This window comes from Lissotriton helveticus, chromosome 1_2 (assembly GCF_964261635.1).
Source record: "Lissotriton helveticus chromosome 1_2, aLisHel1.1, whole genome shotgun sequence".
In the NCBI taxonomy this organism is placed as follows: domain Eukaryota; kingdom Metazoa; phylum Chordata; class Amphibia; order Caudata; family Salamandridae; genus Lissotriton; species Lissotriton helveticus.
In genome coordinates, this window is record NC_136058.1 from 404693458 (window position 1) to 404828575 (window position 135118).

Sequence of the window (135118 nt, forward strand, 5' to 3'; positions counted from 1 at the left end):
TTTCTGACCCCTGCTCTTCTCAAGGACCTGCTTGGGGCCAAGTATGATCTGAACTCCCATTACACAGTGGAGGGCCAGAGGGATACGCTCTGTTGATGCTATAGTAGGGGGCTGTGAGTTGGCCCCCTTTGCTACTCTCATGCATGATTATGGGATGCCACAATCGCATCACTGACGGTACCGACAGCTCATGCAGAGCCTGCCACACATGCTGGGTGCTCCCCCTTACGATCTTGAGTCTGACCCAATGTTGCATTATATCCTGATGTGGAAAGGATTCAAGGACACTATGGTGGAATTGTATGTTACCACTATGGACAGCCTTTTTTCGAGCACCACTGCCAACACTTTATGCTGTTTGTGGGAGCAGAGGCTGTGCCTCTCACTGTCTGAGGAGGACGGACACGACCTTTGGAAAGACCATGGCAGATTCCTCCAGGTGGTCAGGTTGAAATTCAGTTAATTCAAGTTCCTACACCACTGGCACTGGACGCCGGAGTCTATAAAGCACATATGGTTGAGGATTCCAAGTGCTGGAGGTGCGGCACACCGGTCTGTGACATTTGGCATTTCCTGCGGACTGAACAGTACTTTGTGCTACTGGGGCTCCGTTTGGGATACCTTGATGACCAACCTAGGGGTGGCACCGCAATTGAAGGCCCGTCTGACCTTGCTTCACAAAATGTCAGTATTCCAGGATTTAACCCACCACTGTAAGAGTTAGCTGGCTACGGCATTCGTAGTGGGAGTTGTCTTTTTGGTGGCGACCATGGGTCCTGGCACCCTGACTTTTCTTCCTGTTCCCATGTCCCTTCCCCTCCTGTTCCCCCTCATCCTCCTCCCCTGATCATCTGCGGGATCTTCTGAGCCACATCACCTCTATCTAGAGGGGTTATTTCATTTATTGTTTCTCCTGTTATCAATGTCTTCTCACAAGTTCTAGTTTACACAGTATCTTGGACTCTGCTGAATCGATAAACTTCCATCCCTGTAATATGCTCATTGTATATGAAAATCAATAGAGAATTGAGGTATTTAAAAAAAGACACAGGGAGTGGTGTCACTTAACATTTGACTTTGACAATACCAAAGGAAGAGACATTACTGAATTGATAGACATGATCAGAACACATGTAAAGTGATAAAATTACAACCAAGTCTCACTAAAATAGACAATGAATTTAACATTCTACTGAACTGTGTGCAGTACTCATGGTGAAATATGAGAAACGTTTTGCCACCAAAATGCGGGACAGAGGGTCTGCTCTGTGCTGAATAGTCATGTGTGAAGTTCTAGTCTATCCCCATAGTTTGGAAGAATGGGCCAGGTTTGTGTGAGACTTCAGCACGACCTCCAAATGTGTGAGTGTCACTCGTGATGAGTGAGGCTCTGATGTATGCAAGTCCAAATTAATGTCGCTGTCGAGGCACTCAAGGCTTCTTGCATGACAATGCTACAAAGAGTTGACGCACTCACTAACCGGCGTTGTATTGATGACAAGCGTACTATGATTTAGGAGCCTATTTGAAGGACTGGAATATTTTCGAGTAATGAAACGCCCCTCCCCTGTTCTTCAGACCTGTAATACCCACTCATTTTTATGATACAATGTAAACTGTGTGAGAAATTTCTGGTTCATACTTGGTTGCCCTATCTTAGGAATTAATTGTTTCAAAGATAAATTGCTTTATTTTTCGTCAGTGAATCTTTGTTGAGAGAGGGAGGGGGTTACTGTAAACAAAAAAAACAAAGCCTGGAAGAGGCCGCTATCTTAATATTTTAGGAGACGTTGTGCTCTTAAATCAGAAACTCAAAAACCAAATTAGAACCTACAATTCAGTCTTGTTCGAGGATATAAAACTGTATTAAATATAAGAAATAAGCCACAGACACAGGAAAATTAGAAATAAGATGTTCCTTCAATTGTCGCTTTGACACATGACCTATGCCTCGTTGTCACTGATCTGGTGTTTAAAACTCCATGGTATTTACCTCTGTTTACTTTGCTATCTAGCACGTTGAGGATTTGAGAAACTGCAAATAAATTATTTAAAAAGAATAAATAAGCTGTCCAGTTTAATTAGAAAACTGACTGATATTCTGATATATTCTTTGAAATACAGATATATTCATTGAAATACAGACTGCCACTTCCAGTTGTCACCTTTCTGTAAATACTCTTAAGTCCTTTACATCAGTGTTTGGAAGATGCTCATCTTGAGTGAAGCTAAAAATACTTTTCTACAGCAGCAACCAAGTGTGAGGCCCTGTACTTGAACTGTCACCCTTAAAAACATTCACGTCTGTGACATCTGAAATCCGAGGTCTTTACAGGTATAAATGCTTGTTTGTGTGAAATGTATTCACTGCTGGAGCCTGGAGGCGGCGGTTCCGTCATCGGCCACCAGAGGGCGCTCCTCACCTGCTGATGAAACCCACGGAGCTGCACATTGGATGAAAGGGAGAAGGGTTCCCTCTTCCGGGTCAGCGGCGGCAGAGACAGCACCAGCAACAGTGGTGACATCACTTCCGGCCTCTCCTGGTGTATCCAGCCTGCTGCAGAGGAGGAAGGAGCCCTGTCTGTCTGTGCAGCGACCTTCATCTTCGGACCCCAGATCTGCCCCCCCAGGAGGAGGAGAGAGCCTGGACAGGTTTCTGCTCAGGTAGGAGAGCTGCTAACTCACTTGGCTGCAATTTATTAATCCTGGGATCAGATTCCCCCCCCCCCCCTGGCATTCAGGGTGAGGTCAGGAGAGCTCAGCTCTTCCTCCTGCTGAGCATGAGTGGGGAGCGGAGGAGAGGGGGTCAGGCCGGTTCAGAGGTGCAGAGGAGGAGAGGCCTGTCCAGGGGTACAGAGGAGGTGAGGCCTGTCCAGGGGTGCAAGGGAGGTGAGGCCTGTCTTGGGGTGCGGAGGAGGAGAGGCCTGTCCAGGGGTCAGAGGAGGTCAGGCCTGTCCAGGGGGGCAGAGGAGGAGAGGCCTGTCCAAGGGGCAGAGGAGGTGAGGCCTGTCCAGGGGTGCAGAGGAGGTGAGGCCTGTCTTGGGGTGCGGAGGAGGAAAAGCATGTCCAGGGGTGCAGAGGAGGAGAGGCCTGTCCAGGGGTGCAGAGAAGGAGAGGCCTGTCTAGGGGTGCAGAGGAGGAGAGGTCTGTCTAGGGGTGCAGAGGAGGAGAGGCCTGTCCAGAGGAAGGGCCGAGGAGGAGAGGACTGTCCAGGGGTGCAGAGGAGGTGAGACCTGTCCAGGGGTGCAGAGGAGGTGAGGCCTGTCCAGGGGACAGAGGAGGTGAGGTCTGTCCAGGGGGGTACAGAGGAGGTGAGGCTTGTCCAAAGGGTGCAAAGGAGGTGAGGTCTGTCCAGGGGTGGGGAGGAGGTGAGGCCTGTCCAGGGGTGGGGAGGAGGTGAGGCCTGTCCAGGGGGAGCAGAAGAGGTGAGGTCTGTCCAGGGGTGCAGAGGAGGTGAGGCCTGTCCAGGGGGAGCAGAGGAGGAGAGGCCTGTCCAGCGGGAAGGGGAGGTGAGGCCTGTCGAGGGGTGCAGGGGAGGAGATGCCTGTCTAGGGGTGTAGGGGAGGAGAGGCCTGTCCAGGGGTGCAGAGGATGTGAGGCCTGTCCAGGGAGTGCAGAGGAGGAGAGGCCTGTCCAGGGGTGCAGAGCAGGTGAGGCCTGTCCAGGGGGAGCAGAGGAGGAGAGGCCTGTCCAGGGGTGGAGAGGAGGTGAGGCCTGTCCAGGGGTGGAGAGGAGGTGAGGCCTGTCCAGAGGGAGCAGAGGAGGTGAGGTCTGTCCAGGGGGCAGAGGAGATGACGCCTGTCCAGGGGTGCAGAGGAGGTGAGACCTGTCCAGGGGTGCAGAGCAGGTGAGGCCTGTCCAGGGGGAGCAGAGGAGGAGAGGCCTGTCCAGGGGTGGAGAGGAGGTGAGGCCTGTCCAGGGGTGGAGAGGAGGTGAGGCCTGTCCAGAGGGAGCAGAGGAGGTGAGGTCTGTCCAGGGGTGCAGAGGAGGTGAGGCCTGTCCAGGGGGAGCAGAGGAGGAGAGGCCTTTACAGCGGGAAGAGGAGGTGAGGCCTGTCAAGGGGTGCAGGGGAGGAGAGGCCTGTCTAGGGGTGCAGGGGAGGAGAGGCCTGTCCAGGGGTGCAGAGGAGGTGAGGCCTGTCCAGGGGGATGCGGAAGAGGGGAGGCCTGTCCAGCGGGAAGAGGAGGAGAGGTCTGTCCAGGAGGATGCAGAGGAGTGGAGGCGTGTCATCTGCTGGGATAAAACCTGCCCTCTAGGGGTAGGAGGTGAGGCCTGTCCTGTTCACTTGGTATGAAGAATGTGAACCGCCTCACCCGCTGCTCTCACCGCCCAGAGATGCTCCTTTCCAGACATATCATTATATTTTAAGAGCTCATAATCCTAGTTTTTGAAAAGTATCTGGAGTTACCACAGAGCCGCATATGGCTGCTGACAAAGGCACATCTCCTCCATGCATGGAGTTTATTGTTTAAACCACTGTCTTTAGTAAAGTAACCGACTACGCCCCCCAGAATGCCCTTACGTATTACATGAAAGTACAGGCATGGATATTCGGGGGATCACTCTACGGAAATATTTGGTACTTCACAGGGCATGGTGGCAGACAAGAGTAGAACAGTTCATGTGCAAGGGTGTTCATTCTCAGCCTCTTTCTCCAGATTGTGAGTCCAGTGAGATCTGTGATAATACGAATCTCTCTCAAGGAGATTTCACACAGTTTTATTTGTTTCAGGGAGAAATACAATGAAAAACAGGGGGTGCAAGTCCAGCGCCCCAGTCTCTGGTGTCCTTGGATCTCTGTACTGACCCATCCCTGGTCCTGCTAGAGAGGACAAACCAGGTGTTTAGTCTGCCCTCTCTAAGGGAGTGATAGCTGGCTCAGTATCCTGGTCCACCAGGTCCCAGCTCCCATCCTGGTCCTCACAAGGCCCCGGCTCACGTCCTGGTCCTCACAAGGCCCCGGCTCATGTCCCGTTCCTCACAAGGGCCCAGCTCACGTCCTGGTCCTCACAAGGCCCTGGCTCACGTCCTGGTCCACCAGACCCCGGCTCAGGTCCTGGTCTACCAGGCTCACGCTCACGTCCTGGTCCTCACAAGGCCCCGGCTCACATCCTGGTCCACCAGGCCTTGGCTCACATCCTGGTCCCCACAAGGTCCTGGCTTACATCTCGGTCCACCAGGCCCCAGCTCACGTCCTGGTTTACCAGGCTCCAGCTCACGTCATAGTCCTCACAAGGCCCTGGCTCGCGCCCTGGTCCCCACAAGGCCCTGGGTCACGTTGTGGTCCACCAGATCTTAGCTCACGTCCTGGTCTAGCAGGCCCACGCTTACATCCTGGTCCTCACAAGGCCAGGCTCACGTCCTGGTCCACCAGGCTCACATCCTGTTCCACTAGGCCCGGCTCATGTCCTGGTCCAGACAAGGCCCTGGCTCACAACCTGGTCCTTACAAGGCCCTGTCTCACGTCCTGGTCCACACAAGGCCCCGGCTCACGGCCTGGTCCTCACCAGGCCCAAGGTCACATCCTGGTCCTCAGAAGGCCCTGGCTCACGTCCTGGTCCTCACAATGCCCCAGCTCATGTCCTGGTCCTCACAAGGCCCCAGCTTACGTCCTGGTCCTCACAGGGCCCCAGCTCACTTCCTGGTCCTCACAAGGCCCCAGTTCACGTCCTGATCCTCACAAGGCCCCGGGTCACGTCCTGGTCTACCAGGCCCATGTTCACATCCTGGTCCTCACAAGGTCCACAAGGCCCATGCTCACGTCCTGGTCCTCACAAGGCCCCGGCTCATGTCCTGGTCCACCAGGCCTCGGCTCACTTCCTGGTCCTCACAAGTCCCTTGCTCACATCCTGGTCCACCAGGCCCCAGCTCACGTCGTGGTTTACCAGGCTCCAGCTCACATCCTGGTCCTCACAAGGCCCAGGCTTGCGCCCTGGGCCCCACAAGGCCCTGGGTCATGTCATGGTCCACCAGACCCTGACTCAAGTCCTGGTCTACCAGGCCCACGCTTACGTCCTGGTCCTCACAAGACCCGGCTCATGTCCTGGTCCACCAGGATCCAGGCTCACATCCTGTTCCACTAGGCCCCGGCTCATGTCCTGGTCCAGACAAGGCCTTGGCTCACAACCTGGTCCTCACAAGGCCCTGTCTCACGGCCTGATCCTTACCAGGCCCTAGCTCACATCCTGGTCCTCACAAGGCCCTGGCTCATGTCCTGGTCCTCACAACATCCCAGCTCACGTCCTGGTCCTCACAAGGCCCCAACTCACGTCCTGGTCCTCACAAGACCCCAGCTCACTTCCTGGTCCTCACAAGGCCCAAGCTCACGTCCTGGTCCTCACAAGGCCCCAGCTCACGTCCTGGTCTTCACAAGGCACCGGCTCACATCCTGGTCCGCCAGGCCCCGGCTCACATCCTGGTTTACCAGGCTCCAGCTCACGTCATAGTCCTCACAAGGCCCTGGCTCGCGTCCTGGTCCCCACAAGGCCCTGGGTCACGTTGTGGTCCACCAGACCCTAGCTCACGTCCTGGTCTAGCAGGCCCACGCTTACGTCCTGGTCCTCACAAGGCCAGGCTCACGTCCTGGTCCACCAGGCTCCAGGCTCACATCCTGTTCCACTAGGCCCGGCTCATGTCCTGGTCCAGACAAGGCCCTGGCTCACAACCTGGTCCTTACAAGGCCCTGTCTCACGTCCTGGTCCACACAAGGCCCCGGCTCACGGCCTGGTCCTCACCAGGCCCAAGGTAACATCCTGGTCCTCAGAAGGCCCTGGCTCACGTCCTGGTCCTCACAATGCCCCAGCTCATGTCCTGGTCCTCACAAGGCCCCAGCTTACGTCCTGGTCCTCACAGGGCCCCAGCTAACTTCCTGGTCCTCACAAGGCCCCAGTTCACGTCCTGATCCTCACAAGGCCCCGGGTCACGTCCTGGTCCACCAGGCCTACGCTTACGTCCTGGTCCTCACAAGACCCGACTCATGTCCTGGTCCACCAGGATCCAGGCTCACATCCTGTTCCACTAGGCCCCGGCTCATGTCCTGGTCCTCACAACATCCCAGCTCACGTCCTGGTCCTCACAAGGCCCCAACTCACGTCCTGGTCCTCACAAGACCCCAGCTCACTTCCTGGTCCTCACAAGGCCCAAGCTCACGTCCTGGTCCTCACAAGGCCCAAACTCACGTCCTGGTCCTCACCAGGCCCTTGCTTATATCCTGGTCCTCACAAGGCCATGGCTCACGTCCTGGTCCTCACAAGGCCCCAGCTCACGTCCTGGTCTTCACAAGGCACCGGCTCACATCCTGGTCCGCCAGGCCCTGGCTCACATCCTGGTCCTCACAAGGTCCTGGTTCAAGTCCTGGTCTTCACAAGGCAATGGTTAACTTCCTGGTCCTCACAAGGCCCTGACTCAGGTCCTTGTCCTCACAACGCCCTGGCTCACGTCATGGTCCTCACAATGCCCTGGCTCACGTCATGGTCCTCACAAGGCCCTGGCTCACATCCTGGTCCTCACAAGGCCCCAGCTCGTGTCCTGGTCCTCACAAGGCCCTGGCTCATGTCCTGGTCTTCCAAGCCCCTGCTCATGTGCTGGTCCATACCAGGCCCAGGCTCACGTCCTGGTCCTCACTAGACCCCGGCTCACATCCTGGTCATCACTAGGATCCGATTCACGTCCTTGTCCTCACAATGCCCTGGCTCACGTCCTGGTCCTCACAAGGCCCTAGCTCAAGTCCTGGTCCTCACAAGGCAATGGCTCACATCCTGGTCCTCACAAGGCCCCAGCTCACGTCCTGGTCCTCACAAGGCCCTGGCTCATGTCCTGGTCCACCAGACCCCGGCACAAATGCTGGTCCATACTAGGCCCAGGCTCACGTCCTGGTCCTCACAACGCCCTGGCTCACGTCCTGGTCCTCACAAGGCCCTGGCTCAAGTCCTGGTCCTCATAAGGCAATGGCTCACGTCCTGGTCCTCACAAGGCACTGGCTCACGTCCTGGTCCTCACAAGGCCCTGGCTCACATCCTGGTCCACCAGACCCCGGCACAAGTGCTGGTCCATACTAGGCCCAGGCTCACGTCCTGGTCCACCAAGCCCCTGCTCACGTGCTGGTCCATACCAGACCAAGGCTCACATCCTGGTTCTCACAAGGTCCTGGCTCACGTCCTGTCCACCAGGCACTGGCACATATCCTCATCCTCACAAGGCTCAGGCTCATGCTCTGGTCCTTACAAAGCCCCAGCCCACGTCCTGGTCCTCACAAGGCACCGGTTCACATCTTAATCTTCACCAGGCCCTGATCACATCCTCATCCTCACTAGACTCTGGCTCACATCCAGGTCCTCACCAGACTCCGGCTCACATTCGTGTACTCACTAGACTCCGGCTCACGTCCTGGTCCCTACCAGGCTCCGACACATGTCCTGGTCTGCACAAGGCCCGGCTCACGTCCTGGTCCACCAGGCTCCAGGCTCACATCCTGTTCCACTAGGCCCCGGCTCATGTCCTGGTCCAGACAAGGCCCTGGCTCACAACCTGGTCCTCACAAGGCCCCGTCTCACGTCCTGGTCCACACTAGGCCCCGGCTCACGGCCTGGTCCTCACCAGGCCCTAGCTCACATCCTGGTCCTCACAAGGCCCAGGCTCATGTCCTGGTCCTTACAAGGCCCCAACTCATGTCCTGGTCCTCACAAGGCCCCAGCTCACTTCCTGGTCCTCACAAGGCCCCAGCTCACATCCTGGTCCTCACAAGGCCCCAGCTCACGTCCTGGTCTTCACAAGGCACCGGCTCACATCCTGATCCGCCAGGCCCCGGCTCACATCCTGGTCCTCACAAGGCCCTGGCTGAAGTCCTGGTCTTCACAAGGCCCTGGCTAACGTCCTGGTCCTCACAATGCCCTGGCTCATGTCATGGTCCTCACAAGGCCCTGGCTCACATCCTGGTCCTCACAAGGCCCCAGCTCACGTCCTTGTCCTCACAAGGCCCTGGCTCATGTTCTGGTCTACCAAGCCCCTGCTCATGTGTGGTCCATACCAGGCCCAGACTCACGTCCTGGTCCTCACTAGACTCCGGCTCACGCCCTGGTCCTCACTAGGCTCCGGCTCACGTCCTGGTCCTCACAAGGCCCTGGCTCACGTCCTGGTTCTCACAAGGCCCTGGCTCAAGTCCTGGTCCTCACAAGGCAATGGCTCACGTCCTGGTCCTCACAAGGCCCTGGCTTACGTCCTGGTCCATCAGACCCCGGCACACGTGCTGGTCCATACCAGGCCCAGGCTCACTTCCTGGTCCTCACAAGGGCCTGGATTACGTCCTGGTCCTCCCAAGGCCCCGGCTCATGTCCTGGTCCTCCCATGGCCCTGGCTCACGTCCTTGTCCTCACAATGCCTTGGCTCACGTCATGGTCCTCCCAAGGCCCCGGCTCATGTCCTGGTCCTCCCATGGCCCTGGCTCACGTCCTTGTCCTCACAATGCCTTGGCTCACGTCCTGGTCCTCACAAGGCCCTGGCTTACGTCCTGGTCGATCAGACCCCGGCACACGTGCTGGTCCATACCAGGACAAGGCTCACATCCTGGTCCTCACAAGGTCCTGGCTCACGTCCTGTCCACCAGGCCCTGACACATATCCTCATCCTCACAAGGCCCAGGCTAATGTTCTGGGCCTTACAAGGCCCCAACCCACATCCTAGTCCTCACAAGGCCCCGGTTCACATCTTGGTCTTCACAAGGCCCTGATCACATCTTCATCCTCACTAGACTCTGGCTCACAACCAGGTCCTCACCATACTCCAGCTCACATTCGTGTCCTCACTAGACTCCGGCTCACATCCTGGTCCCTACCAGGCTCCGACACATGTCCTGGTCCTCACAAGGCCCGACTCAGGTCTGGGCCCTCACAAGGCCCTGATCACATCCTGGTCCTCACTAGACTCCGGCTCACGTCCTGGTCCTCGCCAGGCCCAGGCTCACGTCCTGGTCCTCACCAGGCTCAGGCTCACGTCCTGGCCCTCACAAGGCCCTGATCACATCCAGGTCCTCACTAGACTCCGGCTCACGTCCTGGTCCTCACCAGGCCCAGGCTCACGTCCTGGTCCTCACCAGGCTCAGGCTCTTGTCCTGGCCCTCACAAGGCCCTGACTCACGTCCTGGTCTTCAACAGGCCCTGATCACATACTCTTCCTCACTAGACTCCGGCTCACGTCCAGGTTCTCACCAGGCCAAGCCGGACAGGGAGATCAATTGGTTGTTGGCCCACAATGCCACCTCAAACAGGAAGCAGACATATGCAAATCAGCTTTAGACTTCTTCCAATAGGGCAGTCCAGCCTGAAGAGCCAATCCAGATCCTTTCTGAACCGGAACACAATCAACCCAAGACTGGTTTCAGCCTATCTGGGCCTTGACTGTAGGGTGCGGCTTCATTCCAGTGGTGCAGCGAGCACGGGACCCACATCTGGTCTCTGACTGTAGGGTGCGACTTGATTCCAGCGGTGCAGCGAGCACGGGACCCACACATGGGCACACCTGGCGTATTTATGAATAAGCAAAATGATGGGTGGAATGTTTGAGTTCATCCCAGGCTCTGGTAATTACTCTGGGACACATCCCAGCCCAACCTTCTTGTTCTTGCCCTCCGTTGCACCCCAGCCTGCAGCCAATCTGAGTGTTTTAGACAACATTACTTCCAGATGTCTGCTCCAGTAGTCACAGCAGTTCTAACTCTAAGGATTGGCCTGTCTCTCTGTTCCTGATGTTCGCCAAACTAACTGAGGCCACGGTGAACAAGCAGCTCACCAAATACCTTGAGTCCCACCAACTTCTGCACAAAGTCCATCCAGGGCTCCAACAGAGCTAAAGCCACGTGGGATATTAGAGACATTATGTATGGGGGTGGGGAGGTGGGGCTCTGATCTGATTAGATCTATCAGAAGCCTTTGATACCATCTCCCACTCCACATTACTACAGAGATTGGAGATGGTAGGTCTTTGGGGAAAGTGCCTGCTTGGTGTTTATCCTTTTTCAAAGATCTGACCCAAGCGGTGACATCAGCTAACTTCAGATCAACCCCTAAGACAATTCCCCCTCCCCCCGGCTGGTTTTGAGCCACAATCTTTTCAATCTTTACATGGCCCACTTGGCCAGCCTGATCAAGTCATTCGATATTACCTCTACTCGATGATACACAGATTATTAGATTAGAAGAAAATATACCTGATCGAGTCATTTGATAATCGATATCACATCTAATCGATGATACACAAATCATTAAATTAGAAGAAAATACGCCTGATGGAGCCATTCAATATCACCTCTACTCGAATGTACACAAATCATTGGTTTAGAATTAAATACAGATAAAATGCTCACTAATTTCAGGAGCTGCCGCCAGGAAGTCGCTGATTGGATGAGCTCAAACTCCCTGGCGCTAAACAGTGGAAAAAACGGAAATAGTGGTATTTGGGACCGGAGCCTCATGTCACAAGGGTGGCGGCCGGTGTCTTTGGGAGCTCTGTCCACCCCATTCCATCAGGTCAGGAAACTGGAAGTTTGGGTGGACTTGCATCTGTTCCTAAAAGGATACATTAAAATCACCTGCTCCACAGGCTTCTGACTGCTGAAAGTATATATAATATACTTCCATTAATCCCGGCTTCATCTAGAAGGGACCTGGTACAGGTTCTGATTCTATCGAGAATGGATTCCTGCATCACCTTATACGTAGGCATATCTGAATATCGCCTACATAGATTGTTGCTGCTACAAAGACAGCAGTTGGGCTGGTTCTAATGTGGTAAATAAATAATTAATTACCGGTACTATTTTTCGATGCATTAACTAAAACAGATAGCTCAATAAATAAGAGGCAGGATCCGGGGTATCTGAATCGAACAGGCTTTAATCAGGCACAAGGGAAGGGACAGGATCGGAACAGCCTGAAATAGAATGGCATGGAATGGCAGCTGCAACGTCTCATTAACATTACATGATATATATAGTAAAACAGTACAATTACATTGCATACAGTAGGCGTAACAAGTGACAAACGTAAGATAAGAACACATGGGCGTAAAAAGAAGGCGTGCACAGGGCGTGCACGTAGACATGTGATGAGAACGTCACAGAAGAGTCATAAATGGGTGGATACATGGAGGGGGCTACCTGGGCAGCTGGAACCTTTAACCTAGTGGTGCGCGAAAACGGGCCATGACGTGTAACTGGGGAGAGCTGGGGGCTCTGACTCCTAGTACTAGAAGAGGAGACTAAAGTCTGAGATGTCAAGACGACATGTACCTATAGCATATCTGGTATCTTGTGTTTGGAGTACATGTTGATAGATTCTAAAAGTTATCAGGGCAAAGGCTACTTGACACTAAGGCTGGTGCATGCATATATTCTTCGTGTATTGCGTGTGCTATGAATCTTCTATGGATATTAATACAGTAATTCTCTTGCATGGAGACAGGAAGACTAGACTATAGCTGAAGATGTTTATGCGGTTCGTTAGCTTAGGAATGTGAAGACGGAGAGCTGAACTGATAACTGTAGGCATAACATATTCTTGGCAGGCAGGCAGAGCCAGGCCGGGCACCGCGCTGCGCGGCAGGAAGTAAGCGAAGGGTCAGGGATGCGGGAGGGGCTGCATCGCTCCTCGGAATGGTTTCAGGAGACTGGAGCTTGAATCTGGCGTTCAGGCCCTTTGAGGCCTAGAAACGGGGACAATTCGATGAATTAACGTGCATAATGTAAAACATTGGCAACATAGGCCTAATACTCGTTGCTTTCACGAGAACTGGAAACTGGCATACTAACGTTGGACACAACTATAATTGCGTCTTTATTCGGTCATAGGGGGATATATGCATATTAATCATGCACATATTACATAGGATGGGGAACACGTAGGCACACATGACAAGGCAAAATTCAATTTTCCTCATTCCCTCCTTGTGCCCTACGTTTCCATCAGGAAACATCAATATTCATGATACCATCTATCATTTCATATAGCATCATTTGCTCGTCTCGAATCTTCTTGGAACGGGACTTTGGACTTGGAATACAAGAGGTAGCGCACAAGCCGCAAATCGCAGGGCCACATTGTAAACATAGGCAACAACTGAATATGATCATTACTGCTATACCCAGGAATGACAATACTTTCCATCACCAGGCAGATATTATATCCCAGAGCCAACCGGACCATGTCCAGGTGCCTGGATTTTGGTGCAACTGATGGGCAATTTTATGAAGTCTGGTTATAGCTGAATAAACAGACGGTGCGTTATTAGGAATGAAAATGCAGCAACTAGATCCGATGACTCTACAAGCTCCGCCCCTATCGGCCAGTATGACGTCAAGAACGAGACGATTTTGGAGCACGACAAATCTCATAGCAGATTGTTCATCAGTTAAGTTACCTAGAGCGGAAGTAGTCTCAGTCACTACTGCTTCAAGGGTTCTGGTTAGCCTACGTATTAACTTACTATTCTGGACAGGACCTATGAAGAAAAAGAAACCTTTATTGAAGTCTTGATACTGTTCTAAGGCAGTTTCAGTTTGATCGACAATTGGGGACTCGACCTCCCTTCTATGTCTAACGTGTACTAGATGTGTATTTCTGTGATAATCGGACGGGGCTAGGAAAACTGGTGGCAGTAGGAAGGCAATGTAACATGTTCCATCCCAATCGAGGGGCAGACGAACATATGCGGTCTGACCACACACAAAATAAGAATGACGTGAGGCTTTGAAAGTAGATTTCCCACTGTCACTATACTCGACCACAGTAGTACAATCACTGTGTCCTACATGTACTGAACCATTCTTTCGGACACATAATTCACCTTTCACTGGTAGAACTGTAATAGCAGGCAAATCTGGAGTAGTCTCGGACTGAACATTCAAAACCATGAAATTCGAGGAATAATTACCTAGATCATATACTTCATTTTCTAGATCTAACCCTGTTCTATGGGAAAGACCTTCCTTGTCTGGGAAACATGTTCTATTCAGAAGGGACATATCGTTTGAGGATGACGTTAACGTGGACCATGCTCCACACGAACCATTGTGTGAAAACGGATAGGGAAAGAGTGGCAGAACTCCCTTCGGTGTCTGGAAAGGGGGGAGTCGACCACACACCCAACAATTAGTGGCATTGCTGGTCTGGTGTGAATAGTGTAACATTCGGATAAAAGTATTATTGCGCATGGCAAGACGATAGGATAACTCGTGAGGAGGCAGTTCACTAAATGTGTGCTCTACTGTAGCATTAGAAAACAAATGTACATGTGAATCAATAGGAGGAAAATATACATGTAAAACATAACTTATGCCTGTAATCGTAAGACTCAGAAATAACATAATTAATAGAGTAACAATGCATCGACTTCGAAGATTCTTTCGATAACGTATTCTCTTAGAGTTTCGACTAACTCTCTCACTATGTGGGTCTATCTCATACATGTCAGGAACCTGTCTAACCGTTTCACCCGAGAGGGACTTAGACAATTAAACTGGCTGACTTACTAGACCTTAATTTGTCTTTATACTCCTGCTGCGGAGTTTTCTCTAACAGGGGAAGTTTAGAGTCAGTATCTGGGCAGTCCTTGAGAACGGGGCAGTCCTTGAGAACGGGGCAGTCCTTGAAAAAAGTCTTTGGACGGGGTCCATGGAATCGTTTTACGTGACTGGAGTGCAACCACCCCGTACGACCCTCCACCTTGATCGCCGTCCTTGTTGTCATCAGAACGAGCTTTGGTTCTTTCCAGCGGGGCTCCAGCGGGCTTGAACGATCAAAATTTCTAATCAACACGAGGTCGCCTGGAATGACCTCGTGTGGTTTCACTTGCGTGTTGTCTGGAAAAGCAGCGGCGACCTGTGAACGACAAGAGAGTAGTGCGGACATCAAGGAAGCCAGGTAATCTGTCAGCATATTACTGTCAACATCGGTAATTGTACGTGGCCTAGGTGTACCCCACATGTTTGGGGGATGACCGAAAACTACCTCGTAAGGGGACAGACCTGAACGGGAGTGAGCGACCATTCTTATGTAAAAAAGGGCGACTGGCAGTGCTACCATCCAATCTACGCCTTTCTCTGCGCATACCTTGGCAATGCGGATTTTCAGGGTCTGATTATGTCTCTCAACGAGACCAGCTGCTTCGGGGTGTCGTACACAGTGGAACTTCCACTGGTACCCTAACAGAAGAGATACTTGTTTCATGAGTTCGGATGAGAATGGCTGGCCGTTATCTGAATACACGACCCTAGGTAAACCATAGCGGGGGAAAAACTCACAAACCAACTGCCTGGCAGTGGTCGCGGCAGTATAATCTGGGACTGGATATGCTTCTGTCCATCTGGACAAAGCGCATACAACTACGAGGACATACTTGAAACCTCGACATCGATCCATCTGAATGTAATCCATCTGGAGGACTTCAAAAGGGTGGTCAGGAGGATGGAATCCACCTTGTTCCACCGGAACACCTTTACCTGGATTGAACTGACAACAGATCATGCAGGTACGCACTTTCTGCTTGGCTGCTGCTCGTAAATGCTTGTTAAACCAAAGGTTCTGAATACTGTCTAGCATGGCTTTCTCTCCTAAATGTGCTGGACTATGTGCGGTGTTAATAATGACTTGAACCATAGAGTCGGGGAGAAACCATGTGACTTTTCCCTTCGTCAACCATCCCTGATCTGTCTGGACCCCTCCTTGTTCAGACCATTTCTTGATTTCATCTGGGGTAGCATGTGACTGGATATCTAATACGTCTTGTGTAGGGTCCTTAACTGTCATACAAGTCGTCTGAACTGGAACGTCTGTCTGTGTCGTGTTAACTGGAATGTCTGGAGTCTGAGCTGTAAGCTTGGCTGTTCGATCTGCCAGGTCGTTACCCTGGGAAATGATGTCAGTGACTTTCGTATGTGCTTTGCACTTCATGATAGCGATAGCTGTCGGTAAATGTATTGCATCTAACAGAGCCTGAATGAGGGGGCCATGCTGAATCTTGGTTCCATGAGAAGTCATGAAACCTCTTTCTTGCCAGAGCACTCCAAAGTCGTGTACGACTCCGAATGCATAACGTGAATCTGTGTATATATTTACTTTCAGGTTCTTCGCTCGTATGCAGGCTTGGGTCAGAGCAACAAGCTCTGCTGCTTGAGCAGACAGGGTGTCAATACGATGTGTTTCTATAACTTCAGCTTCAGTAGTCACTGCATACGCGGCTACTAACTCTCCTGTACTTGTCCTCATACATGAACCATCCACATAAAGTGTCAGGTCGGGATCAGGTAATGCAATGTCTGTCAAGTCTTGTCTTGGCGTTGTCATGGTGTTAACAACTTCCACACAGTCATGTGTGGCAGGATTTGAAGTAACTGAGGGTAACAGTGTAGCGGGATTTAAAATGTTGCAGCGTCTGATTTCTATGTGTGGCTGAAACAATGTCAGTTCATATCCTGTTAAACGTGCAATTGTCAAGTGTTGAGTCTGTGTTCGGTTTAAAAGAACTTCCACGGAGTGTGGAACTTGTACTGTCAGGGAGTGTCCTAACACTATGGAATCACTTTGTCTGATAGCTAGAGCTGTGGCTGCAACTGACTTGAGGCACGCAGGCAGAGCCTGGGCTACTGGGTCTAATGTGCTAGAGAAATAAGCACAGGGCTTGTATTGTCCTGCTTGATCTTGTGTGAGAACAGATAATGCAGTACCGTCACGTTCAGTGACAAAAAGTGTAAAAGGCTTACTGTAGTTTGGTGTTGCTAGAACAGGTGCTTTACATAAAGCTTTCTTTAACTCGTTGAAAACAAGTGTATGTTCCTGGGTCCAAGGGAGGACAGTCAATGTGGCTGCCTCCTGTGTCGTTAACTGTATCAGTGGTTTAGCTAGATATGCATACTGAGGAATCCATTGTCTGCAGTAAGAAGTGAGGCCGATAAAAGCTCGTACCTCCTTCTGAGTCTTGGGCTGTGGAAGATGTGCTATTAACTGGATACGGTCAGGTGTCAACTGCCTACCCCACTTGGACAGTAAGTGTCCAAGGTACACCACTTGCTGGACACAAAATTGCAGTTTCGAAGGGGACACCTTGTGCCCCATCTCGGCCAGGAAATACAAGACTGTAAGTGACGCACGTTCGCAGTCACGTTCAGAACGGGCTGTGATCAATAGATCATCGACATACTGGAGCAGGGCAGTGTCAGTTGGCATGTGAATATTGTCTAGTTGTCTTTTAAGTGCTTGACTGTAAATGCTAGGACTTTCTGTGAAACCTTGAGGAGCTCGTGTGAATTTATAGCTTCTTCCATTTAAACAGAATCCGAAAAGAAACTGGCTGTCTGGATGAATGGGGACACTAAGGAATGCGTTCTTGAGATCAATAACAGTAAAGAACGTAGCTTCGGAATCAATGGCAGTCAATAGGGAAGAAATATCTGGAACCACTGGGTACTGGGGTATGATACATTTATTGAGTTCTCGAAGGTCAATCACTAATCGATAAACTGGAGGTGCATTTGGATCAGTACGTTTTAGAATCGGAATGATAGGAGAATTACATACATTGGAGTCAGTTTCTACAACCACTCCTTGAGCAATGAGCTTGTCAATAATTTTTGATAAGGCTGCTACAGCCTCAGGTGGCAATTTGTACTGTCGGATTCGTGGTAATACAACACCTTGCTTCAGAGTGACACGATATGGTGTAATGTGCATACAACCTACATCAGTTGGACCTTGCGCCGATAAATGCTGTGGTACATTCAATAATCTTGGATCAAAATCACGTAATACATAATGACCTTTAAAATCACGTAAAAACAATCTCACACCTTCTGGGGAGCAGCATATAACTGCTCCTAATTCTTTCAGTGTCTTAATACCTAGTACATTTTCTGGACATGATTTCGTAAGTAACAAGTCTGTAGTTCGGGACAATGGACCAACTTCTAGGGAAACTGGTTTCGATATTTCATTAACAATAGGCTTTCCTGACAATCCAAGGGAAACATTTCTAGAGCCTGAGAGCGGAGCCCCTGGAACCTCGTCATGACTGATGGTAGTCCTACTTGCCCCTGTATCAATCAGAAACTTTCTGTCTTTCCCTAATACTTGACTGTGTACATAGGGACCCTCTTGATCTACAGGAATCTCGATGAGAGGCAAGCCAACCTCCCTCTCTAGGCTGTTTCATGAATACTGCTGATATTCTGGATATTCCGACTGTGCATACTGGTACATCTGCTGTGTAACGTGTTGTGTGGCAGCTATAGGCTGCGGTACTGTAACTGTCTGTTGTGCGTTCTGCGGTGGCTGAGAATTCTGCGAAACTTGTTCTTGCCTAGGAGGACGTGGTCTCTCTTTCGTTTTACCAGTAGCTATGTTGTGTTTCAGAACTGCACACTCGTTTATATAATGACCTGGCTGTTTACAGTAATTGCATGTCCCTTTAACGGGAGCTGCAAAATGACTAGTTTGATTCGGACCCCTCTTCTGACTGTCTTGTGGAACAGACTGTGCAACTAGTACTTTCATTTTCGTGTCTTTCATACGTCTCCTTTCATGTTCCTGCTCCTCCCTAATTCTGTTCTGGTGATATTGTAGCATCTGGAGCATTTGTGACGGAGTATTAGCTTGCCAGGTACTTTCGACTTTCAGTACTCGATTTTTAACTTGTGGTAAAGAATTCTCAACTAGTTTAGTAACAAAAAGATGTGGATACGATTCACTACTTGTTTTCAGACCACTATTAATAATGAAACATTTCTCAAATCTAGAATAAAAATCACTAGTGTCTTCGTCTTGTTTCTGTTTGCAGGCTGAGATGGCATCCCAGTCTTCCTTTTTCGTGGCTAGTAATCTTGGCAAGACTTGTATTAACAACTCGGGCAATGCTTTAGCTTTTTCCCCAAGACCGGTACCTGGAATTCGTGTGTTATCTTCAGTCTCTAATGCGGTCCAATCTATCTTTTTCTCTCCCACCTCCCATTCTTTTTCTTTGAGTTTTTCATATATGCCCGCAGGCAACAGGACCTTTAACATTTTAATGATATCAGGATACGTGTATTCTCCCATACGGAGCATGTCCTTTAATTCACGGTGGAACCCTGCTGGATCTTTATCGTGACAGGGTATTAACTTTTTCATTTCTAGAAGTTCTATTTTCGTGATAGGGGTGTAAACAAATACTCGTTCGAGCTCACCACCCTCTCCTTTAACTGGATGTACTTCTCGCAACGGATTCTGTCTGTCTATGTAGAATGATTTTACTGGGGGTGGAACAGGAACAAAATGTGGATTCAGGAACGTTCTGTATTTGTGGCGCTGTTCTAAAATGACACTAATTAAATCGGTACCTAGACCTTTCCATCTGTTTAGGAGTAACTTGTTCAGTACATCATACAAAGGACCTGGATCAGAATGCTGATCCTCATACAGTGTAATGAGGTGCTGGATCATGTACATACCCACCAGACGCTGCTCGGCTGGGGGCAGTTTCAGAAACGTTTGGGCCACTATTTCATCTGGAAACGTGGTAGAATCACTAGTCCATCGAACGGCTGATCGGGCTAGTTCTTGTTCATGCATGGTACTAAGTTCACTGTAACCTATTCGTAATTTCAGAACTTTATCAGTAGCCTGGAATACTTGTTCAAGAGAACACTGTTCTGGTACGGGAGGTGGAAAAACTTTCTTGTAATCTAGGCGTGAATGTCGGTCAGAAAGTCTTGTTCTACCTACATACGCTATTCTGGCGGGATTCTCGCTGTCTATGTCTTCACTTGAAGAGTCATCCTCTTTCTCGGTTGCACTTATTGCTTTCTCCTTCTGGTGTATACTTATAATTTCTTTGCGAATTTTCCTGTACATACTTTCTATACTACCTTGTGTCTTATGTGTTCCCTCGGCTATATTGTCACTCCACCTAGTCAGGGCTTTCATCTCGTCTTTGTCTTTATCAGGATGATCTTGTTCTCTTATTAACCACTTGGCTGCTAAGGTACTCCCTCTTCTTCCCATTGACTTTCCATTGAAATCAATGGAAAGTCCATGACGAGTTACCCTTGTCATTAGCGCTGAAGGGGTTAAACAGTTAATCAGAAATTGCAAAATCATGCCTTGAATCTCGACTTTTCTGTGTGCCATAGCTTCGTGAATACTTTCTGAATTCTCCCCTGTACGGATAAAATGATATATTCTGTCTAGATGTTCCTTCATCTCGGGCAAGGTGGCCAAAAAGTTGGCAACTCGTCTTAAACGTACTGAATATAATATCATGTGATCTTCGCCTGGTACTGAATCATATATGCAGTCAGTAAGGTGTCGCTTGAGGTCCGCGTATGTAGTCACTTTTGGCGTCGACCACACACCCAACAATTAGTGGCATTGCTGGTCTGGTGTGAATAGTGTAACATTCGGATAAAAATATTATTGCGCATGGCAAGACGATAGGATAACTCGTGAGGAGGCAGTTCACTAAATGTGTGCTCTACTGTAGCATTAGAAAACAAATGTACATGTGAATCAATAGGAGGAAAAAATACATGTAAAACATAACTTATGCCTGTAATCGTAAGACTCAGAAATAACATAATTAATAGAGTAACAATGCATCGACTTCGAAGATTCTTTCGATAACGTATTCTCTTAGAGTTTCGACTAACTCTCTCACTATGTGGGTCTATCTCATACATGTCAGGAACCTGTCTAACCGTTTCACCCGAGAGGGACTTAGACAATTAAACTGGCTGACTTACTAGACCTTAATTTGTCTTTATACTCCTGCTGCGGAGTTTTCTCTAACAGGGGAAGTTTAGAGTCAGTATCTGGGCAGTCCTTGAGAACGGGGCAGTCCTTGAGAACGGGGCAGTCCTTGAAAAAAGTCTTTGGACGGGGTCCATGGAATCGTTTTACGTGACTGGAGTGCAACCACCCCGTACGACCCTCCACCTTGATCGCCGTCCTTGTTGTCATCAGAACGAGCTTTGGTTCTTTCCAGCGGGGCTCCAGCGGGCTTGAACGATCAAAATTTCTAATCAACACGAGGTCGCCTGGAATGACCTCGTGTGGTTTCACTTGCGTGTTGTCTGGAAAAGCAGCGGCGACCTGTGAACGACAAGAGAGTAGTGCGGACATCAAGGAAGCCAGGTAATCTGTCAGCATATTACTGTCAACATCGGTAATTGTACGTGGCCTAGGTGTACCCCACATGTTTGGGGGACGACCGAAAACTACCACGTAAGGGGACAGACCTGAACGGGAGTGAGCGACCATTCTCATGTAAAAAAGGGCGACTGGCAGTGCTACCATCCAATCTACGCCTTTCTCTGCGCATACCTTGGCAATACGGATTTTCAGGGTCTGATTATGTCTCTCAACGAGACCAGCTGCTTCGGGGTGTCGTACACAGTGGAACTTCCACTGGTACCCTAACAGAAGAGATACTTGTTTCATGAGTTCGGATGAGAATGGCTGGCCGTTATCTGAATACACGACCCTAGGTAAACCATAGCGGGGGAAAAACTCACAAACCAACTGCCTGGCAGTGGTCGCGGCAGTATAATCTGGGACTGGATATGCTTCTGTCCATCTGGACAAAGCGCATACAACTACGAGGACATACTTGAAACCTCGACATCGATCCATCTGAATGTAATCCATCTGGAGGACTTCAAAAGGGTGGTCAGGAGGATGGAATCCACCTTGTTCCACCGGAACACCTTTACCTGGATTGAACTGACAACAGATCATGCAGGTACGCACTTTCTGCTTGGCTGCTGCTCGTAAATGCTTGTTAAACCAAAGGTTCTGAATACTGTCTAGCATGGCTTTCTCTCCTAAATGTGCTGGACTATGTGCGGTGTTAATAATGACTTGAACCATAGAGTCGGGGAGAAACCATGTGACTTTTCCCTTCGTCAACCATCCCTGATCTGTCTGGACCCCTCCTTGTTCAGACCATTTCTTGATTTCATCTGGGGTAGCATGTGACTGGATATCTAATACGTCTTGTGTAGGGTCCTTAACTGTCATACAAGTCGTCTGAACTGGAACGTCTGTCTGTGTCGTGTTAACTGGAATGTCTGGAGTCTGAGCTGTAAGCTTGGCTGTTCGATCTGCCAGGTCGTTACCCTGGGAAATGATGTCAGTGACTTTCGTATGTGCTTTGCACTTCATGATAGCGATAGCTGTCGGTAAATGTATTGCATCTAACAGAGCCTGAATGAGGGGGCCATGCTGAATCTTGGTTCCATGAGAAGTCATGAAACCTCTTTCTTGCCAGAGCACTCCAAAGTCGTGTACGACTCCGAATGCATAACGTGAATCTGTGTATATATTTACTTTCAGGTTCTTCGCTCGTATGCAGGCTTGGGTCAGAGCAACGAGCTCTGCTGCTTGAGCAGACAGGGTGTCAATACGATGTGTTTCTATAACTTCAGCTTCAGTAGTCACTGCATACGCGGCTACTAACTCTCCTGTACTTGTCCTCATACATGAACCATCCACATAAAGTGTCAGGTCGGGATCAGGTAATGCAATGTCTGTCAAGTCTTGTCTTGGCGTTGTCATGGTGTTAACAACTTCCACACAGTCATGTGTGGCAGGATTTGAAGTAACTGAGGGTAACAGTGTAGCGGGATTTAAAATGTTGCAGCGTCTGATTTCTATGTGTGGCTGAAACAATGTCAGTTCATATCCTGTTAAACGTGCAATTGTCAAGTGTTGAGTCTGTGTTCGGTTTAAAAGAACTTCCACGGAGTGTGGAACTTGTACTGTCAGGGAGTGTCCTAACACTATGGAATCACTTTGTCTGATAGCTAGAGCTGTGGCTGCAACTGACTTGAGGCACGCAGGCAGAGCCTGGGCTACTGGGTCTAATGTGCTAGAGAAATAAGCACAGGGCTTGTATTCTCCTGCTTGATCTTGTGTGAGAACAGATAATGCAGTACCGTCACGTTCAGTGACAAAAAGTGTAAAAGGCTTACTGTAGTTTGGTGTTGCTAGAACAGGTGCTTTACATAAAGCTTTCTTTAACTCGTTGAAAACAAGTGTATGTTCCTGGGTCCAAGGGAGGACAGTCAATGTGGCTGCCTCCTGTGTCGTTAACTGTATCAGTGGTTTAGCTAGATATGCATACTGAGGAATCCATTGTCTGCAGTAAGAAGTGAGGCCGATAAAAGCTCGTACCTCCTTCTGAGTCTTGGGCTGTGGAAGATGTGCTATTAACTGGATACGGTCAGGTGTCAACTGCCTACCCCACTTGGACAGTAAGTGTCCAAGGTACACCACTTGCTGGACACAAAATTGCAGTTTCGAAGGGGACACCTTGTGCCCCATCTCGGCCAGGAAATACAAGACTGTAAGTGACGCACGTTCGCAGTCACGTTCAGAACGGGCTGTGATCAATAGATCATCGACATACTGGAGCAGGGCAGTGTCAGTTGGCATGTGAATATTGTCTAGTTGTCTTTTAAGTGCTTGACTGTAAATGCTAGGACTTTCTGTGAAACCTTGAGGAGCTCGTGTGAATTTATAGCTTCTTCCATTTAAACAGAATCCGAAAAGAAACTGGCTGTCTGGATGAATGGGGACACTAAGGAATGCGTTCTTGAGATCAATAACAGTAAAGAACGTAGCTTCGGAATCAATGGCAGTCAATAGGGAAGAAATATCTGGAACCCCTGGGTACTGGGGTATGATACATTTATTGAGTTCTCGAAGGTCAATCACTAATCGATAAACTGGAGGTGCATTTGGATCAGTACGTTTTAGAATCGGAGTGATAGGAGAATTACATACATTGGAGTCAGTTTCTACAACCACTCCTTGAGCAATGAGCTCGTCAATAATTTTTGATAAGGCTGCTACAGCCTCAGGTGGCAATTTGTACTGTCGGATTCGTGGTAATACAACACCTTGCTTCAGAGTGACACGATATGGTGTAACGTGCATACAACCTACATCAGTTGGACCTTGCGCCCATAAATGCTGTGGTACATTCAATAATCTTGGATCAAAATCACGTAATACATAATGACCTTTAAAATCACGTAAAAACAATCTCACACCTTCTGGGGAGCAGCATATAACTGCTCCTAATTCTTTCAGTGTCTTAATACCTAGTAAATTTTCTGGACATGATTTCGTAAGTAACAAGTCTGTAGTTCGGGACAATGGACCAACTTCTAGGGAAACTGGTTTCGATATTTCATTAACAATAGGCTTTCCTGAAAATCCAAGGGAAACATTTCTAGAGCCTGAGAGCGGAGCCCCTGGAACCTCGTCATGACTGATGGTAGTCCTACTTGCCCCTGTATCAATCAGAAACTTTCTGTCTTTCCCTAATACTTGACTGTGTACATAGGGACCCTCTTGATCTACAGGAATCTCGATGAGAGGCAAGCCAACCTCCCTCTCTAGGCTGTTTCATGAATACTGCTGATATTCTGGATATTCCGACTGTGCATACTGGTACATCTGCTGTGTAACGTGTTGTGTGGCAGCTATAGGCTGCGGTACTGTAACTGTCTGTTGTGCGTTCTGCGGTGGCTGAGAATTCTGCGAAACTTGTTCTTGCCTAGGAGGACGTGGTCTCTCTTTCGTTTTACCAGTAGCTATGTTGTGTTTCAGAACTGCACACTCGTTTATATAATGACCTGGCTGTTTACAGTAATTGCATGTCCCTTTAACGGGAGCTGCAAAATGACTAGTTTGATTCGGACCCCTCTTCTGACTGTCTTGTGGAACAGACTGTGCAACTAGTACTTTCATTTTCGTGTCTTTCATACGTCTCCTTTCATGTTCCTGCTCCTCCCTAATTCTGTTCTGGTGATATTGTAGCATCTGGAGCATTTGTGACGGAGTATTAGCTTGCCAGGTACTTTCGACTTTCAGTACTCGATTTTTAACTTGTGGTAAAGAATTCTCAACTAGTTTAGTAACAAAAAGATGTGGATACGATTCACTACTTGTTTTCAGACCACTATTAATAATGAAACATTTCTCAAATCTAGAATAAAAATCACTAGTGTCTTCGTCTTGTTTCTGTTTGCAGGCTGAGATGGCATCCCAGTCTTCCTTTTTCGTGGCTAGTAATCTTGGCAAGACTTGTATTAACAACTCGGGCAATGCTTTAGCTTTTTCCCCAAGACCGGTACCTGGAACTCGTGTGTTATCTTCAGTCTCTAATGCGGTCCAATCTATCTTTTTCTCTCCCACCTCCCATTCTTTTTCTTTGAGTTTTTCATATATGCCCGCAGGCAACAGGACCTTTAACATTTTAATGATATCAGGATACGTGTATTCTCCCATACGGAGCATGTCCTTTAATTCACGGTGGAACCCTGCTGGATCTTTATCGTGACAGGGTATTAACTTTTTCATTTCTAGAAGTTCTATTTTCGTGATAGGGGTGTAAACAAATACTCGTTCGAGCTCACCACCCTCTCCTTTAACTGGATGTACTTCTCGCAACGGATTCTGTCTGTCTATGTAGAATGATTTTACTGGGGGTGGAACAGGAACAAAATGTGGATTCAGGAACGTTCTGTATTTGTGGCGCTGTTCTAAAATGACACTAATTAAATCGGTACCTAGACCTTTCCATCTGTTTAGGAGTAACTCGTTCAGTACATCATACAAAGGACCTGGATCAGAATGCTGATCCTCATACAGTGTAATGAGGTGCTGGATCATGTACATACCCACCAGACGCTGCTCGGCTGGGGGCAGTTTCAGAAACGTTTGGGCCACTATTTCATCTGGAAACGTGGTAGAATCACTAGTCCATCGAACGGCTGATCGGGCTAGTTCTTGTTCATGCATGGTACTAAGTTCACTGTAACCTATTCGTAATTTCAGAACTTTATCAGTAGCCTGGAATACTTGTTCAAGAGAACACTGTTCTGGTACGGGAGGTGGAAAAACTTTCTTGTAATCTAGGCGTGAATGTCGGTCAGAAAGTCTCGTTCTACCTACATACGCTATTCTGGCGGGATTCTCGCTGTCTATGTCTTCACTTGAAGAGTCATCCTCTTTCTCGGTTGCACTTATTGCTTTCTCCTTCTGGTGTATACTTATAATTTCTTTGCGAATTTTCCTGTACATACTTTCTATACTACCTTGTGTCTTATGTTTTCCCTCGGCTATATTGTCACTCCACCTAGTCAGGGCTTTCATCTCGTCTTTGTCTTTATCAGGATGATCTTGTTCTCTTATTAAACAGTTAATCAGAAATTGCAAAATCATGCCTTGAATCTCGACTTTTCTGTGTGCCATAGCTTCGTGAATACTTTCTGAATTCTCCCCTGTACGGATAAAATGATATATTCTGTCTAGATGTTCCTTCATCTCTGGCAAGGTGGCCAAAAAGTTGGCAACTCGTCTTAAACGTACTGAATATAATATCATGTGATCTTCGCCTGGTACTGAATCATATATGCAGTCAGTAAGGTGTCGCTTGAGGTCCGCGTATGTAGTCACTTTTGGCGTGCGCTGTAACGCTGCGTCTCTCAGCGTCAGTCGTTTTACTTGAGGCGGGGTGGTAGGAGCACCTCCCCTCGCTCCTCCTGAACTAGAATCGTCAGTTAATACTGAACGTGCTGGTAAAGTGACTGGCAAAACGGGCACACGTAATGTGGGCTGGTCCGGGGGTACTGGCACATTAACGGGGTCCCCGGGACCAGTGGCTGGAGGAACAGGAATTACATTATTAACAGGGTGCTGAGGTTGAACTGGCGGAATAGGATTTACATATTCTGGGACTGTATCGTCCAAATAGGACGAAAGAAAAATTTCAGCTGCAATCGGTTTATGACGTAGCTTAATCGGGACCAATGGTGGCGGTAAATTACAGGGTGCTTCCGGGGTTGCCTTCGGCAAGCCCTCGGCAAGAAGAGGATACATACCTTTAATAAGGGCATTTCTCTGTCTGTCTGACTGTTCTGCTCTAACTTGTTCACCTTCTTCTAGAAGTTCCCTTTCTTGGGCTTTTTCTGAGGATTCCCTACTTAATTCTGCTTTTCTGAATTCTTTTTCGGTTCTCCTATGAGATTCTTTACGCCATAACTCTATGGCATCCTTCTGGGATTGTCTGGCTTTCTTTTTCCATAATGCTTCTTCTACTCGCATGATGCACTCGGCATCCCATGTACCTGATACAGGCCATCTGTATTTCTCTTCAAGATTCTTTGTATAATCCACCCATAAGTCTAGATATAATATGGCATCTAAGCCATGCTTGTGATACATAAAATGTCCAGGACTGTCCCTAGGAGGGACAGGAACTGCTTCTTCGAGTAACCCTTTTCTGGTTTTTATCTGACGTAACTTTGAAAACAGAGGCATATTTGAACCGTACTTGAACTAAACACAATACACAATAATCACAGTAATGAAATGGCAAACAAATCACTCATACCACGACATAGAAATACATTAATAACAGTTCGAACAGAATACTACCTGATACACTGAAAACATAACACTTGAATTTCTTGAGAACGGACTTACTAGAATTACTGGATGCACTGCTAAAACAGTACAGAACATACCGGTCTCATAAAGAGACACGTCATACCGTATCCACCTAGATGGACACGTCGGACTGGATCTGCGTACCCAAACCCATCGGACCGGAGACAAACTAATGACCCCGTCTAGATACTCCCCCAGCAACGGTACTCACCGGGAAGCAGAACTGAAGGCCTCGGACTGGAACCGCATTCCTCACCGCCTCGTCTGGATGCCGGACCGCAGTCTCCGTCTCCTCCGTGGGCCTGAGGGAGACTTGATGAAGCAGAAATATCTGCACGTGCACGGTAGAGTTCCGTCACGGCTGTAGAAGGGTCAGGGGGCCTGCGTTACATCGCCGGCGCGTGGGGAAGGGGCTCGTCCCTATTCGGGCGCCATTATGTGGTAAATAAATAATTAATTACCGGTACTATTTTTCGATGCATTAACTAAAACAGATAGCTCAATAAATAAGAGGCAGGATCCGGGGTATCTGAGTCGAACAGGCTTTAATCAGGCACAAGGGAAGGGACAGGATCGGAACAGCCTGAAATAGAATGGCATGGAATGGCAGCTGCAACGTCTCATTAACATTACATGATATATATAGTAAAACAGTACAATTACATTGCATACAGTAGGCGTAACAAGTGACAAACGTAAGATAAGAACACATGGGCGTAAAAAGAAGGCGTGCACAGGGCGTGCACGTAGACATGTGATGAGAACGTCACAGAAGTGTCATAAATGGGTGGATACATGGAGGGGGCTACCTGGGCAGCTGGAACCTTTAACCTAGTGGTGCGCGAAAACGGGCCATGACGTGTAACTGGGGAGAGCTGGGGGCTCTGACTCCTAGTACTAGAAGAGGAGACTAAAGTCTGAGATGTCAAGACGACATGTACCTATAGCATATCTGGTATCTTGTGTTTGGAATACATGTTGATAGAATCTAAAAGTTATCAGGGCAAAGGCTACTTGACACTAAGGCTTGTGCATGCATATATTCTTTGTGTATTGCGTGTGCTATGAATCTTCTATGGATATTAATACAGTAATTCTCTTGCATGGAGACAGGAAGACTAGACTATAGCTGAAGATGTTTATGCGGTTCGTTAGCTTAGGAATGTGAAGACGGAGAGCTGAACTGATAACTGTAGGCATAACATATTCTTGGCAGGCAGGCAGAGCCAGGCCGGGCACCGCGCTGCGCGGCAGGAAGTAAGCGAAGGGTCAGGGATGCGGGAGGGGCTGCATCGCTCCTCGGAATGGTTTCAGGAGACTGGAGCTTGAATCTGGTGTTCAGGCCCTTTGAGGCCTAGAAACGGGGACAATTCGATGAATTAACGTGCATAATGTGAAACGTTGGCAACATAGGCCTAATACTCGTTGCTTTCACGAGAACTGGAAACTGGCATACTAACGTTGGACACAACTATAATTGCGTCTTTATTCGGTCATAGGGGGATATATGCATATTAATCATGCACATATTACATAGGATGGGGAACACGTAGGCACACATGACAAGGCAAAATTCAATTTTCCTCACTAAGGTTAATAAAATCAAGGTCGATCTCCGACAAACCGGTCAAATTGCAATGGCTTCCTGTCCTGAAAAGATGTCAATACAAAGCACTTTATGTCATAAACGCTCTACAATCAGGGCCTTCATTCTTATGTGTCCTCGATTTTTGCCTGGTATCAGCTGGCCGAGTAGTGAGAACCCATCATGCTTTGCGGCGTAAAGTCTCTAAGTTATAAAAGATCAGAATAGATGGCTGCTCTCTGCCTGTGGTGACTGCAGGTACCTGGAATGGAATGCCCTCCCACCTGCCCTGTGCGCCCAAGAAAACATGAGTTCTTTCAGGAAACAAATCAAAACCTTTCTGTTCATGTTCAGGGGCTGTGTGATTTTGATACTTATGTGCTTATACTAGCGCCAGGACACTTCTTTCCCGATCTAGCTGTGCAGCGCTATGTAAATTGGCTCTCACATCCAGTCATAAGCCATCGATCTTTGGGCAACAGATCATTGCAGCTATAGTCGCCCTAGGAGGAGGAAAGGCTCCGGGATCTGAAGGTCAGGTGTAGAGTTTTACAAAGCTTAGAAATAAATTCCTGCCTGAGGTGATGCAACTCGGCTATCCCTCCTACGAGAGAGAATTGTCTCCCTGTTACAGTTGGGATTTGTCCCACATAAACCCACAGCGGTTCATCTACGGAGGGTATTCGCAGTGCTGCATCGGGAAAACACACACATGAAGGCTGATGATGCCGATAAGGCGGTTGACTCCCTGGAACAGTCTTCTATGATTGAGACGTTTAGGCGCCTTGGTATGTCAGGGAGTTTGAGATCACTTAGGAAGCTGCTGGACACACAGCCTATGGCCTGAGTTTACGTAAATGGGCTCAACTCAGATGCCATACAGATCACCTGGGGCACTGGGCGGGGACGCCCTCTGTTATCTGTTCTATATACCAGGAACAAACCCGTAGGTCCGTGAACTCCAGGAGAGGCATACCATAACCATACTTAGCTGACACCTTTGAGACACTGAAATCAAGAAGAAAACACATCTTTATAAATTGACAGGTTTATAGTCACAGTGGCCATGCCTGGAGGTGCGTTGAGAGTTGAGAAGGTCAGACGACGGAACTTCAGAGTTCAACTGTTCGAAATCCTTGAAGTTAGAGGTTTTCTGGACAGGTCCGCTGTCCTCTGGAGATCTGGTCTTTATTGAAGAGTAGAAATTAAAATATCCTCTTGGAATCAAAAGTATCACCAAGTGGTTATAGCCACCATTCAATCCACTCTACTCAATCACATCTACACAAGATCCTTTTAATTATATATATATACCACCAAGAAATTCCAAATAATAGCTTTAACATAGAAAAATACAACTAATGTTATTTCCTTTGTACGTAAAAAGGAGATTATGTCTGTGACTCCCTATAAACAGTTCTAATTTTAATCCCCCAGTACAAATATAATTTGGCGCACTAAAACACTTCAGATAAAAATACATGAGGCACTGGCGCATCAGTGTGGGTTTAATGTGCTGAGAAGTTTGATACCAAACTTCCCAGGTTTCAGTGTAGCCATTATGGTGTTGTGGAGTTCGTAATGACAAACTCACGGCACCATATACTCTTAATGGCAGGACTGTACTTACATTGCCCAAGAATGGACTTGGGCACTGTAGGGGTACAGGGCTCATTCACCTGTACCCTCACCACTGGCATAGTGAACCCAGCTGGAGGGGTGGCTGATCTAGGCCAGGGCCTTGGGTTGTGGGCATAGCTCACATGGATGTGTGCCATGTTGACTCTTCACTTTGTTCTGCATCAAAAAACACGCAGCCTGCAAAGGCAGTGTGTGTGTGTGTGTAGAGGTACAGGGCCTCTAAGGGTGGCACAATAAGTGCTGCAGCCCTTAGAGGCCTTCTCTGGTCACAGTGCCCTGGGTACCTGTGATACCATTTACCAGGGGCTGACCTGTGGCCAGAGATGCCAATTGTATTAGTTTTGGGAAAAGAACACAGGCCCTGGGACCGGATTGTTTTCATAGATAAACTTCTCCTCAAATTTGGCCATGAATAGCATGGCCAGCTCTGGGGAAGAAGGACATCCCATCGCTGTCCCTTTGATTTCCTCTCCATGGGCAGCTCGCTGGTGTGACAGTGTCTCCATGAAGACATGTTAAGATGTCTGCCCCAGTAGTCATGGCGGAAGGTTGAGTAGTCGCAGTGGAAGGATCTCCTTCTTGTGTCTGAGGTGCTTGTGTTATCGCAGAAGTGCAACAATGGTAGAGTCAGCAGTGGTTGTCTGCTTCTTCCCCTCTGCGGTCTCCAAATCATTTCTTTTGTATTTAGCAGTTGACACTGGCAAGTGAGATACCAATAGAATGTACAGAGTTCCCCAAAAGAAAGGTAATAGATAAAGGGAGTGACTCTCTCACTGAAAGTTGTTTAGTAGTGTGGCCTCCTCGGCGTGCTGGGTCCGGTTTGCACCCCCTGGGGCTCCTGGGGACTGCTGGCTGGACTGCATAAGGCGGGTTGGACTCATTGGCTACCCTTGGGGTCTTGTAATCACAAGGACTCTGTATTGCAGTTTACTGCTGGACCCTTCGGCGTTCCTTTGGGTCTTACAACCTAAAGGACTATGTAACACTGTTTTTACCCTCCACCAATACTAAAAACAACCCCCCCCCTCTCATTCAGGTAACTACCTAACAGCTCAGGCCGCACAAGGACAGTCTGTGGGGACCATCTACCAGGGATTAGGGGTAAGAAAATTTCTTTGACTAGTGTTACACCCTGGTGATCTTTCAATCCCTCTCTCCCCCATTGAATTACTAATGGCTCGCTTTTCTAGAAATCACACTACCCCTTGGCTGTGAAACACAAATGAGTGACAAGCATGGAGTGTAACACATTATATATATTGAATTAATGTATTCGTATCTTTGATGACACATGACACACATGGTGTACCACCCCCCCTTGTTTTTTTCTCTCTCTCACTCTCACTGTGTATAGGTGTGAGCCTTTGAGCCATACCACTCACTGGATAATTATTCCATGTGCGAAGTCCTGACCTTTAATTCCCATTGGATGGTGCCAGGAATGATTTAGTCCTTCTTTTCTTCTCCTCTCCCATATAGGGCGGGAACCCACGCAGGACTCCTTCCTGCCTTGGTACATCCTCCACGCAGGTTGTATGCGAAACTTCTTTCAAATTGTTAGAATTTTCTTTCTAGTTGATGAGCATATTTAGGTCCTGAAGAATTGCCTCAGAGGCATGAAACATGTTGACCACACCATAGGCGAGGGTTGAACGAGGCCAAATCACCTTACCTTTGTGCTTCGGTACCCCTCCCTTCACCAATTTTAACTAGGCAGTGAGCCACAGGAATAAAGTAATCTATAGTGGACTCTACTGACCTCTTTTAACCTTCCATTCACGCTCACTACTTCACCTTTTAGGCCCCTCACACGCACGCATCTATTGGCCAGGAACAAAAGAACTCCACCAAAGAGTAGCACTCTGTGCTACCCGTCAGGCATTGCACCGCCAGCCTGTCGCTGGAGCAGGAGGCCAATGATGATACAATACAATCATCAGGTAGGATGACAACAGTCGTCCAGCCTTTTAGTTGTGTGAGGCATCCTTAGTTCCGTTAAGGGATTACCTTTATTCCCTGCTACACTACTAAACAACTTTCAGTGAGAGAGTCACTCCCTTTATCTATTACTTTTCTTTTGGGGAACTTTCTATTGGTATCTAGTTTAGTAGGACACGTACATTGGACCCCGGTAAATATTGTCCTTAACCTGTCCCTCCTTATTGTTTGAAAGAACTGGCAAGTGAGACCCAACCTCTACACAGACTTGCTCAGTCAGGGAGACTGGGGGACCCTAGGCGCTTCACTTCTCGGCACTCTGCCACATTTCCTCTGTTCCTTCTGGCCCGTTCCTCACAACGGGCTCTGCTGCTGGTCCTCCTCAAAGGGCAGGCAGACGTCTTCCAGAAAAGGCTCTCTCCTCTTCCCTCTCATCAGACAGGCAGCTCACAAGGCCACTGCCCGGGGCAATAGTTTCATCCCGGAAGACTTGCAGAAACCAGGCAATGTGCCCTCGCCTACGGGGGAGTCACTATGAGTGCTACCTATCTTGAAACAGCAGCTCTTCGTGTCGGGCAGTAAAGAACTTCAGTTACAACAAAGCCCATAGGATTGCGACCCACTTTTCTGTGTTATTTTTAGACCCTGAATGCTTCTTCCCTGGCTGGGTTTACTGGTTTCCCTGGTTGTATTTCATCATCCATTTTCTTCTGCAGCACAAACAAGGACTTTGTGCAGGGTGATTGCTGCTCACAGCAGGTGGTGATGATGCTGCCTCCATGTGGGAATACTTACAACATAGCTGTTTCACCTATATCTTTGTTTGCTGCATCTTGTTTTTTACATTTGACTTGTAAAGCGCTCTGACACTCGCAAGGGTCTTGTTCGCGCTATATAAAACCCTCACAATAAATAAATAAATAAACATGAGCACAGTAACAATGAACATTCTAAAAGGCGGTCCTACTCCTGACTCAATCCCTCCACCCTTGTGTCCAAAGTTACACCCTTCTCGTCTGGATTGCGGACAATGTTGCCCATCTTGTGCCATGTTAGATTATGGGCAATCGAACATGGATGCGACTGGTAACAACATACATACACATGTGTACACAATATAGAGCCCTGCTACCTTATATTATAAATACACATCTCGAAATTCAAACGGGGATGCCAATGCAGGGTATGGTCATGACTCGTGAATGGAACTTTACTCAATGCCCTGTAAGCATCGCGGCCACCCTCTGACAAGTAAAATGGGCAGTTCAGCTGGTGACCTCTAAGAACATGGTACGCTGCCACCACCATTCACTGTAGGTGGCGAGGGACACAGACTGTAGTCTTTGCCCCACCAACAGTGTGCTTTTAGAGTCCTTCTACGTCCCCAGAGCCAGGCTCGGGGCCTTAGGGTCAATTTTGGGCCTAGTCATGCAGTGTGCACACAGAATCTTCTCTGCTGAGGCCAAAATAAAATCAGGATACCAGAGTCACTTGCAGTTCCGTCTCTCAAGGCAAGGGTGCACACGCTTTGGCCGAGGTGGGGGAAAGGGTGACCAAGCAGGGCTCAGCCAGTCTATATTGTTGTCTTCCCCATAAACAGTTGGCCTCTGATATTTACATTTATTTATTTTAGCCTTCATTTGTAAAATCACAATATACTGCAGCAGAACTTTGAGCTGGACGAGGGTCCTACCAATCAGCGCAGAGTGGGAGGAATTGTAATATAATATACACATCTAAAATGAAGAGAAAATGCAAGTTAAACTATTCTGTGGTCAATTGCTTAGTGTTATGATTTCTGATGTCTTCGTCTCAAATTGGGGGGTCGCTAATTTGAATCCTGGTTGGTGCACTAGGGAATAGTGACTTGTATATTTACAGTGCTAGGACGACCCTGCCTGTGAAAGACAGCACTTTGAATAGGAAAGCCAATGGTTTAAAGAAAGAATTAAACAACATATAAAATACGCTACACAAATTATGGGATGGGCTGTAGAGAGTATAGGAACAGTCGAGCATATTTTGCAAAAAGAGAGAACATGTAAATGCTTATCGTGATATCATATGTTACATTTTTAATAACCACAATCACACTGTAGCTAGTGTTAACCTTTTTTTTAGGTTTCCATGAAAATACTGCATTCCAGAAGTACTGGTAACACCCTCACCGTAATCTTAAAAATAATTACTCTTTGTCACCGGGAACCTCCAGGTTTGTCGCGCCCTCGGGTGGTCTGCTCCATTGCCTGCACTCATCTAGTGCAGCTCGGTGATGCCAGCACAACTGGAACTGCCTGGAGGGCGTACACAGCTCAGCTATACAAGTCCTGCTTGTTTGGTCCTGGGTGGCAGGTGCTGCTGGTCAGCAAGGATCCCAAAGTGAGTGTCCACATGCCAGTTTGTGGATCATGTTCACAACCAAACCCAACCATATCAGCATACTACGAATCTTTGGCCCCACCACACAAGCAAACTGACCCAGGAGTTACAAATTAGCTATGACGGCTCCGGGCCATTGCTTACATTGATGGCCCTACCCAGGTCTCTGGCCCTCTGGACAGCTATCTAAACAGAGGACATGCCCTTTTGAGAAGCTGGTAACCCCTGTGCTTCTTCGAACAGTTCTTTTATCGTGGCGCTCCATTTTACGCGTGAAACTCTCACGCCAGTGGCCTCCTCAACATGGTGCGATGTTTGGGTGACATTCGTTCCGCGAAGTCCTGAAGTGTGTATAAAGCACAAGCCCGAAACCCATCGATCTTTATCTTTCAGGATCAACACCTAACGAGAAGAACAAACGCAGAACTCAAATGTTTTGATAGACCAATGTCATAGTCACAGTTTGATGCGCTGTAGTCTTTCACCTGTATTAGCAGGTCTTTTATAATTAGGCGTTATGTGGTCACTATTAATAAGAGTTTATTGTCCGCCATTGCGGATACACTGTCTACCTTGATACTTCTGCTTTTCGTTAACCTTTGCGTCGTTCAAAAAGTACCAGTAACCTTTATAAGACAAGTTGGTAAGCTTTATAATGTTATCTATCCGTTGTCGCTTTATCTCCTTCTTGTAAAATATGCCAACCTAGCTTGAAAAAAGTACATTTTGTTGGGAGAATAGCTATTGTTGCCGGTGATTTCTTTTATTGCAGCACAGCAATGACTCTATTCTTAATCGAAAAAGGTTTTCTGGTTTTTCATCCGTTTTCCCCTCCCATTGATCCCACCTTTTTTTCGATTCTTATTCTTTACTGTTACCTATCTAGAGCTTTTTTCCCCTTCATATTCCTCGATTTTCTTGTTATGTTGTGGTTGGATTACTGGCATTTTCATTCCAGTAGGCCGGCCATTTTTCTTAGTTTTTTCTTTGCTTTTCTTTTCTTTTCCCATTTTTTTCTTTACATATGTTTCTGTTTCTTTCTCTTTTTTATGCTGGTCTTTTTTATGTTGGTTTTATTGTGTTTACTTTTTTCGTGTTCCTTTCTACTTTATTGGTCGCACTCACTTGCATTGCCCTCGTCCTCTTTCTATTTTTACACTGGGTACGTAGATAACGGTTCAACGCCCTGCGTTCACTAGTTCCAGACGCTTTTTCAGTTTTTCAGTTTTGCGGTGACCGGTTCTTACTCTCACTTGACTGCACTTGCGGTAAGATCGCCCAACTTTGCAACACCTTTGAGCCTTCTCCATATCACGCGCTGCGGATGGTTTCTGTTTGCACGCTTTTTTGCATTTTACATGTTGCCACTCTTTGAATCTTGTCCCGTATTTAAGCACGATCTGTTCAATATAACCGCAGCGTATTTCTTTCTTAAAGCGTCTGTTTATCATTCTAATCACTACACGTTTGTTTTCCGGTATTACATATCCCATTCCGACCTCACGTTTAATTTCTCTGCGATTCCACCTCTATGACGGTCTCTTTTACCCTAACACATTTGACTGCATGTTTAAGGTCTGCACATTTCAGGAATTGATGTACCAACTTTTTTCAGCACTTCACGGGCATTTATAAAACTTTGGTTCTCTTTCCATTCCTAGATGGTCCACACCAGCCTATTTCACATTGATGACCATTTGGTCTTGTTTATTGCGATGCTCAGTCCTGTACACCGTTTAGCATCTCAGATTTTACTTTGCTTTTCTCTTAGAATATTCCCCCTGATGAAGAGCAGTTCGCTCAAAATTCATTGGGGACGCATGTGCATTTGAATTACTGCATTACTTGCTATGGATATTTGTTACCATGATGGATACAAGTTTGCACTTGGATAATATATCCTACTTATTCAACATATGAAGTTAATATGAATTGAATACCTGTCTACAATTAAAATTAATCGCTTAATGAACTGACCCACTTACTATCTTGATTACTTCCGAATACGGCGAGCCTATCGCATTTGGTGAACTAGAGGTTTTACTTTACACTGCGTAAGGTGATTCTATTGGCATCTATTCTTAATCGAACATTGATTATGCAAACAGTATTGATTTAATTCCAGAGTGTCGTTTGCACCATTAAGGCGATAAATAATACGTTGACCTCATATTTGAGATGGATCGTTTATCCTAACAGAGTCCTGTCCTTTGTCGTTGTTTTCTAGTAAGCAGCCTAGGCTCTAGAGGGTCATACGGGCTCTCCCCCTCCTGTTGCTTCGACAGTGTTTGCCTTTAGAGATGCTGATAGGGAGTGTGGAGACCTGCAGTTAAGCAGCTCTGAAGGAGTGAATGGAATCCATGCTGGTGGTATGTGCTGGGAACGTGCCGTTCATGTTTATTTCTTCCATCCAGGCTTCTTCAAGGTGAATACATTGTCAGATCAGTGGACAGAGGCACAGAAAGAGTAGGATTTGCCTACTTCTAAACAGTTTAAGTCTGATGAATGCAGAACTACTTTTCCAAAGGTTATTACTTGGCCATGTTACATTCTTGTGAATAGTCCATGAGAGTAGGTTCTCTGTACCCCCCCCCCCCCCAGGCAATGTCTATGTGGTAATTAAGCTCTCGTGTCATCTAAGTGGTAGGCTAAGTGTAAGATTTATTCACCACTCACCCAACTTCACCAGGAACGAAAATGGAATGGAATGGAATGGAAGAGCATTTATAGAGCGCATGGCTACACAGAGGCCTCCCAGCGCTAAGTCACCGACACAGGGGGCCAGGGCACTAGGGAAAGAGCAAGGACTTTAATTGCTTCCAGAAAGCCATGTGGTCTTGAGTTACGTGTAGATGGAGAGGTAGGGAGTTCCAGAGTCTAGAGGCATTTTATGAGGAAAGTCTGCCAACGCTCCTGGATCTCTTGATCCTCGGGGTCTCTGCCAGATACAGGTCGTCTGAACTGAGGTTCCGACTAGCTTCATAAGGGTGGATCATAGTGAAGATTTTGGGAGGGCTGAGTCCTTGCAATGCTTTATGTACGAGGCACAAGGCCTTAAACCTGATCTGCTCTTGGACCAGGAGCCAGTGGATGGTGCGGAGGACAGGTCTGGCCGAAAGCCTGTTGGAAGTCCCTGTCAACAGCCTTGCTGCGCTATTTTGCACAGTTTGAAGTTTCCTGACTGCGGAGATTGGAGCACCTAAGTACAGTGCGTTCCATAGTCCAATCTGGAGAGTATTAGGGATTGGACCATTACTTTCTTTGCCATCGGGGAAGGAGAGGTAGAACCTTTCGCGCCATTCTCAGGAGGCCATAGCACAGGGCTGCTGTTTTCCTGGCTTGGGTCCTGAGGCTGAGATCCTGGTCCAAGGTTCTTAATTTCTGATTTTGGTGCAGGGGCTGGACCCATGCAAGAAGGCCACATCAGACTGGGGTTAAAACTGATATGGTTACTCAAGATCATAATCTCAGTTTTTCCCCCCATTAAGTTTGAGCTGAGACTGATCCATCCAGTTTGAGATGTCGCTCAAGCAGGAATGGAGGGTATGGATTTCCTGGACGGGTTGATTAAGCCCTACCACCAGCTGAGTGTCATCAGCGTAGGTGCCTATGCGAATATCATGTGGGTCTACTATGTCTGCTAGCGGGGACATTTAAACATTGAAAAGGGTTGGGCTGAGCGAAGAGCCCTGAGGCACCCCACACTGAAGGAATGTAGGCTTGGAAATAGCATTTTCTTCAAAGAGCTGATAGGTTCTACCCTTTAGGAAGGAGGCTAGCCATTGAAGCGCCGTGCCATCCACTCCTATGTTCCTGAGTAGCTGGATCATAATCGAGTGATTTACTGTGTCAAAAGCGGCTCTCAGTAACTGCCGGAAACACTCTGGCAACGCATCAACAACAACATTCCAGGAGCCGCTGGAAGGAACCCGAATCACCAGAGTCTGGGTCCATTTCTAAAAGCAGTTTTACTTACAACTTTAGGATGGTTGTAAATACCCCCGATCCTGGACAGAAATGGGGGGAGAGGCATAAATTTACTTAGTGATTCCCAAGCGCACTTTTTCACAAATTGGTAGGTCAGGGTTAAACACAGAGTCTCCTGGTTGCAGAGTTTCTTAGTGCTGTAAGCCACACGTGGGGTGGCAGAGATTGTGAGGGAGCAGCTGAGGGACTACAATCCCAGGATAAGGACCTGTATAGTGGCCCTGTCGAGAAGTAACATTTGGTGTCTATTTCCAGCATCTTTAGGTAAAGTGATAAAGCTGGGATTAGATGGAATGTCTAATAGTGGTGGTGCGCACACACACCAGTGAATTGCCCACCTCGTTAAGGGTTGTGTCAAGGTTTTTTTTCGCCAACATTTGCTAGATGTATTGAGCATATTTATAAGTGCCTTCCCACCAATATTTTCATCTAAGAAGGTTGAGACCTTTTCTTTTGGTCGTGGAGCAAAAGCTGCTTGTTGTAGGGGACTACCGTCCCGACAACCAGTCCATGACACGACTAACTAGAGTAGTCAGTTTCCAGTAACGTGTCCCTGAACACCTACTAGCTCTTCCTTCTATGTTTGTGTTCTGAGCCCCTCTTCTCCCCTCAGACCCACCAAGGATGTTTGGTCTGTGTGTAAAGGCGCTTTCGTGTACTGGATTCATGTGAGGTGCAGAGCCCATTTCAGGTGTCTCCCTTGTATCTACGTTGCCTCTAAAGTTGTGTGCTGTTTCATAACGTTAGTGACAATCTGCATTCTCTCCTCTCACTGCATGCCCGTCACTGCTTTTTAGAGTCACTCCAAATTCTTTGTAAAGCAGATGACCCTTGAAGGGACGATTATAATCTCTCTGACACCACTTGGTACGTAATATCCCACACCTGGCCAAAAAAAACCTGACTCTGCATGATTTACTATATGGTAAATACTTCCTTGAAATATTGGTCATTTTGCCCATGCTTCAGTCCATATGAAACTAGTCTTTGTCCTCCCACCCTCTTGACCTCAATGTTCCCTGGATCCCGCCAGCTATTACATGCTCACCTGTCAAGAGAACTTACAAACAGAATAGAAGTTTTCCTGCTGGTGGACACTGAACACTTTCTGTTAGTACCTCCACTGGGTGCAACCCCATTGGTGCCTGTCCTGTGTTACTGAATTGTTTCCATCAGATTCTCCTCGTGCCTGGTCTGTGTTATTGCATTGTTTGCATCAGATTCACCTGCTAGCTAGCATGTGTTATTGCATTGTTTGCTCTAATCTAGTGCCTGGCCTGTGTAATTGCATTGTTTGCATCACGTTTTCCTAGTACCCGCTCTGTGTTATTGCATTGTATGCGCTGCTTTTGGTATGTCATTATTCTAATAGTTGCAGCTTTTCTAACAAACATGGCACCTTTTATCCCAATCAAGGGCACTCTTCCTGCAGTAGCAATCTACTTCCTATTTATGTAGCAACAGACAGCACAACATGTCTGCCAGAGATGCTGTAGAGTCAGAAACAGTACATAGGTAAGTAGGTATGATGGAAAACAAACTATTGAGTAAGATTTTAAAGGAAGAAACTGCTGTGATAGACGGCAAAACATCCATGTCGAAACAGCAGCAGTAGGACAGTGGTACATGGAATGATAATGGTAGATTTATTTACACGCCTGTGCGGTGCGTGTCACTTATTGTTCTTTTCTTCCACTCATGAGATGGTTTTACAAGGCAGGCATCTCTGAGCTCACTGAGTGTGAAGCCTCCACAAATCTCAGAGAAGGTTGAAAGATCTGAGTCTTGATCCTGGCAGATGGACGGGTGATCCCTGAGGGAGTGTAGTTGGTCTGTGTGCCTATCTTTATCCACAGAATTTTCAAGATGAAAATTGAAGTCACCGAGTAGAGTGAAATCAAGGGAATTGGGTTTAATGTCCTTGAGCTGATTGTCACTATTTAAGAAGGCTGTCCTAGGGTCTGGGGGTCGGTAAATAAGTACCCCATTGAAGGAGTAATGATTGGAAAGCGGAATTTTAAATGCAAGGGCTTCATAATCAGATGCGGCCGGTGATGTCTTAAAGGAGGCATTGAGGTTGTCCCTGTAAATGATTGTTAACCCACCGCCCCTTTCCCCAAATGAACAAGTCTGAAATTTGAAAAACCGGGGGTGTAGGAACAATTAGATCTGGGTCGGATTAAGCATCTGCCCAGGTCTCAGGGATGAAAACAAAATCCAGTGCACAAGTTCCTAGAAAGTCAGCAAAATAGGATGCACTCTCTGTTAGAGACCATGCATTAATAAACATGCCTCTGATTTCCCTCTGAGGAGTGGGTAACCTGAAGACATGCGGTGTAGGAGAGCTAAGTGTGACAATCCTGGAGGTACTGTGAGTGAGCTTACAATCTAGGCAACTAGTCTCGCCGATAATATCATTCAGAATCAAAGTAGGGCCTAAACAAGTCTTACCTAAAGGTTTAAAAGTGAGCAGCTCAGCCCGTGAGTAGCTGATATGAACAGCCGGATGGGGGGTGAAACCAACAGAAGAGCCGGCGCTAAGCACAGTCTTAAGCGTGTACGGGTTTGGACGAGCTTGCCTTAGGCGCAACTTCGGTGCGCCCTAGATATGTCTATGTAGCACAACCTCCAAGGGAGGGGTGCCGGAGAGGCATGTATGAAACTAAAGTAGTACTCATCACAATATTAGCAAGTTTAAAAGATAATGTGAGGGCAAAATATAAACCTAATTAGGGTCCAGCAACCCATGCGACCTTCACACGCTCCCTGGTGAAGTATCAGCTACTAGTAACAGAGACAAAGAAAAGAAATGGTGTCAAACGCTAACAACACATAAAACAAAAGTCATTACAATCCACCATTTCCGTGTGGCGGCAGGGGAGCCAGTTACATCCCAAAACTACATGCTTGTGTAATACAGGGAAATCAAAAAAACTGCACAAGGGTCTGCTGGCAGAAGCCCTGCCTGGAAGGAAGATCTACACAAGGCACAGCTGACAGAAGCCCTTGCATCAAAGGAAGATCTGCACAGAGCACAGCTGACAGAAGTCCATCCTGGAAGTAAGATATGCACAACGCGCAGCTGACAGAAGCCCTGCCTGAAAGGAAGATCTGCACAAGGCACAGCTGACAGAAGCCCTTGCATCAAAGGAAGATCTGCACGAGGCGCAGCTGACAAAAGTCCTGCCTGGAAGGAAGATATGCACAACGCGCAGCTGACAGAAGCCCTTGCATCAAAGGAAGATCTGCACGAGGCGCAGGTGACAGAAGCCCTGCCTGGAAGGAAGATATGCACAACGCGCAGCTGACAGAAGCCCTGCCTGAAAGGAAGATCTGCACAAGGTGCGGCTGACAGAAGTCCTGCCTGGGAGGAAGATCTGCACATGGCACAGCTGACAGAAGTCACAACCTGGAAGGAAGATCTGCACAAGGCGCAGCTGACAGAAGCCCTTGCATCAAAGGAAGATCTGCACGAGGCGCAGCTGACAGAAGCCCTGCCTGAAAGGAAGATATGCACAACGCGCAGCTGACAGAAGCCCTTGCATCAAAGGAAGATCTGCACAAGGCACCGCTGACAGAAGTCCTGCCTGGAAGGAAGATCAGCACAAGGCACAGCTGACAGAAGTCCTGCCTGGCAGGAAGATCATGGCACAGCTGACAGAAGACCCTGCCTGGAAGGAAGATCTGCACAAGGCGCAGCTGACAGAAGCCCTTGCATCAAAGGAAGATCTGCACAAGGCACCGCTGACAGAAGTCCAGCTTAGAAAGGAAGATCTGCACAAGGCACCGCTGACAGAAGTCCAGCTTAGAAAGGAAGATCTGAACAAGGCACAGCTATCAGAATTCTTGCCTGGAAGGAAGATCTGAACAAGGCGCGGCTGACAGAAGTCCTGCCTGGCGGTGACCTCAAAGCAGTGAGAGAACCACAAACCACAAGATCCTTCAAGCCCAGCTAGCCACACTGGACACAATGTACACCAAAGGCCTGATTTAGATTTCAGCAGATGGTTTATTCCATCACAAATGTGACAGGTACCCTGCCCGCCCAATAAAAAGTGTATTACATCCTGTGGCAATTATAATAAGGCAGACTGGATATCTGTCACATTTTAATTAGGCCTTGGTGTAGTTCGCAGAGTTTTAGTCCGCTGAACTCCACGAAGTGCCAGGGAAACCCCGCCGCACTCTGCGGACTTACGCTAGTGGCAGAGTTTCTAAGTTGCGCTGCTCTCACAAATTTTTTGTGCCAGGAGTTTTTCCCGCAATGTAAAATCAGCACGAACGGCACTACGCGTTGCGCCAGAGAGCGCTGATACTTTCTGCTGCTCGAATTGACATTCTAATCAAGTGCAGCTTCATCAACGAGAATGGCAGATTGCTACACTCGAGTGGTCACGACCTGCCACGACTTCCCGCAATGAGAAATCTCGCCAGGAGGAGGTCTAGCCCGTTATATTTTCTCACAAGTGCTCATCACGTCACCATTGACGAACCGCTTGAGAAAAAAAACTCCGTTCTGCATCACTTTGTGGAGTTTTTTGGAACGGAGTGGGCAAAACTTTGCAAGGTCTGCCGGAAGAGCATAATTCTTCAACCACCCCTAGTTTTGAGGCAATAATCTGTTGGACAAATTCCTAACTAGGCCCTATGTCTGCAATTAGTGTTGTAGAAGAAGTGAGATCCATGGCCTTCAATCAATCAATCAGTCAATCAATCAGTCATTTGTAAAGCGCACTGCCTACCCGCAAGGGTCTCAAGGCGCTGGGGGGGGGGGAGGCTGCTACTTATCGAACAGCCAGGTCTTGAGTATCCTTCTGAAGGTGAGCAGGTCTTGGTTCTGTCGTAGGCTCAGTGGGAGGGTGTTCCATGTCTTGGCGGCGAGGTGGGAGAAGGATCTCCCGCTGGTGGTTGTTCTTTAGATGTGCGGGGCAGTGGCAAGTGAGAGGTCGGCAGAGCGTAGCTGGCGGTTGGGGATGTAGAAGGAAAGTCATCTGTTGAGGTAGGCTGGGCCGGTCTTGTGGAGTGCCTTGTGTGCATGGATGAGGAGCTTGAAGGATATCGTCTTGTTGATGGGGAGCCAGTACAGGTTTCTTAGGTGGGGGATGATGCAGTCATAGTTTCGAAGATCAGTCGTGCCGAGGCGTTTTGGATGCGTGGCAGTCATTTGATGAGCTTGGTTGGGGCTCCCGCGTAGAGGGCGTTTCCGTAGTCGAGTCTGCTGCTGATGAGGGCCTGGGTGACTGTCTTTCTTGTATCTGTCGGGATCCATCTGTAGATGGTGTTGAAGCAGGAGGAGGAGACGGAGTTGAATTGCTAGGTCATTGAGAGCGTTGAGTCCAGGATGATTCCCAGGTTACGTGCGTGGTCGGTGGGTGTCAGGGCTGCCCCCAGTGCCGTCCGCCACCAGGAGTCATCCCAGTCTGAAGGGTTTGCGCCGAGGATGAGGAGCTCTGTCTTTTCTGAGTTCAGCTTCAGATGGCTGATCTTCATCCAGTCTGCGACGGCCTTCATTCCTTCGTGGAGGTTGGTTTTGGCGAGATGGGGTCCTTGGTGAGGGAGAGGATCAGTTGAGTGTCTTCGGTGTAGGAGATTATGTTGAGGTCGTGCTGTCGGGCTAAGGGTGTGAGCGGGGCCATGTAAATGTTGAACAGCGTTGGGCTGAGGGAGGATCCCTGGGGTACGCCGCAGATGATCTCGGAGGCTACGGATCGGAATGGGGGGAGGCGGACGCTCTGGGTTCTGCCGGAGAGGAAGGAGGAGGTCCATTCCAGAGCCTTGTCTCGAATCCCTGCAGCGTGGAGGCATGCGCTTAGTGTGCAGTGGCAGACGGTGTCGAAGGCGGCTGATAGGTCCAGGAGGATGAGTGCTGCGGTCTCACCATTATCCAGCAGGGTCCTGATGTCGTCGGTGTCGGCGATGAGGGCGGTCTCGTGCTGTGTTGCTGCGGAACCCTGACTTGGAAGGGTCCAGGATTCTGTTTTCTTCGAGGTTTCGTGTTAGCTGTCCGTTGACGATCTTCTCGATGACCTTGGCCGGGAACGGGAGCAGAGAGATGGGCCTGAAGTTCTTGAGGTCTCTTAGGTCTGCCTTAAGTTTTTTGAATAGGGCGTTGATCTCAGCGTGTTTCCAGCTCTCTGGGAAGGTCGCGGTCTTGAGGGAGAGATTGATGACGTTGCGCAGGTGGGGTGCGATGGAACTGCTTGCTTTGTTGAAGACGTGGTGCGAGATTGGGTCTGATGGAGAGCCGCAGTGGATTGTGCTCATGGTCTTGATGGCGTCATCGATGCTCACGTTGGCCCACGCTAGCAGGGGATTGTGGTCGATTGTGTGCGGAGAGTCTGTTGTGATGCTGTCTGTTTGGGCTGTCTGGGTGTTGAAGCTGTAGTGGATGTCCGCTATCTTGCGGTGGAAGAAAGTGGTGAGGGAGTCGCACAGGGCTTGCGACAGTGGGATGGCTTTGGTGTTGGAGTTTGGGTTGGAGATTTCCTTCACGATGTTGAAAAGCTACTCGCTGTTGTGTGCATTGTTGTTGAAGCGGTCTTTGAAGGAGGTCCTCTTGGCAGCCCTGATGAGGTGGTGGTGGTTGCGGATGGCGTACTTTTGTGCAGGCTGGCTGTCCGGAGTCTGTTCACTGTGCCATTTCTTCTCTAGTTTCCGGCAAGCTTGCTTGGAGGCTAGGAGTTCCTGGGGTGAACCAGCTGGCCCTCTTGCTGGTGTCTCTGTGGGGAGGTTTCTTCAGCGGGGCAAGGGGGTTGGCACAGTTGTCGATCCAGCATCTGAGGCTGTGGGCAGCGTCGTCGTTGTCAGAGGGTTTGGTGGGTGGGCTGAGAGCGAGGTTTGCACATAGTTGGTCTTCGGTGATTTTGCTACAGCAGCGGTGGGGAATCTGTTGGGTGCTGTGGTGTGTGGTGGGTTTCTGGAAGGTGAAGTGGATGCAGCGGTGGTCGGTCCAGAGGAGTTCGGTGGTGTGGTTGAAGGAGACGTGCAGGCTTGAGGAGAAGACGGGGTCGAGCGTGTGTCCGGCGGAGTGGGTGGGCGTTGTGACGAGTTGACTCAGTCCGAGGTTGGCGAGGTTGGCGATCATTGTTGCGGAGATGCTGTTGTTCTCAAGGTGAAAGTTCAGGTCTGCGAGGAGGATGTAGTCTCTGGAGGTCAGGGCATGCGGGCTGATGAAGTCGGCGATGGAGTCGCTGAACTAGGGGCAGGGTCCGGGGGGTCGGTAGATGAGGGTGCCTCTGAGGGTGGAGTTGGGGTCTGTGCGGATCTCGAAATGCAAGTGTTCGTGGTGCTGAGAGTATTGTTGGTGCTAGTCGAGACCCTTATGCTGTTCTTGTGGACGATGTGATTCTTCCTCCGACTCCGTTGGTGCGGTCTCTGCCGGTGATTTTGTAGCCGTTTGGGAAGGCTATGGCGATATCGGGTGCAGAGGAGTCGTTCATCCAAGTCTCTGTCAGGAAGGTGACGTCCGGGGATGATGTGTCGAGCAGGTCCCAGAGCTCGACGGCGTGTTTGCAGGTGTTCAGTAGTATGCATCGGAGGTGGTTGAGGTCTTTCTTGGCCGGTGGTTAGTCAGCGCTGAGACTGGTGAAGCTGTAGTTCCGGTAGGTGAAGGACCATGTGTGCGTTTTGGGGCGGCCTTGAAACAGGTGTGAGTCCGTCCAATGTTGTGCAGAATGCTGGCATCATAGTGGCGGCATTCCTCATGGCAGGTGCGGGAACCAGGGGTTCTGGCGCTGCGGACAAGTGCAGACGGGCTTGCCTTAGGCGCACCCGCATATATGGGGAGGTGGGATGGAGGAGCAGCTGGGAGGTGGGAGGCGGGGGCAGCGAATGGGCAGGGGGGCGGGACCGCAGGTGACACAGCCGAGGAGCGGTGCGGGCCGACAAGGGAACAGAAGGCAAAAGGGCACAAAAATAGAGGGGCAACGAATGGAACAGAAGGCAAAAATGTGCACAGTGTTACAGGGGCAACGAGAGAGCAGAAAGCAAAAAAGGGCACAGGGATACAGGGGCAGCTAAGGAACAAAAGGCAAAAACGGGCAGAGAGATAGGGGGCAGCGAGGGGGACAGAAGGAAAACCGGGCAGAGAGACACAGGGACAGTGAGGGGAACAGAGGGAAGAAACAAGTACAGAACAAGTACAGGCAGCTGGGGAGGACAGAGAGCAGCACAGAGAACAGCAGTCACAGGCACAACAATGACAATAAGGCAATACAGGCAATACAGTAAATTCAATATATAGCGGAAGAAGAACAAACCTACAGCCTACCACTGGCCTCCAGGGATGAGGTGCAGGTGGTAGCCTGCAGGTGGAGGAGGGCCTCGAACTTCCTCAGCAGCGGCAGCTGGGGCAGGGACACACAGGCGGTGTTGTGCGGAGGGGAAGAGACCTACCTGGTAGGGTCAAGGGTCACTCTCCTCACCGCGCAGCGGCCGGCATATGTGGGGAGGTGGGAGGGAGGAGCAGCTGGGAGGCGGGGGCACCGAATGGGCAGTCAAGGGGCGGGGCCGCAGGGGATGCAGCTGCGGATGACAAAGGGAACAGAAGGCAAAAGGGCACAAAAATAGAGGGGCAACGAGTGGAACAGAAGGGAAAAGGGCACAGAAATACAGGGGCAACAAATGGAACAGAAGGCAAAAACGGGCACAGTGTTACAGGGACATCGAGGGAACAGAAAGCAACAAGCATTTGCAATGCAATGGTCTTGGCATTATTAAAGGTAGAGCTATTGGCATTGCTCATGATATTTTTTTTTTAAAATCATAAATAAATGGCATTGTCATTTACATTGCCAATAGGCAGGTCCAGGGGCACCTAAGTCTTCCTTTCTCCCTCGTAGTGCGACTGGGTGGTAGCTGCCCAATAAAAAGGCACGTTATATGGCGGAAGAGATTGCTTTCATGGAACCTTTACGCCACGCATCTTCCACCTCATCACCAGGGCAGTGTAAGTGTTTGACAGCCTGGCGAGCAGCAGAGTACCTGGTTCGTAAATATGGAAAGAAAACTCCGGCCAGCAGAGATCACTGCCAGGGAGTTCAAGCAGAAAATAAACAGAGACAGAGAAAGTGCAGACTTGTTTGACAACCCCAAGAGGAAAATGCAACTTCTGAGGTAGCATGGCAAGGAAGGGTGTGGACAACCTTCTGCACATACACACAGAGAGGTAGCTGTGTGTACGGGTGCAGTGCGGGGAAGGGTTAAGAGGTGGCAAACACGCAGCGGCCGGTTTTCATTTCCTGGATCCACTTTACTGCTGATGGTGCAAAGCAACTCTTTTTGGTTTGACTAAAAAATAGCCTGGCCTGCAGATTCAGGGAGCTGCCGGTGATGGGGTGGTCTTGCCCTTACCTGTTCTTGGTGTCTGCAGTTGATGGCGGCTGCGCTGCTCTCCTGCTCCTCCCGGTGCAGCTCCAGTGGCGCTTCCACGTCCAGCTACTCAACGTGGCATCCAAGGCCCAGCCCCCGCCGCACAGTCGCCGCGGACCAAAGACAGCGATGAAGGACTAACTTATCAAACATCACGGCCATAATGTAATGGTTGTTACCTGTGTGGTATGTACGTTATGGTTATTACATACATACCACATGGTAGGTCAGCGGTCTTGCCTGTACCCACAGCCACGGCCAGGTTGTACCCACTATATTACTGATAAGACCGGTATTTCGATGGTAAGGTAAACAAAAAACGATGAGAAACACAACAACGACAATAGTTTATCAATGTAAAACACAAAGTAGTTTCCTAATGGAAATAATATTCTAAGGCACAAAATATGAGAAATAATCACAACACTCTTTTCAACACTGCAATACAGCCGTAAGGCGAGAACATTTTGTATCCCAGCAACTGCAGCTTGTGATAACAGTTGTACGGCAGATATTGCGGCCATGTTGCGATGGTACTGCTTTGCCCGTCTCTCTGAACAGAAGGTGGCATTTTCTGTCTTTATTTATGTGTGTTTTTATATAGCGCAGACTTTACCCGAAGGTGTCAGAGCGCTTCACAATAGGAACAGAACTGATACATAAGAACAGTACAAGTGAACAAATTACAAAAGCAAACGTTACATTACATGAGGCAAAAGTGACACAACCACGTTTCTCCGAAGCGAGGCAGAAATGCCTCGGAGAAAGCAGGGTCATTTTTTGGATTGAGGGGCGTGTTTACGTTCTCTCCTCTTCCCATTGGCTGGAAGGTAAAATTCCAGCCATTGGAAAGAGGAGAGAAAGTAAATAGAAAGAAACAAAAAAAAACACCCCTCAATCCGAAAAAGACAGGGCTTGAACCGAGTGACGCCTCTCTCCTCCAATGGCTGGCCTCCGTGTAGGAAGCCAGCCAATGGAGAAGAGGGGCAGGTTCAAGCCCCCTTACTAAAAAACATTAAATCTTCGGGGCTCCGCCCACACTGCTTACAGCAGTGCGACGGAGTCCTCGACCTAAAAACGGGCACAGGGTTACAGGGGCAGCTAAGGAACAAAAGGCAAAAACGGGCAGAGAAACACGGGGGCAGCGAGGGGGACAGAAGGAAAACCAGGCAGGGACACACAGGGACAGCGAGGGGAACAGAGGGAAGAAACGGTCACAGAACAAGTACAGACAGCTGGGGAGGACAGAGAGCAGCACAGAGAACAGCAGTCACAGGCCTTGAGACTATCAGGCCGTTATCAGACTTCTGATGAACCCCACAGAGTGAGTGTGCAGCCAGAGGGCAGTAGAGGGTCCGAAGGACAGGAAATTAGGTAAACTTGAATATGAGAAATATGGAAAGGTAGAAATGCCGCATCACCTGTGGATAACTGAGACCTACTCCCACTCTTCCAAATGCCCATCCAGTCACAAAGTGGCATCCTGGGCCCCAAACGGACAACATCATACCTGATGCCATGTAATGGTGGAAAAGGGGGAAAAAGAGTAATATGCACGCATCTGCTGCGGGGATATGTCAGGTAAATTATTGGTTGTGATGGGTTCTCTATAAGTACTAAATGACTGATATTGTTGAATATTATATTATATGAATCAACATTTGTTTGACCTATCTGCGCTCATAATGTAAAGGATGGTCCTTACAGTTAACTCCTTGTTCTGCTTTACACAAAAGCCCCGGAAGTAGCTGCATCTTACACAACTTTAGCTTCTTTAGGAAGAACTAAAGACTTGCTTATTAAAGTTGTCTTTCAGGGCTAGAACAAGGTGCTGTAAGCTTCACCAGTTTCAGGGAGATGGACAGATGGTATGGCGATAGGAAACCCCCCTCAACTCTATAATGTTCCAGTCTTCCAGGCTAGAGGAAACCAGAAATGCTTGAACCAAGGGAGCTGTTGAAAGTGTCAAAGGTGACTTATGAACAGCGAGGTAAAGACAGGAGTTGGCATTTGAGGTGATCTTAAGTGAATAGGAAAGGAGAAGAAGTGTGTGAATGGAGTTACTTTTGTTGTATGCTTCGTGAAGAGTTACTGGACATTTTGCAGCCCAGCCTGAGCCATCTCTTTTTCTAAAACCTATTGTTGTTTCAATGAAATCTTGACCATATGCGTCTATCTTAAGCTATACCTCGAGCACTTGGGTGCTCCGTGAGCGCCCTTACTTTGCTAAGTTACTCTGTGAACACTGGTAAATCACCTCCTTGTCAGACATTATTAAGATGTCATCTGATCAACAAAACTTTTAGTTAAATATCTGTGTATGATGAAATAGTCCTTGCTAAGTTTTAAAGGCGGTAAAGAAGAAGGGGGAGATTTACTAACATTTTGTGCTGTGTTTTGTCACAAAAGTGGCGCAAAACAGTGCAAAATCCCTTTTTCCTAATTTACTTTCAAGCAAATAACGTAAAATGTATGTGAATCAGCGCATAGCACTGTGTTGCATTACTTTGCACCATGGGGGCCTGTTAAGGATGGTGCATGGGTGTTCCCGTGCAACCACCCAAGGTTTCTCACGCTAAACCCAATTTACGAAATACAGTAGATTGGGTTTAGCGTGAGAAAACTGCATCCTGCAAGGAAGGAGAAATGCTTTAATTTCTCCTTCCTTTTCTTACTTTGCATGCGTGCTGCACTGTGCAACACGTATACAAAATGGGAAACGATTTCCCTTGTGTCTAGGCATAGTAATTTGTACAGGAAGGGTGTCTTTCCTGTACAAAACCTATGCTGGACTCACACACACACACACACTAGCGCTCTGGTGCTAAGGTGTGTGCATGGCGCAGGGCCGCTGTAATCAGTGCTGGCGCAATGGAAAGGGAAGGTGAGAGTCATATCTTTGAAAATATGGTGCTCTCCTGCTCTCTCCCTGTCGCGCAACGCAGCGCAGCCCCATGGAGGAGGGGGTGGGGCTGCGCTGCATTGCGTGGAGATTTGGTAAATCTCCCCCGAAATGTATTTTACAACCAGTTAAACATTGTGAATTCTCATTCCATTATGTTTCAATTTATTAATGTTAAATATCTTTGCATCCAACAGAAAACAAGCCTTGACTGTATGAAATGACATCAATAATGAAGCGAATGCTGTAAATCTTGAGCTACAGTATTTAGCAAAACATCAGCGCAGTCGGCGACAGAGGAACCTGCACACAAACTGACAGATCCCAGATGAAGCATCAAGGGCAGTTCAGTGATTGTAAGAGACTGAGCTGTGCACCTCCACGCCAGAAGACGAAGAAATGACCTTAGGAAAATTAAGGCAACAACAATAAGAAACCGCCTCCTGTATAAACAAGTGTCAAATACCAACTTTGATCATGGGATCTGTTTGGTGAGATTACCGCAGTGCTCTGTTTTATAATATGATGACAAGCCATCATTCCGTGCTCTAGGTAAATTGTAAACTCTTTCTGGCCAAACCACAGTAACCAGAGAAGAGCACAACAGAGCGGAGCCAGACAACTAACGGGTAAAGGAAAGAGGAGTTCTTGTATCTGCAATACAACAGACTGTCCCGATTTGTACCGGCCAGAAGGAAGATACATCTTTACCCGCAAGCGTGCATAGCCATAATCCAATCTAAAGGCACAATCGGCTACAAAGACACCTTCTACGTATTAGGAGTGTAGCAAATATTTGGTGGCTTATGCATTTTATTATTAAAACATAAATCAAACGTGTAAAATAACGCACACATGTAAAGTGTGTAAAAAAACACAAGTGCATTATCAGCCATGTTGGCCCATCAGGAAATGCAGTCATGGGATGTAGACAAATATATACCCGACCCACAGACATTAACAAAGAAAGAAGAATCATACACATGCAGTGAGAGCTTTAGTTTGTCATCACTACTCAAGCTTAATAGGCACACGAACACAGGACAAAAACCTTTCAAGTGCAGTGAATGTGTCAAGAGTTTTAGTAGGTTATCAGAACTACAAAGACACCAGCGAACACACACAGGGGAAAAGCCATTCAAGTGCAATGAATGTGTGAAATGCTTTAGTCAGTTATCAAACCTCCAAAATCATCAGCGAACACACACAGGGGAAAAACAATTCAAGTGCAGTGAATGTGTAAAGAGCTTTAGTCAGTTATCAAGCCTTCAAAGACATCAGCGAACACACACAGGGGAAAAGCCATTCAAGTGCAGTGAATGTTTGAAGAGCTTTAGTCGGTTATCACAACTTCAGAGTCATCAGCGAACACACACAGGGGAAAAGCCATTCAAGTGCAGTGAATGTGTAAAGAACTTTAGTCACTTATCAAACCTCCAAAATCATCAGCGAACACACACAGGGGAAAAACCATTCAAGTGCAGTGACTGTGTAAAGAGCTTTAGTCAGTTATCAAACCTTCAAATACATCAGCGAACACACACGGGGGAAAAGCCATTCAAGTGCAGTGAATGTGTAAAGAGCTTTAGTCGGTTATCACAACTTCTGAGTCATCAGCGAACACACACAGGGGAAAAGCCATTCAAGTGCAGTGAATGTGTAAAGAACTTTAGTCACTTATCAAACCTCCAAAATCATCAGCGAACACACACAGGGGAAAAACAATTCAAGTGCAGTGAATGTGCAAAGTACTTTCGTGAGTTATCAAGTCTTCGAAGACATCAGCGAACACACACAGGGGAAAAGCCATTCAAGTGCAGTGAATGTTTGAAGAGCTTTAGTCGATTATCAGAGCTACAAAGTCATCAGCGAACACACAGGGAGAAAACATACAAGGGTGCTGAAAGTGTGAAGGGCGTTTGATAGAAGACCCGACTAGCAGTAAAGAAGAAAAATAGATAACAGTATTTTCAGAGTTATAAAAGTGTTTGTTTCCAGAGATTGTTCACTCCCGTACACAAAGCAAAGCAGCATGATGCACCAGGATACACTGTGGGAGGCGAGCACAATGTGGATTAAAAAAAAGAAACATTCTTGATTTTTAGTTGATGAAGAAGAGATACAAAGAATAGAATTCAATCGCACCTGATCACACTTCCTGTAAAAGCAACACTGAACAAATACTGGGACTAAACGGTATTTTCAGCTAACTGGTAGGATTAGTGAAAAAACCTATAAACCCAACACACCCAAAGTAGGCATGTTGTCAGGGCTCTGGAGATGGAGGCTTCATTGGTGAAATGTATGTATTACTATTAACAAATACCACTGCAGTATATGTAATGAACTAAAGTGAAGCACAGGTGTTCAAGAAATAGCCTATTTTTAGATATAAAAGAGCATATACCTTGTTTTTAAGTAAGGTTTGCTGCATCTTTGACACACTGTTATCGGTTGTTGGATCAGCTCATGCCTCGGGCCTTATAACTAAGTGTGACCCATGGCTCCTCTCAGACTTGCCTCTCCCTATTCATTTTCTGCTGTGCCAAACTCTACTTTTTACCTGAATTGAGCCACTGTTAGCAGCAGACTCAGTTTGAAGAATGTGGTGAAATAGCGAAATTCCACATCAAAAGCATATATGTGCCAGGACAATCCATTGCACTCCGAGCAACACGTCTTCCACACGTCCCTTGGTCTCAAATGTTCTGAAGGAATTGTCGTATGAATGGCAGAAGTGGCAGTGAGATTCATGAAGCTAAAGCTAACAGGAGTGTGTGGGAGATAGAGAGGGGGAGAGATAAAGAGAGCGAGAGAGACAAAGAAAGGGGAAGAAAAAGAAAAAGAAATGGAAGGAGGGGGAATGGCAGGTGATTTGTATTCATCTAAAAATAGAAGAAGCAGTCGAAATTTGTCAATGTTTGACATCACCAGAGAAACGGGCTGAATACCTGTGAACTTATATAATTATTTTTAATGCCTATAGACCCATGTCATGCCAATAAATAGGGCACAAGTAAGGAAAATAGTAAAGGAGCCCATTATCATATGCAAATCACAACGACGTCACATGTAGTGATGTCACAAGAAGTGATGTCAGGCCCTTATAATAATTTTCACATGAAAGATCAACGGCCTGTTTTAAAAACAAAAAACAAGAAACATAAAATATTGAAAAAAATAAGTTTTGGTATCAGTTTTTATACATCATGTGTTTTTCCCACTATCAGTTTGTAACTAAACTCGGAAAGACTGAAAGTGTAAACATTTTTACCATGTATGTGGATCTTGGAAATTACATTTTTAAACAGTTTTCAGCAAATAAATCAAAAGTGCTTTTAATTTGCGTTTGTTTCCTGACGTTGTTATGTATCCAGCCCCTAAACCCCAAAGTGTTTCACATTTACAGTGTATCAAGCAATAGAGGGGCTGATTTTGTCAAGTTCTCTGTTCCTCTCTTGCGCCACTCACACAAATAAATAAAGGGGACGCTGCTAGTGGGACAAAACAGTTACAAACACTCTGAGGCCTGTGTCTGCAGATGCAAGAAGCAAAGTAACAATTCCCAGTCGCAGGCTAAAGAGCTAGGTGGAACTGTGTCTCTTTTCTAGATAATAGTGGGGGGACCCATTCAAACTGTGGCTACCCCCAACTTGTGACGTGCTGAAAAAGCAATAGTCAATTTGAATAATTTACGATGAATTGAAATGAGAGAAAGAGAAGAAGAGAGCGAGTTGCAGGATATATTGAAGAAAATGAAAAAAGACACAAGACTTTACCCTGTTCTGTGTACAAGCATTTTACATAAACAAGTTGTGTTGTGCATTGTGAACAGGTTGTCACCCCCTTTGTATGTAAATGAGCTTCTGTGACTAGACACCCCAGGCTCCCATCTATTCTAGCGTGGATGATAATGTGAGCACTGTAAGGTAATCACAAACAAGGGCTTTATTGAGAAATAATCGGCTTCCAAGTCTCACAGCTGTGGTTATGTAGTTCATTATTAGTTAATTTGCTTTAATGTGCAGCAATTCTCCAGCTTACTTTTTTTCAGTATATCGCTTTATTTCGCTCTTTGCTCTCCATCTTCATCAATTAAACGTGAGGTTCGATGTAGGATTTGTTGTTAGTGTCCCTAGACCATGACCCAATCCCTTTGTCCTCGATTTGTCGGCATGTGTTTTGTCCACACACTGGTCTAGGACTGGCCTTCTCAAGGTAGAAGGCGCTGTAATAGGAATAATAAATCAGACATATATGAAATTGTATGTAAACAAATATATGCCTTTCAGTTATCGGGCACCACCAGCCTCACATCTACACATGTAATTGAGCACCAGACTAAAGTGACTCCTCCCTGTATAAATATGTGCCATCAGTAATTGGGCTGATGGTTCCGCCTATGCGCACAGCAAATAAAGTTTCTGGAATGGTACGCATTGGCCTAAATTTTAATTGCTGAAGTTTCACACAGTTTCACTGATGCGCACAGATTATAAGGTTTGTGGATATTGCGCACTGTAAGCAGATCACTGAAGTTCACCCTTAAATTGAAACTAGGTCAAAACATAGTACGTACATAATGCAAAGTGTCACTGCCCCTCCTTTTTTTTGACATCTCCAGGAGTTCCTCCTCTCTCGTGGCTGAAGTGAAAGAAGGTTTTCACACATTATGCTCGTGTCTGTGGCACTTCCTTAAGCGCAGAGAGGAAAGCGTCATGGTTAATGCATTGTATGGGCTCTGGGGGACAAGAATTCTTTGAACACCTTCCTGAACTCTCTGATAGTGACTCTGACACTCTTAATGAATACGAGATCTGCATCAAAAAGTTGGACTTGTACTACCTCCCCAAAGTCAGTACTGTCCTTCAGCGATATCACTTCGGGAGAAGGATGCAAAGGCAGGATGAGTCGGTCGAACAGTACCTTGCGCAAATTGACGTTCCACTTGCAATTTTGGTGCAGCTTTAGAGGAGCGATTAAGAGATCAGTTCAGGTTGGGATGCCCCCTCGACAAAACGAGACACGCCCTGTGGCAAAAAGACACGCCATCGCTTCAAGAAGTGCTGAGCATAGCCAAAAGTCATGAGCATTCAAAAGCGTGTGTGATATGATGCATAAAGACAGTTCAGGTGATAAAAAGGAGTACATTAATGTCAAAGTGCTGGTAGATAGATTAGTTGAACCCAAATTGAGAACCACTTCAAATAATTTTCAGGGGAAGTGCTTCAGGTGTGGCAACTCTGGCCATATGGCCAACTTTAACCTGTTGCGTGCGTCAGACGGCCCTCGGCCATCCAACATCACAGTGGGCATGTGCGGAGGATGGCCGGGGGCTGTCCGAGCCACGCCCACTCATTAATATGCACGCACCGTGGCAAAATTCGCACCGCGTTAAACAGGTTAAAGACTGCCCAGGCTGGAAGGCCATGTGCAAAACTTGTGAGAGAAAAGGTCACGTCTCAACGAGCTGCAAAACGGGCAACAAGCATAAAAAAATCAGGAAAGTTTATGAAGAAGATTTGGAAGGAATCAATATTCTCCCAGTCATAGGGAATGCTAGTGATGGCGCTCAGGAGCTAGTTTTGATCAATGATGCTCCAGTGAGCATGCTCTTCAACTCTGGGGCCTTGATTGAGTGCTATTTGTGTCCCTCCTGAGGCGGAAGCCGAGAGGTTGTGCTGCTGTGTTATTTTAACTGTATTTGGAAGCTTTAAAAATCGAAAAATCAGCGTTTTTAAAATTTGCTGCTACAACTCCCCATCAGCTTGATTTAATAAGCTCTTTCTGCTGACCCCATTCCCCCTCTTCCTTATTGCCCTGGGCCACTCCCAGCCGAGTATTGACGCTGTGGAGTTGGTCCCAGGTTTAGACAAGCGGCGGCCATATTGGGTGTGTGTCCAATCCCCTGCGCTCTAGTCGCGCATAAAAGGGGTTCCCCGAGTCTGCTGCCTGTTTGATTGAGTGCTATTTGTGTCCCTCCTGAGGCGGAAGCCGGGAGGTTGTGCTGCTGTGTTATTTTAACTGTATTTGGAAGCTTTAAAAATCGAAACATCGGCGTTTTTAAAATTTGCTGCTACAACTCCCCATCAGCTTGATTTAATAAGCTCTTTCTGCTGACCCCATTCCCCCTCTTCCTTATTGCCCTGGGCCACTCCCAGCCGAGTATTGACGCTGTGGAGTTGGTCCCAGGTTTAGACAAGCGGCGGCCATATTGGGTGTGTGTCCAATCCCCTGCGCTCTAGTCGCACATAAAAGGGGACGGTCATGCATCCGCGCAGCGGACGCGGGCAGCGGTCGTGCCGGACCTGTGCCGGAGTCGTGCCAGAGTCCTGCCCGGCTGCGCCCGTCAGCGCTAAGGAGGCGCTGGAGGCCACCTCCCCCTGTGTTTACTCTTCTCATGTACTTAGGGATCTGGAGCGTGTATCTGTTGCACTACCTTCACGGACATTGGATACTATCTCGGCCCTTGGTATTGCACGGTATGCACCCCTTCCCCCCCTTGCACTGAACAGCCATCCGATCCCAGAGTAATTGAAACACGTCTCCGGGTTTTATACCTAAATACACGCTCACTGGTCAAGCATCAGATTGACCTCTTTCTCCTCCTTATCGATGAAAGACCTGATATTCTCTTACTTACCAATACCTGGCTGAATGATGATTCTCTCCCCGACATCTTAGCTGCTCTGCCCACCGATTACTACCTGCTCAATACGAATCGACCTTCTGGGAGTGCCGGTGGCGGGGTGGCAGCTGTCATCCGCAAGGAGCTTAAATTTACTTCCACGTCCTCTTTCACTCTCACTGACGTGGACAATCTCATCATCAAGCTAGAGACCGGTGAGGGTGCTCTCACCATTATCATCCTCTATCGCCCTACCTACCCTATGCCTTTGTTCCCCGCTGCCCTTACTGAACAGCTAGCCAACCTACTGACCTCATCTGCTCGAGTCGCCATTTTCGGCGACTTCAACTATTGGTATAATGACAAGGAAGCTGGCCCTCATGTGGCCGAGCTATTTGAAGTCCTCACCAGCTTCAATATGTACCAACACGTCACCTCCCCCACTCACACCGGGGGTCATATCTTAGATCATATCTGGACTCATAACCTCATCCGCTCCTATCCTGTGATCACCCCTTGCATCTGGTCCGACCATTATTTGATCGACACAGCGATCACAGTCAGAGGTTGTAGTAAGGTCCCTCCTATGGCCGGCGGGACTGCCCGGAAATGGAACACTCTCGATTCTCAGGCATTCCTTTCATTCTTGGCTGAGACTCGTCCTTCGCTATCTAAAACTGCGACTGTCCACACTCTGGGGGAAGATCTCACTGGCTGGATCATCAAAGCCAGTGATCGCTTTGCCCCTCTCTCCAGCTTTCCCCGTTCTCGGCACAGTAAGTCCCACAAGTGGTTCAACTCCACCCTAAAAGCTCAGCAACTCGAACTGCGCCAAACGGAGCGTAGGTGGAGACGTAATTATCTGTCCATCAACAGAGAGCTATACATCGATGCGAGGAAAAAATATAAAGATGCTATCATTGCAGCTAAAGCTCTTCACATTTCGGATAGGATCCTCACTGCTCATAACAAATCCCAGGAGATCTTTTCGATCATGAGGGAGCTCACGTCTGATGCAAGGACTCTTCCGTCTCAGACCCCGACGCTGGAATCTTGTAATGCATTAAATAATTTCTTTATCGAAAAAATTGCCAAGATCAAGAACACGATTCCTTCAGTCCTCCCCGATGACATGCCAGCTCCCCCCCCTGAAAACCCGCTTTCCCTGCTCTCCTTCCCTGCCCTTGACCCAAGCACTCTGGCCAAACTTGCTGTTCGAGTCAAATCTGGCTCACCCAACGATTGTTGCCCTCCCTCTGTCTTCCGCGACATCTGCCTGTCTATACCGGACTGCATCTTGCCTTTATTAAATGCCTCATCGGAGACAGGAGCAGTACCTAATTCCTTCAAGGAGGCTGTACTTGTGCCCTTACTGAAGAAGCCTGGAGCTGACCCGGACGACCTTGCCAACTATCGGCCTATTTCTCTCTTGCCCTATCTATCCAAACTCCTTGAGGCACATGTTACGAGCTGCTTATCTGAATTCATCGAGCGCTCTAACTTTCTCGAACCCAACCAGGCTAGGTTCAGACCAGCCCATTCCACCGAGGCTGTGATCCTGGCAGTCATGGATACTCTTAGGGCCAATGCCCATAAAGGGACATCACAGGCGCTTGTCCTGTTGGATCTGTCGGCTGCGTTCAACACGGTGGACCACAACATCCTTATCCACCGTGCCGAGCAAGCCGGCATCCGAGGCCTGGCTTCTGCCTGGCTCAAATCCTTCTTGTCGGGTAGAATGCAGGTGGTCCGGCTTGGTCCCTTCACAGCCGCACAGGTCCCATCCATCTGCGGAGTGCCTCAGGGATCTTCCCTGTCCCCTCTGCTTTTTAATCTCTATCTTCAGCCGCTTATCTTTTCCTTGAAGAGGTGGAATATCACCGTATTCAACTATGCAGACGATCTGCAAATCATTTTTCCGCTTAACACCCCCAGTGCAGCCCTCGATTGTCAAACAGTGATGCTACACATCCAACATTGGATGAACTCCCACCAGCTTAAATTGAACCCGGGGAAGACTGAGTTAATCCTTCCTGGAAACAGTCTTACTCACTGGGGCCCACAGTTCTGGCCAACTGAGCTTGGCTCCTCGTCCGCCCCGGCTAAGTCAGCAAAGAGCCTTGGGGTCATAATCGACTCGGACCTTTCTCTTAAGCCTCAGATCGGTGCAGTTGTGTCTTCATGTATGTTCCAGCTCAGAAAGATCAGGAAAGTCTCCCATCTCCTGACACCAGAGGCCCTGACACAAGTCCTGATTGCCCTGGTGCTCTCCCGCTTGGATTTTTCAAACTCCCTGTACTACGGCCTACCTAAATCCCTCCTTAGTAGGCTTCAGATTGTACTGAACCAAGCGGCAAGGCTGGCCTATAAAACCCCAAAGTGGCAATCTGCGAGACCTCTGCTTCACAGACTCCACTGGTTGCCGGTGGAGCAGAGGACTGCATTTAAGATCGGCTGCTTGACCTTCAAAGCTGTGTTCGGGACCTCCCCTGCCTTTCTCAAATCACTGGTCATCCCCTACCGTCCAGCACGTAATCTTCGTTCCTCCCATCGCCTCTTGCTAGCTGTCCCTGCTACCAAATTTAAAAAAAACGTCGGCCGGAGATTTGCCTACCTAGCCCCCGCCCTCTGGAACCAGTTACCTCTCCCTCTTAAATCTGCCAATTCCCTTTTGGCTTTTAGAAAACTTTTGAAAACCCATCTCTTCACACAGACTGGCTAGACCCTCGTCTCTCCATCTCACTTGCACTCAGCCAGCGCCAGGAAACCTCTCGGTGTCAGTGAGCTATACAAGTTCCCCCTAAGATGAGATAAGATAACTCTTGTCTCAAAAACATTTTATGAGCGTAATATGCTTGGCAAAGTCACCTTGTTGAAGCCAGACATTAGACCAATAGGTTAAGGTGGGGTGACTATTGAGTTGCTCGGTTATTTCTGGGGCACGATTGACTTCAAAGGGAGAGCCATGCCTGGTAAAATCTATGTCTTGATGAAAGGGGATTCGCTCATAAGTTGGTTCCACCAGCATGATCTACATATCTTCCTTGATCCCAATGAGATCTGTCTGCCTAAAAGAATTAAACAAAATACAAATAATAGTGGGAGGTCAAAAGGAGTGGAACGAATTTCTATGTAATCGACTATGTGTAGAGGAGAAGAATATTCAGTGGCAGTAGTCCACTAACCGGGATACCTCATTCATGATTGATGAAAATACCCATCAGTAGCTGTTCCTAGGCGCCCTTTTCATCATGTGGGTTCCTTCAAACCATGAAGGATGGTTGTTTTACTCCAGTATGATTAGTTTCTACTGGACAAGGACCAATGATAGTCTAGCTGGGTCACAGGGAGCTACTGTAAAGCAGTGCGTGGGGGTGTGGTTAAGTGCAAAAAGTGCAGGATAGTGATGTATAAAATTAGATAACCATGAGGAAAAATTATTTATTTCAGACCTCAATGTTTCTAAAGATTAAAAGAGTAGTGCGAAATTGGTAGTTTCAACTAATAGCTACCAACAAGTTTCGGTCGACATGTTTCAGCAGATTTGAGGATCACACAGGTATCCACTGCATTCCTCAGGACCTGTGTCGCTACTGCTTGTGATGCGTGAGAAATAAAAAAAGGAAATTTTTCACCTGGGTTCTATTGAAGAATCATTCTCCCAGCTGGAAATATGAGTACAGACAAACATACATAGTCGAAAAACAAGGAAAGACATACAGTTAGTATATGTTCGATATCCAAAGAACACATCAATTGGTATATCATATCTGTGTTGAGAATGTATTATTCAATTCTCTCTCTACTACTGTTATTACTAGTTTTTACAAAAATACCTCTTCATGATATTTGAGCTCTCACTTACCATTTAGTGTAGGAGAGTACCGCCTCACCTCACCTGGCTCACAGCGCAGGTAATTGAAGCACCGCTCTATAGTAAAAGGAAGACATACAAAGACATGTCAGCTACAGCTGACTTCACACTTAATCACTACCTTCTCTGGTGTGTTTATAAAGTTTGCGGACCAATGAATAGTTTAGCTCTGTACAAAGGCAAAGCAGCATTACTCGGCATGACAAGAGAAAACCGCTGGTTATAGAAGAAACAGCTTTCTCTCATCCATTTGATGTGGAGCTTGTTTTTTAAGAAAAGTTTCCAGCAACTCATAGTTACTAGTGAGCAAGACGTAGAAAACATTCTCGTACTGACTAACATCACCGCATGTCGGTGACAGACAGTTCGAGATATCAATCGTCCACTGTTTTGGTGTATAAAGACATGCGTCCCTGATTATTTATCACACATAATTTCTCTGAGCGGACCACCAATAAAATACTAAAAACTGATGCGTTCAATTATATAGGCTCGGTCGCTTCCGTGCACCTACGCGATCTGCCATTGCATCACCATAGACGACTAACAGCGCGTCCTAGAGCAGATAACAGCGTGTATTTCACCGCTGACTGATAACCACGCAGAGAGGTGTATTCTCCTACCCTTAAAGCACTAACAAATTATGCATGCAATGTATTCAGCTCAAACGATTTCAAGCACCCACACGATCAAACATGGCATCACAGTGGGCAACTGAAAGCGCGTCCTTGATCTAGTCACGGCGTGTTTTACCGATCACTGACAAACAGGCAGAGAGAAGGGTTCTCCTACCTGTCCGTCGGTACTTCCAGCGTCCCTCTGGCTGTCTGGGGAGGTATCGAGCGCGTGAAACACAATAGGTTTTACTTCCTTGGTTGGGCGTGTCTCACGATATCACGTGACTGCAGGTACTATGGGGCATGTAGTCCGCATTACTAGATCGAATATAACTATATCGATCACCTAATTAAATGCATGTAGTAAATAGTGATGACTACTGCACGTCTAAGGACAAATGTAATCCGACATTGCCTGTGAAATGCCGGTGCTCTACATGTAAAAATCCCGGTGTTCTTCGTGCACAGAGCGGGGAGGTATTGTGGGATATGTAGTCCACATTTCGCCACTGCCATGGTTTGGGATACGCATGAATGATGTCATATTGATATAGTCGAAAAAGACAGTGTTGACTCTATAATCACTCGTTAGTTAGTACCTTAGGCTACGGGCGGCAAACCAGTTAAAACACAATCGTGCTCTGCTTGTGTAGTAGGTCACCTCAATTCCAACGCGTGTCTACAGAGGTTGGAGTAGTATTTATTGTTATTTCATCAGTATTTAATAGTCTATAGATGATCCTATTTGGTAGGGACAGCAAAGTAGACTAGCTACTTGGAGTGTATTTATATATATATATATATATATATACCCTCTCAATGAGGGAGATAGTTGTATTTGCATATATATATACCTATCTCTGGCCAGAACTACTTCCAAGCCCTCCGTCAGGGTGTTATACCATGACGAATGTCAATATAGGGGAATTATATTCAGAGAGACATCCAGGGGATGTCATCGTTCAACCCATCCTTATCTGAGTTAAGGGTGTACACCCATTTCTGCTCTTTCTTGAACAAAAACTTGTTTATATCTGTAACATGGCTTGGTATCAAAGGTTGTTCTATAACTGTCCAATGGAAATCATTTGGGCCATGTCCCACCTCCAAAAAATGATTGGTCATTTTTGTGGATTGTTTCCGGCATCTGATAGTACTCTTATGTTCAGAAATGCGTGTCTTCACCTTTCTCGTGGTCATTCCCACATATTTAAAATCACAAGGACAGACTATTAGGTAGATGACATTTTGACTATTGCAATTGGTGAAGCGCCTTTGTTCCCACGGACGCCTGCTCCCAATGTCAATAGTTCTTGATTTGGCAGTCTGGGGGCATGCAGCACAGTTCCCACAGGGATGATGGCCTGTCACAGCTGGCATGTCCCAAAGAGTGCCTACTGCTCTGGGAATTACTGATCGTGGTCTTGTATGGACCAGTTGGTCTTTCAAGTTTTTTCCCCTTTTGAAAGCGAACAATGGTGGGGGCAGATTGTCATTGCCAGTGTTGAGAATACCCCAGTGTTTTTTTTAATGATCTTCTGAATTTTGTTTGAGCGAGTGCCAAATGTATTGACGCAGGTAATGCGAGTTTCTTTCGTTTTGGGTACCGATGGTTCCAAAAGACTCTCACGATTATTATTGAAGGCCCTCTTTCTAGACCTGCGTATCAAGTGCTTGGGGTAATTTTTCTCAAGCAAATTGCTCTCCAGTTTCTTGGCATGATTGAAGAAGCTTTCCTTTGTCGAGCAATTCCTCTGTATTCTAAGGAATTGCCCGTAGGGCAGGTTATCTCTCAGAGCTTTAGGGTGACAGCTCTCGTAACTCAACAGAGAGTTCCTTGCCATCGGTTTCCGGTAAAGTTCGGATTGAAGACCAGTCGATGTGACATTAATCTTGAGGTCCAAGAAAGCCAGATGGGTTTTGCTTTGTTCTACAGTGAACCGGAGGAATTCATTTCTACTGTTTAGCCAAGCATGAAAGGTTTGTAGCTCATCCGTTGTCCCTCGCCAGATGACAAGAACGTCATCAATGTAACGTTTCCATAGGCATAGCGAGGTGAAAAAGGGGTTCGTCTCGGTGAGGATGACTTCTTCTTCGAACCTGTGGACGTAGAGATTTGCCAGGCTTGGGGCAAAAACGCTGCCCATGCTGGTCCCAGAGACCTGTAGAAACATGGAGTCCTCAAATTGAAAATAGTTCTCGGTCATCGCTAGATTGGCCAGGGTCATAATAAAAGAGACCGGCGTTATTGAGTCCAAATCTCGTGCTCGTAGCAGGGTCTCGATCACATCAAGAGTCTCCCTTTGGGGAATTGATGTGTAGAGAGATTCTACATCAAAGGATACTAGGAGATCCAGGTTGGCGTCAAACTCAATGTCGGGTAGAATCTTCAAAACATCCTTCGTATCTTGTAGGTACGTTGGCATGTCGTGGACCATGGGTCTTAAGAAATGGTCCACGAAGGTGGAGAGGGGTTCAAGCAGGGACCCAATGCCCGATATTATCGGGCGCCCCGGCGGTGGCCTTTGGGTTTTGTGCACTTTAGGTAGTACATAAAAGTACGGAATGACCGGGTGTGCCGTTTGTAGGTATAATGCCTCCTTAGATGTTATCCACCCCTCCGAGAGTGCTTCTTCTACATATTGTTTGATGGCTAGAGACAATCTTTCGGTGGGATCCTCATCAAGTTTCCGATACGACTTGACATCGTTGAGTTGTCGAATGCATTCTTCACGGTATGTAGTGGTGTCAAGGACAACTATGGCTCCGCCTTTGTCGGCAGGTTTAATCACTACCGATGCGTCTTGGGTTAGATTTTTCAGAGCTTCTTGTTCCTTCTTTGGAAAATTGACAAAAGGCTTGCTGTTCTGTTGGAGCAAATTCCTTATATCAGTATCCACCGCTTCTTCAAAGGCCATTACCTTCGCTGGAAGGCCTGTGGTGGGTGGATTGAAGTTGGATGGTCTTTTCAAGCCCGTGTTCTGGTCCGTCAAAGCTGGATCTCTTTCGCCCTCGTTCTCTTTGGCGAAAAGAAAATGTAAACGAATTTTCCTAAAGAATTTACCCATCTCAATATGAGTCTGGAATGGGTCACCGATGTTCGTGGCCACAAAGCCCAAACCTCTATTGAGCATTTTTAGTTCCATTGCGGAAAGTGTCCATGAACTTAGATTTATCACGAGGTCATCCCTGATGTTGTCGCTGTCGTTTGGTCCTGAGGTATTTGTTTCCCATTCCTTAGGCCCATCATCTGTGGTGCGAGGTTCCACTGCACTTGGTTCTGCTGTTGTCCTCTCCTCCTCCCCCTCTGTCTCCCCCTGCCATATCCTAAAAAAGACTGGGAATTGAAATCAGGGAAGAACTGTTGGGGACCAAAGGGCATCATCTGTTGAGGGAAGAGGGCTCCTTGAGACCAAGGATTCGGTTGCCACCATGGTGGAAACTGGGGTTGGCTGTAGTTCTGACCAGGTCCTCTCCAGTTTCTGCGGTTGCCTCTCCCACGACCTTTGTTGTTGGTATTGCTCCCTAGGCTTGATGAGTCCGAATCACTAGACCCATCGCCTGAGCTGGAAGTACCGTAAGTTGATCCTCCCTTATGACCCTTTGTGTTATAGACCGCAGGGACAAAGGAATCACTGGTATAAGGATAGATTTTCTCGGTCGCAAATTTCTCCATGTCTTTTTTGCACTTCTCTAGTTTCTTAAATAGAATTGAATCTCTGAATTCTTTGTTAGCTTTGTTATTCTCATCTAAATTTTTAGTGAAAATTTTGCTTGAGAGTGTAGTTCTAATCTGCCCCTCTAGCAATTGGATCTCGACCAAGATTTTATCGGCCGCCTTTTTCGCTGTTTTAATTATAAGCACTAACCAATCGCGGGTACATTTCCACGCGATTAAATACCAGTTGTTCAAGAATTCCTTATCATCTAAGAAAAGTCTAGGTGCATTAGTCACAATTAGTCCACTAGGCGCGCAGTTACCGCGTAGGTACTCAGCCATTATTAAGCCATGAACACAAATGCGTGATTGACTCTTTTTTATGGTTAGAATTTTAGCCCAACCTTCATCGGTGCTGATTTGAGGAATAGGTATATTATCGAGAATACTAGGATTCTCGTCTAGAATGGACTGAATCTCTGCTTCGTCAAAGAATAAGCCAAGGTTTGTTGCCATGATGATAATGTAACCGCAAAAGATACACACTCAGAGAAAAGCAGTGAAGGTACGTATAGTCAATGTCTATCCTACTCTCACGATTGGGGTAGAAGAAACAAAATCAGACCCGCAGCCTGGGCTGCACAAAAGCATTAATAAAGCAAGGGGGTTTTTGGGTCTCAGGGAATATTTTTAACGACCGCTCACCACTATACTCCCCGGGGGTAACCAAACAAAATACAAATAATAGTGGGAGGTCAAAAGGAGTGGAACGAATTTCTATGTAATCGACTATGTGTAGAGGAGAAGAATATTCAGTGGCAGTAGTCCACTAACCGGGATACCTCATTCATGATTGATGAAAATACCCATCAGTAGCTGTTCCTAGGCGCCCTTTTCATCATGTGGGTTCCTTCAAACCATGAACGAGCACGATTGTGTTTTAACTGGTTTGCCGCCCGTAGCCTAAGGTACTAACTAACGAGTGATTATAGAGTCAACACTGTCTTTTTCGACTATATCAATATGACATCATTCATGCGTATCCCAAACCATGGCAGTGGCGAAATGTGGACTACATATCCCACAATACCTCCCCGCTCTGTGCACGAAGAACACCGGGATTTTTACATGTAGAGCACCGGCATTTCACAGGTAATGTCGGATTACATTTGTCCTTAGACGTGCAGTAGTCATCACTATTTACTACATGCATTTAATTAGGTGATCGATATAGTTATATTCGATCTAGTAATGCGGACTACATGCCCCATAGTACCTGCAGTCACGTGATATCGTGAGACACGCCCAACCAAGGAAGTAAAACCTATTGTGTTTCACGCGCTCGATACCTCCCCAGACAGCCAGAGGGACGCTGGAAGTACCGACGGACAGGTAGGAGAACCCTTCTCTCTGCCTGTTTGTCAGTGATCGGTAAAACACGCCGTGACTAGATCAAGGACGCGCTTTCAGTTGCCCACTGTGATGCCATGTTTGATCGTGTGGGTGCTTGAAATCGTTTGAGCTGAATACATTGCATGCATAATTTGTTAGTGCTTTAAGGGTAGGAGAGTACACCTCTCTGCGTGGTTATCAGTCAGCGGTGAAATACACGCTGTTATCTGCTCTAGGACGCGCTGTTAGTCGTCTATGGTGATGCAATGGCAGATCACGTAGGTGCACGGAAGGGACCGAGCCTATATAATTGAACGCATCAGTTTTTAGTATTTTATTGGTGGTCCGCCCAGAGAAATTATGTGTGATAAATAATCAGGGACGCATGTCTTTATACACCAAAACAGTGGACGATTGATATCTCGAACTGTCTGTCACCGACATGCGGTGATGTTAGTCAGTACGAGAATGTTTTCTACGTCTTGCTCACTAGTAACTATGAGTTGCTTGAAACTTTTCTTAAAAAACAAGCTCCACATCAAATGGATGAGAGAAAGCTGTTTCTTCTATAACCAGCGGTTTTCTCTTGTCATGCCGAGTAATGCTGCTTTGCCTTTGTACAGAGCTAAACTATTCATTGGTCCGCAAACTTTATAAACACACCAGAGAAGGTAGTGATTAAGTGTGAAGTCAGCTGTAGCTGACATGTCTTTGTATGTCTTCCTTTTACTATAGAGCGGTGCTTCAATTACCTGCGCTGTGAGCCAGGTGAGGTGAGGCGGTACTCTCCTACACTAAATGGTAAGTGAGAGCTCAAATATCATGAAGAGGTATTTTTGTAAAAACTAGTAATAACAGTAGTAGAGAGAGAATTGAATAATACATTCTCAACACAGATATGATATACCAATTGATGTGTTCTTTGGATATCGAACATATACTAACTGTATGTCTTTCCTTGTTTTTCGACTATGTATGTTTGTCTGTACTCGTATTTCCAGCTGGGAGAATGATTCTTCAATAGAACCCAGGTGAAAAATTTCCTTTTTTTATTTCTCACGCATCACAAGCAGTAGCGACACAGGTCCTGAGGAATGCAGTGGATACCTGTGTGATCCTCAAATCTGCTGAAACATGTCGACCGAAACTTGTTGGTAGCTATTAGTTGAAACTACCAATTTCGCACTACTCTTTTAATCTTTAGAAACATTGAGGTCTGAAATAAATAATTTTTCCTCATGGTTATCTAATTTTATACATCACTATCCTGCACTTTTTGCACTTAACCACACCCCCACGCACTGCTTTACAGTAGCTCCCTGTGACCCAGCTAGACTATCATTGGTCCTTGTCCAGTAGAAACTAATCATACTGGAGTAAAACAACCATCCTTCATGGTTTGAAGGAACCCACATGATGAAAAGGGCGCCTAGGAACAGCTACTGATGGGTATTTTCATCAATCATGAATGAGGTATCCCGGTTAGTGGACTACTGCCACTGAATATTCTTCTCCTCTACACATAGTCGATTACATAGAAATTCGTTCCACTCCTTTTGACCTCCCACTATTATTTGTATTTTGTTTGGTTACCCCCGGGGAGTATAGTGGTGAGCGGTCGTTAAAAATATTCCCTGAGACCCAAAAACCCCCTTGCTTTATTAATGCTTTTGTGCAGCCCAGGCTGCGGGTCTGATTTTGTTTCTTCTACCCCAATCGTGAGAGTAGGATAGACATTGACTATACGTACCTTCACTGCTTTTCTCTGAGTGTGTATCTTTTGCGGTTACATTATCATCATGGCAACAAACCTTGGCTTATTCTTTGACGAAGCAGAGATTCAGTCCATTCTAGACGAGAATCCTAGTATTCTCGATAATATACCTATTCCTCAAATCAGCACCGATGAAGGTTGGGCTAAAATTCTAACCATAAAAAAGAGTCAATCACGCATTTGTGTCCATGGCTTAATAATGGCTGAGTACCTACGCGGTAACTGCGCGCCTAGTGGACTAATTGTGACTAATGCACCTAGACTTTTCTTAGATGATAAGGAATTCTTGAACAACTGGTATTTAATCGCGTGGAAATGTACCCGCGATTGGTTAGTACTTATAATTAAAACAGCGAAAAAGGCGGCCGATAAAATCTTGGTCGAGATCCAATTGCTAGAGGGGCAGATTAGAACTACACTCTCAAGCAAAATTTTCACTAAAAATTTAGATGAGAATAACAAAGCTAACAAAGAATTCAGAGATTCAATTCTATTTAAGAAACTAGAGAAGTGCAAAAAAGACATGGAGAAATTTGCGACCGAGAAAATCTATCCTTATACCAGTGATTCCTTTGTCCCTGCGGTCTATAACACAAAGGGTCATAAGGGAGGATCAACTTACGGTACTTCCAGCTCAGGCGATGGGTCTAGTGATTCGGACTCATCAAGCCTAGGGAGCAATACCAACAACAAAGGTCGTGGGAGAGGCAACCGCAGAAACTGGAGAGGACCTGGTCAGAACTACAGCCAACCCCAGTTTCCACCATGGTGGCAACCGAATCCTTGGTCTCAAGGAGCCCCCTTCCCTCAACAGATGATGCCCTTTGGTCCCCAACAGTTCTTCCCTGATTTCAATTCCCAGTCTTTTTTAGGATATGGCAGGGGGAGACAGAGGGGGAGGAGGAGAGGACAACAGCAGAACCAAGTGCAGTGGAACCTCGCACCACAGATGATGGGCCTAAGGAATGGGAAACAAATACCTCAGGACCAAACGACAGCGACAACATCAGGGACGACCTCGTGATAAATCTAAGTTCACGGACACTTTCCGAGATGGAACTAAAAATGCTCAATAGAGGTTTGGGCTTTGTGGCCACGAACATCGGTGACCCATTCCAGACTCATATTGAGATGGGTAAATTCTTTAGGAAAATTTGTTTACATTTTTTTTTTCGCCAAAGAGAACGAGGGCGAAAGAGATCCAGCTTTGACGGACCAGAACACGGGCTTGAAAAGACCATCCAACTTCAATCCACCCACCACAGGCCTTCCAGCGAAGGTAATGGCCTTTGAAGAAGCGGTGGATACTGATATAAGGAATTTGCTCCAACAGAACAGCAAGCCTTTTGTCAATTTTCCAAAGAAGGAACAAGAAGCTCTGAAAAATCTAACCCAAGACGCATCGGTAGTGATCAAACCTGCCGACAAAGGCGGAGCCATAGTTGTCCTTGACACCACTACATACCGTGAAGAATGCATTCGACAACTCAACGATGTCAAGTCGTATCGGAAACTTGATGAGGATCCCACCGAAAGATTGCCTCTAGCCATCAAACAATATGTAGAAGAAGCACTCTCGGAGGGGTGGATAACATCTAAGGAGGCATTATACCTACAAACGGCACACCCGGTCATTCCGTACTTTTATGTACTACCTAAAGTGCACAAAACCCAAAGGCCACCGCCGGGGCGCCCAATAATATCGGGCATTGGGTCCCTGCTTGAACCCCTCTCCACCTTCGTGGACCATTTCTTAAGACCCATGGTCCACGACATGCCAACGTACCTACAAGATACGAAGGATGTTTTGAAGATTCTACCCGACATTGAGTTTGACGCCAACCTGGATCTCCTAGTATCCTTTGATGTAGAATCTCTCTACACATCAATTCCCCAAAGGGAGACTCTTGATGTGATCGAGACCCTGCTACGAGCACGAGATTTGGACTCAATAACGCCGGTCTCTTTTATTATGACCCTGGCCAATCTAGCGATGACCGAGAACTATTTTCAATTTGAGGACTCCATGTTTCTACAGGTCTCTGGGACCAGCATGGGCAGCGTTTTTGCCCCAAGCCTGGCAAATCTCTACGTCCACAGGTTCGAAGAAGAAGTCATCCTCACCGAGACGAACCCCTTTTTCACCTCCCTACGCCTATGGAAACGTTACATTGATGACGTTCTTGTCATCTGGCGAGGGACAACGGATGAGCTACAAACCTTTCATGCTTGGCTAAACAGTAGAAATGAATTCCTCCAGTTCACTGTAGAACAAAGCAAAACCCATCTGGCTTTCTTGGACCTCAAGATTAATGTCACATCGACTGGTCTTCAATCCGAACTTTACCGGAAACCGATGGCAAGGAACTCTCTGTTGAGCTACGAGAGCTGTCACCCTAAAGCTCTGAGAGATAACCTGCCCTACGGGCAATTCCTTAGAATACAGAGGAATTGCTCGACAAAGGAAAGCTTCTTCAATCATGCCAAGAAACTGGAGAGCAATTTGCTTGAGAAAAATTACCCCAAGCACTTGATACGCAGGTCTAGAAAGAGGGCCTTCAATAATAATCGTGAGAGTCTTTTGGAACCATCGGTACCCAAAACGAAAGAAACTTGCATTACCTGCGTCAATACATTTGGCACTCGCTCAAACAAAATTCAGAAGATCATTAAAAAACACTGGGGTATTCTCAACACTGGCAATGACAATCTGCCCCCACCATTGTTCGCTTTCAAAAGGGGAAAAAACTTGAAAGACCAACTGGTCCATACAAGACCACGATCAGTAATTCCCAGAGCAGTAGGCACTCTTTGGGACATGCCAGCTGTGACAGGCCATCATCCCTGTGGGAACTGTGCTGCATGCCCCCAGACTGCCAAATCAAGAACTATTGACATTGGGAGCAGGCGTCCGTGGGAACAAAGGCGCTTCACCAATTGCAATAGTCAAAATGTCATCTACCTAATAGTCTGTCCTTGTGATTTTAAATATGTGGGAATGACCACCAGAAAGGTGAAGACACGCATTTCTGAACATAAGAGTACTATCAGATGCCGGAAACAATCCACAAAAATGACCAATCATTTTTTGGAGGTGGGACATGGCCCAAATGATTTCCATTGGACAGTTATAGAACAACCTTTGATACCAAGCCATGTTACAGATATAAACAAGTTTCTGTTCAAGAAAGAGCAGAAATGGGCGTACACCCTTAACTCAGATAAGGATGGGTTGAACGATGACATCCCCTGGATGTCTCTCTGAATATAATTCCCCTAATATTGACATGCGTCATGGTATAACACCCTGACGGAGGGCTTGGAAGTAGTTCTGGCCAGAGATAGGTATATATATATGCAAATACAACTATCTCCCTCATTGAGAGGGTATATATATATATATATATATATAAATACACTCCAAGTAGCTAGTCTACTTTGCTGTCCCTACCAAATAGGATCATCTATAGACTATTAAATACTGATGAAATAACAATGAATACTACTCCAACCTCTGTAGACACGCGTTGGAATTGAGGTGACCTACTACACAAGCAGAGCACGATTGTGTTTTAACTGGTTTGCCGCCCGTAGCCTAAGGTACTAACTAACGAGTGATTATAGAGTCAACACTGTCTTTTTCGACTATATCAATATGACATCATTCATGCGTATCCCAAACCATGGCAGTGGCGAAATGTGGACTACATATCCCACAATACCTCCCCGCTCTGTGCACGAAGAACACCGGGATTTTTACATGTAGAGCACCGGCATTTCACAGGCAATGTCGGATTACATTTGTCCTTAGACATGCAGTAGTCATCACTATTTACTACATGCATTTAATTAGGTGATCGATATAGTTATATTCGATCTAGTAATGCGGACTACATGCCCCATAGTACCTGCAGTCACGTGATATCGTGAGACACGCCCAACCAAGGAAGTAAAACCTATTGTGTTTCACGCGCTCGATACCTCCCCAGACAGCCAGAGGGACGCTGGAAGTACCGACGGACAGGTAGGAGAACCCTTCTCTCTGCCTGTTTGTCAGTGATCGGTAAAACACGCCGTGACTAGATCAAGGACGCGCTTTCAGTTGCCCACTGTGATGCCATGTTTGATCGTGTGGGTGCTTGAAATCGTTTGAGCTGAATACATTGCTTGCATAATTTGTTAGTGCTTTAAGGGTAGGAGAATACACCTCTCTGCGTGGTTATCAGTCAGCGGTGAAATACACGCTGTTATCTGCTCTAGGACGCGCTGTTAGTCGTCTATGGTGATGCAATGGCAGATCGCGTAGGTGCACGGAAGCGACCAAGCCTATATAATTGAACGCATCAGTTTTTAGTATTTTATTAGTGGTCCGCCCAGAGAAATTATGTGTGATAAATAATCAGGGACGCATGTCTTTATACACCAAAACAGTGGACGATTGATATCTCGAACTGTCTGTCACCGACATGCGGTGATGTTAGTCAGTACGAAAATGTTTTCTACGTCTTGCTCACTAGTAACTATGAGTTGCTTGAAACTTTTCTTAAAAAACAAGCTCCACATCAAATGGATGAGAGAAAGCTGTTTCTTCTATAACCAGCGGTTTTCTCTTGTCATGCCGAGTAATGCTGCTTTGCCTTTGTACAGAGCTAAACTATTCATTGGTCCGCAAACTTTATAAACACACCAGAGAAGGTAGTGATTAAGTGTGAAGTCAGCTGTAGCTGACATGTCTTTGTATGTCTTCCTTTTACTATAGAGCGGTGCTTCAATTACCTGCGCTGTGAGCCAGGTGAGGTGAGGCGGTACTCTCCTACACTAAATGGTAAGTGAGAGCTCAAATATCATGAAGAGGTATTTTTGTAAAAACTAGTAATAACAGTAGTAGAGAGAGAATTGAATAATACATTCTCAACACAGATATGATATACCAATTGATGTGTTCTTTGGATATCGAACATATACTAACTGTATGTCTGTGGAAAAGTAAATTTTGCCATGTTCTGTGTCCCTACGTGTTCCCCATCTTATGTTATATGTGCATGATTAATATGCATATGTATTCCCTTATGATTGATTAAAGACGCAATTATAGTTGTGTCCAACTCTAATATACCAGTTTCCAGTTCTCGTGAAAGCTACGAGTATTAGGCCTATGTAAAGTTACGTTGCCACGTTTCACAGTGTGCACGTTAATTCATTGAAAAGTCCCCGTTTCTAGGCCTCAAAAAGGCCCGGACTCAGATTCAGCTTCTGTCTCCTGAACCCTCTCCGAGGAGCGATACAGCCCCCACCTGTATCCCTGACCCTTCACTTACTTCCTGCCTCACAGTGCCCGGCTCGGCCTGGCTCTGCCTGCCAGTCTGCCAAGAGTATGTTATGATTCTAGTTATCAGTCCAGCCCTCCTTCTCTGCATTCCTAAGCTACTGAATCGCATCAATAGTTTCAGTCATCGTCTAGCCTTTACGTCTCCATGTAAGAGAAATACTGTATTAATGGTCATTTAATATTCCTCAACACGCACTACATGTAGAATAATTCATGCACCAGTCTTAGTGTCTGTTAGCCTTTGCCCTGATAACTTTTGGATTCTATCAACATGTTCTCTAAACATCAGATACTAGATAGGTTTAGGTACATGTCGCTCTGACTCCCCAGACTTTAGTCTCTTCTTCTAGCGCAGAAGTCATAGCCCCCAGTTTCTCCTAGTAACACGTCATTGCCAGCTTGCGCGCACCACTAGGTCAGAGGTCCCGGCTCCTTAGGTAGCCCCCTCCATGTTTCCGCCCCATTTATGACATATTCTGTTACGTTTACATCACATGTCTATGTACACGCCTCTTGTTACACCCACTCTGTGCCTTATCTTTCGCGACTGCTACAAACCCCGCCCACTGCTACGCCTACTGTATGTACTGCAATGAAATTGTTTTAACTATATATACTTGTGCACTGTTATTAAAGCTAGCGCGCTCATCCCAGATCCTGCCCGGCAGCTGTCGGGGCCCCCCTGTCAGGCCCTGCCATCCTATTCCCGTGCAGGTTGTCCTGTTGCTGTCCTTTATGCTGTATTAAAACCTGCAAAACTCCAGCTACCTCGAATCTTGACTCTTATTTATTGAGCTATCTGTTATTAGTATATCTTGTCAAAAATAGCACAGGTATTTAATTATTTATTTACCACATAATGGCGCCCGAACAGGGACTTGCCCTTTCCCCACGCGCCGGAGAAGCCACGCAAGCCCCCTGACCCTCTGCAGTCGTGACGGAACCATCCTGCGCAGTGGCAGATATTTCTGCTTCAAGTATCCCTCAGGCCCACGGAGGAGACGGAGGTTGCGGTCCAGCATCCAGACGAGGCGGTGGAGGAACGCGGCGAGTCCCGACCAGAGCCCAAGCCGAGAGTCCAAGGTCGGAGGTATCCGGAGGCCCACCCGTAACTGAAGTCCGAAGTTCGTAGTCCGTCGTCGTAGCAGTCCAGTCCAGTCCGAGGCTTTCCGTTCTTGCTGCCCGGTGAGTACCGTTGCTGGGGTAGTATCTAGACAGGGTCAATCTAATTGTCTCTGGTCCGTGGGTTTGGGTACGCAAATCCAACACGAAGTGTCCACCTAGGTGGATGCGGGTCCTGACGTGTCTCTTTATGGGACCGGTATGTTTCGTACTGTTTCAGCAGTGCATCTAGTAATTCTAGTAAGTTCTGTTCTCGAGAAATTCATGTGTTTCCGTTCTCAAGTATTTCAGGTAATGTTTCTGTTCGAACTGTTATTTTAAATGTTATTCAATGTGTTTTCAATGTCGTGGTATGAATGTGTTGTTCTCCAGTAATCATCGTGTTCATTGTGTATTGTATTGTGTCTAGACTCTAGTTCAGCCATGCCTCTGTTTTCCAAGTTACGTCAGTTAAAAACTAGAAAATGTCTGCTCGAAGAAGCAGTTCCTGTCCCGCCTAGGGACAGTCCAGGTCATTTTATGTATCAAAAGCATGGCATAAGTGCCATATTATATCTAGATTTATGGGTGGAGTACACCAAGGAATTAGAAGAAAAGTATAGATGGCCCGTATCAGGCACATGGGATGCCGAGTGCATCATGCGAGTAGAAGAAGCATTATGGAAAAAGAAAGCCAGACAGTCCCAGAAAGATGCCATCGAGTTATGGCGCAAAGAATCTCATAGAAGAACCGAAAAAGAAATCAGAAAGTCAGAATTAAGTAGAGAATCCTCAGAAAGAGCCCAAGAAAGGGAATTAATCGAAATAGGTGAACGAGTTAAAGCCGAACAGTCAGACAGACAGAGGAATGCCCTTGTTAAGGGTATGTACCCTCTTCTTGCCGAGGGCTTGCCAAAAGCAACCCCAGAGGCATCCAGTAATTTTCCGCCGCCATTAGTTCCGACCAAGCTACGTCACAAACCGACCGCAGCTGATATTTTTCTCTCGTCCTACTTGGACGACACAGTCCCTGAATATGCAAATCCTGCTCCGCCAGCTCCTGTAAATAATGTAATTTCTGTTCCTCCAGCCACCGGGGCACCTGTTACAGCACCCGTTACGGTACCCCCGGTCCAGCCTACATTACAAGTACCCGCTACACTGGTCACTCTGCCAGCACGAAGAGTATCAGTCGACGATTCCAGTTTAGGGGCCGCGGGAGGAGGTCCTCCTGGTACCCCGCCGCCACACAAACGTGTAACGTTAGTCGAGTTACATGAACGTGCGTTACAGCGTACGCCCAAATATCAGTCCGTTGCAGATATCAGACGAGCTCTTACCGAATGCCGTTATGATCCAGTCCCAGGTGATGATAGTATGGTTATATATTCATTACGTATAAGACGGGTGACCGAGTATTTGGACACCCTACCGAGTATGAAAGAAGATCTAGACAGAATATATCGTTTCATTCGTACAGGAACAGATCCAGAAAGTATTGGTGAAGTCATGTCTCAAAGGAAAGCTGAGACCCAGCTCATACTATTAAAGTTTTTAATTAATTGTTTAATAAGGGAACAAGATTATCCGACTAAAGATCCGACCGAAATGAGGGTTCTGACAAGGTGGAGTGATAATATAGCCGAGGGTAAACACAGGACCATCAGTAGTATAGAGAGTATGTACAAGAAAATCCGTAAAGAAATAATAAGGTTACACGAGAAACGTAAAGCAGCACAAGTAAGCGAGAAAGAAAATGACTCTTCTACTGAAGAGGTAGACGACGAGAATCCTTCCAGAATAGCGTATGTAGGTAGAACTAGACTTTCCGACCGACATTCACGTCTAGACTACAAGAAAGTTATCCCTCATCCAGCACCAGAACAAGGTTCTCTGGAGCAAGTATTTCAAGCTACCGATCACATTCTGAAATCACGAATCGGTTATAGTGAACTTAGTACCATGCATGAACAAGAACTAGCCCGATCAGCAGTCCGATGGGCTACTGATTCTACCACTTTTCCAGACGAAATAGTGGCACAAATGTTTCTGAAACTGCCCCCAGACGAGCAGCGACTGGTGGGTATGTATATGATCCAGCACCTCATTACACTGTATGAGGGTCAACATTCTGATCCAGGTCCGTTACATGATGTTCTGAACGAGTTACTCCAGTATAAATGGAAAGGTCTAGGTACTGATTTAATTAGTATCATTCTAGAACAGCGCCACAAATATAGAACGTTTCTGAATCCGCATTTTGTTCATGTCTCACCCCCAGAAAGTAAACCATTCTACATAGATAGACAGCATCCGTTACGAGAAGTACACCCAGTTAGGACACCAGCTGGTGAAATGCAACGAGTATTTGTTTACACCCCGATTACAAAGATGGAACTCTTAGAGATGAAAAAGTTAATTCCCTGTCACGACAAAGATCCAGCAGGGTTCCACCGTGAATTAAAAGACATGCTCCGTATGGGAGAATACACGTATCCAGATATAATTAAAATGTTAAAGGTCCTGTTGCCTGCGGGCATATATGAAAAACTCAAGGAAAAAGAATGGGAGGTGGGAGAGAAAAAGATAGATTGGGCAGCTCTAGAAGCTGAAGATAATATACGAGTACCAGGTACCGGTCTAGGAGATAAATGTAAAGAATTACCTGAACTGTTAATACAAGTTTTACCAAGATTACTAGCCACGAAAAAGGAAGACTGGGATGCAATCTCAGCCTGTAAACAGAAACAAGACGAAGATACTAGTGATTTTTATTCTAGGTTTGAGAAATGTTTTATCATTAACAGTGGTCTCAAGACGAGTAGTGAGTCATACCCTCATCTTTTTGTTACTAAACTAGTCGAGAATTCAAGTCCACAAGTTAAAAACCGAGTTTTGAAAGTCGAAAGTACCTGGCAAGCTAATACTCCGTCCCAAATGTTACAGATGCTTCAGTATCATCAGAATAGAATCAGAGAAGAGCAAGACCATGAAAGGAAACGTATGAAAGACACGAAAATGAAAGTATTAGTTGCACAATCTGTTCCTCAAGACAGTCAGAAGAGGGGTACGAATCAAGCCAGTCATCCTGCAGTTCCTGTCAAAGGGACCTGCAATTATTGTAAACAGCCAGGTCATTTTATAAACGAGTGTGCAGTTCTGAAACACAACATAGCTACCGGTAAGACTAAAGAAAGACCACGTCCGCCTAGACAAGAACAAGTTTCACAGACTTCTCAGCCACCACAGAATGCACAACAGACAGTTAAAGTACCGCAGCCTATTGCTGCAACACAGCATGTTACACAGCAGATGTACCAGTATGCACAGTCCGAGTATCCAGAGTACCAGCAGTATTCATGAAACAGCCTAGAGAGGGAGGTAGGCTTGCCTCTCATCGAGATACCTGTAGATCAAGAGGGTCCCTATGTTCACAGTCAAGTATTAGGGAAAGACAGAAAGTTTCTGATTGATACAGGGGCAAGTAGGACTACTATCAGTCATGACGAGGTTCCAGGGGCTCCGCTCTCAGGCTCTAGAAATGTTTCCCTTGGATTTTCAGGAAAGCCAATAGTAAACGAGATCTCCAAACCAGTTTCTCTAGAAGTAGGTCCATTGTCCCGAACTACTGACCTGTTACTTACGAAGTCATGTCCAGAAAATTTGTTAGGTATTAAGACATTGAAAGAATTAGGTGCAGTTATTTGCTGCTCCCCAGAAGGAATACGTTTGTTTTTACGTGACTTTAAGGGTCACTATGTATTACGTGATTTTGATCCAAGATTATTGAATGTCCCGCAGCATCTATGGGCGCAAGGTCCAACTGATGTTGGTTTTATGCAAATCACACCCCATCGTGTGACCCTCAAACCAGGTGTAGTGTTACCACGAATCAGACAGTACAGATTGCCACCTGAGGCTGTAGCAGCCTTATCCAAAATTATTGACGAGCTCATTGCTCAAGGAGTGGTTGTAGAAACTGACTCCAATGTATGTAATTCTCCTATCATTCCAGTCATGAAACGTACTGATCCAAATGCACCTCCAGTATATCGATTAGTGATTGACCTTCGAGAACTTAATAAATGTATCATTCCCCAGTACCCAGTTGTTCCAGATATTTCTTCCCTATTGACAGTCATTGATTCTGAAGCTACGTTTTTCACAGTCATAGACCTCAAGAACGCATTTTTCAGTGTCCCCATTCATCCAGACAGCCAGTTCCTTTTCGGATTCTGTTTAAATGGAAGGAGCTATAAATTCACACGAGCTCCTCAAGGTTTCACAGAAAGTCCTAGTATTTACAGTCAAGCACTTAAAAGACAACTAGACAATATTCACATGCCAACTGACACTGCCCTGCTCCAGTATGTCGATGATCTACTGATCACAGCCCGTTCTGAACGTGACTGCGAGCGAGCGTCACTTACAGTCCTGTATTTTCTAGCCGAGATGGGGCACAAGGTGTCCCCTTCGAAGCTTCAATTCTGTGTCCAGCAAGTGATCTATTTGGGCCACTTACTGTCCAAGAGGGGTAGGCAGTTGACACCTGACCGTATTCAGTTAATAGCGAGTCTTCCTCAGCCCAAGACCCAGAAAGAGGTACGTGCTTTTATCGGCCTCACTTCTTATTGCCGACAATGGATTCCTCAATATGCATTCCTAGCCAAGCCACTGATACAGTTAACGACACAGGAGGCAGCCGTATCGACTGTCCTCCCTTGGACATCTGAACATACACTTGCTTTTAATGAATTAAAGAAAGCTTTATGCCAAGCACCTGTTCTAGCAACACCGAACTACAGTAAGCCTTTTACACTTTTTGTCACAGAACGTAATGGTACTGCATTATCTGTTCTCACACAAGATCAAGCAGGACAGTACAAGCCCTGTGCTTATTTTTCCAGCACACTAGATCCAGTAGCCCAGGCTCTGCCTGCGTGCCTCAAGTCAGTTGCAGCCACAGCTCTAGCTATCAGACAAAGTGATTCCATAGTATTAGGGCATTCCCTGACAGTACAAGTTCCACACTCCGTGGAAGTTCTTTTAAACCGAACACAGACCCAGCACTTGACAATTGCACGTTTAACAGGTTATGAATTGACACTGTTCCAGCCACACATAGAAATCAGGCGCTGCAACGTTCTGAATCCTGCTACACTGTTACCGTCAGTTACTTCAAATCCGGCCACACATGACTGTGTGGAAGTTGTTAATACCATGACAAAGCCAAGACAAGACCTGACAGATATTCCATTACCTGATCCCGACCTGACACTTTATGTGGATGGTTCATGTATGAGAACAAGTACAGGAGAACTAGTCGCCGCGTATGCAGTGACTACTGACACTAAAGTTATAGAGACACACCGTATTGATACCCTGTCTGCCCAAGCAGCAGAGCTAGTCGCTCTGACCCAAGCCTGCATACGTGCCAAGAACCTGAAAGTTAATATTTACACAGATTCACGTTATGCATTCGGAGTCGTACACGACTTTGGAGTGCTCTGGCAGGAGAGAGGTTTCATGACTTCTCATGGAACCAAGATTCAGCATGGTCTCCTCATTCAAGCTCTGTTAGAAGCAATACATTTACCGACAGCTATCGCTATCATGAAGTGCAAAGCACATACGAAAGTCACTGACATTATTTCCCAAGGTAACGATCTAGCAGATCAAACAGCCAAGCTCACAGCTCAGACTCCAGACATTCCAGTTAACACGACACTGACACACACTCCAGATCCGACTACATGTATGACAGTTAAGGACCCTACACAAGATGTCATAGATATCCAGTTACATGCTACTCCCGATGAAATCAAGAAATGGTCCGAACAAGGAGGGGTCCAGACAGATCAGGGATGGTTGACGAAGGGAAAAGCCACATGGTTTCTCCCCGACTCAATGGTTCAAGTCATTATTAATACCGCACATAGTCCTGCACACTTAGGAGAAAAAGCCATGTTAGACAGTATCCAGAACATTTGGTTCAATAAGCATTTACGAGCTGCAGCCAAGCAGAAAGTCCGTACCTGTATGATATGTTGTCAGTTCAATCCAGGTAAAAGTGTTCCGGTGGAACAAGGGGGATTCCAGCCTCCTGACCACCCTTTTGAAGTCCTCCAGATGGATTATATTCAGATGGAGCGATGTCGAGGTTTCAAGTATGTCCTTGTAGTTGTATGCGCTTTGTCCAGGTGGACAGAGGCATATCCAGTCCCAGATTACACTGCCGCGACCACTGCCAAGCAGTTGGTTCGTGAATTTTTCCCCCGTTATGGACTCCCTAGGGTCGTGTATTCAGATAACGGCCAGCCATTCTCATCTGAACTCATGAAGCATGTTTCCCTTTTGTTAGGGTACCAGTGGAAGTTCCATTGTGTACGCCATCCTGAAGCAGCCGGTCTCGTAGAGAGACATAATCAGACCCTGAAAATCCGCATCGCCAAAGTCTGTAAAGAGAAAGGTGTAGATTGGCTAGTAGCTCTGCCAGTCGCCCTATTCTATATGCGCATGGTCGCACATTCCAGATCAGGTCTGTCCCCTTATGAGGTCGTGTTCGGCCGCCCCCCGAATATGTGGGGTACACCTAGACCCCGAAGTATTACAGATGTTTCCAGTAATATGCTGACAGATTACCTAGCTTCCTTGATGTCTGCCCTACACTCTTGTCGTTCACAGGTTGCCGCCGAATTTCCAGACAATACCGAGGTGAAACCGCACGAAATCGTTCCAGGATGTTTGGTCCTTGTCCGGAATTTTGATCGTTCAAGTCCGCTGGAGCCTCGCTGGAAGGAACCGAAGCAAGTCCTTCTGACCACCCGCACGGCCGTGAAGCTGGAAGGCCGCAAAGGCTGGGTGCACCTGTCTCACGTCAAGAAATTCCATGGATGTCCCATAAAAACTTTGGACTGTTCCATTTTAAAGGACTGCCAGAATTCTAAAAACTGCCCTATTCTCAAGGACTGTCCCGCTACAAACTTTGATTCCAAGCCTCCCCTGTTAGAGGAAACTCCGCAGCAGGAGTATAAAAAGAAGCTCCGGTCTAGTAAAATAAGTCAGCCAGTTTAATTGTCTAAGTCCCCCTCGGGTGAAACGGTTAGACAGGTTTCTGACATGTATGAGATAGACCCCCATAGTGAGAGAGTTAGTCAAAACTCTATCAGATGTATCATTATTTTATGTTTTCTTTTGTTTTTGAGTTTGATGGTTACCTGCACAAGTTATGCATTGCATTTATGTTTTCCAATTTCTCATGTAAATAAGTTTTCTAATGCTACAGTAGAGCACACATTTAGTGATCTGCCTCCTCACGAGCTATCCTATCGTCTTGCTATGCGCAATAATACATTTATCAGAATGCTACACTATTCACACCAGACCAGCAATGCCACTAATTGTTGGGTGTGTGGTCGACTCCCCCCTTTCCAGACACCGAAGGGAGTTCTACCACTCTTTCCTTATCCGTTTTCACACAATGGTTCGTGTGGAGCATGGTCCACGTTAACGTCATCCTCAACTGATATGTCCCTTCTGAATAGTACATGTTTTCCAGACAAGCAAGGTCTTTCCCATAGAACCGGGTTAGATCTAGAAAATGAAGTTTATGATTTAGGTAACTATTCTTCGAATTTTATGGTCCTGAATGTTCAGTCTGATACTACTCCAGATTTACCTGCTATTTCAGTACTACCAGTCAAAGGCGAATTATGTGTCCGAAAGAATGGTTCCGCACATGTAGGACATAGTGATTGTACTACTATTGTCAAGTATAGTGACAGTGGGAAATCTATTTTCAAAGCCTCACGTCATTCTTATTTTGTTTGTGGTCAGACCGCATATGTTCGTCTGCCCCTCGATTGGGATGGAACATGTTACATTGCCTTCCTACTGCCACCAGTTTTCCTAGCCCCATCCGATTATCATAGAAACACACATCTAGTACACATTAGACATAAAAGAGAGATGGAGTCCCCGATTGTCGATCAAACTGAAACTGCTCTAGAACAGTATACAGACTTCAATAGAGGTTTCTTCTTCTTTATAGGACCTATCCAGAATAGTAAGTTAATCCGTAGGTTAACCAGAACCCTTGAAGCAGTAGTGAATGAGACTACTTCTGCTCTAGGTAACTTAACCGAAGAGCAATCTGCTATGAGATTTGTCGTGCTCCAGAATCATCTCGTTCTTGACGTCATACTGGCCGATAGAGGAGGAGCATATAGAGTCATCGGATCTAGTTGCTGCATTTTCATTCCTAATAACGCGCCGTCTGTTTATTCAGCTATAACCAGACTTCATAAAATTGCCCATCAGTTACACCAGAATCCAGGCACCTGGACATGGTCCGGTTGGCTCTGGAGTATTATTTCTGCCTGGGGATGGAAAGTATTGTCATTCCTAGGTATAGCAGTAATGATCATATTCAGTTGTTGCCTCTGTTTACAATGTGGCCCTGCGATTTGCGGCATTTGTGCTACATCATGTATTCCAAGTCCCCGTCCTAAGTCCCGTTCCAAGACAATTCGAGACAAGCAAATGATACTATATGAAATGATAGATGGTATCATGAATATTGATGTTTCCTGATGGAAACGTAGTGACAAGGAGGGAATGTGGAAAAGTAAATTTTGCCATGTTCTGTGTCCCTACGTGTTCCCCATCTTATGTTATATGTGCATGATTAATATGCATATGTATTCCCTTATGATTGATTAAAGACGCAATTATAGTTGTGTCCAACTCTAATATACCAGTTTCCAGTTCTCGTGAAAGCTACGAGTATTAGGCCTATGTAAAGTTACGTTGCCACGTTTCACAGTGTGCACGTTAATTCATTGAAAAGTCCCCGTTTCTAGGCCTCAAAAAGGCCCGGACTCAGATTCAGCTTCTGTCTCCTGAACCCTCTCCGAGGAGCGATACAGCCCCCACCTGTATCCCTGACCCTTCACTTACTTCCTGCCTCACAGTGCCCGGCTCGGCCTGGCTCTGCCTGCCAGTCTGCCAAGAGTATGTTATGATTCTAGTTATCAGTCCAGCCCTCCTTCTCTGCATTCCTAAGCTACTGAATCGCATCAATAGTTTCAGTCATCGTCTAGCCTTTGCGTCTCCATGTAAGAGAAATACTGTATTAATGGTCATTTAATATTCCTCAACACGCACTACATGTAGAATAATGCATGCACCAGTCTTAGTGTCTGTTAGCCTTTGCCCTGATAACTTTTGGATTCTATCAACATGTTCTCTAAACATCAGATACTAGATAGGTTTAGGTACATGTCGCTCTGACTCCCCAGACTTTAGTCTCTTCTTCTAGCGCAGAAGTCATAGCCCCCAGTTTCTCCTAGTAACACGTCATTGCCAGCTTGCGCGCACCACTAGGTCAGAGGTCCCGGCTCCTTAGGTAGCCCCCTCCATGTTTCCGCCCCATTTATGACATATTCTGTTACGTTTACATCACATGTCTATGTACACGCCTCTTGTTACACCCACTCTGTGCCTTATCTTTCGCGACTGCTACAAACCCCGCCCACTGCTACGCCTACTGTATGTACTGCAATGAAATTGTTTTAACTATATATACTTGTGCACTGTTATTAAAGCTAGCGCGCTCATCCCAGATCCTGCCCGGCAGCTGTCGGGGCCCCCCTGTCAGGCCCTGCCATCCTATTCCCGTGCAGGTTGTCCTGTTGCTGTCCTTTATGCTGTATTAAAACCTGCAAAACTCCAGCTACCTCGAATCTTGACTCTTATTTATTGAGCTATCTGTTATTAGTATATCTTGTCAAAAATAGCACAGGTATTTAATTATTTATTTACCACATGTCTTTCCTTGTTTTTCGACTATGTATGTTTGTCTGTACTCGTATTTCCAGCTGGGAGAATGATTCTTCAATAGAACCCAGGTGAAAAATTTCCTTTTTTTATTTCTCACGCATCACAAGCAGTAGCGACACAGGTCCTGAGGAATGCAGTGGATACCTGTGTGATCCTCAAATCTGCTGAAACATGTCGACCGAAACTTGTTGGTAGCTATTAGTTGAAACTACCAATTTCGCACTACTCTTTTAATCTTTAGAAACATTGAGGTCTGAAATAAATAATTTTTCCTCATGGTTATCTAATTTTATACATCACTATCCTGCACTTTTTGCACTTAACCACACCCCCACGCACTGCTTTTCAGTAGCTCCCTGTGACCCAGCTAGACTATCATTGGTCCTTGTCCAGTAGAAACTAATCATACTGGAGTAAAACAACCATCCTTCATGGTTTGAAGGAACCCACATGATGAAAAGGGCGCCTAGGAACAGCTACTGATGGGTATTTTCATCAATCATGAATGAGGTATCCCGGTTAGTGGACTACTGCCACTGAATATTCTTCTCCTCTACACATAGTCGATTACATAGAAATTCGTTCCACTCCTTTTGACCTCCCACTATTATTTGTATTTTGTTTGGTTACCCCCGGGGAGTATAGTGGTGAGCGGTCGTTAAAAATATTCCCTGAGACCCAAAAACCCCCTTGCTTTATTAATGCCTAAAAGAATTCCCACCAGTTAGGGTTGTTAGTAATGCTAGTCGAGACTGGATCAAGGAATTCCGTGAGGTCTTTGTTGGTGAACTGGGTTTGTCTAAAAAACTAAGTACATTGGATAAAGGTCAAATCTAACGCTGTTCCAAAATCAGTTAATGTCAGGAATACACCTCTGTAACTAGGAGAGCATGAACGTTGATTTAGATAATCTCTTAGCCAAGGGAATCACTCAAGAAATTGAAGCAACGGAGTGGGTCTCTCCTGTTGTTATGGTCCGCAAAGCCAATAGGGAGCCCAGGCTCTGTGTCAGCTTGAGGGAGCTCAACAAAGCAGTTATTGTTGATCATTAACCCTGACCCAACATAACCAAAATGCTGTGTTCTCTTGAGGGGCAAGGCATTTTTCTTCCTTGAACCTGACCTCCGCCTATCACCAGGCCAGCCTTCACTCCTCTTCAGAACATTCAGAATATTCACTCCTCTTCCCAGGACCTTACTTCCTGTGTAACACCCTTTGGTACCTTTTTTTTTCTAAGAATGTCTTTTGGACTATATTCTGCAGCCTCGTTTTTTCAGAGGGCGATGAAGGGCATTCTTGATGGCCTTCAGGATGTCAAGGTGTACCCCGATGATGTGCTCATCTTTGTTGTGGATTTTAAGGAGCATAATGGAAGGCTGAGGTCAGTATTGAAAAAGTTACGCAATGCTGACCTCACCCTTAGGGCTGACCAGTGCAAATTTGGTGTCAAGGAGATAGAGTACTTAGGGCATTTTGTGTCCGCTGCAGGCATCAAACCCAAAGACTCATTGCTAAACACCCTTTGTAATTTGCGCACCCCTTTGAACAAAGAAGAGTTTGTAAAGTTTCTGGGCATAGCTGAATTTTTATCACAAGTTTGTTCTGAACTTTTCAGCGAAAAGCTCTTGTTTGAGGTCTCTCCTCCAGAAGAGAAGTACATTTGTTTGGTCCAAGTGCTGTGAGGAAGAGTTTGAGTGCATTAAGAAACATCTGAATGAAGCACCTTGTCTATGAAGTTTTGAACCCACAAAGGTATCTTATCTCATGACTGATGCTAGCTCGAAGGGGTTAGGAGCAGTTATTTTGCAGAAGGTTGATGTGGAGATTAAAACAATTCTTTTCTTATTTAGGACCTTGAGGGGTGCTGAATGCAACTGTTCTGTTGTGGAGAAAGAAGCTCTGGGTGTTTTCTGGGCAGTGCGCAAACTGAGAAAGATGTTGTGGGGGAAAAGGTTCAGAATTCTTACTGACCACAAACCTCTTCAGGAGGTCTTCTGCAAGAAAGGCATTGACTTTGTCTCCCATGGGATATGGAAGTGGGTTGTGTCTCTACAGTTCTGCCAGACTGTCTGTCAAGACTCGGGGTGTAGTGTGAAACAATAGATGATGTAGGGCGGGCTGTAGGTGAAGAACTGGAGGAAGAAATACATTTTTTTTAAAAATTATTTTTATTGATTTTCACAAACCTAGTACACACGTGGTCATACATACTCATAATAGCTGGGTGTAACAGTTTTGCAGAGCCGTAGCCAGCTGTCTTTAGCAACCTCCCCAGATACAACAATCAACCCATCTTTTAATGGTTTCCGCATTTCGCTACCCAAAGCAGGTACATGGTCAAAAAATGCTGCTGATTATTAGGGTACAGAAAAAAAAGAAAGGAGGGGGTTATATACATCACACACCAATAATATGAACATCGCCACAGTACCCCACTGTACCCCATTTTGGTCATATTTGAATAAAAAACAGGATCAGTTGTTAGCACCACCCATTCAACTCAGCAGTCCAACAATTCATCTCCACCAGGGTCAACTATTATAACAAACATTAGCACGCGAGGTGCACTATGGTGTGGAAGTAATCCCATCAGTCTGTGAGGGATCTATCTGAGAGCGCGATAATAAGTAACTTTTCAGTGGGCCCCATATATCTGTCGGTCTGGACGCAACAGGCAACAGTTCCGCATAAGTTTCAAGTTGCTCCTGACAATATATTAGGTCGTTAAGCCACACTTTGAATTTTGGTGCTCTTCCCCTGCCCCAACGACATGCCACTCTCCTCTTAGCAAGTAACAGCGCCAAGGCTACAAACCTATGGTGCTCCGCTCGTAATGGTACAACATACCCCAACAAAGCCATCAACGGTGTCAGCTCAATCCATTCATTCACCATGGAGGACAAAGCTTCAAAGACCAACAGCCAGAACGCGTATATCCCCGTGCACTCCCATGCAAGATGCAGAAAGTCAGCACCAGTGGCTCGACATCTGTCACACGTATCAGTGTGCTTTAGTTTGTATCTGTGCATCCGAGCTGGGGTATAATATAGTCTGTGCAGAAACTTATAATGAATTATTCGCAGCCTGCTACTGGCCGATACCCGCTCAGTTTGCAGTGAACAGAATGCCCATTGTTCATCTGTTATGCCCCTACCTAGATCCTGAGCCCATTTAGTTCTTGCTAATGCAGTTGGCTCCTCCCTTTGCTTGTGCACTGGTCTATATAACACCGACACCAGACGTTTAGCTGTCTCGCCCTGAAGTGCCAGTTGCAATGGAGCAAGAATCGGTGGTTCCGCAGGGAAATCTGGAGTAATAGAACGGATTCCGTGTCTAAGACGGGTGTATAGAAAGGTGTCTAAAGGTGTACATTGTAAACCCTGAAAGATATGATCCGCCGTGCGGAATTGTCCTTCATGGTATACGTCCCCCAGGTACGTATGTGCGTGTGCTCTTTAAATTTGCAAAAGAGCACTTCCTGTAGAAGAGGCATATCTGGATGATACACAAGCATCAGTAACGGTGAATACAGCATAGGCGCATCCAGCATCTTACTTATGTGAGCCCGTGCTATGATAGTGCAAGTAACAGTGGTTGGCGTCTCATCCCTGCTGGGAAGTGGACCATACAGTGCACCATCAATAGGAACTGGCTGGGCGAGCCAGTGCTCCGCCGCTACCTGAGGCATGTAATGTGGCTGATGCAACCAAAAGTAGGCATAATGCGCCTGTGCGCTGTGATAATACAATTTGAAGTTGGGGATACCAAACCCCCCGTGGGAATAAGGCCTAATAAGCACTTTCCATTGCAGTTGTGGGTGCTTCCCACCCCACACGAACCGCGTCAGTTCGGACTGCAGCTGTTTAAAAAAATATGTTACCGGGTGGAATGGAATATTCAGAAACAAGTAAAGCAGTTGGGGCAGTATCACGATTTTAATCAGTCAGACTCTCCCCGCCATAGACAGAGGGAGCGTTATCCAACGCGATATATTGTCTGTTATAAGCACCATAGTGGTTTCATAATTAAGACGCGTCAGTTCGTCCCTATCCCTTGTTATGCGGATGCCAAAATATTTCAATTCGTCCTCGCACCATTCCATCGGATAATTTAATGGGAAGCGAGTCGTAGCATCAGTGAGGGGGAATATACAAGACTTACCCCAGTTAATCTGGACCCCCTATAGCTTCCCAAACACTATGAATTCCCTAAGGATGGGGTTTCAGTTGTGCTGTGGGTCACGAATATAGAGTGTGATATCATCGGCGTACAGAGAGACCAATATCTGCCGCAAATTACATCATAATGCTCTATCCCGATGATGCTGCCACAGTTTTGCCACCAGCGGCTCAACTGCTATCGCAAAAAGTAAGGGTGATAGGGGGCAGCCCTGCCGAGTGCCCCTTGTGACTGTGAAACTCTGAGAGACTACCGTTAACAAGCACCTTGGCCACCGGCGAGCAGTAGAGCAATCGTATCCATGAAAGAAAAAGAGGGGGGAACCCATGCGCATCATTACTCCAAAGATGTAGTCCCACTCTATTGAATCAAAAGCCTTTGTGGCGTCTAAAAAGACAGCCGCCAAAGGCAATTCCTATGATACATTATTCAAAACTGTGAAAAGTGTCCTCAAGTTATGGGACGTCACTCTGCCAGGGACAAATCCCGACTGATCCGGTAGAATTAAATTTTCCATGAGCAGACTGAGACGAGTGGCGATGAGCTTGGCGAGTATCTTCACATCACAATTGAGTAGCGACAGGGGTCTGTAAGAATCACACTTCTGAGGTGGTTTTCCAGGTTTTAAGAAAGATGTAATTTGGTCCTCTCTCATAGAGTGAGGAAGATGCATCTTCCAGCGCATCTTCGTAGACTTCACGTAATATGGGGGCCATCAGATCTATGTAGGCTTTATAAAAGTCTATGGGGATGCCATCGGTTCCCGTGGCTTTCCCAGATTGCATGTGCATGATTGCCTCCCTGACCTCATCAAGTTCAAATGGGGCATAGAGAAATTGCCGCTGCACATCACTCAGCCACCCCAGGGTCACATCCCCCAATTAAGCATCCAAATCAAGCGTGTCCGTCCGCGTAGCAGTGTAGAGTGTTATATAGTGTGCAATGAAAGTATTCAACATGCTCGCAGTATCCCTGCACACAATCCCATCCAACCCCTCCAGCTCCAGAACAACATTGGAACCTCGCGTCCGCCGTATGGTTTCTGCCAATGCCCTGCCCCTCCCCATCTCCGTAGCGACGGGCTATCCAATACTTCCCCATAAATTGCGATTCCCTACGCGCCGTGTCCATATACTCTGTAAGCTTTTCCCTAACCTTCGATTGTGTGGTGCCATTTGGCGTTGTGGAAACTGTCGCCTCTAGCGTTTTCAGTTCGGTCTCAAGTTTACGCAGCATGTGCATAATGTCTTTGAGTATGCCAGCTCCTTTCGCTATACAAAAACACCTTAGTCTGACCTTGAACGCTTCCTAAACTGTTTCCACACTGTCAACAGAGTCTTTGTTACGCACAAATAAATCCTGTACCTCCTCTCGGAGCTCCTCTTGGAATACCGTGTCTAATAGGATGTTAGGTTGCAACCTCCAACTACCTCTCGGAGGGCCATAGTCCGCTGAAGACAGGGAGAGCCTGACAGGCGCATGATCAGAATAGTTACGAGCTAAGTAATGCACCTGTGGGATGGCCGGACCAAGCACCTCAGAGAAGAATATGTAATCTAGACGCACCCAGGACGTTGCCTGCGCAGTGAAGTGAGTACCTTCCAGTTTATTGGGATGCATATGTCTCCGGGCATCTATCAAGCGGTACTCCGTAAGTGTGGCATGTTGTGTCGCACGTACCTCGGTGTAGTGATCGGGGCGGGGTGAGATCTGTCAATGTTCGGCGCTCATGAAATGTTAAAATCTCCATCCCACGTGATTGGAACCAATGTCTATAATCTTCGCCCACAAATCCGCATAAAACTGCGGGTCATCTGTATTCGGCCCATAACAGCAAGCCAGAGTAACTGAATCGGGTCCCAACCTACCCCAAGCCAAGCAGTACCTCCCTTGTGTATCCCAAGCGGCTCCAGCTAGCGTGAATAGTGTATGTTTCTTTATAATGATAGCTGCGCCTCTCGCGTACGAGGAATAAGAGGAGAAGATTCTGTGCTCTGCCCACTTGCATGCAAATATGTTGTGGGGTAAGATGTGTCTCCTGCAACATTGCTACATGTACCTGATGTCTATCGAGATACGCTAATATCTGGCGCTTCTTACGAGGATCTCCCAGCCCTCTTACATTCCATGTGAGAACATTTAGCCGATCAATGTCAGTAGGATTCATGAGCTCGGAAAGGTACCATTCATGCAGTTATAACCTCAATATCGCAGGGCAGGCCCCAGTCTAGCTCCAGGTGGACCATCAGATCCAGTACTGACCGGGAAACAGCGAAACCATTCAACACTCTGACCACTCCCTGCAAAAGACAATCTTGTATGTCTATGACCATGTGCAACCTCCAACTCGCCCTCCCTCCCCCCTCACCACCCACTGAAGCAGCCCCAACTTACCAGAAATAGTCACCCGCCCCCCTCCCAACCAATAACAAAAACAACCATAAGGAAAAAAGAGGTCCATCACGTGTTTGCCACGCAGTGGCCAGTAACCAGCATCCAATCCTCATGCTGACTAACCTGTAAGAATAACAGACACAAAAACAACCTCCCACCCCTTATTTAGCAGTTGGGGAACACCCGGTGGCGGAGTGACTGCTAGGTGTTGGCATGGTGACCCTCTTCCCTCAGAGACCAACTCAAATTGTGCGGTAGAGCCCTAGAGGGTCAAGGGTGCCTGGCTTACCAACAAAATGTGCTCTTCTCTTGTATTCAAACCACTGGGCAAATAGTATATACAACAAAACAATTTGCACTTTCCCATCAGTATTACATCACATGACAATACTTAAACTTATCTGCCCATCGACAGTCCCATCATTATGAGTCCTCGTCCACTTCCTCCACTATGGCCTGTCGCGGCGCCGCTTGTTCTCCATCTCTACGCTGGGTACGTTTCACGTGTTTAAGAAACTCTTCCACTTGTTGTGGTTTAGTGAAGAACCGTTGTTTCCCCTGATGTGTGACTCTGAGGCGTGCCGGATACAACAGTGCATAATCAATTTGGGCCGCCCTCAGTTTATTCTTGATGTCCATGAATTTCCGCCGTTCTTCCTTGACCACCGGGGTGAAATCCGGGTATATGGAGAACTTATTTCCATCATATGTCAGTTGTTGCATACTCCTTGCTATGCGTAGTGTCACATCGCGGTCCCTGTAATTCAACAGCCGGGCTATTATTGGTCTCGGTGCGGTGCCAGGGGGAGGCCTCGGCCCCAAGGAGCGATGTGCCTGTTCCACTATAAATTGTTTAGACAGAGACTCCTCCCCTATCGAGGTCAATAACAGTTGCTCTACGTACTCCTCCATCCTGCCAGCGTTGGTTGACTCCGGAATGCCAATAATGTGTATGTTATTGCGCCTACTGCGTGCCTCCAAGTTCTCATTTTTAGCAGCAATCAATCTCAGGAGCTTGTCCATGCGGGCAATTTGCTCTGTAGCCGCGGCAGGCGTATCCTCATGGTCAGAGATGGAGGAAGAAATTAATGTGTGTGATTAGTGAAGGGTTGCTTTCTGAAAGAGAGTGGAGGGAACATCACATGATCGATTTAGACTTGCGAAAAGTCCTAACCATGGTCACAGGTGGTTGGTGTGGAAAGAAGGACTGTGAAGAGGTCCTTGATAGCTTTTAGCTAGTTAGGGAAGATGTGGCGGTGGAGGATTGTCTCCTCATGCGTGGTAGTAAGTTGGTTGCACCCCTTGAAGTAATGGATAAGCTATTAAACCGTGCTCACACCTCGCACATGGGCATTGCCATGACAAAGGAAAGGATCAGGTAAGAATATTGATGGCCTGCCATGGATGTACATGTAGAGAGGTTGGTGCATGAATGTGCGTGTTGATATTGAAGTGCAGGACTCAACCCATGGTTATTACGGAACAGGCTACTGGTTCGTGGTGGACACTTTCCTAGATATTTTGGGACCTGTGAAGTTGAAGACTCAGGATCTCTATTTGAACGTGTGTATTGATAGGTTTTCCCATTGGCCTGATATCAAGGTGGTTAATTCCGTTGAGTCTGGTGAAGTGATTGAGTTTCTAGAAGAGTTATTTGAACATGAGGGTTTCAAGTTAACACTCTTGTCAGACAATAGAGTTCACTTCACGACCTTAGTCATGGAAGAGTTTTGGGGTTCCAGGGGGATCAAGCACAAGAAGGTGTCTCTGTACCATCCACAAAGCAATGGTGTGGTGGAAAGGTTTGTCAAGGTTGTTAAAGAGACTGTGCAACAAGCTGTTGCCTGTGGTGAAAGCTGAGAGTTGACCATGAGGAAGAAGGTTAGCGAGTATAGGCTCACTTCTTATTCGTCCACTGGTGAAACTCCCTTTCGTTTATACATGTTAATCAGAAAAATGTAACTATAAGTCATAAGCACATTTTTGAGCAGAACTAACAAATATCTATATCTTTGAAAACAATTATTATGCATGTTTATTCAAAGCAATAGATATACATAGGTACATATCTATAGTCCAAATAAATGCTTATATACAGAGGAATATTCTGTATATTTCTGATTGCGTATGGTGCTTATGTGGGGAAGAGATAATTCTTAAGTAGTTTTCTAAAGATAAGGTGGTTGTCGTGGATCTTATGTTGGGGTAAAGAGTTTCATATTTTGGCTGCTTGAACAGAAAAGGATGTTCCACCCATGTTTTTTTTCTTGTACTTTGGGTTTTTGAGGAGAGGTGCCAGTCTAGAGCAAAGGTTCCTTTGTTTAATGTGTTTGGTGATTTTATTCCTGATGAAGAGAGCGGTCCTGTTTCATGCATCATTTTGTGGGTGATACAAAGCAGCTTGAACATGGATCTTCTGGAGACCAGTAACCAATGCAGGGCTTTCAAGGCAGGGGAGATGTGGTCTTGCAGCTTTATTTGTATGAGTAGTCTGCCAGACGAGTTCTGAATCCGTTGTAGTCTTTTTATAGTCGTTAAAGATGATCCGTGGTAGGGACCATTGGCGTCATCAAGTTTAGACAGCACAAGAGCCTGGACCTAGTGTGGAACGCCAGGTGGGAGAAGGTTTGCCGCAGAGTTTTTATATATTAACAAACTTGTTCTTGCTAGTTTGTCCACTTGGGCATTCATCTATAGCTTGGATTCCATGGTCATTCCCAGGTTTCTTACTTCCTTTGGTACTTCCGGTGGTGTTCCCAGATCATCAAGCCATGCCTTCCCTGCCGGGCTGAAGACGGTTGTAATGCCAGGAACCGGTCCTCGGGAGCTTGTTTCCGGTCCAGGGAAGGCATGGCTTTGGCAGTTCGGGCTTGACTGTTCCCATGAGGCACAGGGTCAGACTGATTTGCATATAACCATGTCTGAACTGGGGTGGCAGAGTGGGCTAAAGAACGGTGATAGATTAAACCCAGATCTTTTGACTGGGTGTGAGTGTTTGATTGGTTCAGATGCTCCGTCCATTACCACCCCCTTTTGTACCGCTTTGGCCACCATAAGTGTGGCAGGGTATGCTCAGACGTGAGTCCCTTGCTCACTTTGCCACTGGATCAAGCAAGCCAGGCTGAAGACGGCTGTAATGCCAGAAACCGGTCCTCGGAAGCTTGTTTCCGGTCCAGGGAAGGCATGGCTTGGCAGTTCGGGCTGGACTGTTCCCATGAGGCACAGGGTCAGACTCATTTGCATATAGCCATGTCTGAACTGGGGTGGCAGAGTGGGCTAAAGAATGGTGATGGATCAAACCCAGATCTTTTGACTGGATGTGAGTGTTTGATTGGTTCAGATGCTCTGTCTATCACCACCCCCTTTTGTACCGCTTTGGCCGCCATAAGTGTGGCAGGGTATGCTCAGACGTGAGTCCCTTGCTCACTTTGCCACTGGATTCAAGCAAGCCGGGCTGAAGACGGCTGGAATGCCAGAAACAGGTCCTCGGAAGCTTGTTTCCGGTCCAGGGAAGGCATGGCTTGGCAGTTCGGGCTGGACTGTTCCCATGAGGCACAGGGTCAGACTGATTTGCATATAGCCATGTCTGAACTGGGGTGGCAGAGTGGGCTAAAGAACGGTGATGGATTAAACCCAGATCTTTTGACTGGGTGTGAGTGTTTGATTGGTTCAGATGTTCCGTCCATTACCACCCCCTTTTGTACCGCTTTTGGCCTCCATAAGTGTGGCAAGGTATGCTCAGACGTGAGTCCCTTGCTCACTTTGCCACTGGATTCAAGCATGCCGGGCTGAAGACGGCTGTAATGCCAGAAACCGGTCCTCTGGAGCTTGTTTCCGGTCCAGGGAAGGCCTGGCTTGGCAGTTCGGGCTGGACTGTTCCCATGAGGCACAGGGTCAGACTGATTTGCATATAGCCATGTCTGAACTGGGGTGGCAGAGTGGACTAAAGAACGGTGATGGATTAAACCCAGATCTTTTGACTGGGTGTGAGTGTTTGATTGGTTCAGATGCTCCGTCCATTACCACCTCCTTTTGTACCGCTTTTGGCCGCCATAAGTGTGGCAGGGTATGCTCAGACGTGAGTCCCTTGCTCACTTTGCCACTGGATTCAAGCAAGCCGGGCTGAAGAAGGCTGTAATGCCAGAAACCGGTCCTCGGAAGCTTGTTTCCGGTCCAGGGAAGGCATGGCTTGGCAGTTCGGGCTGGACTGTTCCCATGAGGCACAGGGTCAGACTAATTTGCATATAGCCATGTCTGAACTGTGAAGAACTTGGTAATTTTCGCTCTCAGGGAACACTTACTAATATAACAAGAACTTGACACAGACTCTGAAAATATGAAAAGACATCTTTATTAAACTTAAAATAGTGAGGCCACGTCACCCAGAAGCCGTAGCAAGTGGATGAGGTAGTCTGAGGAACAAAGAGGACAAGGCCTTTTATATGTTTTTAGCGTTACATGACTCAGTACAAAAAAAGAAAGGGGCAGTTCTAGCTTTTGCAAACATGCAAAAACCCAACATTCCTTCTTACACAAGCTGCAGAAACCCATAATAAAAACCCGGCACATCCCCATCGTAAACAGGCCATAAAGAAAGGAGCAGAGACAGGTGTGAGTAGGATAAGACAGGGTGTGTGTGCGATGAAAAGGTTTATGGCATGTTGTGCCTTGATGCTATCTCGCTCGGCCACTGGGAAAGGAACTGGCCGGGCAGGTTCGGCCTGGGGCAATGGTTTCAGCTTGCCCAGGTCACAGAGAAGTCAATTAAGGTGTACGTGTCCTTTGGAATCGAATTTGGCTGTAGTTATAAGCCTATGTGAGGGCAACTCACAAAATGGCTGCTGTACACAAAATGGAAGCCAAGGTTTCAGGACAAAAATGACAATTTCGAGGTGAAATCGTTACTGGAATATGACGAAAATGCTTGTACATAGTGTACTAGTCATTCTCGGTCTTTTGATATAAAAATCGTCATGCTACGACAAAGTTTATTACACGAGGCCAGAATTTTCAGTACCACAGACGATCCTTTTGCCCTTACATAGGCAATAACCTATACTCACGCTAGTCTGAGCCCAGGTCTATATTTATCAAATCATCAAGATGTTGCTGAAGCATAATCCTATTACTTAGCGACTCTCTCGGGACAGGTCTCCTTACACACGCTGTAGCACAAAGGCCATATATGGCAGGACCAAATAGGGAATGCCTCTATCTGTAGTATGTGGTATAAGACCACACACCCAACAATTAGTGATGTTCACTACTAACTGGTGTCGATGCAGAAACTGTACAAAAGGAATTATCAGTAAACTCTGACCTCCTAACTAGTCCATGTTCAGGTAAAATCTGGAAAGAATGCAAGGAAGTAGAAGTAGGAAGAGACATAGGTTGGGAGGTGGGTCCAGATGTGAATTGGGCAGCAAAAACAATCCCACCCATAAAAGACAATGCCATGTTTAAAAAACACTAGAAAACACGTCATTAAGAACATATAGACAAAGTAGTGACCGCTATTACAAATGAAATCATAATTTTTCACAACCCTAAGCAAAAGGTAAATCCTAAAATTATCTAGTAACATTGTAGGTCTTCCTATGCATTTTCTGTAATTTATTATATGTTCAAGTGAAACAGTGGTGACCCTCATTAATGCTCTGAGGTGAAAAGGGGATACTTTTCCACAGGAAATGGACTTTATTCTGCTTTTTCTAAACAGAATACTACTTAAAAATAATGCCAGTTGAACAATAAAATCATTCTCCTAACACTTAGTCTATACAATCACACGGAAACCTCTTGTGAAACCAACTATGCCCAGAGTCTGTTCAAAAAGCCTCTCTGGCAGGCTTCTATTGTCCAATCAAGTCTGCTCCCGTTGTTGCATGGGCCTTTGGATTCAGGCCTCCCATGCTCTGATGCTCAGTATCTGTTGGAGTTCCCTCCTGGCAAACACTCATAGCTCATTCAAAAAGTCTCAATGTCTCAAGGCAGTGCACCGTATCTCTCCTCTGCGGCAGATACTACAGATATTGTGCTCTTCATTGGTCAATGGGCACAGATCATCTCGTGCAGACCCGGGACCATTCTCAGACTCCAACACTCATCATTCAGTGTCAGAGGACGCTCAGGCCGCTCTTTCATGGCCACCAGAATGGAGTGCCTTTTGCCACTCTTGTATCCTCCGGTGCACTGCACTTCCATTGAAGCAAGGGAAAAAGGGGTGCGTGGCCAAAACTCAGGCCAAGGGGCTCAAGGGACTGCACACTGTCAGAGGTTAACCAGTACATAACAGGCGCTCTTTTGCACTGAAATCTCAAGGGACTGTGGCAAAACCAGCTCCTTCTTCTTTTCTGATGTTGAATGCCTTCTGATGAAGCAAGTGCGATGCTTTAAACAGTTCATTGTATAACAAGGGGACTGCAAACAGGTGGCCTGCGATCTTCAAGAGTGGCCACACGCCATGGGACAATTCTGCGTTGAAATACACTGTTCATTCTCAAAGGCAAATACAAAAACAAAGGCAATAGGCAAAACAGTGCCTCTAGGCTCTTCAATTGGGTTTCCGTGTGAGAGCATATCTTTCATCATCATAGCGACATGGGAATTCTATCTGAATGGATGTCCTCACACATAGTGGCATGTCTCATGGGGCAAACACATTTTATCTCAATGATACACATAGGTGTTCCTAAATTCCTCATCTAGAACATCTCAAAAGCGGGATCACATACATGTTATCATAATAATTGTGCATCAGGTGGGACTATGCAATACAAAAGTTAATTATCAAGATGTGGAAACAAAAGGCAAGCACTAGAGAGTCCTGGTATTTCCATTATTTATGATACATCTGGTCCATCAAAAATTAAAGCAGTAAAAAAAGGAACTAAAAACCAATTTTAGAATAGGCATTGAATTTGTCATATTAAAAAAACGTAATGTGTCTCCTATTGAGGTGGAAAGCTTATCTTACTATAGTATTGAGTCAGTTATTCAGTCCTAACAGTCAGACTGGAAAAACATCAGAATAGGCCTAAAGAAAATTCTTAGAACCAGTCTAATTATGCAAAAGGGAATTATACATAAGATGGGGGTCCATGGTACATTAATGCAATCTGAAAGTGTGAACCTGCACAATACACTAATAATAATAAAAGCTGACTGGTGAAAGGAATACGGAAAAGAGGAATGGGACTAGTACACACCTAAAATCCCCAATAACTAGACACGATGCGCTTGGGTGATAGTCAGGCATGTGACACAATACCAAGAGTATGGGTGATACACAAAAATAAAATCACAATAGTCTACAAATTTAACTCTACCGTTGGCCACTACACCATATACGGTAATCTCAGCTAACGTTCCAGTTCCTTCTTCAGGAAAAAATGAAACCTGGTTTCTTTTACGGTCCAGAGCCATAGGAAGGCCACTTAGGAAGCAGAATAAAACTGACTAATGTGAAATAGAAATTAGGTCACCATGTACAAGAGTCACAAATCTATAATTTATCCTTACGTCCAATCAGGATAGATAATTTTAGGGCTGCCTGTTCCTTACAGGAAAGGGCAGTATCGTGACTACAAATGACACAATTTGCTGTTTATTTTTCTTCAATACTTATAGCCAAATTTGACATACACTGGTGAAGTGTTGTCTGTCTGGTTCACAATATGTAAAAAAATTATATCTGTGAATTTTAATATCAGCGAAAATGTTACCCAACTGTTGACAGCGACACGTATCGTCATACATGTCCCCTCATAACAACACGGGTGAATTTGTAATAATTTCTTAATCAGCAACATACAACAACATAAAACAGGCAAAACCGCACAAAACGGACGTCAAGCCATCAGATATACTCGCTGTAAAACGATAGCATATATAAATGAGCGGTGACGCATATTACCGTGTAAGGATACCCTCCTGTTTGACAGTGGATCACCAATAGTGGGTATCTGCCGTCAAATACAACTTTCGGACACCCAGAACCAGCAAGAACAATTCATGATAGAACAAAATACACAAACATGAAAAACGCATGGACATTTCTTTTCAAAGGAGTTGCGCAAAAAAAACCCCATCTCATTTCAACCAACCAAACTCACGTGTCTTGTTAGGCTTAAAAGCCCCCAGAGCAATCCATGAATGATCTGTGAGCAGAAGCGAAAAGGAAAAAAAAAAATACACAGCACACAAAAGAGAGACATATACAATATGTACAGATAATACAGATAATAAACAGACATCAATTGTAACTTTTAAGCAGAAGACAAAACATGATACACATTAACAAACACAAAAATAAATTTCCATTACTTAACTGTTACCATCTTGTCAGTCACCTTGCAACATGAAGCCTTTTTAACTTTTAGAGGTAAAATCCCTTCCCTGACACCTACAATTAGCCTTGTGCCACAATCTCCATGATAAAAAAACTTCTTAATTGGCAAATCGTTCTTACTTATTCATGTAGGCTTCAAAATTTTAGTAAAAGGATGCATCTTATTTTTCTGTCTAAGACGTAATGCAACACTTCGTTTTCTGTACTAGCAGACATTATTTTTTTTAGAGCAGAAATACAAATGTCATGATGTTGGGACTTTTAAAGAAACCTTTCAAGAAACCTTTTTTATATTTCCCTTTGGGATTAAGTCTTTAACTTTAAACCAGAAATTCCACCTTTCAGAGGCCTGTTTAGCAAGGTTATTCTGCATTTCACAGAGACAAGGCTCGAATTTAAAAGGTCACAATGTCAACATGACAAAGACAGAAGGCCTACTACATTTACTGTGAAGGGTTCACACATACCAGTTTTAAGAACAAATGCTTGCTACCACCCTATACAATGGTACTCATTCTAACACCACCTAACGTCTAAATGGGCCCCGCTAAAGTTAGAACCTTCAACCCTGATATTTAACACAAAGTTCTGCACCGGGCACATTGGCTCACCGAGCTATGAAAAACAACCTCAATAACAACCCACAAGTTTGTATTATGCACAAATGTATGCATTTACTGAAGCCAGAGACACTTTCAAGCTATGGTAAATGACAAGAATCTGTGTAAAAAAAAAAACATTTGACTCAATTTCGACTTTTATCTTTGGGGCATTTAAAAATAAAAATCCTACAATTATATTACTTATTAATCATCCTCAGAATGTGCTTTACACACTGCAAAGACTGGACATTAGGCATATCACATCTAATTCCTTTGAAAAAATGAGTTTTTACGCCTGCGCCAAGTGAACACCAACATGCAAATTACCTAATTACACCGTAACACATAATTTTAATCAAATTTTAATACTAGGAGGTCATAGTATGAGTATTAAGCTTTATAAATATAAAAAACGATTTTAAAAAAGCACTTATTTTTTTCTCAAATTATTTTTCCATAATTAATAATTTTTCGTTCAATGAAACCAAGTATCTGTTTTTATGATAATTCCACATATAAAGGTAAGCTGCATTCCTTGCCTATCATTTTTAGATGCATTCATTTATGCGCTTACGTACCAAAAGCCTAACTTAAAACATGGAATTTTTCGCGCCATTTTTAAAGGGCAATCAGTATTTAGCAAAAGAACCAAAAATATACTTTAAAAAAAATTGCATAAAGAGAGGAAAATCACAATTGGAATGGCTTTCAGTGATATAAAGTGATGAACCTTATCTTTGTAACCCTCTAAAACACTATTCTGAAATGAAAAAGTCCAACTGTGATTAACTAACGGCTATGTCCTGGGCTAAATAAACATTCCAATATTATTCATGGCCTTTGAAAAACAACAGCTGCTGCCTTAACAGCAGGAAAGGCCCTGCACAGGGCTGAAACTGAAACCTGAGCACGCTTTCAATCTTGCTGAAAACAGACATTTCAAGTTTTTTTTTAAAATGCGCGTGCAATAAGATGCATTTAAATCTAGCAAAAATTCACTTTAGCTGAAGTGTTTGCCTTTAAAAAAACGCTACAAATTCGTTTTGCTACCAAAGGCACAATTATTTTTGAGGCCCTTCATATTCCAAGTGAATATGAATTTTAACTTATCTATTTTAAGCATTTAACAGTTTGCACATATGCGTTTTTGCTTAGTCTGTAAATTAAATAGCAACACATAGCGATTTTAGCATGTGACATAGTAAATTGCTGGAGTGTTATTTAATTTCCACTTAATATTAATTAATCTGACATTTTACTTAACAGACTGAAAACATCAAGAAACCTACAAACACATATTGAGCTCATTACAGACATACAGAGAAAGTATTCAAACACTCAAGGACACACAATACAGCGCTGTAAGCTATTACTGAAGTTACACTAATGAGAAAAACCACATAGACATTTAAACACACATTGAACCCACAAATCGACACTCAGGACGAAAACAAAGCCATTTGTAAATACTAGCTGTAAGTCATATTTAGAAGAAGCACGTCGCAATAGGGTTCCAAAAGACTGCAAAAAACACAGCCCAACAGACTGCTGTATGTGCACGAAGCCACAATACACTTAATTCACTAGCTTTGGCTGGCAGAACACCAAAAATCGTTCTGCATATCTCCATTCATAAAATTGCGCAGAACAAAGGATCCTTGTTTTGTATTGTGTCATATTTTAATTCCCTGGGGATACCAAATCACCAAGGAAGAAATATGTTTTTAAAACTAAACCTATTTAGATATCCCCTTTAGGGGAAGCCGGCTAATACAAACGAACACAAAGTTGGCCAACACAAAGCTCCAAATTTGCTCAGATCAGGCATCTTATAGCTCACTAATATAGCTTCAAACTTCAAGGGGCTATCTCTATCGATACACTCGTAAATATACAAGACCCTCGGTTTTCGAAAATTGCAATCTTCAAATAAAACTAAGGACAATCAAACTAAGAACCAAGCAAAATCCAAAAATCACAGAACAAAGGACTGGGAGCGACCCACTTATACTTAACTCTTACTTTTACTAATCAAAATGTTATCCAGATTCTAACTGTCAAGTTCTACATGACCTATTGGTCTTTTTAAGAATACTCACGCAAAAAGGTTATCAATCAGGAGTGACATCATGTGGAGGATCAAAAATCAGGAAGATCAGAAATATACTGGGCCGCAGAATCAAAGAATCTTCAGAATCCCCGTGCACAGAGTACCTTCTTACTAGAATCCTGTTGTTCTGTCCTCCTCAGTTTATTTCAGTCTCCTGGCACGATCACTCCCACAGAAAGTCACTTCTCTGATGAGCCCCACGTTGGGTGCCAACTGAAGAACTTGGTAATTTTCGCTCTCAGGGAATACTTACCAATATAACAAGAACTTGGCACAGACTCTGAAAATATAAAAGACATCTTTATTAAACTTAACATAGTGAGGCCACGTCACCCAGAAGCAGTAGCAAGTGGATGAGGTAGTCTGAGGAACAAAGAGGACAGAGGCCTTTTATATGTTTTTAGCGTTACATGACTCAGTACAAAAAAAGAAAGGGGCAGTTCTAGCTTTTGCAAACATGCAAAAACCCAACATTCCTTCTTACACAAGCTGCAGAAACCCATAATAAAAACCCGGCATATCCCCATCATAAACAGGCCATAAAGAAGGGAGCAGAGACAGGTGTGAGTAAGATAAGACAGGGTGTGTGTGCGATGAAAAGGTTTATGGCATGTTGTGCCTTGATGCTATCTCGCTCGGCCACTGGGAAAGGAACTGGCCGGGCAGGTTTGGCCTGGGGCAATGGTTTCAGCTTGCCCAGGTCACAGAGAAGTCAATTAAGGTGTACGTGTCCTTTGGAATCGAATTTGGCTGTAGTTATAAGCCTATGTGAGGGCAAATCACAAAATGGCTGCTGTACACAAAATGGAAGCCAAGGGTTCAGGACGAAAATGACGATTTTGAGGTGAAATCGTTACTGGAATATGATGAAAATACTTGTACATAGTGTACTAGTCATTATCGGTCTTTTGATATAAAAATCGTCATGCTACGACAAAGTTTATTACACGAGTCCAGAATTTTCAGTACCACAACTGGGGTGGCAGAGTGGGCTAAAGAACGGTGATGGATTAAACCCAGATCTTTTGACTGGGTGTGAGTGTTTGATTGGTTCAGATGCTCCGTCCATTACCACCCCCTTTTGTACCACTTTTGGCCGCCATAAGTGTGGCAGGGTATGCTCAGACGTGAGTCCCTTGCTCACTTTGCCACTGGATTCCAGCAAGCCGGCTGAAGACGGCTGTAATGCCAGAAACCGGTCCTCGGGAGCTTGTTTCCGGTCCTGGGAAGGCATGGCTTGGCAGTTCAGGCTGGACTGTTCCCATGAGGCACAGGGTCAGACTGATTTGCATATAGCCATGTCTGAACTGGGGTGGCAGAGTGGGCTAAAGAACGGTGATGGATTAAACCCAGATCTTTTGACTGGGTGTGAGTGTTTGATTGGTTCAGATGCTCCGTCCATTACCACCCCCTTTTGTACCAAAGCTGAACATGAGCAGGAACTAAATAGAAATAAGTGTGTGGTGCACTTTTAAATACGCCAGATGAATATGTATAAGTTGACATGTGGTGGCGAGCCTCAGCAAGGCCTACCAGTGCTAGGGGTTCGCCCTTCTCTGCACAGAGTCCTCAGACCAATAGGAAGAAGTTGGCATAGAAACTGGAATAGAAAATACAAGATTTATTAAACCTCATGAGGTGGAACTACATTCACACAACACCCTTCGGTAATGTATGAAGTAGCACATTGAATGGAAGGAGCTTGGTCCTTTTATACCCACACAGGGGCTCAAATGAAGGCGGTACAAGTACAAAATGCTAGTTTTAGGTACATATAAGGTCACACAGAAAATGCCCAGTCAACAAGTGTGAGGAGCCAACAGTTGCTAATTCTGGTGAACATATCCTGACACTTACAGACTAACAGCAGCTGCATGGACAGCTGCAAGATCAACTGAGCATGTGCGAAGGTGGAAAATGCTAAATATAGTTAGTCTCTAGGCAGATTTCAAGAGCAGTTAACAGAAAGGTAGGACAGAGCACATGGCGAGCACATGATAGCACATGGCAAACAAAATGGCTGACAGAAATACAAAATGGATTCCACAAAACGGACAAGATAGTCTCTAAATGCAGGATGGCTTCCGCTATTACTAACCTAATCGCTGCCAAATTACAACAGACGACCCTTTTATCATTAGCTGAAGACATTTGTTTATCTGGGATAATCTAGATATGCATCCTGTACATTGATGCTCATAATCTCAGTGAACTCTTTATTTAACATTTGCTGTGCTTTCATTTCTGTAATATTTCTCTTGGCAGGTGTACAAGCAGTGATGCACATGGAGCAAAGCATAGGACCACATTGTATACAAGTACAGCATGTAAATAGTATCACCAGTAGTATACATATAATAGTCAGTAGCTTCCAGCCCCAAGTAATAAAGAGTGTCCATATCCAGTTCGAAAATGTCCATGTACCAGTCTCTGGGTGAATTTCTGCAGCAATCCTATGCAGTTTAGAGACTATTGCTATTCAATGCAGCATCCACAAAGAAGAACAATCCTAAGTTAAAATCGACATATTGTTGTAGAGCAGTGTCAGTTTGATGCACTTCATCAGTACTTATTGTCCTCTTATTTCTGTTCTTAGAAATGTCGTTGTACAATTTTAAATCCCGGTGATATGATGGAGGGACTAAGAACACAGGTGGTAACAAAAATGATACGTAACATACCCCAGACCACCCAACAGGTAATTGATAGTATCCTTTATTACCGCACATAAAATAGGTATTATGTGAAGACGTAAAACTGCTGTTGTTAGCACCTTCAATAGTTAGAATTACTATACACTCACTCCTTCCTACTGGAATTCTCCCAATACTACTAATACATAAATCTGCTTTAGCTCTTGTCACAGAAATTACAAAAGGTCCAATGTTCTTAATGTTTCTCATATTCGTGAAGACATATAGTGTCGGAATATTGTCAGGTTGATACTCTTCCCATTCCCATTTAGTCCCTTTAGCTTGAGAATAACCATTTTTATCATGATAGCATACTTTATTCAGACGAAAGTTAACCCCACCTACTGAAGGCTTTCCGGAAGTAAACAAAAGGGCTTACCAAGCTTGACATGAACCATTATGGGAAAATGGCAGAGGAATAAAAGGTGTTCCTCCTTTCTTTTGGTGTGCAGGTATCATCCCACACACCCAACAGTTGGTAGTATTCGTGGCATTATGTGTATGATACAACATCTGGATGAATGTATTATTTAGGTAGGATTGTCGATGCTTCTGCTCATGGTAGGGAAGTGTGAAGTAGTGATGTTCCACTGGAACTTGAGTAGTGGCAATAAAAAGCTGTCGAACAGGAGCACCTTTCTCAACAAAGATGATTATTGCCACAACCACCAGAGCAACAACAAACCCTACAGCACAAATGATTCTTTTGTTATGCATTTCAGCAACAGCGATAATTGATCTTTCTACAAACTCGTTGAAACAATCGTTGGAGCTCTTATCCCTGGGCAGCCATTGATTTCTTCACTATGGGCCTAGACGGGTGTCAGTACACTACGCAGGACTGATCCCCCCCCCTTGCCACATTGGCGTTCCATTTCATTAACCCAGGGCGGTAGCTCAACCAGTCTTTTCCAGCACTGAAGATTCTTTCCTCGGTCTCAAGTGGTATCGCGATGCTCCAGGAATCGTGTGGTCAGGGAAGACTTTCGCAGATTCATCAGGTGAGATAGCTTGACCTTTCTCCATCTCCAGAATCTCTCGATTGGTCGGTCAATATAGCAGGTTCCACCAAGGCAGGCGACACACATTTGCAGTGTGTGCTATGGACCCTGTTCTTCTTGTTCGTCACTCGAACTGCTGTCCTTGTTGCCAGGGGCACCTGCTCCGGTCCTCGCCACCTCGACTCCAAGCTGTTCGATCTGTCAAAGACCTTGACCATCAGATGGTCGCCAGGACGGAGTTCATGGGCCTCGCATCTAGATCTGTCAGGAAGAGATTCTCAAATCTGCTAATAAATAGAAATCAAACTGTCGGTTAACTGTGCCAAATAATCATTCATCAGAACACATGGAACATAATGTATGGGGCGTGGCTTAGGAACTCCCCAAATGTTCATTGGCCTTCCAAATACAATTTCATATGGGGTAAGGCCACACCATGAAGGTGGCAGCGATCTTATGGATAACAATGCCAAGGTTAGTGCATCTGGCCATTTCAAAGACGTGGAAGCAAGTATTTTCGGTAATTTCAATTTCAAAGTAGCGTTGTACCTCTCCACTAACCCTGCTGATTGTGGGTGGAAAAGTGCATGGAATTTCTGTTTGATCCCTAATCCTTTCAGGATATGCCCAACAACAAAATGAGGTCTGTTGTCACTCCATAAAAGCTTACAAACACCATATCTAGGGAAAAACTTCAGAAGCACCTTCGCTGTGGTGAGAGCAGTATTATCCTTTGTAGGGTATGCCTCTATCCATTTGCTGAAGGCACATACCACCACTAGGACATATTTCAGATTATTACAGCAATCAAATTGGATGTAATCCATCTGCAAAACTTCAAAAGGCGCAGTTGGTGTAGCAAACTCTCGTGTAGGAGCAGGGTCCCTTTACCAGGTTTATACTACCAACAAATCAAACAGGACTGTACTTCTCTTTTAGCTGTGCTGGAAATTTCAGGATGCTCCCAAACTTGCGTAAGCAATTTAGTTATTGCTAGAGCTTCAACATGTGCCAGCCCATGTGCCATTTGAACCATAGGTTGTAAATAGGCTGCAGGCAATTTCCATTTATCCATGTCTTTGTTGCACCAACAACCCTCATCGTCCAACATTCCTTCTTTAGACCATTGCTCAAGTTCTTTCACAGAGGCAGATCTCTGAATATCCAATACTTCTTCTCTAGCATCATGCCAAAGCTCAGCTTGTGATTTCACTCCGTACATGGATGTAGTGCTTCGCTGCGTCGCAGTCTCATGGGCTATACGGTCTACAAGGGCATTGCCTTGTCCTATTTTGTCAATGATTTGCTTGTGCGCCCTACACTTCATAACAGCAACTCTCTTTGGCAATGTAAGTGCAGTCAAGAGATTATGCACTAATTCTCCGTGCATTATCTGCATCCCGTGAGATGTAAGAAAGCCTCTTTCCTTCCAGAGTAGGCCAAAATCATGAACCACTCCAAAAGCATAGCGGCTATCCGTGTAGATGTTCACACACAAGTCAGTGCTAAGTTCACACGCTCGTGTCAAAGCTATCAGTTCAGCTGCTTGAGCCAACTTCTGTGGTATGCAAGCTGTTTCCACTACTGTCTCAAGTGTCGTGATTGCATATGCAGCTGAGGTCGTGCCATCTGGTAACTTCAAACAAGACCCATCAACCCACAGTTCCCCATCTACATCTGGAAGGGGCGTATCTTGCAAATCGATGCGACCCTTTGTCTGTTCCTCAGTAAGGAATATACAATCGTGAGGCTCCTTTGACTGAGACTGAGTTGCAGGATATGGGAACAAAGTGGCTGGGTTTAGTGTCGCGCATCTCTTCAAGGTAATATGAGGTGCTAAAAGTGTCAATTCATACCTGTCAGGCGAGCACTAGTCAAGTGTTGTGTCTTAGTCAGATTCAAAAGGGCATCTACTGCATGGGGTACTAGCACCAACAGTTTGCGTGACAAAACTATTCCTTCACTCTGACGTATGGACACAGCTGTCGCTGCAACTGAACGGAAGCACCCAGGCAATGCACAAGCAACAGGATCAAGAACTGCAGAAAAATACACACAGGGGCGCTGCTTATCACCGTGTGTCTGTACTAAAACTGACAATGCACAACCATCTTTCTTGTGTACATAGAGTGTAAACGCCTTCGTGTACTCTGGTGTGCCTAACACTGGTGCAGAGCAAACAGCTTATTTTAACTGACGAAAAGCATTTTGGCATTCATCTGTCCATGGAAGGGGGATCGGAGTGTTTTTAGTCAAAAATGCTAGCAGGGGTTTAACAATGTGTGAAAAACCCAATATCCATTGCCTACAAAACGAAGTCAAACCAATGAATGCACAGACATCTTTCTGTGTGGAAGGTACTGGTGTGTCTAAAATTGCTTGAATGCGATCTGGTGTAAGTGCACGACCCTCCTTAGACAGAAGGTGACCTAAGTAGGTTACCTTTAGTCTACAATATTGCAATTTCTTCTGTGATACTTTATGATGGTGTGTAGCAAGAAAAGAAAGCAAAGACAAAGTACACTCTTCACACAGTTCAGGCGTATCAGCTGCCAACAAGATGTCATCAACATATTGTATGAGAGCCACTACTTCAGACAAAATGAAAGAATCAAACTGTTGTTTCAGTGCTTGGCTATAGATACTAGGACTCTCAGTGTACACTTGAGGAATTCCACAAAATCTGTATGATCTAATATTCAAGGTGAAACCAAACAAATATCGGCTATCAGGATGAATAGGAATCGAGAAGAAAGCATTCTTCAAATCAATTACAAAAAATGTAGTTGCTGTTGGAGGGACCAGGTTAAGCAATGTCGTTATGTGAGAAACCACAGGGTACTGCGGTACTACAATCTTGTTAACTTCTCTCAAATCAATGATGAATCTGTAAATCCTAGTGTCAGTATCTTTTTTCAAAAAGGGAAGAATCTGACTATTGCAAACATTGTAAGGAACTTCTTCCACAACCCCCACTTTAATCAAATCATGTACAATGCGTGTGAGTGCTTCTTCTCCCTTTCAAGAAATTTTATACTGAGGCAGTCTTGACAATGAAGCACCCTCCTTGACACTAATATGCACTGGCGGAATAACCATTTGCTCTACATCGGTGTCTGAAGTAGCCCACAAAGTACTAGGGAGTGAAGCTTATGCAATGTCCTCTTTAACAATACAGGATCTCTCAATCACAGGGTAGTTGTCATTCAAAATAACCCGTACTCCTTCCGGAGAATATCGTATCGTAGCCCTGAAATATTTGAGCATATCAAGACCCACAATATTATCTGGTGTGTTTGGAGAGAGCAAAAACGGACATGGAGCAGTAAACTTATCACATGGAATGCAAGTGGTTGTGACAGTGGTCTAAGGGAAGGTGTTCCATCGAAACCTATCGATGTAATAGTTAAGCCAGACAGGGGAGCCCTTGGGACCAAGTGTTTAGACAAGGTGCTACGAGTAGCTCCTGTATCAACCAGAAACTGATCAGTCGAACCCAAAACCTGTGCTGTAACATAGGGACCCCTCTGATCTACCGGTTTCTGGCTCTCCACACCACTGGAGTCAAGTTATACTGGCTGATGAGGGCTGATAGCCAGAAACCGGTCCTAGGATGCTTGATTCCGGTCCAGGAAAGACATGGCTTGGCAGTTCGGGCTGGACTGTTCCCATGAGGCACATGGTCAAGGCTGATTTGCATATGGCCATGTCTGAACTGGGGTGGTGTGGTGAGCAAAAAAACTATGGATTTAGGCCCAGATCTCTGTTCTGGGGTGAATGTATGACATTATTCTGCATTCTGTCCATCAATTGTTTTTGCTTGTGTCACCCAGAGTGGGACGGGTATGCTCAGACATGAGTCTCGTGCTCTCCACGCCACTGGAGTCAAGCTTTCCTGGCTGATGAAAGCTGATAGCCAGAAACCAGTCCTAGGATGCTTGATTCCGGTCCAGGGAAGACATGGCTTGGCAGTTCAGGCTGGACTGTTCCCATGAGGCACAGGGTCAAGGCTGATATGCATATGGCCATGTCTAAACTGGGGTGGTGTGGTGAGCAAAAAAACAATGGATTTAGGCCGAGAAATCTGTACTGGGGTGAATGTATGACATTGTTCTGCATTCTGTCCATCAACTGTTGTTGTTACCGCACTACAAAGGCACACGGATGCAGATGCCTGCTTTGGCCCCAGCTGCACAGGAGAATGCACAAAGAAAATGGGAGCCTGCAAGCAGGTCCCTGCTTGTGCCCTGGGGGAATGGTGGAATACTCAAACAAATCCCAGCATGAAACGAACCCAGACAGAGTGCGAAGTAGTTGAGGCAGAAAATGGTGAGATGGTGAGAGAGGGTTTGAATCAGAGCAGGAGGAGGAGCGAGGCAATGAAAAGTAATGTGAAGCCGAGAGCAAACAAACATTGGCTGTGCGGCCGTGAAAGTGACGTGGCCGTGCGGCCGTGAAACTGACGCGGCCGTCAAAGTAAAAGTGATTGTGATTACAGGCTGTAAGGGTGCCCGTGAGCGATGCACTTAATGAGCCATGATGAGAGAGGAAAGCCAGATGGCGCCTCTGCTCGTAACTGTGCACGTAAATTCACGCTCTAGGCCACACAAAAAGCTTTGGTCGGCTTTTTAAAGCCCACTCACTAAATGTCTCGTCAGACAGCGCATGCGCTGGGTCAGGCGAGACCTAAAAATCAGGGACAATCCTGACATCTTAGGTATCCCATTTGGAGGGGAGCGGCATCCGGTGAGCTTATACGCCGATGATATTCTGACGACCTTGGAGTCCCCTGGGCGCTCTGTGCCAGCTTTTCAATGGGAATTGACCTCCTTTGGCCGGGTCTCCGGTTTCAAGGTAAATGTGGGGAAATCCATGGTCTTACACCTTGGCCGTAGCGTAGACCTGCCTAGGGAGGGGCGTCCACCATACGGAGAGCTCCAGACCCGAGAGACAATCATTTACTCGGGGATAGATTTAGCTACTTCTATCACGCGGACAGTCATACAGAACTATGCTAAGCTCCTCTCCCAAATCCAGAAAGACCTCCGACAATGGCAAAAGCACTCATTGTCACTCCTTGACCAAACTGCTGCTACAAAATGAGTATCCTGCCCAAAGCGCTTTATAGTTTCCAGACCATACGGGCCTGGCCCCCACCTGGGACCCTTCCCAAGATACAGGGAGCGGTGCAACATTTCATGTGGGCAGGGGCACGTCCTCGTATGCGCCGAGATCTTTCCCACAGACCTCGTGAGGAAGGAGGGTTAGGTATCCCAAACTTCCTGAAATATTTTAGAGCATCACAACCTAGGCACCTGGTGGAGTGGAGCAGACCTGTGTCTGAAAAACAGTGTCTGTTCCAGGACCGGGTGCTAGCGAAGCTCTCTTTGTGGAAGGTGCCTGTCTTGAAGAGGCCAGATAGACCACCAAATCTAAAGGGTTCTCCAATCACGAATACAATGCTACGAGTCTCAGACACAGTGGCCGTCAAACGCGGACTTACATCCTTCCCCTCACCATTGACACCTCTATTCGACAATCCAGAGTTTACACCAGGGCTAGAGGAATGGGCGTTCCCTCAGTGGCGGGTCACTGGCTGCAAGTCGGCGGGGCATCTCTTTGATTTGGAGTTGTTCCTCCCGTTTGCCGACGTGAAACAATCCTACGCAATAACAGCAACAAACCGATTCCAATACTTCCAACTCTACCAATGGCTCCTCCATCCTGATGTGCAGCCGCTGATAAGCAGAAAGCTCACAGCATATGAGAAATGGCTCATAACCCAAATATTCTGATAAGAAGATGATCTCTGAACTGTATAATATGCTTCGTCCACCAGCTTCTTGCTCGCCCCCTGCGGGCCAAAAGCGCTGGGTGTGGGAAATTGGGAGGGACCTTACGGAGAAAGAATGGCGTGATATTTACTTCCGGGCCAACCACATAGTCTGCAATATGGCTAGTAGGGAAGCAACGGTCAAAGTGTTCACATACTGGTACTTGTCACCAGCCAGACTGAACAAATGGAAACCGGACCATAGCCCGACGTGCTGGCGGGACTGTGACAAAGAGGGTACACTGACTCATCTACTTTGGGAATGTAAGGAACTGACGGACTACTGGGTCGCCATTCTGGACGACATCGACAGACAATTTGAGACCGAAATTCCCTGATTCCCCACCTAACCACTTCTAGGGCTCCCTAACCCACTCACATACCCACTGAAGTCAATAAGGGGGAAGGAGATGGGCCTGGCGTTAAGAGCAGCTGTCCAACATATCCTCTCTCTATGGGGCACATGGACCCGACCAAACCATACTGTTGGACCTGGCCTCGTGGCGTGGTTCCCCCCCCGTTCCTCAGCACCCCATTAGTTAGTACTGCACACAGAAACCCCTGGTCGTCCCGTTCCCTGTCCGCCCCGCTCCCCACATGACCCTACTAACGGACGGCCATCCCCGCATCCCGCCATCCATCCTCCCGGTACCGGGTGCCCAGAACCTGCACCCCACACAGGGCCCCCGGCAGCCATTACCCTTCCCGAAGTCCCTGACTCCATAGCCCCCGGTGTGACCCCGGCCCCAGCGAAACTTAGGCTCCAGACGCGCCATGCCCGGCTGGGGGGTAGAGGGTTTCCTCTGAGTGAGATAAGGCCAAGGAGTTTCGATTGCACCTGTGGCCTTCCCCTGAGGGCTGGTTTCAACCACACCTCTGGCCTCCCCGAGAGCTGGCTCCAGACCCTGCTGGGCCTCTGGAAATCCCCGGGCGCATCTTCAAAAGGATCAAAGGGCCAGCCGATGGGAAACTCCGACGATCAGCCCCGAGACATGAGATCTCCACCTGCGAGGGTCCGGAAATCAAAGGGCCACTGCACTATATCAAGGCCTGCCCGAGAACTAGCGGGCAGTGGAATCCTGGACAAGAGAGCCCTGCTGACCTGGTAGCGGCTCAGCCATTTTTGGAGAAGATCGATACTTGAACTGTGGAACTTGTGCGAGCCCTGCTGACGTTGTCGCGGCTCATCCTCGTGGAGAAGGAACTGTGGAACCTCGGAGCCCTGCTGACCTCATCGCGGCTCACCCTTGCAACCAGAAGGACATTCGTGGAACATCCTGAGCCCTGCTGACGTAGTCGCGGCTCCCCAAGAACCAACAGACACTCTGTTCACTCCGGATCGAGCCCTGCTGACCTCGTCACGGCTCGAGGAGTTCTCTGGTCCGGCTGGACCATCGGCGCTACCTGTACGACCTGGCTCGAGAAGAAGTGAGTGGAGCAGCCAGTACGACCTCCATCTTCCGTATCCCCCGGCTCGAGGATTGAGAGCTGTGCGCAGGGTATGCTTCGTACTGGCCCCATACTGTGACTGTCCCGCTTCCCTACTCCTTACAACCGAGACTTTAGGATCCCTCGATCGCTTGTAAATACGTATTCATTTTGCATAATTTCTCCTGTGTGATAAAGAACTTAGATACTGAAATCCACGGTGTGGTGTCCGTTCATAAGTGTGGTGTAAGCTCAGTGTGTACGATCTTAGACACGAAGTCCTCCCCGACGAGGACCTCACGTCCGGGCTCGGCAGTATTCCTGGGAGAGGTGGGTCACAGAGTGGTCGGGAGAGCATATCCTGCCCCTCTGGGGTCGCCCCTTCTAACACATACACATAGGTTGGTTACATAAATTATGGTATATCATAGGTATGGAACGCATTCAAGCCACTCTAACGAACTCAGCAGACTCATTTAGAACCACCTGGCGTCCCCTATTGTCCCTGTTAGCATTAGAAATGAATGAGGTGACATGCCCAAAATACCTCCGCCTCTTTCGGCTCACCGAAGCCCAATCCACGATTGAGGTTACCCAACCTGCTAATTGATCGATGACCCTTACAAAAGGCTCTTAAGAGGCAATCACCCAGCACACCGGTTCAGGGGCAGGGGGAGGGTTGGGAGAGGGGGGGGTACATGTTTTTTTTTACTTTTTAAAATGCTTAGCCGGGTCAATCCAATGTTATATCTCAACAGTAATTGCCCCCGATCGCCCACAAAAGACTTACAGGGGATCATACATGTTTGTGTGAGTCTTGCTTTCATGGCGGGGAAAGGCACTTCTGAAGACGAGATATGGGAATGTGCAATGTACGCAATGTGCTTTCTCATATGCTTGCTAATCAATCAAAAAAAGTTAACCATAAAAAAACTGTGATTGGTCTAAGTTGTCTAAAGTCAGTTGTTGGATAGAGAGCAGGTGCCAGTACGGGGATTGTTCCTTATTGTTCTAGTGCGTGTCTTTATTGAAAGAACTGTGATCAGTGTCAGACGTCTTAGGCCAGTTGTTGGAAGAGAGCAGGCGCCAGTGCGGGGAGTGTTCCCTATTTTTCTATTGGATGTCTCTATTAAAAGAACTGTGATCGGTGTAAGTCGTCTAAGGTCAGTTGTTGAAACTGTCTTCTAGCACTGTTTTTAAACTTTGACCGTAGCAGACAATAATACATTTCAGGGTCTGACTACGCATCAATTTAAGATCTCACTTCACTTCACAGCACTGCACTTTCCCATACATTTTCTATATACTCTTGCTCACATCTTTCTTGTCCAAATTGAAAACATCCTTGGGCTCCTCCTTCATTAGAGTGGAGTTGAAGCCCTGCTAAAGGAGACCCAGATGATGAAGCATGTCACCGGGAACGGTGAGTGATGGGAATCCATGCACATTTTTGTATATTTTTGGCATACTTTATTAGAGTCTTGTTTTGTGATTATTCGTATTCCCTTTTTTTAGACTTCGGGATATTTTTTGTATTTAAGAATGTCGTGCACGGGGCTACATATCTCGTGGAGTCTTTAAACTTTGGCCTCTGACCCTATTTAAACTTTCCTGTGTTATTTTCTTTAAAATAGGCCGAATTGATGAAGTTTTCCACACAAATCTCATGTATTAAAGATTGGATTGAACATTTTTGACAGATAGTCCGCTAAGATCTCTAGCGCCAATTTTACCACCACCACTGAGCAGGGGTCGGTCGGCGAGCCTGATTTAGTTTTTGCACTTAGATCCACAACTTGCGCCTTGTCCAGATCGGCAAATTTGTCAAGACTCGGCTCCCCAGCAGGCCAATCTGCGGGCCTGAGGTTGGGGAGTGGCAATTTCTCCTTGGTTCTGTGTGTGCCTACTTTATTGGAAGTATTTTCCACTTTATGCACAAAGTGCATGGCGATCTTGTCGCACAGAGATTGGTTTGACACAATCTCAGGGGGGTGTTGCGAGGTGAGAGACAACACAGTAGTAAAGAGTTCCTTGGAGGAGTTTTTAGCACTCTCTGTATTTTGTGAAAATATATAGTTCTTTCGTTCCTTATCATTTCCTTATATTTAGCCTTAGCCATCGGACCTCTCATTGTTGCCATTAGACCCTCTCCTCTGTGGTGAGGTGTGGAGGTCCTTGAGGTAAACAACAGAATAACATTTTTTGCAGACAATGTCCTGCTTTTCATATCAGACTGGGACAGGGTGCCACCAGTAACCTTCGCCATCCTCAAGGGCCTTGAAAAAGCCTCAGTATATATACTATACACAAGACGTAGTGGCTTAGCTTAACCCCCTTGACCCTAACATCTTCCACAAACAAACACCAAATAAATTACCTGGTGGGTGGGCTCACTGATGATTCTTGTCCTATCAGAGGAAGGTGGGCTCTCTTCAGAAGCCGATTACCTGAGGTAATGAATGTATCACTTGTCAACGGAGAGCTTCCCTGGGTCCCACAAGTACGCAGTGGACACAGAACACTGAAAGTATAAGGGGTTTGTTCACACAGGCACCTTGAAGTCACAAATTATCCCTATCACCGACGAAGTCCTCCAGGGGTCCATCTTCACTCCTGCCATTTCCAACCTCTACATGGAGCTGCTTGGGACTATGATCACAGGTAACACCATCAAGAGGTACCAATATACCAGTGACACTCAGCTCTACTTAAATTCTGGTCTGGGTCAGAAATTCAGTGCCTCAAACACTGCGTGCCCATTGTGAGAAGTTGGCCTGGTATATGATGTTCACTATTCTAGTGAGCATCTTGCACCAGTCCAAACAACCCTTATGGTGATGGTTGTAAAGTCAACCTTATAGACCAGCTATCCTAGGTTGTAGCATGGACAAAAGCAGTCTTCGGGCTAAACTCAAGAGGGCATGTGAAACCAGCTGTTTTACCATATGCAAACCTTTTAATATCAAATGAAAGGACACCACACAGGTTATATATATATATAAAATATATGTATTTATTACTAAATTAATCCTCTGAACTCTTTATGAGGTCAGAGGCACAAGCACATAACAAGATACTCAATATAACATATCATAAGTTGCACAACATACAGTAATGCCCTAGGGGCACTTCAAACCATATACTAAAATAGTGGTAAAGGAACCACGTCACGAACAAAAGATAGGCCTAGGGCCTAGGGAATCGCTGGGGCTACCCTGTACTACCAAGGGTTAGGAAGCAGGAGGCCCACGGGGAGCGTGTGCATGTCTGAACTCACACGCGGGATACCATAGAGTTAGAATGGAAACGAAAGAATTGGAAACTAGTTCTTTTAGGTCACTTCCGACTGGAGTAGGAGAAAGCTACTTGAAACTAGGACACTAGGATTGTTACTCTTTGCAGGAGCACCGAAGTACTCGCGTTACCTCACCCACAGGAAGCGGGTGCAAAGGTGTCAAAGTGTGTCGGGTTTCGTCGCTGTTTCCTATGTAGCCTTGGAGAAAGATGCTGCAGGCAACCAGGAGAGAAGTGTCCGGTTGGATCCAAGGGCGGATCGAGGATGAAGAGTACCTGAAAGCAGAGGGGAAAGAGTCTGGGTCACTAGCCAGTGACCAGGAAGGAACCAGGCGATGTCGGGAAGCAATCAGGTGATGTTGTGAAGCTTGTCTCTGCTACCACGTGGACCAGGAGGTGTCGACAACAACCAGGAGCTAGGCACGGACTGTCCAATGAAGGATCTCACTGTCGGCGGTATCGCCTTCCGGATTGGAGTCAACAAGCCTTGGAAAATGCAACCCACGCAGGATTCGAAGAGGGCTTCTTGATCAGACCAGCAAGGTCTGATGGACTTCTCCTTTTCAAGGAAGCAGGGGCCAGTCTGGAGCAACCAGCCCAGTATTGGAAATTCAAAGGTTCATCGTCACAGAGGCCACTAGCCAACGGGCAAGTGACCGGACAGACGCATCGAGCACCAAAATGCAGAAGGGCCCCACGCAGAACTCATGGAGTGTGGGGGGCTGATCTTCGGTGCAGTTGGTGCTCGGGGCTGGGACTTCTCAATCCCCAATGCACAACTTCAAGGGTGCCTCAGAAGTTGCATGGAAAGCAATTCGCTGGCTTTCCAAGATGGCCAGTCCCACGTCTCGCGTCGCCTCCACGGGTCTCAGCTTTGCTGTGGCTGTGGATCGGGCTGAAGGAAGTCTGGAAGTCCAGGTCTTGTCAGGCCATGTGTTCGGGCTCTGGCGGGAGCGACGACAAAGCAAACTGTTGAGCACTTGATGGTGCCTGCTTGCACAGGGTGGTCACTCCTTGACCACAAGAGAGATTCTTCAGTCTTCTTTCTTCAGATAGAATGCCAAAGGTCCAGAGTTTCATTTCAAGTTTCAGTCAGGATAAATCTAAAGTCTTGGGACTCAGCTACTACCTATATACCAAATTTAGGGGCTGGATTACATGCTAGGTCCCTCCTATGGGTGGGACCAGGGAAGGGGGTGGTTACCCCCCTTTCCCTTTGTCCAGTTTCGTGCCAGAGCTGAGGCTGGAGTGCCCCAGCAACTGGTTTCAACCAGACTATGCATGGGACACCTTGTGTGCCCCAGGCAGTGTCTCCTTTCATTCAGCCCTCCCTGCCCCAATACACTATGGCCTGTCTGGGGTGGTGCTAGCACCTCCCAAGACAGGAAACCTATTGTCCAAGCCTCCCTCGCTGGAAGGACTCCCAGCATCAGGAGGTCAGACTTGTGTCTGTGGCAGCAGCATCCATTTTGTGATGCTGAGGCTCTGGTTAACTTTAACCGGGATTAGTAGGAACAACATGTCTTCTCCCTCTAGAAGGGTGGAATGCTACCCCTGTCGCCAGAACTGGCGAGGGTGTAGTAGTCCAAAGTGTATGACACCTTACACAACATGTTTTGATAAAGTCAATCAAAGTTAGCATTTAACCACGAGGTTCATAATGCACTTAAGTATGGCTATATCTTAGAACAGCTATAAGGACATGGTTCCGAAAGCTGCAGACAGGCTCAGCTCATACTAGAGCCTCATCTCACATAAAACCAAGCACTCTGCCTCCAGGATTGTTAAGGCCTGCCACAGGAGTGACTTATAAGTGTATATGTGTCTAGATATAAGGTTAGATATAGGGATACCATACCTAAGCAAGGGGTGATTACACCACCTTGCCCCAGCTGGGTGATCAGCCAGTTGTGTCAGATTGGATGGCCAGCCAGGGGTGGCAAAAGATATTCTACAGCCCCTGGTAGGCCTTGGGTGCACCTATGCCCTGGGTACCTATGGTACACTGTACAGGGACTCACAAGAGTAACCCAAATCCCAATTGGTGATGTACCTAAAGTACATGGTGTGAAATTTAGAGAGAGAACAGCAGGGCTGTGGGTCTGATTAGCAGGCCCTTAGCCACATTAAGTCGAAAACCAGTGAAGCACAAAGCAAAAGGTGGCGTGACCATAGGAAAGCAGACCCTACTCTCCTACACTCAGCACCACTGAATGCCACAGCACCCCTCAATGTCACGCACCACTCAATGCCACAGCACCACTCAATGCCACAGCACCACTCAATGGCAGAGCATCACTCAATGCCACAGCATCACTCAATGCCACAGCATCACTCAACGCCACAGCATCACTCAACGCCACAGCATCACTTAATGCCACAGCATCACTCAACGCCACAGCATCACTCAGCACCGCTCAACGCCACAGCACCACTGAATGCCACAGCATCACTCAGCACCACTGAAGGCCACAGCATCACTCAGCTCCACTGAAGGCCACAGCATCACTCAGCACCACTGTAGGCCACAGCATCACTCTGTGCAACCATTCAACTACAACTGGTTCTAATATTTTCTCTCAATGTTTCAAGCTTTATTACAAATGTCACAAAAAGATGTTAATATTTCACTTCTGTTCTTGGATTTTCATCACAATAAAATACACTGAACATAATCTTCCCAAAGATATGCTGCAGCCCCTGGTAGGCCTTGGGTGCACCTATGCCCTGGGTACCTATGGTACACTGTACAGGGACTCACAAGAGTGACCCAAATCCCAATTGGTGATGTACCTAAAGTACATGGTGTGAAATTTAGAGAGAGAACAGCAGGGCTGTGGGTCTGATTAGCAGGCCCACAGCCACATTAAGTCGAAAACCAGTGAAGCAAAAAGCAAAAAGTGGGGTGACCATAGGAAAGCAGACCCTACTCTCCTACACTCAGCACCACTGAATGCCACAGCACCCCTCAATGTCACGCACCACTCAATGCCACAGCACCACTCAACGCCACAGCACCACTCAATGCCACAGCATCACTCAATGCCACAGCACCACTCAACGCCACAGCACCACTCAATGCCACAGCACCACTCAACGCCACAGCACCACTCAATGCCACAGCACCACTCAATACCACAGCACCACTCAATGCCACAGCACCACTCAATGCCACAGCACCACTCAATGCCACAGCACCACTCAGCGCACAGCATCCATCAACGCCACAGCATCACTCAACGCCACAGCATCACTCAACGCCACAGCACCACTCAACGCCACAGCATCACTCAACGCCACAGCACCACTCAACGCCACAGTATCACTCAATGCCACAGCATCATGCAACGCTACAGCATCACTCACCACCACTCAACGCCACAGCACCACTGAAGGCCACAGCATCACTCAGCACCACTGAATGCCACTGCATCACTCAGCACCACTGAAGGCCACAGCATCACTCACCACTACTCAACGCCACAGCACCACTGAAGGCCACAGCATCACTCAGTACCACTGAAGGCCACAGCATCACTCAGCACCACTGAAGGCCACAGCATCACTCGGCACCACTGAACGCCACAGCACCACTCTGTGCAACCATTCAACCACAACTGGTTCTAATATGTTCTCTCAATGTTTCAAGCTTTATTAGAAATTTAGAAATGTCACAAAAAGATGTTAATATTTCACTTCTGTTCTTGGATTTTCATCACAATAAAATACTCTGAACATAATCTTCCCAAAAGTTATTTACAAAAGTTTAAGCTATTGCCATTATAAATTACAATAACTTTTATTTAAGTATTTATTATTAAAAAAAAGTAAAAGCCATTGTTATTTGTAATATTAATACATCTAAGTCATGTAAATACAACACATATTGCATTACAAATGCTATAGGTGTTACGTTTGCGAAAGTTAAAACTATTGGCATTGTAAATGACAAAGCTATTAATTTCGCTATTTTCAAAACCAACACATAAATAAAAAAGATTGTCATTTACAATACCAATAACACAAACTTTCCTAATGCGAGACCTATTGCATTGCAAATGCTTGTTTTAAATATAACTTGTGCTAGAAAAATATTTTTAAACCGATGTGTTATATCTATTTTGTGGCGCAATCCATAATGGCCTCGTTTAAGCAAAGGGATTTTTTGGGTAACTAGTATTTGAAAGCCGTCTTTGGAAATCAATGTGCAGTTGTTGTTTATTGCCACCATTGTAAAACTGATGTTTTGGGGGAACACTGGGCTATGGATATATTATGCGATCAGTGTACATTGAGGCTGTTCTGTATGCATAGAGTGCATTGATTGAGGCCACAATAGCTGGAAAGGCTTGGGATGAATTACTCAGTCCATCTAAGTTGTTCAAACGTAAGAGCGGGCGTGCTGGTGTTTAGTGGTAAGGCGGGTACTGTGTGTGATTGTTTGCAGGCTTCTGATTACAGTCTTCAGCGGTTTGTAGAAAATGAATCTCTGGCTGTTTTGTGTCCATTGAAAAGGCCCTTTGTATAATGTGCTACAGGTGGTTTGATTGAAGTTTTTTGAAGTTTCCAGTTACTATGCTATGCAGATGTATGCCACACTAGGCCTGGTGAAGCCCCCTCCCCCCGAGTGCTTCCAATGGCTCTGCAGGGCCAGGTGTGGCCACAGCTTCTAGCTGGGTTATACCATTTTAAATGCTGACTTGTGATACTCGGGAACTAAAAGGGCTAAAAGAAAATCCAAAGTAAAGCCCTCTGCATTGAAAAGCTGCACTGATAAATGGACCTTACGCCGGGCATGGCAGGTAGTCACTAAATCCCAAATTAAAGGTCACTCAGGAAGGCTACTGTCATCTTGGCTGAGCTAGACTTACAACTCCAAGGCTCTTAACTAATGCGAAGGTGGTTGGTGGCAGTCCAATCCTTGAGGCAATACGATAACAAGCATTGAAAATGCAGTGGGTCTCGCCTTTTATTAAGTTAAAGCCATTTAATATTGCTAATGGTATTGTATAGCAAAGCAAGTAGCTTTAAGTTATTTAAAGCCGAGACCTATTGCATTTTTAATGCTTGTTTGGTAGGCTGTAGGTTCCTAGATCCGTCCCCAAAGCTGTTCCACGGTGCCAGGCAGCAGCAGAGGCCTCGATGGGCAGAGCACACAGCTCCTGGGCTTGGCATTATCCCGGCTCCTTCACACCTCCTCCTTATCAGTTGACACAAGTATTTAAGACCTGGTAATGAAGGGCCTCTCTCTCCCCAAGAAAGCCGGTTTAAAAAGCCAAACTGCGCAGCAATTACATAGGGCTCGCTGAGATAAATGATGGGGCTGCCTCTTAATTGTGGCCTTTGGAAACCCACTTCCTCCAACCCCTCAGAGCAGTTAATCAGGTAGAGTCAGCCCTGCGAGAGTCAGATATGTGGAGGGCGGTTCACCACTCAACAGCGTCACCGAGGCGCCGGAGAGCAGGTTCTCTCGGCACTAGTAGGCGCTGCTGCACACCCCGTGTTTTGGTGAGTAAAGCAGCAAGCAGTGTCAGTGGCCAGCAGTTTTAGTGTTTGTGTAGTGAAAACACTGTTCTCGATATTCGCTTATTACGCTAACAAGCAGAAGCTTCACCATTTCATTCTGCTCTCCCACACGGAACAGCAGCCGGTCAGGCAACAGTAGCACAAGCTTCACACACACACACACACACACACACATGACTGGCAGGCACCCTCTGTCAGAAATAGTGCTGGACATACATGTGCTTTCACAAACATACAGAAACACACACACACACACACATGACTGGCAGGCACCCTCTGGCAGAAGCAGTACTGAACATACATGTGCTTTCACAAACATACAGAAACACACACACACACATCAGGTACAGTACATCAATATCAGAAAAAGCTTCACTCGCTCTCTTGCGCACTTACATTTGACATGTACAGTCAGGCAACAACAGCACACGCTTTACACACACAGAGCAGGTACAGTACAGCAGCTCATGCTTCATACACACTACATGTACACACAATCACAATTACATATACACATTATGAAAGGTACAGTTGTGCACGCAAGTCGGTCAGTTTAAGGAGGCAGTTGCTAGAACTTTTTTAAATTTGTGTCTGTAGGAGAGTAGGGTCTGCTATCCTATGGTCACCCCAAATTTTTGCTTTTTGCTTCACTGGTTTTCGACTACTGAGGCTGTGGGCCTGCTGATCAGACCCCCAGCCTGCTGTTCTCTCACTAAATTAATGACACATGTGCTATAGGCACATACCAATTGGAAATGGACTCCTTGTCAGCCCCTGTAGAATGCACTATAGGTGCACAGGGCACAGGAGCCACTAAGGCCTACCAGGGGCTGCAGCATATCTTTTGCCACCCCTGGCTGGTTCTTAAATTGACACAACTGGCTGATCACTCAGCTGGGGTAAGGTGGTGTACACACCCCTTGCTTAGATATAGTATACCTATGTCTAAACCTATATCTGGACACATGTAAACCTGTGAGCCACTCCTATAGTCAGGCCTCACCAATCCTGGAGGCTGGGTGCATGGTTTTATGTGAGATGGAGCTCTAGCATGAGCTGAGCCTGTCTGCAGCCGTCGGGAACAAATCCCTAAGCTGTTTCAGGATAATGCCATACCATATACTATTAAGTGCCTTATAATCCTCGCGGTTATTTAGCAACTTTGGTTTGGCTTTATCAAAACATGTCGTGTAAGGTGTCATACGCTTTGGAATACCATCCCCTCGCCAGTTCTGGCGACGGAGATGGCATTCCACCCCTCTAGAGGGGTAAGACATGTTACTTCACTTTAATGCGGTTGATTTCTCCAAAGGCCTTAAGATCCACAAAATGGATGCCTCTGCCACAGACAAATGTCTGGACCCCTGGAGCTGACCGAAACTCAGTCAAGGGGGTCCTGGACAAAGGGTTTCCTGTCACAGGAGGGTGTCACCGCCCTCCAGACAGGAGATAGTGTATTGTAGCAGGGAGGTTTGAAAGAAACCAGACACTGCCTGGGGCGCACAAGGCTGCCCCTTGCATAATCCGGCCAAACCGGTTCTGGGGCACTCCAGCCCTCGTGCCAGGGCGGCCTGGATCAAAGGAAGGGGGTGTATCCACCCACTTCCTGGGTCCCACCCATAGGAGGGGACCTAGCAGGTAATCACGCCCACCAGATTCGAATAAGAGTGGGAGCAGTGCCAATGCACATCAGATTTCCTGGAAGAAACATTTGAAACGATATTCTGGACCCTTCGCCCTCCATTTCAACGTGGAAGCCCGAAGAATCTCCCTTGTGGTCAAGGAGTGACCACCCTGCAGCAGCAGGCACCATCCAGCCCTCGACGTCTACTTAGTTGCAGTTCCCGCCGGAACTCGAGCGACTGAGATCGACGAGATCAAGCCTGCCCAGCTTCTAACAGCCCGATCCACAGTCCCTGCAAAGCTGAGACCCGTGGAGGCGACCGGAAGCGTGGGGCACGCCATCTTGAAGTGACCACGAGACGCTGACCGTGCAGCCCACGAGTGACCCTCGAAGCTGTGCACCGGGGTTTGAGAAGCCCTAACCCTGAGCTACTCCTGAGCCGAAGTTCAGCCCTCCACACTTGACGAGTGCTGCGTGGGGCCCTTTGGCACGATTTGGCTCAACGCGTTGGCCCGGTCACTTGCCAGCTGGCTTGTGGTCCCTGTGCCGACGAACTACCTAAGAAGACTTGTGATTCTGGTTGCTCCAGACCCACACCAGCTCCCCTGAAAAGGAGCCCCGACTCTGACCTTCCTGGTCCGAGTGAGAAGCAATCTTCCGATCCCGCGTGGATTGCTCTTACCAAGGCTTGTTTGCTCCAAACTTGAAGCCGACTGCACCGACGGTGAGAGCCTGCGTGGGACAGATCGTGACCTGCTCCTGGACGTCGCAGATGCCCCAGAGCCCACGTGACAGCGGAGAGAAGCTCCTCGACGACCACCTGATTGCGCCCGACATTGCCTGGTTCCGTCCTGGTTCCACCCTGGTCACTGCTGAGTGACCCAGACTCTGTCCCCTCTGCTTTCAGGTACTCTACAACTTGAGTCCACCCTTGGACTCCACCGGACACTTCATCTTTAACCCGCCTGCAGCCCTTTCAGCTCCAAGCACCAAGAGCCTGCGTGTCAAAACCCGACGCCACTTCGACCCTGTGCACCCACTTCCTGTGGGTGAGGTAACTTTGCTCCGCCGGTGTTCCCACACTGGTGCACACCTCTAGGGTCTGTGTGTTAAGTTTTGTTCCTCTAGGTTCAGCGGAAGTGTCCTTAAACTTTAACTCTTTGACTTTTACGCACCATTGGTTAACATTGGTGCATGCGTGCGCTTTCCGCACATCTCCCGAATCCCGAGGGCCATTCCCGACTTCAGCATTGCTTGTCCTGACTGCTCCCAGCGATTCCCTAGGCCCTAGGCCTAACCACTGCTCGAGTGGCATCTCTTATACCACTTGTTTAGTATATGGTTTGAGTGGCCACCCGCCCTCATCCATAATTGTGCAACTTGTATGTTTAAACAGTGCTTTTGATTTAACGCTTGTGCCCCTTTATTCATAAAGAATACTGGGGATTGTTTTTAGTAATAAACACATATATTTTTATAATATATACTTGTGTGGTGTCCTTTCATTTGGTATTACAGGATTGTATGTGGTAAAACAGCTCGCTTAACACGACCTCTTAAGTTAAGCCTTTAGGCTGCTTAGTCCATGCTACCCCTAGGATAGCTTGTCTAATAAGGTTGACTTACAACCAGACACCATAAGGGATTGTTTGGTCAGGTAGTAGGTGGTTCCAGAATTGGAAACATCCCCTACCAGGCCAACTTCTCACATTGGTGAGCAGCGGTGCGGATTTGAGCTTGCTGTTGTTTTACCATTGCAATCTTTATATCAAATTGAAAGATCACATCAAGTACCTCTAGGTACATATAAAATCAAAAGCTTAGCATATTAAGTTCTACTGAACTTAGTAGTTGTAGGTTGAAGGGAGTAGCACACCCCTGACTACAACTCACTAGCAAGGTCCAGTAGGAAAACACTTAGTGTAGGTAAGTGCACCACTTACACCTCACTAGTAACCATGTCTGACACAGGAAAGGCCTCAGGGTCTAGTCCTGTGACAGTTGACCCTACCCAGGCAACTTTTGGATATGACAAACTAACCCGCAGAGACTTGATTGCCTTGTGCAAAGCAAGAGGGTTAAAAAGGGGCAGAAGCCCCACCTGCCTAATCCTGGTAGAAATCCTAGAACAGGATGACTTAGAGAAGGCAAAAGCAGCTTCCCTAGATACAGGAACTGGAGGGAACCCCCCTGCAGTTGATCCCCCTGAAGAGGAGGATGATGACGACTTGGATGAGGACTCAGATGTTGAGGACTTAGAAGTACAGGATCAGGGTAGCCAGGTTCCAGTTGGTAGGCTTAGCCAGGCCAACTTGGACCTACTGGGGAATGGAGAGGGCCAGCACCTCCCCAGAACCCAACATGTTATTCTCCCAGGCAACAGAAGAGTGAGATCCCCCTCAGGGGACTCTCATATTTCTAGTGCCTCCAGAGAATCACAGAGAGGCATGAATGCTTCTCAAAAGCTAGAGCATAGGGCCAGAATGAGGGCTGTCAAACTCCAGATAGAGAGGGAGGAGGTAGCCTTGGCTCAAGCTAGACTTGCCTTGGCAAGAGAGCAGAAATTAAGTGGCTTAGATGTCACTGGTGGCAGCAATTTTCCAAGAGAAAAAGACAGGGCCTATGACAATAGAAACCTGACCAAGATTGTGCCCCCCTTTAAAGAAGGGGATGACATCCACAAATGGATGACTGCTCTTGAGAGAGCCTGCATGGTACAGCAGGTTCCTGAGAATCAGTGGGCTGCAATTTTGTGGTACTCCTTTTCTGAGAAAGGGAGGGACAGGCTCCTCACAGTTAGACCTGAGGATGCCAAAAACTACTCTGTTTTGAAGAGTGCTCTCATTGAAGGGTATGGCCTAACCACTGAGCAATACAGGTTGTTGTTCAGAGACACCCAGAAAGCACAGACTCAAGACTGGACTGATTTTGTGGAGTGTGCCACTAAGGCTTTGGAGGGTTGGTTGCAGGGAAGTAAAGTTTCAGACTATACAGGATTGTACAATCTTATGATGAGAGAACAGACCCTTAATAACTGTACAAACCAGCTGTTGCATCAATACCTTATTGACTCTGATCTGACCTCTCCCCAAGAATTGGGAAAGAAGGCAGACAAATGGGTCAGAACAAGGATTAAGCAGAAACCCCAGAACCAAGGTGGTGACCAGAAGAAAACAGACCAGAAGGGTGGTAATCAGAATCAGAAAGATAAAGAAAAAGACCAGAAGTCTTCAGGCCCCCAAACTAATAGTAAGGAGGGTGGTTCCCAAAATGGTAACAAGAAGAAGAAGAACAAAGGTCCAAAGACACCTTGGTGTAATACCTGCAAATCAGTTTCACACTGGGGCAGTGAGTGCACCAAGGCAAATCCAGTTCCCACCACTACAGCTCCTAAAGCAACTGCAACCCCAAGTACAGTAAGCAGTGGTGGAACACAGTCCAAGGGTGTAGCTGGGTTGACCCTGGGTATTGAAGTAGGATCTGGCCTAGTCAGAGTCCCTACACAGGCAGTTCTCCTGTATGATGTGGACATTGAGTTGCCCACTGCAGTAAGTCCCACTAACCTGGGCAAATACAGGCAGACTCCCTTAATAAATGAGAAACTGGCTCAAGCTTACAGGGAAACATGTGCTAGTGTCACCATGGTGACCCCTGGCTTTGTGGACCCTGGACAGATTGTACTAGGAGAGAGCTACCTAGTAACCAATGCAAGCAACTCCACTACCTCCCATAGTGGGGCAGTTGTGAACTTCTCCTGGGGAGGGGTTGATGGCCTAAAGAAAGTTGTGGTGAGTGCAGACCTACCAGTAGACTGTCTGTTAGGCAATGACCTTGAAAGCTCAGCATGGTCAGAAGTGGAGTACAGGACTCATGCAGAAATGCTAGGGATTTCAGAGCATGTCCTTGCCATGACAAGGGCTCAGGCTAAGAAGTGCCTTCCTGAACCAGTGGTGGATCTTGAGACAATAGACCAGCCACAACCCAAGAGAAGGAGCAAGAGAGGAAAGGCCTCGCCTTCCACCTTGCCCCAGGTTGAGGATCAGGTTTCAGAGGAAACTGATTCTGCAGTCCAAGAGGAGACTGTCTCTGAGGAGCTTGAACCTGACCAGGTTGAGTTTCTGGGGACAGGGGGACCCTCAAGGGCAGACCTGAGGCAGGCTCAATTAGATTGCCCTTCCCTTGAACCCCTCAGACAGCAGGCTGCTGCTGAGGCTGCTGGGGATGCCCAAGGTACCCATACTGTGTATTGGGATGAGGGACTCCTTTACTCAGAGGCTAGAGCCCCCAAGCCTGGCATGACCAGGAGGTTGGTGATACCTCTGCAGTTTAGGGGATTCCTCCTTACCTTGGCCCATGATATTCCCCTTGCAGGACACTTAGGCCAGAACAAGACGTGGGACAGGCTTGTTCCACACTTTCACTGGCCTCACATGTCAGAGGATGTCAAGGAGTTTTGTCGCTCCTGTGTCACTTGCCAAGCCAGTGGTAAGTCAGGTGGCACAACAAAGGCCCCCCTAATACCACTACCTGTGGTGGGGGTCCCCTTTGAGAGAGTTGGAATTGATATTGTGGGTCCAATGGACCCCCAAACAGCATCTGGGAACAGATTCATACTGGTGGTAGTGGATCATGCCACCAGGTATCCAGAGGCTATTCCCCTAAGGACCACCACAGCACCTGTGGTGGCAAAAGCCCTCATTGCAGTTTTCTCAAGAGTGGGCTTTCCTAAGGAGGTACTATCAGATAGAGGGACGAATTTTATATCCAGCTATCTAAAAGCAATGTGGAAGGAATGTGGAGTAAACTATAAGTTTACCACCCCATATCATCCACAATGCAATGGGCTTGTGGAGAGATTTAACAAGACCCTTAAAGGCATGATAAAAGGATCACCAGAGAAGCTCAGGCTGAAATGGGACATTCTTTTACCCTGCCTGCTCTTTGCTTACAGAGAGGTCCCACAGAAGGGGGTTGGCTACAGCCCTTTTGAACTTTTGTTTGGCCACCCTGTGAGAGGTCCATTGTGTTTGGTGAAGGAAGGATGGGAGTTACCTCTCAAAAAGCCCAAACTAGACATAGTGGACTATGTACTTGGTCTCCGCTCCAGGATGGCTGAGTACATGGAAAGAGCATCCAAAAACCTGGAGGCCAGCCAAGAATTGCAGAAAGCTTGGCATGACCAAAAGGCTGTGCTGGTAGAGTTCCAACCAGGACAGAAGGTGTGGGTACTGGAGCCAGTGGCTCCAGCAGCACTCCAAGACAAATGGAGTGGACCCTATCCTATTATTGAGAAGAAAGGGGAAGTCACCTACTTGGTAGACTTTGGAACACCCAGGAGCCCTCACAGGGTAATCCATGTGAATCGCTTGAAAGCATTTGTGGACAGGGAGGACATGAGCTTGCTCATGGCCACAGATGGGGAACAGGAGGAAGAGAGTGACCCTCTCCCAGACCTGCTTTCTCAGAACCCTGATGATGGTTCAGTTGACGGAGTAGCCTTGGCAGGCAGCCTCACTGACCAGCAACAGATGGACTGCAGACAAGTTTTGCAGGCCCACAGGCATTTGTTTTCACTCACACCCAGCCAAACTGACTGGTGTACCCATGTTGTGGACACTGGTGACAGTCTGCCTGTCAAGAATAAGATCTACAGGCAACCTGATCATGTCAGGGATTGCATCAAGGCTGAGGTGCAAAAGATGTTGGAGCTTGGAGTGATTGAGCCATCAGAGAGCCCATGGGCCAGCCCAGTAGTCCTGGTGCCAAAACCTCATACCCAAGATGGTAAGAGAGAAATGAGGTTTTGCGTGGATTACAGGGGTCTCAATGCTGTCACTAGGACAGATGCTCACCCCATTCCAAGAGCAGATGAGCTCATTGACAGATTGGCTTCTGCCAAGTTTCTGAGCACATTTGATCTGACAGCTGGCTACTGGCAAATCAGACTAGCTGAGGAGTCAAAAGCCAAAACAGCATTCTCTACCCCTAGTGGACATTATCAGTTTGTGGTAATGCCCTTTGGTTTGAAGAATGCACCTGCCACTTTCCAAAGGTTGGTGAACCAAGTCCTTACTGGGTTGGATGACTTTTGTGCAGCTTATCTAGATGATATTGCTGTCTTTAGCTCCACCTGGGAGGATCACCTGATCCACCTGAAGAAAGTTTTGGAGCCCTGCAAAAGGCAGGCCTAACTATCAAGGCCACAAAGTGCCAGATAGGGCAGAGTAAGGTTGTATACCTGGGCCACCTAGTAGGTGGAGGCCAGGTTCAGCCACTGGAAAGCAAAATCCAGGCCATACAGGACTGGGCTCCTCCAGTTACCCAGACACAAGTCAGAGCCTTCTTGGGCCTGACTGGGTATTACAGAAAGTTTGTGAAAAACTATGGGTCTATAGTGACACCATTAAATGACTTGACATCCAAGAAGATGCCAAAAAAGGTTCAGTGGACAGTTAGCTGTCAGAAGGCATTTGAAGACCTGAAAAAGGCCATGTGCTCTGCACCTATCCTAAAGAGTCCTGACTACTCCAAACAGTTCATTGTTCAGACAGATGCTTCTGAGTTGGGGGTGGGAGCTGTACTCTCACAACTTAATCAAGATGGTCAAGACCAGCCAATTGCTTTCATTAGCAGGAGGCTAACCCCAAGAGAAAAACGTTGGTCAGCCATTGAGAGGGAGGCCTTTGCTGTGGTTTGGGCATTAAAGAAGTTGAGGTCCTACTTGTTTGGAACTCACTTCCTGGTGCAAACAGACCATAAGCCCCTCTTGTGGCTTAATCAGATGAAGGGTGAAAATCCCAAACTGCTCAGGTGGTCCATTTCCCTACAGGGGATGGACTTTACAGTGGAGCACCGCCCAGGGACTGACCATGGTAATGCAGATGGTCTCTCCAGGTACTTCCACTTAGAACATGAAGACTTATCTGGTCAAGGTTAGTTTAATGTCCCTGCGTTTGGGGGGGGGTTGTGTAGGAGAGTAGGGTCTGCTATCCTATGGTCACCCCAAATTTTTGCTTTTTGCTTCACTGGTTTTCGACTACTGAGGCTGTGGGCCTGCTGATCAGACCCCCAGCCTGCTGTTCTCTCACTAAATTAATGACACATGTGCTATAGGCACATACCAATTGGAAATGGACTCCTTGTCAGCCCCTGTAGAATGCACTATAGGTGCACAGGGCACAGGAGCCACTAAGGCCTACCAGGGGCTGCAGCATATCTTTTGCCACCCCTGGCTGGTTCTTAAATTGACACAACTGGCTGATCACTCAGCTGGGGTAAGGTGGTGTACACACCCCTTGCTTAGATATAGTATGCCTATGTCTAAACCTATATCTGGACACATGTAAACCTGTGAGCCACTCCTATAGTCAGGCCTCACCAATCCTGGAGGCTGGGTGCATGGTTTTATGTGAGATGGAGCTCTAGCATGAGCTGAGCCTGTCTGCAGCCGTCGGGAACAAATCCCTAAGCTGTTTCAGGATAATGCCATACCATATACTATTAAGTGCCTTATAATCCTCGCGGTTATTTAGCAACTTTGGTTTGGCTTTATCAAAACATGTCGTGTAAGGTGTCATACGCTTTGGAATACCATCCCCTCGCCAGTTCTGGCGACGGGGATGGCATTCCACCCCTCTAGAGGGGTAAGACATGTTACTTCACTTTAATGCGGTTGATTTCTCCAAAGGCCTTAAGATCCACAAAATGGATGCCTCTGCCACAGACAAATGTCTGGACCCCTGGAGCTGACCGAAACTCAGTCAAGGGGGTCCTGGACAAAGGGTTTCCTGTCACAGGAGGGTGTCACCGCCCTCCAGACAGGAGATAGTGTATTGTAGCAGGGAGGTTTGAAAGAAACCAGACACTGCCTGGGGCGCACAAGGCTGCCCCTTGCATAATCCGGCCAAACCGGTTCTGGGGCACTCCAGCCCTCGTGCCAGGGCGGCCTGGATCAAAGGAAGGGGGTGTATCCACCCACTTCCTGGGTCCCACCCATAGGAGGGGACCTAGCAGGTAATCACGCCCACCAGATTCGAATAAGAGTGGGAGCAGTGCCAATGCACATCAGATTTCCTGGAAGAAACATTTGAAACGATATTCTGGACCCTTCGCCCTCCATTTCAACGTGGAAGCCCGAAGAATCTCCCTTGTGGTCAAGGAGTGACCACCCTGCAGCAGCAGGCACCATCCAGCCCTCGACGTCTACTTAGTTGCAGTTCCCGCCGGAACTCGAGCGACTGAGATCGACGAGATCAAGCCTGCCCAGCTTCTAACAGCCCGATCCACAGTCCCTGCAAAGCTGAGACCCGTGGAGGCGACCGGAAGCGTGGGGCACGCCATCTTGAAGTGACCACGAGACGCTGACCGTGCAGCCCACGAGTGACCCTCGAAGCTGTGCACCGGGGTTTGAGAAGCCCCCACCCTGAGCTACTCCTGAGCCGAAGTTCAGCCCTCCACACTCGACGAGTGCTGCGTGGGGCCCTTTGGCACGATTTGGCTCAACGCGTTGGCCCGGTCACTTGCCAGCTGGCTTGTGGTCCCTGTGCCGACGAACTACCTAAGAAGACTTGTGATTCTGGTTGCTCCAGACCCACACCAGCTCCCCTGAAAAGGAGCCCCGACTCTGACCTTCCTGGTCCGAGTGAGAAGCAATCTTCCGATCCCGCGTGGATTGCTCTTACCAAGGCTTGTTTGCTCCAAACTTGAAGCCGACTGCACCGACGGTGAGAGCCTGCGTGGGACAGATCGTGACCTGCTCCTGGACGTCGCAGATGCCCCAGAGCCCACGTGACAGCGGAGAGAAGCTCCTCGACGACCACCTGATTGCGCCCGACATTGCCTGGTTCCGTCCTGGTTCCACCCTGGTCACTGCTGAGTGACCCAGACTCTGTCCCCTCTGCTTTCAGGTACTCTACAACTTGAGTCCACCCTTGGACTCCACCGGACACTTCATCTTTAACCGCCTGCAGCCCTTTCAGCTCCAAGCACCAAGAGCCTGCGTGTCAAAACCCGACGCCACTTCGACCCTGTGCACCCACTTCCTGTGGGTGAGGTAACTTTGCTCCGCCGGTGTTCCCACACTGGTGCACACCTCTAGGGTCTGTGTGTTAAGTTTTGTTCCTCTAGGTTCAGCGGAAGTGTCCTTAAACTTTAACTCTTTGACTTTTACGCACCATTGGTTAACATTGGTGCATGCGTGCGCTTTCCGCACATCTCCCGAATCCCGAGGGCCATTCCCGACTTCAGCATTGCTTGTCCTGACTGCTCCCAGCGATTCCCTAGGCCCTAGGCCTAACCACTGCTCGAGTGGCATCTCTTATACCACTTGTTTAGTATATGGTTTGAGTGGCCACCCGCCCTCATCCATAATTGTGCAACTTGTATGTTTAAACAGTGCTTTTGATTTAACGCTTGTGCCCCTTTATTCATAAAGAATACTGGGGATTGTTTTTAGTAATAAACACATATATTTTTATAATATATACTTGTGTGGTGTCCTTTCATTTGGTATTACAGGATTGTATGTGGTAAAACAGCTCGCTTAACACGACCTCTTAAGTTAAGCCTTTAGGCTGCTTAGTCCATGCTACCCCTAGGATAGCTTGTCTAATAAGGTTGACTTACAACCAGACACCATAAGGGATTGTTTGGTCAGGTAGTAGGTGGTTCCAGAATTGGAAACATCCCCTACCAGGCCAATTTCTCACAGTGTCCCCATGTCTAATTGCATGTAAAATAATTTTGTATTAAAGTGCACTCTTTTTAAACATTTTCACAGAGGGGACAACCCACAAATCCCCTTTTGTTGATCAGGCTTGCTTGCTTTGCTTGGTTCCGATGTAACACTCAGCCCCAACTTCTACGCCTTACTACTTTCAAAAGTCACAAGCCGCCACTACAATGCACCCCATTATGTTTAGGAATATGTGGTTCGTACGCCCATCAGTGGCATAACTAATTTAAAACCTGCTACTTTAGAAATCTCTTCCAATTATACGCATCCACACACAGCCTTCAAAAAAGAATGACATTAATAAGAACGTATATTGGTGCAATTGTAAAGCTAGAAAATGTTAGATAGATGCTGTTAAGATAACATATGGTACAAACAGACAACCAGAATGCGAGCAATGCGCTTGGCGGACATTACAATGGCCAGGCGGGAAGCTGATTCTGATCCTTTGGATCACGCACATGCACGTTCTTTCCCGGCGTGTAGGGACCAGAAAGAGCAAAGTCCTATGAACACTCTAGAAAGCTTAAGACAAACCTCAAGGTGACTGTCTAGATGACTCCCCCCTGCACCCCACTCACGAAGTGCTGAGGATACAGCTCTGTCCCCTTCAGCTTTGACACATGACCTGCGCCTCATTGTCACTGATCTGGTGTTTAAAATTCATGGTATTTTCCTCTGTTTACTTTCCTATGTACCACGCTGTGGTTTTAAAAAACTGCAAATACATGAGTTAAATAAATAAATAAGCTGCCCAGTTTAATTGCAAAACTGACCGATATGCTCATATATTCATTGAAATACAGATATATTCATTGAAATACAGATATGTTCATTGAAATACATATCATTCATTGAAATACA

The 135118-nt window shown here is 46.6% G+C and overlaps 1 protein-coding gene across 1 annotated transcript; it reads left to right on the plus strand.

The window, feature by feature from the left end:
* Positions 1-2564: 2564 nt before the first annotated feature.
* LOC144806519 (uncharacterized) lies at positions 2565-54123 on the plus strand. The gene is made up of 2 exons (XM_078672865.1): positions 2565-2664; positions 51472-54123. The coding sequence occupies exon 2, from the start codon at positions 52169-52171 to the stop codon at positions 53195-53197; it is 1029 nt and encodes a 342-aa protein (XP_078528991.1). The 5' UTR covers positions 2565-2664; positions 51472-52168; the 3' UTR covers positions 53198-54123.
* The last annotated feature ends 80995 nt before the right edge of the window (positions 54124-135118 follow it).

Coding starts and splice junctions, on each gene's coding strand:
- LOC144806519 (XM_078672865.1), top strand. CDS start 52,169: ATGTTGGCCCATCAGGAAATGCAGTCATGGGATGTAGACAAATATATA.